The sequence below is a fragment of the Dermacentor silvarum genome, chromosome 1 (assembly GCF_013339745.2).
Source record: "Dermacentor silvarum isolate Dsil-2018 chromosome 1, BIME_Dsil_1.4, whole genome shotgun sequence".
NCBI classification, from domain to species: Eukaryota; Metazoa; Arthropoda; class Arachnida; order Ixodida; family Ixodidae; genus Dermacentor; species Dermacentor silvarum.
In genome coordinates, this window is record NC_051154.1 from 341,535,315 (window position 1) to 341,662,232 (window position 126,918).

At 43.4% G+C, this 126,918-nt stretch overlaps 1 protein-coding gene and 2 long non-coding RNA genes across 3 annotated transcripts; 1 reads left to right on the forward strand and 2 right to left on the reverse strand.

Annotated features, from left to right (window-relative positions):
• Positions 1 to 32,481: 32,481 nt before the first annotated feature.
• On the reverse strand, positions 32,482 to 113,793 carry LOC125942323 (histone acetyltransferase KAT5-like). Its single transcript, XM_049660481.1, has 3 exons — positions 113,641 to 113,793; positions 111,632 to 111,889; positions 32,482 to 32,647 (listed from the first exon to the last, which is right to left on the reverse strand). Exons 1-3 carry the CDS (start codon positions 113,742 to 113,744, stop codon positions 32,641 to 32,643), a joined length of 369 nt encoding a protein of 122 aa, XP_049516438.1. The 5' UTR covers positions 113,745 to 113,793; the 3' UTR covers positions 32,482 to 32,640.
• Positions 94,332 to 97,133, reverse strand: LOC125942324 (uncharacterized). The gene is made up of 3 exons (XR_007465005.1): positions 96,972 to 97,133; positions 95,319 to 95,360; positions 94,332 to 94,498 (listed from the first exon to the last, which is right to left on the reverse strand). It is a non-coding gene; the product is annotated as an uncharacterized LOC125942324 (long non-coding RNA).
• Positions 113,794 to 115,515: 1,722 nt separating the features above from the next.
• On the forward strand, positions 115,516 to 120,970 carry LOC125942327 (uncharacterized). The gene is made up of 3 exons (XR_007465006.1): positions 115,516 to 115,595; positions 116,947 to 117,059; positions 120,906 to 120,970. It is a non-coding gene; the product is annotated as an uncharacterized LOC125942327 (long non-coding RNA).
• The last annotated feature ends 5,948 nt before the right edge of the window (positions 120,971 to 126,918 follow it).

The following is a 126,918-nucleotide window of genomic DNA, read 5'->3' on the forward strand; positions in this document are numbered from 1 at the left end:
GCTTCACCTCATGTTACGCAAACGGTGATAACTTTTTTTATATAAATATTTTGAAATTGAGTTTTGCACACTCATTCCTCACATACAGATGTGTGAAATGAACCACGATGAAAAACACTGATGCAATAGTTATGACTTTAGAGCCCATTTTGCAAATAAATGTGACCACAACTGGTCATTTTTCGAACTTTGTTTAGTTTTTAGAGGATTTCTTTTTTTAGTGTCTATCACATTATGTTTATCCTGGTTCATTTCATAGGGCATACATTTAGCTACACATATGCCAAAGGTTTCCTCAATTCCTCATTTCAGTAGTTACTTATCATTGCTGGCGCGACTACCAATTTTAGCACATTTCTTTATTAGAACTGACTCCCTGAAAAAAATTTGAACTCTTTTTTGCACTTTAAATAGTGAAATATGTTACTTAAGACGTGCTTAATCGGACAAAAATTATTATATTCCTGGCTGCTGAATTAAAAATTTTTTTTTGAGTGTGGCCTCCCACCTAAAAATGCAAGGCGCCGCAAGATGCTTGGCTGATAAAAGTAACTGAAAATGTAATAAAATGGTAACTTACCAGGAATTAGGGACATTTCGTACAGTTTCCTTTTTTTCGCCACCACGTGGCGTATCGACCTTAAAGAATTCGAAATTGCCGCTATGACGTATGCTATGACGCACAAATAAAGAAAGTGCAACAAAAAGAAACACACCCTGAAGCTGTCACTTCACCTCGGTGCTTGGAAACGAGCGCGATTGTGTATCAGCGTTATCTCGAAGACGGCCAGCTACTTGCTCTCCTGACAATGAATCGACGGTTTTGCTAGACACCTGGCCAGAAAGCTCGTCCGCATTCTGGAGAGATGTCTGACCGAGATAACGGCTCCCGCGAAGCTTCCGTTCAATATTTGTTTTCCTTGAGCAGACTTTTTATTTGTGCACCACTGTGGCCGCGGTCTTGCGTATACGCCAGGGTTCTGTTTCATGGGTTTCCTGTAGAACTGGCGTGATCCATTGTTTAAGAGGAAGCTTTAGCTCGGGCCTATATTCGATGCCGGATACTCAAATACATGTAAAATGCAGGAATGCTTTTATGAAAAAACCGCTGAACTGATTTGAATGAAATGTGTTGCATTTAAGAGGAAAAGTTAAATTGCAGAGACTGCAGCAAATGGAATTTTCGTTTAGATAGTGTAATATTTTCAATTAATTGCAGGATGTTCGTAAATTTGAAAAAAATAGAAGCATGAAGTTTACAAATCCGCAACTCAGTCATTAAAAACAAATATGGCATTTCTATTAACTGCACCCGTTGGAGCATCAAAAGCGAACAATTTTTTTGCTATACTTTAAAACTCATGTGAATTTGTTATAATGTTTGGAAGGGTTTTGCAAATGCAACATTCACAACATAGTGGTATATTTCAGGATGGTGTATGATATATGATTGCTATCCGAGTTGGATGTATTATTAGGTGCAGTTTACAGAATTCCGATATCATTTTTAGCTGCTGAGGTACATAGCTCGATACGTCAAGTTTTCTTTTTCGAAATTTGGCAATTCTTTAAAATTTTACGTAAAAAAGTAGACAGCCTATAATAAAATATCGCTTTCTGCAATCACTACACTTTAACTTTTTTTTCTAAATTCAACATAACTCATCAGATTTGGTGCATTGGTTGCTCTGAGAAACTATTGCCGATTTCTCACGTATTTCGATAGAAGCCCCCAGGCTCAATGCTCCTCCTAAGTTCGAGCTTGAATAATATACTTGTTGGCAAGATACGTTTGTAAACGTGTGATCGTGGCCTAATGAGCTAGAGCACCGGTGTACTGAGCTCAACGGCAGAGGATATGTTTGTAAAGCGTCTTGGGAAGGAACAGCAGAAAAGAAAGGGAGAAGGCTGGTATGTTATTTAGAAGTGTGTCTGGTTGGCTAAAAATTACTAAATATTTTGGTCGTCATACCACCTAACGTTCCATCAGCATAATTTCTATTTCATTCCGCTAGTATTGTGCTTTTATTGTCAATCAATCTAGATTAGAACACCGGTGTCATGGCATTGTATTCCGTCGCAATTATTTATCGCCATCACTTCAGAATCATCTCATCGTCGTCATGCCGTCGTCCTTATATGCCTTCGTCGTTCTATCGACATCATTCCTACCTCGTAATTCCATCGTCATCGCTGCATGCACCGTCGGCCTGCGGTCCTTGTGAGGTAACATTGGCGAGCGATGGTCATAACAGAGCGGGTCAATCAGGGAGACAGTGTATGGCCGCATATAGCCGAATCACTTGAAACATCAGGAGAAACACTACGGATTCTAAATAAAGGTGTCTGAGCTAACACGGTGTGTCGCTGCTTGTTCGCTAGATTGTGTGAACGTTAACCGCATTAACTTCGATAGTCATCTTAACATGGGTTCTGCAGGAATTCTTTCGTCTTCGCGACACTAACGAACTCTTGTCCACATTGTTCCCAGCCTATTGCTAGAATGCCTATTGCTAGATCCTATTGATAGATCCTATAGAAGCCTATTGCTAGATCACCTCGAATTGCTAGAGGTGATCGTGCTCAGGCATGTGACGGACGACCCGAAATTTGATGGAGGTAGCGGTATGATTTCGACAGCGGCGTCGCCTATCGACAAGGGGAAACACATTTTGATGGGTGGGAATAGCGGCGAAAGGCACACTTCAAGAGTTGCTAGACATCACAGATTCGAATCAACCTGACAAAGAGTTAGAAATATATATTCATTGCAGTTGCGCTAAAGAAATTGAAAACTATTGGATTGGTGCAAGACTCGCTGCAAAAACATTCATTAGAGTGTCTCAGGTATCCGAGCTATCCTTTAATGGAATCAATGAGATGAGTTTCGATGTAGCTCGTTACGTTTTCCATGATTGGAGAACGTGCCTAGAGGCAGAGTCGACCGCAATATTTTGTTGCTGCACAAAAATATCTAGATTTTCGGCGTGACCATTTTAACGGAAAAACAAAAATTAAATAAGTTTTCAAGAAGTACTTACAGTACCTCGATAAAATTGTAGCAAATAAATTCTGAAAAGTTCATTTGCAACTTTTTTGTGTCTTAAGGCACAGGGCAACTTACTACTGGTTTCCATTAATTTTCTTCGTTATATTTTCAAGCGAGTTGAATATTCTGCCGTCGGTTATTTTACAATTAGCCCAACTAATTAAACTGAGACTTTCAAGTGTATATTGTTCTTAGACAAATGCTTTAAGTCTACGCGGATTCCGCAAAATTTCTCAACATTGGGTAGGGGAATGTGAAAAACAAAATAGAAATGCAGAGCACTTTATTGCCTCAGTAAATCTTTATGTTGAATGCTATTTCCACTCGTTAAGTGGCTCGACCCTCGTGCTCGCAGCCTTGTATATGTTTTTGTAGCACTAAGTGTGTTGTCTGCGAATTTACGTGAATAACGAAGCAGATCATACTTTAATCTTGACGGAGAAAAAAAACAAGGAAAGCCTACGTGTAGATGCACTGTACTGAAACACACTTAGACAGAGTCTAAATTTGCATATATTTCTAAACAAGGATGCCTAAATTGTCGACTGAAAAATTGACATCATTGTAATGAAGCCGAGTAAAGCAATAAAAATGGCATGTTCCGTGTGAAAATAGGATGAGCGTTAGCCTTGTGGGTCAACAATTTTTGTTTAATAAAAAAAAGCTTGTAGTGGCCGTATATTATCGTATTCCTGAAAGCCAGTACCCAGCGTATATAAATGTACATTCGCGCCAAAATTATTGGCTCGAGTTCCATCACTGTAGGTACGTCCGAATCACTATATGAGATTCAAAAGTGGGAATAAATGGCGGGCCGCGGCGTGTACGGTAGTGTTCACCTATGCCTTCGCTATAGTATGTTGCCGCACACTTTAAAGTACGAGCATGGTGATCAACCGATGTGATTTTCTACAACTTCATCCCTAAATGTAATCCGGGGTTCTGCCACTCCCGGTGGTTGTTGCCAACCTGATCCCTCCCTATATTCCTAACTGTCGATTGTATGGTTTCTCATACCAAATATTCACAAAATAATCTGTGGGTGTTCGGCTAGTAATGAAATGTTTATTTCTCTCACAGTTAAATTATCAAGTAACCAGCAAGAAGAGATGCAGGGCAAAAACCTGCTTTAATGCAGCTTGAAGACCACCCGGCCGCCGTTGATCACATGACAGTATCTTCACAACAATCGAGAACTCGAGGTAGCTTCGTATAGGCAAAAGGGCTAATGGGTCGAACAGAACCGGGCCGGCCAAAGTATGGTGCTTTCGGGCTCGGGCCAGGCCCGGACCTGAAAAACCGGCCCGTGCAGTGCTCTACTTGAGATAGTCTGATCAGCAGATTCCCATACTGTCACGTAGTAGTGACGCTGAAGTAAACAGTCGTAAAACTGTGTATGACAAAACTGATTCTTTATTGGGCGAACACGTGCCCACAAAAGCAAGCTACACTCGAAGCACAACGAAAGCGGCGAACACAGTCCTCGATGGTCGAAATCTGATCAGCGGCGAAACGCGTCGGCTTTTATACATGAGTCATCGAAGGCCCCACAATAATTCCTGGTACCCGCATGTCTTCCATAAAGTTCTAGATAATTGGCATCGCTCATACAATCAGATTACATGAGTGTCGGTGACAAGAGACAAAGGATAGAAGCATCGATAACGTTCGAGAAACTTCCGAGACATGCAGGCGCGACCTGTGCCTAGCGATAACGCTTAACATTTGTTAGCCGGTGAAACGCGGTCGATATTCGAAATTATAACGTGGGAAAGATTGAGGTAGCCCTAAAATATGGACGCAGCATGAAATCAGTAAGAAGAAAGCTTGGCATAGGACAAGGGAAGATGTTTGCACTGAAAGATAGGCATGGTAATATCATCAGCAATTTAGATGACATAGTTAAAGCAGCAGCAAAATTCTATACTGACCTGTACAGTGCCCAAAACAGCCAAGCTACTTTCATTCGAAATAGTGATGAACCGGATACAGAGGCTCCTTCTTTAACTAGTGATAAAGTTAGAAGGGCCTTGAAAGACATGACCAGGGGAAGAGCTGCTGGAGAAGATGGAATAACAGTCGATTTAATCAAAGATGGAGGAGATATGATGCTTGTAAAGCTTGCGGCCCTTTATATGCAATGCCTCACAACTTCAAGTGTACCAGACAGTTGGAAGAACGCCAACATTATACTTATCCATAAGAAGGGCGACGTTAAAGAATTGAAGAATTACAGACCCATTAGCTTGCTTTCTGTATTGTATAAAAATTCACCAAGATAATTTCCAATAGAATCAGGGCAACACTTGACTTCATCCAACCAAGAGAACAGGCTGGCTTCAGGAAGGGTTATTCTACAATGGATCATATCCATGCCATCAATCAGGTAATTGAGAAATCTGCGGAGTACAATCAACCTCTCTATATGGCTTTCATAGATTATGAAAAGGCATTTGATTCAGTAGAGATACCAGCAGTCTTAGAGGCATTGTGTAATCAAGGAGTACAGGAGGCATACGTTAATATATTTGCAAATATCTACAAAGATTCCACAGCTACCTTGGTTCTCCACAAGAAAAGTAGAAAGTTACCTATCAAGAAAGGGGTCAGGCAAGGAGACACAATATCTCCAATTTTATTTACTGCATGCTTAGAAGAAGTATTCAAGCTCTTAGACTGGAAAGGCTTAGGAGTGCGGATCAACGGCGAATATCTAAGCAACCTTCGTTTTGCAGATGACATTGTTCTATTCAGAAACAATGGAGACGAATTAGAACAAATGATTGAGGACCTTAACCGAGAAAGAGTAAGAGTGGTGTTGAAGATTAATATGCAGACGACAAAAATAATGTTCAATAGCCTCGCAAGGGAACAATAATTCCGGATCGCCAGTCAGCCTCCAGAGTCTCTAAAGGAGTACGTTTATCTAGGTCAGTTACTCACAGGGGACCAGGATCATGCGAAGGAAATTTACAAAAGAATAAAATCGGGGTTAGAGTGCATACGTCAGGCATGGCCAAATCCTGACTGGGAGCTTACCACTGTCGTTGAAAAGAAAAGTGTACAATCATTGCATTCTACCGGTGCTAACATATGGGGCAGAAACTTGAAGGTTAAAGCTCGAGAACAAGTTAAGGACCGCACAAAGAGCGATTGAACGAAAAATATTAGGAGTAACGTTAAGAGACAGGAAGAGAGCGGTGTGGATCAGAGAACAAACGGGGATAGCCGATATTCTAGTTGACATTAAGCGGAAGAAATGGAGCTGGACAAGCCCTGTAATGCGTAGGATGGATAATTAGGGACCATTAGGGTTACAGAATGGATACCAAGAGAAGGAAAGCGCAGTCGAGGACGGCATAAAACCAGGTGAGATGATGAAGTTAGGAAATTTGCAGGCGCAAGTTGGAATACGCTAGCGCAAGACAGGGGTAAGGAAATTTGCAGGCGCAAGTTGGAATACGCTAGCGCAAGACAGGGGTAATTGGAGATCGCAGGGAGAGGCCTTCGTCCTGCTGTGGACCTGAATATAGGCTGGTGATGATGATGATGATGATGAAAAGCGGTCACCGGTGAAAGTCAAACATGTATACGTGTCAATACCCTCCCTTTAAAAAGCATCTTCCCGATGCTACAAACAAATGTGAAAGCGAAAACAAAAGCACGCGTAATAAAGAAAAAAAATAACAAAGTAACAAAGTACCGAAGTTCGTCAGCGGGAGTAGAAAGGCTTAAGACGCACCACGCGGATGACTTCAGGTCGTGCCCGGCGCCGCTGTGATTGCGAAATGCTGTCTTGCACGACCTCATAGTCCAGTGCGCCAATACGTCGGATGATCTTATATGGTCCGAAATAGCGACGTAACAGTTTCTCGCTAAGTCCTCGTCAGCGTATCGGAGTCCAGACCGAAACACGGTCGCCGGGCTGGTACTCGACGTAGCGTCATCGAAGATTGTAGTGTCGGCTGTCGGTCCTCTGCTGGTTCTTGATGCGCAGGCGGGCGCGCTGTCGACCTCCTTCGGCATGGTGCAAACAGCTGGCAACGTCGAGATTTTCTTCGTCGGTGACGTCACGTCCGGTAGCATGGCATCAAGCGTCGTTGCCGGGTTCCTTCCGTAGACCAGGTTGAACGGCGCCACGTGCGTCGTTTCTTGCGCGGGCGTTTTGTATGCGAAGGTCACGTGTGTAAGGATGGCATCCCACGTCTTGTGTTCGACGTTGACGTACATTGCGAGCATGTCGGCGATGGTCTTAATTAGGCGCTCGGTGAGGCCATTCGTCTGCGGGTGGTAGGCGGTGGTCCCGCGACGGCTTGTGTGGGTGTGTCGCAGGATGGCTTGAGTTAGTTTTGCCGTAAAGGCCGTACCTCTGTCGGTGATGACTTCTGCGGCACCGTGACGCAGGAGGGTGTTCTAGATGAAGAATCGGGCTACCTCGGCGGCACTGCCTTTCGGCAAGGCTTTTGTTTCGGCGTAACGGGTGAGGTAGTCCGTAGCTACGACGATCCATTTATTCCAGGACGTCGGCGTCGGAAAAGGCCCCAGTAAGTCCATCCCGATCAGCTGGAACGGTCGGAGAGGTGGCTCGATCGGCTGTAGAAGTCCGGCTGGCCTTGTCGGCGGTGTTTTGCGTCGCTGACAGTCTCGGCATGTCCTTACGTAATGGGCAACGTCAGCAGAGAGGCGAGGCCAGTAGTATTTTTCTTGTGTCCTCGCGAGCGTGCGGGAAAAACCGAGGTGTCCAGCCGTTGGGTCGTCATGGAGAGCTTGCAGAACCTCTGGACGCAATGTTGAGGGTACCACGAGGAGGTAGTTGGCTCGAAGAGATGAGAAGTTCGTCTTTAAGAGAATGTCGTTTTGTGAGAAAAATGACGCCAATCCTCGCCTGATCACCTTGGGCACAATGATGGTCTTGCCTTCCAGGTAGTCTACGAGGTTCCTTAGTTCCGGGTCAGCTCGCTGTTGTTGGGTCCCTAGAAAGTGTCGTCATCCTGGTCGTCTTGTGGAGGCGGTTCGACGGGGGCGCGAGACAAGCAGACAAGGACTGATGGGTCCCGACAAAGTGTCGTCATCCTTGTCGTCCTGTGGCGGCGATTCGACGGGGGCGCTAGACAAGCAGTCGGCGTCAGAGTGCTTTCACCCGGACTTGTAAACGATGGTGATTTCGAATGCTTGAAGTTTCAGACTCCATCGTGCGAGGCGACCTGCAGGATCCTTCAAGTTAGCTAGCCAACACAAGGCATGGTGGTCGCTCACAACTTTGAAGGGCCTGGCATAGAGGTAGGGGCGAAACTTTGAAGTAGCCCAGATGATGGCGAGGTACTCCTGTTCGGTTGTGGAATAATTTGTTTCCGCCTTCGACAGCGACCGGATAGCGTAGCTTACAACCCTTTCTAGTCCGTCAGTCCTCTGCACAAGCACGCCGCTGAGTCCTACACTGGTTGCGTCAGTGTGCACTTGGGTATCGGCGTTTTCGTCGAAATGTGCAAGTATTGGCGGCGATTGCAGGCGTTGCTTCAGTTCTTCAAATGCTTCGACTGTCGGCGTCTTCCACGAGCTCTACATCGGCCTTCGTGAGGTACGTCAGCGGCTCAGAGATCCGTTAAAAGTCCTTGACGAAGCGCCTGTAATAGGCGCGCACTCCAAGAAATCTACGGACTGCCTTCTTGTCGGTGGCCGGAGGAAAGTCAGCGATGGCCGCAGTTTTCTGTGAATCAGGGCACACTCCAGGCTTGTTGATCACGTGGCCCAAAAACAAGAACTCCTCGTATGCGAAGCGGCACTCTTCTGGCTTTAACGTGAGTCCGGAGGTCTTGATTACTTGAAGAACTGTTTGAAGGCACCGGAGGTGTTCCTCGAAGCTTGAGGCAAACACAACGACGTCATCCAAATAGACGAGGCAAGTCTGCCACTTCAAGCCTGCCAGTACATTATCCATGACGCGTTGGAAAGTCGCAGGTGCCGAGCAAAGACGAAACGGCATGACCTTGAACTCAAACAGTCCGTCTGGTTTTATAAAGGCAGTCTTCTCCCGGTCCTTCTCGTCGACTCGCCAGTAGCCGGTTTTGAGGTCCATTGACGAAAAATACTTTGCGTTGTAGAGTCGATCCAATGCGTCGTCAATACGTGGGAGAGGGTATACGTCCTTCTTCGTGATTTTATTGAGGCGACGATAATCGACACAGAAACGTAGCGTTCCATCCTTCTTTACAAACACCACGGGGGACGCCCACGGGCTCTTGGACTGCTGGATGATGTCGTTGTGTAGCATTTCGTCGATTTGTTGCCTTTTGGCCTCGCGTGCCGAAACTCTGTACGGGCTCTGACGGAGTGGACGGACACATTCGTCGGTTATGATGCAGTGTTTGACGACAGGGGTTTGTCGAACTTTTGACGACGACGAGAAGCAATCCTTGTATTGCAGGAGCAGAGCTTTTAGCTGTTCTTTCTTATGATTGGGAAGGTTCTGATTGACGTCGAAAGTTGGTTCAGGTACTACATTCGTTGCAGGTGCACTAGAATCCGTGAAGGCGAAAGCACCGCTGGATTGTACTATTTCGTCGATGTAGGCGACCGTGGCCCTATTGAAAAAAATGTGAACGAGAATGTACGAGAAATAGTGTACGCGATTATTGCTCCGTAGACTGTGCGAGAAACTCGTTCAGTCTGCGAGAGCTCGTTGAGTCTACGAGAACCTCGTACAGTCTACGCAGCAATAATCGCGTACATTTCTCGCACACATGTGTACGAGATCGCGTTCTTGTCACTGAACGAGATTCTCGTACATTATGAACGAGTTCGTTTCTACGAGCTGAGTGCGTACAAGATGACGAGCTTGTACGACCTGCGAGAGTATGCACCCTGAAAAAGATAGGCACCTCATATTCATATTTAGTATAATAATGGAAATACAATTCTTGTAAATACAAGTGTTCATGCATGAACACTTGTGCTGACCTTACTGCAGTGTTGTGTCGGTGTAATGGTTTGCTCAGAAATCTACAGTAAAGAGTTATGTTGAGGTGAAAAAAATGTGAGGTGAGGTAATGGTTAGTACTTGTTAATAAACAAGTACACGTTACAAAGGTTCTTCAGCACACCTATTCAAGCTTACATTAATAGTGAAGTCCTCCGATTTTAAGCAAGAGCACGTCATACATCTCGCAAGCGTTGTTTATTGGACCTTGTAATGGTACTTCAATACACCCAGTCTGTTGACCGAAGACCACTGGAATGTGTTGCTTGAGTAAGAGCTTGCGGCGCACCTGAAAAAGTAAACAAAAGCTAACAGTTTTTTTTCACACATGCAATAAGATAACACATAGGCAAAAGCAGTTTAGCTGACTTTGACACAGGTAAGAATGCTTTAGCATTCAGAACATGCGATACTGAACAAAATTTATTAAGAATAAGTGGTTTCCTGCAATGCTTATGACTCTTAAGGAAACGTGCATTATAGTGTGGTAGAATAACCTGTCACATTAGCAGATCATTGAAACAAGTGTTATTACATTAAAAAGAGACATTATTTGAGTAATAATATTTGCTAGTACTGAAGCAACATAAGTAACATGCATAAAATCTACTTTTAGAGAGCAGCATCAACAGCTCGAGCTAATTAAATTACTTGGAAACTGCTATTCTGCCAGCAAAACTAAAAATCGTGGTGGCGTAGTGGCTTTGGCATTGCACTGCTAAGCCGAATGGCGCAGGATAAAATCCCATGCACAACGGCCACATTTTGATGGCAGCAAAGTGCAACAACACCCCATAAGGTGCATTGGGCACATACTCCCGGTGTTCAAAGTTAATCCAGAGTTCCCCACTACAGTGTCCCCCATAATCATATTGTGCAGAAGGACATGGTGTTAGGCAAGTTGCTGTTTGTTGAACGACATATTATAGCGCAAAGGCACAAATACACAGAAGATACACAGACACACGTCACAGGCGCTACTTGGAACTTTATTTGAAGCACAGCGAGATACAGTATAGGTACTCCTCACAACGCGCAGGCGCACCAGCCACTTCGGGCAGAGCTAAGAGGGCGATTATCAGGGCTAACACGATCATTTTGAAGATCTAAAGAAAGCAAGTTCCACATCATGAAAACAACATAGGTCAACTTTCACAAGCACTACTTTTTTCTTTTATGTAAAATGCTTCCAACTGCTCACGTGCAGTTTTATCTTTAGTTCTGCCCAGGATCTTCCCATCATGAAATCTCGCACGACAAGGACAGGCTTTACAGTGTGCTGAAAGATGCGCATTCAAGTCTTTCGTCGTGCTGTTAGCATGCTCCATCATTCGATAATTGATGCAGCGACCAGTTTGTCCTACATAGGACTTTCCACAAGACAGTGGGATTTCATAAACCCCTCTGGTAGCACATCGCCAGTAAGGTGTGACGTGTTGTACTTGGCAGCCTACCTTAGATCTGCCCATTATGCGGGGACACAGTTGGGCCAGCATATTGGGAACAGAGAACGCTAAAAAAGCGGGCACACTGGTGAATGAGGCCAGAGCTGGTGAGCCGAGTGGCCAAAGACCGCAAGTTGTCCCGTATGTGCATAAGTTGAGCCGCAATTTAAAGAAAGTGGCGAACAGGCATGAAGTGCCTGTATTGTTCTCTGTTCCCAATAGGCTGGCCCGAACGTGTCCCCGCATAATGGGCAGATCTAAGGTAAGCTGCCAAGTACAACATGTAACATCTTACGGGCAATGTGGTCCCGGTGTGGTTTATGAAATCCGACTGCCTTGTGGAAAGTCCTATGTAGGACAAACTGGCTGCTGCATCAATGATTGAATGAGGGAGCATGCTAAAAACATGACGACAGACTTGAATGCGCATCTATCAGCAAAAAAAGGCTGCCCTTATCGTGTGAGATTTTATGATGTGAAGATCCCAGGCAGAAGTAAAGATAAAATTGCATGTGAGCTACTCAAAGCGTTTTACATAAAAAAGTAGTGCTTGTGTAAGTCAGACCTCTGTTGTTTTGTACGACGCGGAACTTGCTTTCTTTAGATCTTCAAAATGATTGTGTTAGCACGGATAATCGCCCTCTGTTGTCTTCCCGAAGTGGCTAGTGCGCCTGTGCGTTCGGAAGAGTATATATACAGTATCGTGTTGTGTTTCGAATAAAGTTATTAGCAGCACCTGTGACATGTTTTCGTGTATCATCTGTGTATTTGTGCCTTTGCCCTACAATATGTCGTTCAGCAATCATACTGTGGTTTTGACAAATAAAACCCAAAAATTTTATTTAAAGCAAATAGTATTGCATAAGGCCAAATGATTATATAGAATCATCTGATAGCAGCTACGTTTAACAAAATTTAATACTTTCTAAAACAATAAACCTTCAGATGGTTTGAGCAAAAATCTACTTATGCCAAAATTATTGCCATTTATTTTATATGGCCCATTACGCCTTACTTTCTTTTTAACCAAAATTATATATGCAGTGCAGGTGCTCACCACACCTAAAGAAATTGTCACTGTTCCTTAAAGAGCATGGTTTTGTTTCAAATGACAGCACAAGTATGCTTTGCGATTGTTAGCCAATGAAATGATTATCAAACTTCTTGAAATCACGGACTCCTGGACAGGATAACTAGTCACATTGGGCATCCTTTCATCAGTTTTTGTCCACAAAATCAAGCAAATAAGGACATTACCCTGAGTCTGCAACTGTTAATGCGTTCTGTTTGGTAATGACAATTTTATGGTCATTGACCCAAGCCAAGCCAAGCCAAAAAAGCTCCCTTTGTGGAGCCGAGACAGGTTCCTGGATTAAACCATGTAAGGTAAGCTCGTGGGCCCTTCTCCTGCTTCAGAAAGAGCTTACTGCTGGCACGTTACACGATGCAGCTTACTTTCGCCGGTGTTGAGTGAAGTGCCAGTGTTGAAGTTCAGTCTTTTGTGCAGAATGACAATTTCAGGTTTAGTGGGCTTGTAGGAAGACAAGCTCAAGATAACTTCCTGGTTTGAACAGGCTGTTTTGGTTATAATACATCAAGCTTTCTTGTGACTGCCCGCACAGGTGGTCCGTTAGTCTCGCTGTGAAGTTGACATTCAGCTGTACGCCCCAGAAGACCCGAATAATGGTATGCTCTAGTTCACACCCTGTGAAGAATGCTCGAGTTTCCAAGCTCTTGATTTTATGTCAGCGCTCTTGAACTCTTGCTGCCAGTAATTTCTTCCCAGCTGGGCGAATTATCTCGAGGCCCCACGCTGACACTACCGATGCTTTCAAGTGTAGACTTTTCGGGATAAGGTTCTTTGCAGGAAAGGTGGCAGTTACAGATTTATATTCTGGACGCGAGTGAGACGAACCTGTAAGTCTTGGTAACAATATTTTGTACTTAAGTTCTGTAGAAGGTATTATCAAGGGTTCGACGAAAATTCATTTAGCCAGGTAACATGACTATGAAGTTTTGGTGAATGACCAAGTGCTTATCATCGTGTTAGTGACGATACAATTTTTCGTAAAATGTTTAACTCCAACAGGACTACAAACAAGATGTAACCAAGACTTGCCGGTTCACTTCACTCAGGTCTTGAATAGCCACCTGTAAGTGCCACCTTTTTTTAAACCACACTTACAAAGCCAGGAGTCTTATCCTGAAAAGTCTTCAATTGAAGACATCAGTAGTGTCAGTGTGGGGCCTCAAGATAGTTCAGCAAGCCGAGAAGAAATTGCTAACAGTACAAGTAAAAGTATGCCAACAGAAAATGAAGGGCTTGGAAGCCGATGTATTCTTCGCAAAGTGTCAACTACAGGATCATTGTTCACGAGTTCCCGGATGCGTAACTCCATGCCAACTTCATGCCGACGCTAAGGAAACACCAGGGCAGGCAGTTGCAAGAAAAGAAATTTAGTGCTCTAAGAAAAATGCGGCCACTCAAACCATGAAAGTAATGTTTAACTTTTCTTCTTACAACTACACTGAACCTAAACATGCTGTTTTGGGCAAGGGAACAAACATCAACACTGGTGCCTTGCCTGACTCTATGACAGTCATCTGCGCCGTGAATGGTGCCGTCCGTGCACTTCCTTCCGAAGATATGGCCCGCACCTGCACTGTCAGTGTGCTGTACAAATTTGCAGAAGCACATCCCACAAGCTTGTCTGCCTAGCAAAGAAACTGTGTGGGGCTCCAAAACCCATAGAACCAACGAACGCAAACCCAAACCTCGTCCTTTCAACTCTCGCTTTATGTTGCTGTGCAAGCAGTAAAATTGGATGGTGTTAGTAGTGTTCTGTCCTGTCACCTTTTGCCTTTCCTATGAATTTTGTGCTAAATAAGGCTTTTTCTTGGTGAAAGAGTGCTAGTTTAAGGCATAAACCAGCTCCATGGCAGTTTGCAATTAAGGAGTGTAAACATTTGCTGAAAATAGGTCCACGAAGAATATTTCAAAAAGAGCATTTAAAAAAACACACACGTGTATCTATCACCAAGGCCAACCCTTGTATCTTCTATCTTAACATATTTCTCAAAACTCAAGCTCAAAACTGATATCCAGGTGCAAGCTCTCCATATCATATTACCTTGTCAATGATGAAGCAAAGCACGCTGGTGCCTGGATGTTGTGGGACCAACTCAGGTGTGGAGATCAGCACAGATCAGCAACACAGCACAGTCTACTTACACTTTCTCTGCAGGCCCAGCCATACCTGCATTAATACAAGTGGGCTTAGTGTCACATGAGTATAATATAAAAAGTGACACCGTGAACAAATCAATCCTTGTTTGGTATACATATGAAAAAATGTAGATATTCTCCATATAGCAAGCTTCACTTTGAGTAACAAATCCTGCACTATAAGAAAAATATGATGCATGAGCCATCTATGGAAGAAAATTAATTGAAGATCCCTTTTTTTGCCTCCCTCCTCCTCCTTGTGTATAGGTGGCAGTCAGGTTAAGTAAAGTAGGCCAGACAGCCACATAGTGTAAGCAAAGGTGGTCACTTGGTGGGCCAATTATGATACCATAGCACGACATGCATTCTGCAGGCACTGCAATGTTAAAGCACCCATACGCCTAGCAGCATTACCCAATAGGGCTAACCAATAAGTGTCCCCAGCAGCATAACTCGGCATGTCTACCAGGAGGCTTTCATTACACTTTGACAACTATCCTCCTACGGCTTGAGCCCAATTTTAGTCAACAGAAGACAAGCTTTAAGCATCTGCACAAGGGCACTTTAAACAGTACCACAATAGCTTCCTACCTAATCCCACCTTTAAAATAGCATTGGTAAGTTCAGTACCATGTGTAGAACCAATCAAATTGTTCTGCAATCAAGTAAGCATCCCCTTTTCATACATGCAAATATCAGCAACACTACTACTGCCATATGGGCATTTTGTAGACAAAAACACCAAGCGCAAGAGCTGAAGCTTGGGAAAGTTGGTAACAGTTAATTTTGATGGTGTTTATGGCACACACATGCCAAAAGAATAAGCGACAGGCAGACAGTGAAAAAGAACTGTCCTCTTTCACACTCTGTGTGTCCCTTAGTGCCTTGGAATGTGTGAGCTGTGAATGCCACCATCTGCCTGTCCCTTATCTCCTTAGAAAGTGGGCACTGTGAATAGCATGGAAAGGAACATAAGAGACCAGGTAATGCTACAGTAGATAAAAGAAAACATGCTCTCTGATGCAACACGTTTTTAAGCAACTTAATTGATAACCAACATCCTAAGCCTGCCGCGCTTAAAAAAACTCACTGAAGTTGCTGTGTAAGACAACAGATTGCTTTTACAAAAAATAGAGTTAATCTTATTCTATTATTTTTGCAAACTGGTGCTTCAGTACTGTGAAAAGGTGATATTATTGAAAACCAGCTTAATTTTTGTGTAATAAAAAAGCCTACAGTCAGCTACATAGATCAGGCTTGATATAAATCTGCCAGTCAACACGGTAAATAAATATTTCCATGACTGTTGAGGTAAAAAAAATCGCTGACAAATTCCCAACATACTATGCATGTTTTGGAGAAGACAGTGCTTTTCTACTGCAAGCATTTAACAGAGCCCCAGTGAATACAGTATGATATAACTTATTGCAGGACATTTCAAACAGATCCTCTTTATGGTTTCTTAGGGACTTGGGTAATGAGGAGTAAGTGCAGTGACATCTCTGAGCACCTCAAAGACAATACTGGTGATTACATGGCAACACAACTGCTGACATGCAAGATAACTTTCGGGCAGTGTTGTCTCATGCCACATCAATCAGACAAAACTTTAAGGGGACACTTCAGGGAAAAATAATTATTTGAGCTGCATTATTGAATTGCTCTTCCGCAAACCCAGAAAAACTGCAGTTATCCAAAAGTAGAGGCTTGATAAGCTAGAAAATACAGAAAACGATATACAGGTGGTGAAACCACAATAAAGTTCCCACACCTGCTGACTGTCTGCTAAGGCCTAGTTAATTTGTTTTTGGCAAAAATTGACTATATTGCATTCTAAAAGAGGCAAAAACTGAACTTAGCAATTTAGGAGCAAGTGTACTGAATCGCAACAGCCAAAATATACGAAAATACTCTGGAATGCCTGATGTCCTCCAACGTACGATGTTTCGCCGCAAAATTTGGCAGGAAATGCCACTTTAACCTTCATTTTCTTTTTGCAATAAATAACCTCTCATCACAAAACTAACATAAAAAGAAAGAATACATGATGCCTCTAAACTGTCTCCCAACAAAAAAAAAATGTGTCCGGAATCATTTTGTACACATTCAAACCACTTATTTTGGGCCTTGCTTAAAGTGCCTTTGTATGTCATGCAACATGAAACTGAAAAACAGGATTCACTGTAAAGGGAGAAATGAATGGGGCTCGCCTAGCGTGACGTATCTGCACAGGCTTAAGAGAAAAGTGACTTCATGGTCTAAATGAAAAAATAAAAATAAAATCACACTTTGGGCGGGTCCCACGTTATAGTACTACTCAAAATCTTGACAAGTGCATATTCAGTCTGTACTTATCCCAAAAGCTTGGTAATGACATACGCCCCTTTTGCACTAATGGTGTCTGCGCCAAAGGGGCTAAGGCTAAATGTTAGATAGCCACACACATTTTAACAGTGAAATTTAAGTGCATTATGATTTTTGTCTGCCACTTTTAATAACATGTAACGGTCGATATAGCACATTATGATCTAATTATTGTAGGTCAGCATGGCCTGAGCACGGCGTGCCTAAACACTTTTGTTAGGTGAGAAAGTATTGTTTCTCGTACTCTTTCGGGCAGCAGCCTATGCCTTATTCAGAACAAAAACCTTGTTTCCCTGAGAATATCAGACAATCGCATATTTCAAATTGACCATTTGAAATGCACACAAAGTACAGGAAGGTTTTGAGGGTCCCACTAACTATTGAAACGCACATCATCCAAGTTCAGCAGTCAACATCATCACTAAGCTTGTAGAAGTGCATATTAGCAAGTTGACAGAATAATAAGGAGAAGGTGAGAGAGATGGTCCCAACTATAAGAGAAGCCAATAGCAGAGTTCAAGCTCTCTCCCATGTCAAATGCGGAAGGCCAAAGCATACCCAGCTTTCGGTTACACTCTCACCTGCGACCACTGCACCAGGCTGACTGACATGCGTAACCAGCAGTTTGTGATACCACATTATCAAACCTGCAATTTATGGGACATCAGAGATCAGCTTCAAGCTTGACGCTATGCTGCTCTAGGGATGTATTATGAACTGACTACATTTAAATGTTATGCTTCATGGTTTGTTGCAAGCTTCAGGAATTTACTTATTCCTTTATAAACATACCTCATAGGCTCCAGCTGGAGTACTGCATAAGGTGGTAGGTAGAACATTGTTAGCCAAATAAAGAACATAAAATAAAACAAGTAAAAAAAGAAATAAATACTCTTTCACACTGTGGTTTCTTATTTGGCAGCCAGCTTATAAAAGTGAGCAGAAACGTGTTCATGCTGGTAGTGTTTTAGAAGAATAAATAATAATAGGTTAAATAGAAAATTCAAACACTTTCAAGCCACCTTTCGTGGTTTTTTCTTTCAACGTCCCTTTAGGAATGGGAATCAATGAACAGCCCCCCCCCCCAAAACAAAAAGAGAAAAAAAGTGTAATACATGATTTTTGACTACTTAGTGAAATAAATCTAGGAACACAGAATCTGTGCAGGCATGTATGTAAGGAATTAAGTGCAGCAATATATGCAATAACTTGCAATGCCCTTCTGCTTTCGTCGGGCAACTCATAACAAGACATAAAAGGATATGTGTGCCTCAAAACACAGTTCCTAGAAAATATGTCACTATACAGTCAGTAAGTAGCATATCATGCATATCTACTCAAGCCCCCAATTATACTTGACTCAGAGGAGGCTACTTAGGTATATTGATTAAACTGAAGGTAGGCGATATTTTAAAATATACAGTTCAAGTAGTACTTGAATATTATGTCGAAACTGGAAGTTATGAATATGACATCTAAAGCAAAAGTGTTGTACGTTATGCCAAACCTGCCAGCCTGTGAACTTTATATTTTGCAAAAATACCAGACACAATGCTGTGTTGGAAAGTCAGCATGTATTTTCTCAAAGTTTTCTCTCAGCGCCTACATTGTTCAATAGAGACACATTATTAACCATTAACTTGGAACAGCAGAAACTGACAACATTGTTTTTAGACCAGTGTGCTTTTTTCAGTGCTTTTGCTGTTGCTGATTTAGCCGGCTTTACGAACTTCTCTCAATAAGCTCGTCTAATACGGTTGTCATAGAGTGCACTTTTCATTGCGATCAAGCCCAATCCGGATCGAATTTCTCACTTGTGATTGGCTCTTTTGTGCAAGCTGCGCGAGGAAGCCAATTGCAGTAGCTAATTTTGATCTCAATCGGGCTTGGTAGGAAGTGCCGCTCTGGTATATTCGTTAGGGATTTTGCAGTGCTAATAAAGCAGCACAAGTGCCATCAAATTTGTTGTTTTACATGCAATTTTGCAATCTCATACCACCCCATTTTTTAAGATTCTTCCAACATATTCCCAATAGAATTTCATTCTCATAACTCAATGCAACAATAGTAAAATTGTAGAACGAGTCCAAATTCGTAAATCTCACTAAAAGATTCAGGACCGATGGCACGTACGAATTAAACCAACAGAACCTAGAACTCATAAGTGGCAGTGACTGTTTTGTACACACCTTGTCAAAGCAAGGCGATTAGATTCCTTGTCGGGCTGCTCAGACTGCATTTTGCCACAGGCTCCCATGTGTTGAGAGATTCCTCCGTCTCACGAAATCGTGACATCCCTAAACAATACGAAATGTTCAGTTTATTGCAATCACTGCTGAAACTGCAAACTTGTGATTTAACAACACCGCGTTAAATTGTGAAAAGACCTCCGCCAGCTACATGGTACTGACATTCTGACATCTCATTCTGACATCACGGGCAGTTTTTAACCTATGAAATGCACGAATACATACAGAACACTCAACACAAGAAACACAGGTTGTCTTGACAATATATAAGCAGAAAAATTTGCATACAAGCTAAAATGTGCTCATGAGTCAGAGCAATCCAGTGCCGTCTCGCGCAGATGTTAGCTGTGAAGACAACACGTGAACGTACTTCTAGAAATATATATACCATTTCTTGCTGAAAAATTACGTACAGAAGCAGTGACATCCGCGGAATCAATTTTTGTGCCCGTTCAGACTAAACGATACTCGGCGCTAGTGTATTTCATAACAGAAAGCAAAGAAACGATATATGAAGCTCTTGGCAACATCCTATACTTGTTTGAGGGTAATTTTCATAAAACGTTTTGCTAAATGTGTACTACGGCATCAATAACAAACAATAGGAAATCACTTTTATAATTTTTGTCGCTGTACTAATCATCTTGTGCTCCGCCTAACAAGGCACACTACACGAACTATAAAAATGCGCCAAGCGCCTGACTTACCTTTCGAGACATACTCGGCAAACGCTCCTTCGTGTCAGGTCCGGCGGCATCGACTGCACGAACTGTCCTTCCGGCATAAACACTGTTAAATTGTGGATGAACGTAATAGTACAATTTCCAACACATTCTTCCGTGCACTGTGAACCGCTGCGAGATCGGCGAGAGTACCAGAGGCTGCTAATGAGCCGGGAACAAAGAGCGCGAATGGACCGAACTACGATGACCAACAACGCCGCACCGCACGAAAGATACAGCTAGCTAGCAGCGTTGCACAGGCCCAGGGGCTTAGCGATCGCTGATGGGCACAAAAAAGAGCAGATTTTCTCTCGGCAAAGCGTAAATATGATTAAACTACTACATCGACCGTCCGCAAGGAAAATATTCATGCAGCGCTCACATACCGACAGCCCAACGTTTCTAGACTGGCAAAATTTTTGACAGCCGAACACGGGAAAATGATGTCATTTCGTCAAGATAGAGGCACCGGAAGCTTTGCAAGAGCCGGATAAACGTCGTGGCGGCCATATTGTTTACATAGTCGTCTACCGTTTTGTCGTCTCAGGCAACGTTGGTCTCTGGCTCCTCGGCACGGTGCTCCACGGTAATTGTGATCGCATGGATGGTGGCGGCTGGTATTCACATGTTATGCGAGTGATGCGGCGTGTTTCAACAACGTTTCTTTCAACATCGAGGACAGCAACCTGCGGAGCAGCCGTATCAACCGGTCAGGGCCATTAAATTGCAGCATATCGTGGTTTGGTTTGTGAATGTTTGTGAATTCAACAAGGTGTCCGTGTTTTAATGCGGCGCTATCGACGACGCATTTGGTGTCGAGTGGCGTCGTCGGCGCACTTTGTTCTGGCTTGTGTGCCGTTTTGCGGATGTGTATAGTTCATGAAGAGTGCCGTCTGCGCATCGGACGCGGCTGCCACGCCGGCTCGATTTGCGTTCTAGCCAACGCGCGAGAACGTCCGCACTGTCTGTCGCGAGTGCTTTCGGACACTGCTTGTGTTCTGTGTGTGTGTGTGTGTGTGTGCGTGCGTGTGCGTGTGCGTGTGCGCGTGCGTGCGTGCGTGCGCACGTCTGATGCGTCGTTATTGTGTCAGCGATTTGCAAAAGTGTTTTTTAATTTGTTTCCGGCGTGCGCGAACGCCATGATATGCTGCATGTTCGTCATTTAACGACCCTGCTTGAATGTAGGGACATTGACATTTTGGTCGTTTCGAGGTCAGCTTTTAATCAATCGCAAAGCGTTGCTATCACTTCACAAATACGAGGTTTCGTGCAGTGATGGTTCGCAAAGCGTTGCCATCACTGCACAAATACGAGGTTTTTTTTACTACGTCAAGCGCTCTCAGCATACAGTGCACAAGTTGTGAAAGACTTAGTGCAAATAATTTTTCAAGCAGCAATTGGGCAAAATGTGCTGATCGTATGGCAGCATTAGTGATTGATGGTTATGTAATTTCTTTATTTTTTTCTGTCAAAGTGCGATAGATTTTGGCTGATATTTTGACTATTTATTCACCAATTTATTTACACTGAGTTTGTGGTTATTTTTATTTGTTACATGTGGGCATGCATGACCAGTCTATGCCTGCCTGCTACAGTTTGGCATAAACAGGCACTAACAACGTCTTAAAATATGGGGAATAAAAAGTGACTAGCAGATTTGATAGTCTTGGGGGGGGGCTGTGACATAATTACTAACGCGAACAAGACTAAAGGAAAAAAGGTGGGATAGGACAGAGTGCTCTGTCCTGTCCCAGCTTTTTTTCCGTTGTTCGCACTAGTCACAGCAACTGCATCAACACCAACTAACCCAACTTTCTTCGTGAATTACTCGTCTTGTGGGGGGGCACACTTAGCTGTTTGGAAAATGTGCAGCTTGAAATTTCTGCATTGCTACCTCTGACTGACAGCTCCGACGCAAGCAATATGATTAGGCTGTGATTGATAAATATGATTAAATATGATTAATTATTAAATCATTAAATATGATTAATTTAGTCCACCTGGGGTTCTTAAGCGTTCACCGAATACTGCTTTGATATGCACATCAGAAACCGCATTCAACATAGCGCATGCCTACACCAACATTGGTAAAACTTGTTTTTTACGCTGCTCTTTTACGTTAATACTTATGTATTTTAAACTTTGTTGCAAGAAGTGAGGAACATGCCCTGCATTTCTAACTACAGTATAATTATGTTATGACCAAGAGTCATCCTCTGACAGTATAAGACCTAAATATTTCACTGGTGAATTATTTTTTAAATTTCAACTGGCCACTTAACAAACGCTTATATTTGATTCTGTTACATTTTTGTGGTCAAGCTAATGTCTCCATAATTATTTATGTTTAGGGACATGTTATTAGTGACACACCATTTTTATATGCGCTTTAAGTCGGCCTCATTGATGACTCAATGACTCATTAGATGCCCTTGCACACAGTACACAATCATCCACAAGAATTGTATCCCTGTTCGATAATATCACACATATTGCTAATAAAAAACCTTGCACTCGGCCGCGCAACGCTTGAAACAGTGAAGCTGTGTGATCGTAGCCCAGCATTTTCCGGAAGTGCGCGCGAACTTTTCATCTTATGACTCGTGTAGATGATAATTTCTTTTCGCGCGTCTCGGACTTACGGCCGACACTCCGCGTTGCACAGCGCAGCTTGCAACACCGACACCGTGTTCCAATGCCGACACCACGTTCCAGGAAACCCGCTCCGTGAATGCGTCGCTCTCTCTCTCTCACTTTCATAGCACGCAAAACCTCTTCACCTCGCAGAGCACGAGCGTACTAACGCCCCAGCTGTGGACGAATACGACAACGCTCGAACGCAATCATATGGTGCGCATAAATGCATGTTCTGGCAGCGTGGCTGTATAGCCTAATGGTTACGACGCTCGCTTTGGGACCGGAGGTACGCGGGCTCGAAATCCACCACGGCAAGAACGTTTATTTATTTTCTTTCTTGGTAGTTTCTTGATACGCACCACAAATCACGGCTGGTTTTATATAGCTTCGCTGTTGAAAAAAAAGGAAGAAATTCGGCAGAGATATTTCAAACTGCTTACGTGTGGGTACGCGAAAGCGATATATTCCCTTTGCTGCAGTGTTGTACGGAACGGCGTTCCAGGAACTAGTTCATTTTGGGAGGAACGGAGGAATGCTACCATTCCTTTAAGGGTCGGTGGAAGTGTAACGGTAAATCGTTATTTTTACGAAGGAACGTTAGAGGGAACGGCGTTCCTTCTGTAAACGTTCCACGGCACTAAACAGGCGCACCGACGCACGCACGTATGCAGCACATCATGCAGGGCGCAAAGAACTAAAGCTTGTCTGTCACGTGACTTTGGTGCATTTTCTTTCGTGAGTTATGCATTATATTTCTTTATGACTAGGCTTCAAGATTGTCACGTGACGCTCCCTTCTGCAGTTTCTTTCCGCCATGGCGGCCTGTCGGACACTAACATCGAGATGTAACTCTTGCCGAGTTCAAACAAGGGTCTTTACTAAATTGAGAATATCTATTCTGGACATTTCCATTTCCACTCATACTGCAATATTGAATCAGCATTCATTAAACATCTAAGTATTGTTCCTTTTGATGCGGTTTCTTGTGCAAACATTTAATAATATATATCCTCCTGAGACCCCTTGTACAATACAGTGCACATTGCCTTCCACTTTTTTTTCGAAATTCACTTGGAAATGATTACGCAAAATATTCACTCTGGGTGTGAAGTACGGTGCATGGGGAACTACTGTAAAGAAGTGGTTTACTCATATTCTTGTCATCCGCTTTCGAGAAATTTGACAATAAATTGGTCTAGATCTTTGTGTCGTCCCACACGGCCGAAAGACTTCGAGGCGTATTTCGAAGTCACCGATATTTCGTGAAAATACCGGACGCGGCAGCAATATGGCAATGTACTTCACGTAGTTCCATCGTCATCTCAGCGTTTAAACAATGAAATGCAGTTTTTACCGCAGCTAACATGAGGAGATGGTGGAGATAGTAATTTTTTTCACGTACATGGAGACGGAGCTTTTGCCATCTATCCGTGGTAATATAGCGCCCACCGACGCCGCAACGCGGGGCCCTTTGGTCGGCGCTCTTTAAGTCCCTATATAAGAAAAGTACCGCCATCTACTCTTTCCTCTGCCGCCTCCTCTCCTAAAGCGCTTGCTTTTTTCTTTACTTTTTGCTTGCGAAAGCCAAGTCGACGGTGGCGCACCTAGAAAGTCCACGTTGAAGCTTTCAGGCCGGGCGCGCGCCGCCGCCGCCGCCGGCGACTGCGGCTGCGCAAAGGACTTTCAACATGGCTCTGAGGCGGAAAAAAAAGAAAATATAAAGAAGTGAAAAGCGCGCGCTATCATCGTCCAATCGGAGATACAGGAGAGAGAGAAGCGCCGTTTATCAATGGATGGCGGTACTTTTCTTATATAGGGACTTTAGGCACTCTCAGCCGGTGCCTTAGCGCCGGCTGTCAAAGAAGTGAAAATTAAGAAGCACAGCGCGTGCTCGAGGCGCAAGCTCGACACGCGCAGTGTCATTCTATAGAAGCTAGCCACGCTGGTCGTCGCAGCCGCCGCTCGGCTCATCACCTTCGCCATTTTGAGTAGGGACGATGGCAAGGCTCGTACGGCCGCTGTCACGTAATCCTACAGTGGTGCTACACTATTCAAATTTTAAAAATTGCTTTTCAAGTTCATGACATAACAGTAGGCAATAAAAACTACCTTGACGAGCGATTATGTCCCGTTGTTGTGTACAGGTCTCAGGAGGCTATTGGTGCATGTAAGTAACTTTCTATTTGTATAGCTATAGATCTGAAGCGCAGTATCCTGACTGCGCATTTGAAGACCGAAGTAGAAAGCGCTGTATGTGTTGCACTTGTAATAGACGAGCACCAAAGTTGCAGTTAAACATGTCTGGAGTATGTCCGGTGCTGCTTGAAAAAAATTCGTCTAGGAGCGTTTCTTTGAATTCTTTTTTATCGCAAGATAATGTGCCACCGGCAATGTTCAAAGTCTTATAATATACTTAGTTCGATGTGAGATTTAAATTGCTCACTTTATTTCGCCGCACGATTATCTGACCACCATATCTTCATTTAAAAAAATCAAATGTAATGTTAATGTAACGACAAGTTCCAATGTTAGAAATGTAACTGGACCGCGCTCCATTCGCATTAAAGTAACTTGTAACGGGAACTCGTTGCCAGATTGGGAAGGAGCAAGGAATGAGCTTTCGCTCCTGTGTTAGAGGAACTTGTACAATACTGCTTTGGTGAAATGTCTTTTCCGCATGTTCCGCCTCCGTGCAAGTTCTCCCCTGCGTTCTAACGGCCCTTCGGCGAGGCCAAATGAAAACGCGCTAAACGTCTGAACGCACTCGCTTGGAGCGCTCCGCGGCGTTCAATTGGACATAAATACAAGGGGTCAGGCAAGGAGACACATTCGCTCCAATACTATTCACTGCATGCTTAGAAGATGTATTCAAGCTCTTAGACTGGGAAGGCTTAGGAGTGAGAATCAACGGCGAATATCTCAGCAACCTTCGGTTTGCAGATAACATTGTCCTATTCAGCAAGAATGGGGACGAATTACAGTAAATGATTGAGGACCTTTACCGAGAAAGTGTAATAATAGAGTTGAAGATTATTATGCAGAAGACAAAGATAATGTTCAATAGCCTGGCAAGGGAAAAAGAATTCAGGATCAGCAGTCTGTAAAGGAGTACGTTTATCTAGGTCAATTAGTCACAGAGGACCCTGATCATGAGAAGAAATTATTAGAATTAAATTGGGCTGGAGTGCATACGGCAAGAATTACCAAATCCTGACCTGGAGATTACAACTGTCGTTGAAAAGAAAAGTCACAGGCCTGCGCGGCACACGCAGTGCATTCACAGCGTAAGACGATGGAGCGGCTTATGAGTAGCAATTTTGGCACTACGCACAACAGGGTCTTCGCAGCAAAGTCTCTTTGCCTCGTTTTGACGAGAGCGATCTCAACTGTCCGCCCGGCGTCTACGGCGAGCTGCGGTTTGTAATGCTCTCTGCACTGCAGCCTGTAGAGCCCGATGATGCTTGGTTGTAGCCGCGCACGTAGCTCTATGATTCCCTTCTTCAGCAGTGCTTCGTACCTTGTTAGGAGACGCCATAACGTGTACCGAAGAGGTACCGACAATACGTTGCGCACATCTCACACCGGAATCGCGTTTATTGCGCGCCTCGTCCGAATCGCATCTTGTCGTCTGCGCCTGTGCATGCGGCTTTTGCAGTCGCCTCCACTAGATGGCGCCACCATACTGGCGGAGGCGCGGGTCGTCTGCGCCTGCGCGCCGGCCTAGGGCACTTTTATAGGGCCTTTTTCTGATGCTGATAGAAGTGCTTGCGTGGCTTAGTGGTGAAGTATCCGACACCCACGCAGCGGGCCTGGGTTCGATTCCGGCGTAGACCGGGTACTTTTTTTCGCATTTCAGGCGATAGCGGTTATGCGGCGGCGGTGGCGGCGGACAACAACCCGAACCGAAATGGTTATTTGAATGAGCCTATAACAGCTTATGCTGTAAAAGTGTACAGTTATTGCATTCTACCGATGCTAACAAATGGGGCAGAAACTTGGAGGTTTAACAAAGAAGCTCGAGAACAAGTTAAGGAACATACAAAGAGCGATGGAACGAAAAAAAAATGTCGCAGTTTTACCCGAAAGGCGAAGCATCAATGGCGATAGCAATTTAGTAGAGAGCTATACGGTGTAAGGATAGTAGTTTTATCAGCTGTATAAACTTGGACATGCAGCAGCACCCGCAACGCGCAGAACTCTTGACGACGCCGTCGCCGTTCTGCCCGCGTTCGCACCGAACGCGCGGCGTTGGTGACTTTTGTCAGGGCCTCTGGGGGCAGCTCGGAGGTTTTCTACGAGATCAGAACGGGAAAATCGTCGAGCAGCGTCGGAAGTCTTTACCACCTTCTCGCCTCGCAACGTTTTATTGCGATACCAATTATATGGAGACTTCAACCGTATTTCTGCCGTCGCCGTCGTCGTCGCCGGGAGGTCCCGTGTAAAGTCCAAGGGCGATAAAATCCTCGCCGCGCACCGTATGCGCGAGCGAAAGCCCGCGGGGGACGCGTGCTATCACGGAGAGCGAACGCACGGTGGAAAGCAAACGCGACCGTCGCGCAAGAGGCCGTGGGGGTATGGGACGCTGTGCTGCGGCACGAAATGCGTATCTTGAACCGGGCGTAAGGGGAACTTGCCACTCAACCTCTCACGCGAGAGCAAGAAATTGGGAAGGTAGGGAGGGAGGGGGGTGCAGCCTTTACTCTGCCAACAACTTCGCTCGTACTTGGCCCGGCTGTGGTGGTCGCCCGCACCGTCTGTTATCTCCACACGGCTCTGACCTTTGTATGCGCTGTGCATTCGCCGCTCAGTTTCCGTTGAAGCGATAGACTGCACGAACCTTCGCTCGCTGCGGCGGCTGCGCTTGCTGCCGGCGTTTTGACAGTCGTTGTCTGCGGTCATTCAGTGTGATCTATTCATGTTTGTTTGTGCGCGCTGACACCACGCTTGTTAATTCAGTTAGTAAGCGAATGAGTCCAAGTTTATGCAGCCGACAAAACTACTATCCCTACTCCGAATAGCTCTCTACTAATTTTCTGTCGCAATTGATGCTTCGCCTTTCGGGCGAAACTGCGACATTTTTTTGAAGATGTAGCACCTATATAGTACGGAGGAGTAGTAGATGCGCTTGGGCACCCAGTCTTGTTCGAAAAGGATGATGATGAACTCCGTGGAGCCCATGCGTCTAAAGTCGAGGATGGGAGGGTTCTGCTCGCTATTGAGACGATCCTGAATGTCTTCGTAAGAGCGGACGAGAGGGACCCCGTAGACCACACCGTGGGCGCAGTCTTCCGGGGCCGCTTGGTAGGAGTAGTCGTAGGCAGTGTCTTTGATGAGTACGGACTTGATGGCGAGGTAGTGGTGTCGATGTTGCGGATCGGGAGTGTTGATGAGGACGACGTGTTGGATGGTGTTGATGATTACGGTGTCTGGCTTGGCCTCTTGGTGCCCGAGGCGCGCTGCTTGCAGAGTGGCATCGCGAAGTGCAACGCTGTTTACGGTCCGAAGGTTGAAGCCGCCATGGGGCCGGAGGATGATTTTATGATCGTCTATGGGTAGCTTGGGGTGGCGTAGGGCAGAGAGTTGGGGCGGCCGGGGCCGGTGCCTCGCCAGAGCTTGAGGCGTATATGGCTGCATACATTTCTCGGCAGCGGCAGAATTCGGAGTAATGGTGGGGCGGGAGTTGCGAGTCGAGCTAAGATGAGTTGCTAGGATGGGTTTATCCGGTCGTAGGGGACAAAGTCGGGTCTCCTCCGAGCCCCGGAGGCCCGGTTTTGATTCCTGCCCAGATCAAAATTTACCTATTCTTCTTTTCAAATGGATTAGTGTACTTTGTTTACATGAACGTGCCAACTAAATTTGTCATCAATTCGAGCATTTTTTACGCGCTTTTACTCTTTGCGGTCGGCCATTTTTGGTAGCCTCATTCGGTCACGCCGCTGACTACAACTAGTGTTTTCGCGTAACGAGGCCTCTAATGCTTTCGCATTAAAAAATGGAAAAGAATCGGCCCCAACGCGTAGCCTTGCGGCACACCAGACGTAGCAGCAACATCATCTGAGGAACTCCCATTCAAAACAGCTCTTCGACGTACTTACTTAACAACACGGAGTTAGAGCCTGTATATTCATAAAAGTATGCACGTGTTCATACTACCGCTAGTCTTACCTGGTCAACCTATTACCGCTAATCTTACCTGGCATATCGGCCTTAGTAACAATTCGGATCGAACGTTGGGTTATTGGCTCGTGTACATTTATAATGCCACCATCCTCTCTCATGTTAAATCGGCACGGAAGCATATTTCCACATTTCATGGTTCCCGGCCCACCTGGGAGACTCGATCCAACCGCACGGCTGCAACTCCAACAAACGGGCTCACCAGCTGGCGCGCGATTTCACGACCCGCGCAGCCGTCCACGGCCCTCCTCGTAACCAGGCTTGCATCCAAAAGACCCATGATGCACCTTTCACGAAATCGTCTCACACTACCGCTTGGAAAGGAGGTGGTTCTCTCCTCTTCACCCAAAACTAAATAAACCACAAGCTAGCACGCTCAGAATGTTACAAATCCGCACGTACTCCACTCCGCGGTCCCTTAGTACGATAGACCCACACTTCCCACAGTCGTGCCCCAAATGCGGAGCCATTCATGCTCTTTCGATCATATGCTCTGGCTGTGCCCAGCTATAGAAAACTCTATACTTTCCAGAAGGGAACAGTGGGAGGAGTTCCTAAGAAGCGACCACCACCACATCCAACTCCAGGCAGTCCAGAGGGCCCACGACATCGCAACGGGGTCGTAAGAGTCGAGCAAGAGATGCGCACAGGGCTTGTAGCGTGTTCACTTATTATGACATCAGTAAAAGCACCCTGTGCAGAGATGCATGAGACTTGTATGTGCGCACACTGTGAAAGTGCTTATTCAGGAGACAAAAACAATATAAGCTGTTGAAATTGCACAGATAATTATAGACTGGTAATAAATCATCGTCCATCGATAATTCTGGCGTAAGTGGCAAGCGAAACTTCCCGCAACGAATGCTGTGAACAGTACTGCTATTGTGGCAAAAGTGCCTACAGCTCCTTTTGTGAAAGACCTTGTGAACTGAATAACCAGTATGAAAGCGTGAGGTTTCTCCGCTAGAGAAGCCTGATGCCCTACAAACCAGACTGGGTGTACGCACTAGGTTGTTTTGCAGCCAAGATGCCCTCATACAACGCTTAAAACATGAAGTAACCACTCTGAAGTAACCGTGGATAAACTGCTGGAGAGGTCGAACACTTCTCAGCCAATATCACACAATGTTGTTTTCTACGTCACGAAGAGATTCCAGCAGATGGGCACCACCGTATGTGGGCACCACCTGTGTCTGTATTGGCGGAGCGTCAATACAGACACAGGATGCCAGCAAGCACGGACTCAAGCTTTATATGCACGTGATGTAGTCTACCAGAGTTGTTTTCCTTGCGGGCACAGTCACATTGAACTAATAGTAGTTTTCTGCCTGAATATTTGTCGCAGGGACCACTGCAGCCAGCTAAAGGGGTTTCTTGTTCACACAAGTGCAGATATGAGCCATATTTCTGGGCACATTTGTTGTGTTGAAGAAACAACACAGAGTAACCTAAGAAGAAATTCATTTCTTCTTAATCTATGACATGGTGCCACATGTTAGCCATCCTTTTAAGAATTTTACCGATCCGTGAAATGTTCATTCTTGGAAAGAATTTTTGTATATCAACTTGATTGTCCCTGGCTAAGTGTGGGTGCATGTGCTTGCCTTTTTTTAGTATGTGTGTATGTATCTATGCATGATAAACGTGCAGTATATTTTAAGACAAACTCGGGGCTTTTCAGGTTCCATTCGATGAAGCCCAGTGCCCTGCCAGCTTTCATGACCAATTCATCAACATGTGCACTCCATGTACAATTGGAAGAAAATAGCACTCCCAGATATTTATAAATTTTCTTTTTGTTAGCGCATTATTATGAGATATTAATTTCCAACTTGCTTTTTATTTTTAGTAAAACACATTCACACACTTTTTAATGTTCAGATGCATATTCCATTGCATACAGAATCTGTATATTCTTTTTAAGTCATTCGGCAGTTGATCCACATTGTACATACTAATATATTCAATAATATATTCATTGCTCTAATTCATTCAACAAATCTTTCTTACCTACCGCTATTGAACTGTGGAACGCGCTACCCGATGACATAGTACATGAGCGTGATTCAGATAAATTTAGGCACCTATTGTCATGTTACTTAAACCCTTAACTTACCACCACTGCGCTGTTACCCTACTTTCTCGCTTTTGTACTGTTCTGTTGTACTGTCGGTTGTGCTGCCTCTTTTACTGCCGATCGTGCTACCAGTTTTGTTTTTGTTTGTTTGCGATTGTTTGGGTTACTAGTCATTTTGTATCATTGCTTACCACTGAACCATTGTATAATAATGACTGTAGTGTTTATTGATGCCTTTCGCCCCCCCCCCTTTATGTAATACCCTGAAATGGGTCTTTAAGGGACAATAAATGATAATGATAATATTCCTACAGTGATCTGCAAGCAGATGACTGTGTTGATGACGTAATGACTACTTGATGACGTGATGAAGCAAATGTCATTAATATAGATTAAAAAGATTTCTGTACAAGCACAGAGCCCTGTGCAACCTCTGATGTGAAGTTAATGAGACTTAATTTTTTGCCATTTAGTACAACACATTGGTAACAGTGTGGTAATTTTGTATCCACTGAATAAATTTTTGATCTAAATCGAATTGTCTCAGTTTTTGCAGGAGAAGGGAATGAATCAATGTCAAATGCCTTTTGCATGTCTAGAAATACACAGTCAACTTGACCATCACCAATTACAGACGCTAAATCATAATAAAATTGAACTACAGGGGCCCTCTGAATAAAAATATTCACATTTAGGATAACGAGACAAAGGTTCTTTCTAGTCTTGTTTGATCAGAATACTATGCTAGTTCACACTGAAGGTGACATTTGAACTCTGAAATAGATGTACTTAGGTTTCACCCAAAGAACAACTTCCCCGATAACACAGCAGCTAAAAAAGTATTTTATTGTGCGTAATAATTTCAAGATGCAGCAGTCCATGCACTAAAGTTCTAGTGAGATCTTCATAGCTGCCAAACGTATGTGGTAAAAGCTGCACACATGTTTGAATATATATTTTATTGGCACAGCAATTTGAGCAAACTATCTCAAAGTTGACAAAATAAAAAGGGAACATTGATGAACTCTACAAAAGTCAAACAATTATGAAGTTTATATCACAGCTGAAAATGAAAGCCACAAAAATGCTGAGTGAGGACTAGCCAATGCTGTAAATAGGTCAAGCATGACAAACACAAACAAATCGCCAAATAAATAAACTTTTAAATGTATATTATGAAACTTTGCTTTTTATTCACGGGGGGAATAAAAAAATCATTGTTCTTGTTTTTAGTATCCGAAGGGATAGGTCAGGGTTTGCCAGCATGTACATTGTTTTAGATGCTTATTGCATCTCAACGGAGAATCACGTTATGTAATGATAATATAGTATACTGATTCACTATGTTAACCAATTACACATTGTTTTAGATGCTTCTTGCATCTCAACGGACAATCACGTTATGTAATGATAATATAGTATACTGATTCACTATGTTAACCAATTACACATTGTTTTAGATGCTTGCATCTCAACGGAGAATCACGTTATGTAATGATAATATAGTATACTGATTCACTATGTTAAGCAATTACACATTGTTTTAGATGCTCCTTGCATCTCAATGGAGAATCACGTTATGTAATGATAATATAGTATACTGATTCACTATGTTAACCAATTACTGCAGTAATTTTCATTAACCCTTATATAAACATGTCAAGTGTAGGAGGTAGAGTTATTGTCAGGTAGCAGTAGCCTTCACCTTCTCCCCTCAGCTATGACCTGGAAATAAAGCAGATGAAAATTTCAATTACTGCACCAGCCTAGAGACACATTATAATTAGGCATATCAAATGCACACTTGTTCGAACCAAAACACTTGTTCAATGTGTGCCATCCCCATATCAGTACGTGTACAGTACAGATGCCTTAAACAATTCAGGGCAGTAATAAGAGTGCATAGCTACTAAGCAGTCCACATTAAAATTCGTAAAAGCCCACAGGGAGGAGTGAATAGCATGCATTTTTTAAAAGCTTTCCCTGAGCATGTACATTTTCAGGGATACATATGCACTTTACTAACAATTTAGCTTTGGACCCAGCACACAAGCAGCAGCACACTTGGGACGATAGAGACTGCCAAGCAACACAATATTTTTCGATCACAGTGACTTTTTTTGGTGACTTAGCTGTGGTCAATTTGGCCTGCTTCAGGAACTTGACTGTACATAAAGTTGCCCGAAGTAAATACCCATCCAGTGTCCTTTCCTTATCTGATCTTCGAGGGCATGCTAGAAGGCTGGCAAGTCACATTCCATTTGGCTTTTGTTTGTAGTAATATAAATCGGTTCATATTCAGCATTATTGTTTGGAATTGACGTTATCATATTATATTTATCATATCATTATATTACAATTCCCCTGAACTTCACACCCTGAAGTCAAACACCTTGACTGTTTCCTGTTTGTGCTCACTGTATGTCGCGTCTTGGTTCAATGAATACGTGCAATGAACGTTGGTGAGCTTCCAAGTTAACACAGTCAAATGCAACTCATGGTTTATAAAACTTGACGCAACACATCCGTAAAGTGGTAGAACGAGTCCAAATTCAAAAAATTTATGAAAGTTCAGAAGAAATGGCAGGTTGTGGTAGTATGGTGATTACTGCAATATAGACAAAATCGCTGACAACAAAATTTCTCCATCTAATATTATACTTCAACAAATACCCAGACGTTTTACAGCATTTAAGATTTTTAGTGCAGAATAGTACAGATGGCAATGCAAAACGACACGCTTGAATACATACTTTCAACTGGCAGCAGCAATGCTGAGTGCATGAGTTTGCCATCAGTTTTTTTAATCTAAGAAAGAATTTGTTTTTTTAGATTGTAGCATGTGATAGCCGAATGCTTTTCACTATTGTACATGTGCTTCCGCATCATATTGTTACGTGTAGCTGATGCTTAAGGCTATCTACAATTCATTTACACGGAAGCCAACGGAGGCCAAGATGGCGACGCTATATCAAGCGGGAACATGCTGTGTTTGTCCTCTTCAATGCAGCCACACTGTGGCGGCTGTTCCGTATTATCACACCCGCAGTAGAAGCACCATCCCGGTGCCTAATCTACACATCCGCGGTGAAAGGTGTGTCATATGGCTTTAGTCTTTCTACGTGAACGATGTCACTTGCAGCTGACGACGACACTGAGGGGCTGGCGGGGATGATTTCATATGTGACATGTAACTTGTCGACCACACGGTATGCACCAGTGTAATAATGCGAGAGCAGCTTTTCGGAAAGGCCCACACGTCAGATGGGTGACCAGAGAAGCACCAGAGAACCTAGAGAAAAGGGCACGTCGCGATGGTGGCAATCATAGAGGCGTCTCTGATGCACCTGTGAGGCCTCGAGACGGTTGCGGGCGAGCTGCAATACGTGGTCGGCGCATGCGATCGCGTCGCGGGCGTACTCATTCGCGGAACTTTCGGGAGATGGCAGCAAGGTGTCCAAGGGCAACACGGGTTGTCGGCCGTATAGGAGATAGAATGGTGAATAGCCGGCGGTGTCATGACGCAACGAATTATGCGTAAACGTCACATATGGTAAGTGAAGATCACAGTCGAGGTGGTCGGCCGCAATGTACTTCAAAAGCATGTCAGTGATGGCCCGGTTGAGGCACTCCGTGAGGCCGTTGGTCTGTGGGTGGTAGGACGCGCTGAATTTGTGCTTTGTCGAGCAGGAGCGGAGGACGTCCTCGATGACTGCCGAGAGAAAGCTACGGCTACTGTCAGTGAGTAATTGGCGTGGAGAACCATGCACTAAAATGATGTCGTATAGTAGATATTCAGCGACGACAGTAGCGCAACTTGTAGGGGGTGCTCTTGTGATTGCGTACTGCGTAGCCTAATCGATAGCGACGGCGACCCATTTATTGCCGGAGCCCGAGAGAGGAAACGGCCCAAAAAGGTCTAGACCAACGGGGGAAAAGGGTTCGGGCGGGATGCCGATTGGCTGGAGACATCCAGCTGAAAGTGTGGAGGGCTTTTTTCGACACTGACAGGGCTCACAAGCGGCAACGTAACGCCGCATGGAGTGAGCGAGATCTGGCCAAAGGAAGCGACGGCGTACACGGTTGTATGTGCACGAGATGCCCAAGTGCCCAGCCAAGGGAGCGTCGTGAAGTTGGCGGAGGACAGTCGAACGCAGGCGTGATGGAATGACGAGCAGAAGGCCAGGGTCGTGGGGATCAAAATTGCGGCAGTATAATGTCTCCTCCTTGAGGCGAAAAATCCGGAGAGAGGCGCTGAGGGCTCGTAGCAAAGGATCACGGCGTTGCTCAGTGCTGATTTGAAACAACTGGGACACAGAGAAAACAGAAGCGATGACGCCCGTATCTGCCAGTTCTTCCACGGGGTAGCGGGGCAAACACTCTGCATCCTGGTGCAAGCGTCCTGTCTTATATACCACGGAGAAGGTATATTCTTGCAGGCGTAAAGCCCAGCGAGCGAGTCGCCCCGTGGGTCCTTGAGCGAGGATATCCAGCAGAAAACGTGGTGATCAGTGATGACACAGAATGGGCGTCCATACAAGTATGGACGAAACTTCGCAACTGCCCACACTAGAGCGAGGTACTCGCGCTCTGTGATTGATAGAAGTCGGCTGGCATAGGCTATAACGCGATCATTGCTACACTGGCATTGTACTAACACTGCTCCTATGCCGTGACCACTGGCATCAATTCGAACTTCTGTTGAGACATACGGGTCAAAGTGGGCCAGGATTGGAGGCGTGGTAAAGAGAGTAGTGAGATGAGAAAATGTTGCGGCATGATCAAGACCCCAACAAGACGGGACGTCTTTCTTCAAGAGATCGGTAAGGGGACGTGCAATGGTCGCACGATCCTTCACAAAGTGCTGGAAATAGGAGTACAGCCCTACGAAACTACGAACATCCTTTGTAGACTTCAGGACACGCAAGTTCGTAACGGTGCGAATTTTGACCGGATCAGGTTGCACGGCTCTGGCATCCACGAGGTGTCCAAGGACGGTGATTTGGCGGCGAGCGAAGTGGCATGTTGAAGAGCTCAACTGGAGAGCAGCCTGGCAGGACACGTCAAGAATGGCTGTAAGACGATCGAGATGCGTGTCGAATGTGGGTGAGAAAATGATGACGTCCAGATTGCACAAACAGGTGGACCACTTGAACCCCTGAAGCAAAGAGTCCGCCATGCGTTCAAATGTGGCTAGCGCGTTACAGAGAACGAAAGGCATCCCTTTGAACTGATAAAGACCGTCAGGGTCTTTCTCGGTCCATGTCGTTGACGGATATCTGCCAGTAGCCGAACCGTAAGTCGTTATAAGAAAAATAGGTGGCACCGTACAGGCAGTCTAGAGCGTCATCAATACGTGGCAAACGATAAACATCCTGTTTTGTGATTTTGTGCAGGTGGCGATAATCTACGCGAAAGCGCCACGTTCCATTCTTTTTGAAAAGTACAACGGGAGAAGCACAGGGATTACAAAAAATTAAATTATGTGGTTTTTACGTGCCAAAACCACGATCTGATTATGAGGCACGCCGTAGTGGGGGGCTCCGGAAATTTGGACGTCCTGGGGTTCTTTAACGTGCACCTAAATCTAAGTACACGGGTGTTTTCGCATTTCGCCCCCATCGAAATGCGGCCGCCGTGGCCGGAATTTGATCCCGCGACCTCGTGCTCAGCAGCCCAACACCATAGCCACTGAGCAACCACGGCGGGTAACACAGGGATTACAGGAAGGCTCGGTAATGTCCTTTTCAAGCACATCTTTTACTTACTGTTGGATAACTGCTCATTTCTTACGCAAAACACGAAACACGATTCGGACGTCGGTGAATAGGGTTCGCATTGCCAGTATTTATGCGGTTGGTCACGGCGGACGTTTGATCTAAGGGTAGATTGTCAAAGTAAAAAATGTCGCGATAGCCTTCAAGAACGCGGTAGAGGGCTTCAGCTTGAGAAAGTGTAATCTCAGGGGAAACCATCATCTCAATGTCGACGCCACTGCTGTGGGTTGATGTCAATAGATGCTATTTTTATTCAATACCTGGTAAAATAAGTGGTTTGCTTGTCATAGTTATAAATTTTGGGATTATTAGGCTGTGCTTCTGCAAATCTGGTATTTTAAATCTTTAGTTAACACTTTGGTGTAGAAGACTAAGAATGAAGATAGCTTATGACAAAACTGATAGAAAGCTCATATAAAGCATAAAAAGGTGCTGAAAATCATAGGTCCTGAGTGTGATATTGTAAGCATTGTTAATTGCATTGTTAATTGTAAGCATTGTAATTGTAATTGTAAGCATTGTTAATTGCACTAAGCATTGTGATATTGTAAGCATTGATATTGTAAGCATATTGTTTGGCATGTTTAATGTGCGTGTTGGCTTCATAATTGCAAGCAATAAGAAAGATTGCACAAAAATATGATGCGGTAATGGAAGTAGGCACATATCTAAATAATTATATGAATTCAAAGCAAAACTTGCTGAAAAAAAGATTGGACGTCAAGGTAACATTTGAGGTGCTTACCAAGAGTTACAAGAAACTTCCTACTTATACAGAGTGGAGAGCATGGCTGTCAAGCGAAATTGCTTAACGAGAGTCTACACACAACGGGGGAGGGGGATAGACACCACAAACGTGTATCGGGTAGATAAGCCGAAGTGATACGTGCCTGCGCGTAGCATCTTCGGCGCATGCTCGCCACTTGTTTGCCCTTTCCTGTACTTGGTACAAAACGAGTACGAATAAACGATGGGGTGTCTTCGTTTGCTGAGAACTGGTCGATGCTGTTACTCTATCGACACTACTAACGATACATGGTGTCAGAAGTCACGACCATAGTGCTCGTGCACGGTAAAGAAGCATGGAACTTGTGAAACCACTGGAGCCGCTACATTTCACCGGCGAAATCAGTAAGCAATGGAAGCTTTTATTGCGATAGCAATTATATGGACACTCAAAAGCAGATTTTTGCTGTCGGCGTCGCCGTCGCCGTGAGGTTCCGTATGACGTCAATGGAGATGAAATCGTCGCCGCGCGCCGAACGCTGTATGTGCGAGTGAAAGGGCGTGCGCTTTCACGGGGAGTGAACGCACGGCGGAGAACAAACGCGCGTTCTGCGCCGTGCTCCCTTAAGGGCTGCAGAAGTAGGCGTCTCTTTCCTCCTTTACAATCACCAAATATGTAGAGCAAACGCGCCTTCTTCCGATGCGCGAGAGGCCGTGGGGGAGGGGGGGGGAGAGGGAGGGAAGGGAGGCGACGTTTAGCTGCGGCACCAAGTGCCTATTTATATCAGAGGCTCCGGCAACAGTCACCAACGCCGCACGCATTTTGAGCGAACGCGGGCAAAACACCGACGGCGTCGACAACAGTTCCGCGTGTTGCCGGTGCTGCTGCATGTCCAAGTTTATACAGCTGATAAAGCTAATATCCTTACTCCGTATAGCTCTCTACCAATTTGCTATCGCAATTGATGCTTCGCCTTTCAGGTGAAACTGCGACAACTTTTTCAAACAAAAATTTGAACTTTTCTTGGTTGCCTCCGAGCCCCACAAGAAGCCTCGACCAGATGCCTCAAAGATTGCTTTACTGCTAACTGTGGCAGGCGACGACGCACTGGAAATTTACAACAACTTCACCTTCGGGGACGAGGAGAGACGGGAAAGTTACGCAACTGTCATCGCCAAGTTCGACGCCTACTGCGCAGAACAGCTGAATGAAGTGCACGAGCGCTACCTGTTTAAGCAACGCGTCCAAGCTCAAGGTGAGCCAGTCGAACAGTTTGTCAGAGAGCTCAGGAAGATGTCTCGTTCCTGCAACTTTGGCACCATGACAGAGTCGTTCATACGCGACCAAATAGTATTTGGCACAAATGATGACAAAGTAAGGCAAAAGCTGCTGCAGGATAAGAAGTTGACCTTGGCTAAAGTGGAAGAAGTCTGCAGGGCTGCGTAAGTGACTTCCGCCCAAAACGAAATATGGTCTCGAGAAGAGAGACACATTGACGCTGTCAAACTACGGGAGCATACGAAGCCACAGCAGTGCGATGAACAGCCTGCAATGTTCAAGTGCCGCAGGTGTGGACGCACGCACGGTCCACGATGCTGTCCTGTATTTGGCAAAGTTTGCAGAAAATGCGAAGGGCAGAATCATTTTGCTGTCCGTTGCAAGTTGAATAGGCAAGTTCGGGAAGTGAGGAGCACCGAAGAAAGCGAAGCGGAATATGACATCCTTGATGTATCTGTCAACAGCGTTGGAAGATCGTGTGACCGTGACTGGGTGGTCAGAGCGCAAGTTGCGGACACGACATTAGACTTCAAAGTTGACACAGGATCACAAGCCAACCTCGTGCCATTCTCTGCCTACAAAAAGCTGCAGCCGAGGGTACCCTTGGCTAGAAGCAACTGTATCCTACGATCTTACAACGGAGGAGTCATCAAGCATCTCGGAGTCATGACTACCGCGGTGGCCGTCGGAAGCAAGAAGGCTAAGATTAATTTCTTCGTCGTGAAGAAGAACCGACATGCCATACTTGGACTGCGAGCCAGCAATCTGCTTGGACTGTTCTCGCGCACCGTAAACGAAGTCGAACTAAGCAGCAGCGAGGAAGTTGTCCAACAGTTTTGACGACATTTTTCTGGGACTGGGTGTATCAAGCGACCATATCGCATGGTTCTTCGAGAAGATGCGGTGCCAGTCGTCCAGACAGCCCGCCGTGTGCCCTTTTCCTTGAAGGAGCCTCTGCGCGAAGAACTTGCCCACATGGTCAAAGCCGGCATTATAGCCAACCAAGACGAGCCGACGGACTGGGTGATTCCTCTAGTTATTGTCAGAAAAAAGGACGGGAAACTACGGTTATGCATGGACCCGAGAAAAATTAATGGCAGCCTAAAGCGCGAGCACTACGAGATGCCGCGTCGAGAAGATATTGAATCGGAACTAGCTGGAGCACGTTTTTTTACGCGTCTTGACGCCAACTCGGGGTTTCACCAGATACCGCTGCTTGACTAAACATCTACAATTTGTACGTTCGCAACTCCATTTGGTCGTTACCGCTTTCTGAGGCTGCCCTTCGGTGTAGCCTCCGCCCTAGAAGTGTTTCAAAAGGCTCTTAGCGAAATATTCGAGACACTGCCAGGAGTGCGAGTGTACGTTGATGACGTCATCGTGTGGGGTGCCACAAGACAAAAGCACGATGAGAGATTACAAGCGGTACTGGAAGCAGCACAGAAAGCTGGCCTAACATTCAATGCAGACAAGTGCAGCATTGGCGTGCGCAAGATTTTTTTTCTTGTCGACGTTATTGCGGCAGACGGCATAAGCCCAAATCCTACCCTGGTGAGCTCTCTGTTAAGTATGCCACCGCCGACTGACAAGCAAGCAGTGCAGTGGATGCTCAGTGTCGTAAACTATTTGTCGAAGTTCCTGCCATCAATTACAGACCGAACTAAACTTCTTCGCGACTTGCCAAAGAAAAACCGTATCTTTGAGTGGACGGCAAACCACGCTAAAGAATGGAAAATGATTTGTGACAGTCTGAGCAAAGATCCTGTGCTGGCGATTTTCGATCCTAAACGGATTACGAAGATAACATCCGATGCTTCGCAAAATGGAATAGGCACGGCTCTCTGGCAGCGTTATGAGGATCATTGGAAGCCAATCGCTTATGCAACACGCGTGTTAACCTAAGCACAACGTAGATATTCTCAGATAGAAAAAGAGGCTATGGCTGTTGTCTTCGGGTGCGAAAAGTTTCAGCATTTTGTGTACGGACGTAACGTTGTCCTCGAGACAGACCATCGACCCTTAATAGCAATCTCGGAGAAGCCGATTGGAGAAATGCCGCCCAGACTGACATGACATGACAAGAACTTTATTTCAGTCCTGAGGAACTAAGATCTAGGCGAGCCGAAGGCTCCCCCAGATTAAGTCGGTGGCTCCGCCCACGATGGGACCGGGAGACCAAGTCCCGTCGCGATGTCGTGGGCCCTCTGGACAGCCTGGTGTTGGATTTGAAGATTGCTGCTCTTGAGGGATTCCTCCCATTGCTCTTTCGTGATGGGTGGAGAGGCGTTAAGGGCTGGGCACAACCAGAGCATGTGATCAAAAGAGCATGAGTCATGACCACATTTGGAGCACGACTGTGAATGGTCAGGGTCTATCCTGTTAAGGGACCGGGGAGTGGGATACGAACGGGTTTGCAGAAGTCTGAGTGTGCTAGCCTGAGGTTTGTTCAATTTGGGGTGGGGGGTGGAAATTTCCTCCTGCCGAGACGATAATGGGAAACAATTTCGTGGAAGGTACATAATGGATCTTTGTGGATGTTGACCTCGTTCCGAGCCTGGCTACCCCTGACAGCGCGGTACGTGAAATCGCGCGCTATCCGGTGGGCCTGCTCGTTAGGATTACATCCGAGCGGGTTAACTGAGGCATCTATATGGGCTGGGAACCACGAGATGTGGTATCCTCCTTCGCTGCTCTCCCGATTTCTTTGAAGTGCTTTGTTCACAATATGGTTCGCCTGTTCAGACACTAGTGCGGCCGAGAAGGATCTAACTGCTGTGCGTGAGTCCGAGAAGATGATAAGGGGAACTTTTGCGCTGTGAAAAGCCAGAGCGATCGCCGCTTCCTCCGCCACATGTGCAAACTTAGTATAGACAGAAGCTGCATTAAGCAGGTTGCCCTCCGCGTCTACAACCGAGACAGCGAACTTATCCCCACTGTCATATCTGGCAGCATCGACAAAGAGGGCCCCTAGTTTGTGCTGATTGATCTTTTTAAGGATCGACTTGACTCTCGCGAATCTTCTACCCTCGTTATGCACTGGGTGGATGTTTCGCGGTACGGGGTCAACCATGATGCGAGTTCTGGCTTGCTGGGTCAGGCTAATTTTGGTCCCCGGTTCATGTCTGGGTTGGATACCCGCTTCTTCTAAAATTTTGATCCCTGGCTTAGAGGACGACAATCTCATTATTTGAGCCACTGTGTGAGCTTCTATTAGCTCATCCATAGTGTTGTGGAGTCCTAGCTCCAGCAGCTTCTCGGTGCTCGTGGACTGCGGAAGGCCGAGCACGCGCTTGATACCGGTTCTGATTAGACTGCAGCGATTTTTTTCTTCGTTTGCTTAGATACCACTACAAGCTCCAATTTGTTCCAGGAAAATGCTTGGTGGTCGCCGACATGCTGCCTCGAGCGTCCGTCGAAAGCCCAGAAGATAACACCGACGATGACGTGGAAGTTCACGCGGTAAGTGTTTTGTCATCACTTGTCAGCGAGGAAACTGAAGCGGTTGGCACAAGAAACTAGCAGGGACGACTACCGGAGTCAAGTCATTCATTGCTTGAAAAGCAGTCGTCCAGTTCCTGGGACACTAAAATTTTTCGAAAGTGAATTGGTTGTCTTGAGTGGTGTATTGCTTAAGGGATGCAAAGTGGTGATACCGTCAAGCATGCGCCCTGAGCTACTTCGAAGAATTCACAAAGGCTACTTGGGAATAAACAAATGCAAATCTCGAGTGCGTAGGTTGCTGTTTTGGCCTGGTCTTAATGCTGACATTGAAGCACACATCAAGAGGTGCGCAGTCTGTCAGAAGTATGCATACCGACAGGAAAGTGAACCGCTCATGGACCGCCCAGTGCATGAACATGCATGGTACCGAGTGGGTGTCGATATTTTTCAGTGGGCTGGAAAATCGTACCTGTGCGTTTTGACGCGTTATCCAACTTTCCGGAGGTGGGAACTTCTAAGTGACACAACGACGGCCACAGTTGTGAGAAAGCTCAGCGCAGTGTTTGCACGATATGGAATACCTATTGAAGTGTGCACAGACAATGGTCCGCAGTTTGCGAGTCACGAGTTTGCACTGTTTGCCAAGAAGTACGATTTTAAACACATTACGTCCAGCCCGCGGTTTCCTCGCTACAATGGCCTCGCGGAAAAAGGTGTTCAAATAGTAAAGTGAATTTTAAAGGAGACGCCAGAGATGAACGATGATTTGTGGCTTGGATTGCTCGCTTACAGGAGCAGTCGGTTAGAAGACGGTCAGTCACCTGGCGAGTTACTTCAGAGGAGACGACTTCGGACAACTCTCCCAGACTTCAACGAAGCTCACAAACAGTCGGTAAAGAAACATGAACAGTACCGACCCCCAAGGCGCAGTCTTGCACCGCTACAAAAAGGCCAGGTTGTCAGAGTACAAGGAGACTCGTGGTCACCGAAAGCAAAGATTCTTAATGAAACTGCCCAACCAAGGTCATACCAGGGCCGGTATTTTGTAGCGATGACTTTAAAGTAATAATGCCTTTTCGCGCTTATCGCGCTTTGTTAGTGGTCAGAGCGACGGTCCGCTCGCGTTATCAACGGGATCAGCCGGCCGTGAGCGGTGGATGATAAGACTACTCCAAAATAAGTCATAAGACATCGCTACAAAATCGCGGCCCAGATCGCCACCGAAGACGGCAGTGTTTTGCGACGCAACCGACAACATCTCATGACTACGGCTGAGCCTTTCAGCATTGCGCCTAGTGATGACGACATAACAGACGACAGCCACAAGAACGGGTCCCCTTGCCAGGTCCAACCAAAGAACGAAAGCGCTCCTGCCACTACGCCACCGACATGAGAACCAAGAAGATCCCAGCGCGGAAGAAGGCAACCACAGCGGTTGAGATGTGACGACAATTTCGTGCAAGTTCCGTGAGCTCTAAACCTTCTCAACTGCGTACACAAACTTTTCTCGGTGATCGGTACTGTGCATTCTTCTGAGAGGATTTGTTCTTGTTTCAAACGTTAAAGTTGTTTAGTTTCCTTCCAAGAAAGGAAGATGTATCGGGTAGATAAGCCGAAGTGATACGTTCCTGCGTGTAGCATCTTCGGCGCATGCTCGCCACTTGTGTGCTCTTTCCTGTACTGGGTATAAAACGAGTACGAATAAACGCTGGGGTGTCTTCGTTTGCTGAGAACTGGTCGATGCTGTTACTCTGTCGACACTACTAACGATACAAAACGGACATTATTAGATGGGCACCATTATGAGGGCACGCCCTCGCAAAGGCATCCTCACCCTTACGAAGTGAAGTGAGAGTGAGATAAGCAGTCAGAATGCTTGATAGGGCAAGGGAGGGATGATGTCATGAGGTGATAGCTAGGAAACATGAGTGGGATGAAGCAATTAAGGCGTAATGAAAAAGTCACGATTCAAGCTGCTACAGCTATCTGCATTGCGCATTCCTCAGTGAGTGCTTTATATTTGATCATAAAGGCGTGGTCACTCTAGGCCAAGAACCTGCTGATTTCTATCTCCTGACTTACAGCGATAGCGGTCTCCCTGGTGTCAATGCCCCTGTCACAATATGCATATGGCAAGTCTGTAGATGGTGCAGTGACGACCATACCATGTAGAATGCAGCGGCAACAAGTTGCACGGTAGATGGTTCGGAATCTGCATACCGGCAGATTCCGAACCATTTACCGTGCAACTTGCTGCCGCTGAATTCTACATGTACCATTCTCTGTATCTGTTCTAGCCGTCCTCAAAAACACATTTTATAACCTGGTAATACGCATTCTTATCCAAGTAACTTCACGACCGCTGCCGTGAAGTCGAAATTCACATGTTGCTCTCATCCCAACTTCACAGTTAAACTTAAGGAAGTTTTGTTGGATCTTATTTATTTTATTTATTTATTTATTTTTATTTTTTCAAAATACCCCCAAAGGCCCTCATTATGAGGGTATTACATGGGGGGGGGTCACAGGCACTGGTGATAGATTATACATCATATTAAAGAACAAGACAATATAAGAAAAATAATAATAGAGCGATACATAGGTAATATACAGAATGAGTCACAATTATTTCAGAGAAAACATTAGTACATATTAGGAGAACATAAGGCAACTGCAATGAAAAGCAAAACAGCAACAAACATCGAAAACACTGTAAAAGTCCCAAGATAATAATAATAAGATTAGTTGACAAGTCGTGAGCGAATTAAATCTTGAAACTTAGTCAAGTCAGGTTCCGTGGCAATGTCTGATGGTAAGGCGTTCCACTCAGTTATTGTGCGCGGTAAGAATGAATATGCATAATGGAATGACTGGCAGTTAATGCGTTTGACTTTGTATGGATGGTCACGACGTGGAAAGATAACTTGTGGTGACTGAAAGAAATCATCATGAAGTGATGCATGGTGATAAAGCTTATGGAAAAGTGATAGGCGAGAAATTTTACGGCGAAGTGCTAAGGTGTCCAACTCAGCTTTATTCTTTAACGAGGTGATGCTGGTGTAACGCGAATTATCTGAAAAAATGAAACGCGCAGCACGGTTTTGCAAGGCTTCGATATTACTGATGATATAAGTTTGTTCGGGATCCCAAATGGCAGACGCGTATTCTAGTTTAGGACGGATTAATGTTGTGTACGCTAGTTTTTTAACATGCACTGGGGCTTCCTTTAAGTTATGTTTAATAAGTCCGAGAGTACGGTTAGAAGAGGCAAGGGTAAGATTAATATGATTATTCCATGATAAGTTTGACTGAAGATTGATGCCAAGTTGTGGCGAGTTCCACAGCGTTGTTATCAAGAGAGTAGGTGGTTGGAATTCGTGGCCTATTGGTGAAAGACAAGAGTTTAGTTTTGGAAATATTTATTGCCATTAACCAATTCGAACACCACGCACTTATTGCCTCCAGGTCAGTTTGTAGTAAGTGATTATCAGTGTTACTTGTTACACATCGATAAAGTACACAATCATCTGCAAATAGTCTGATTTTGGATAACACGCAACTGGGTAAATCATTAATATAGATTAGAAAGAGTAAAGGTCCAAGTACGCTGCCTTGTGGAACTCCAGACTCAACATCAGCATAAGATGATTTAGAATTGTTAACTGATGTAAACGGAGTTCTAGATGAGAGAAAATCGGTAATCCAGGCAATTATAGTAGGGTGAATGTTAAGGTGTGAAAGTTTAAGTAACAACCTATGGTGGCGAACACGATCAAATGCCTTGGAAAAATCTAAAAATATTGCGTCAACTTGAAACCAAACCTCTATCAGTGCTTGTATGTCGTTAATAAATCCGGCTAGTTGGGTTTCGCATGAGTAGCCCTTGCGAAAACCGTGCTGATACTTGAAAATAATGTTATGGTCTTCAAGGAAGTTGATGACTTGAGTGTGTATTATATGTTCGAGTAATTTACAAATAGTACTGGTTAAGGAGATGGGACGATAATTGAGCGGACAAGCACGATCACCTGATTTGAAAATGGGTATTATTTTAGCAATGCGCCAGTCATTAGGAATACAGCCTGTTGATAGTGACTGGGAAAATAGAGCGGTAACATAGGACGCAAGAATGTGGTAACATATATGCGCAAGAATGTGGTAAATTTTAAAACATGCATAATTAACAGCGTCAGTTTTGGTTAGCAAGTCGCATCGCATAAGTGATAGCCAAGGCAGTCAAAGACAAATTTGTTTACAGTCGCCTACTGATTTCTACACCTGCTCAATTATTCAAACATAACATTTGCGATTGCCATACGGCCAATGTAAATAGATTTGTATCGAGATGGCACTAAACCCTAACTTTGGTGGCTGACACCAGGAAAAACAGCGCTGGTTAGGCCTGACATCCAAGGCTGGTGTCCACGGTTGAAATGCGGCGGCGGACGGCAAATCTTCGCGGGCAGCTTGCTGCTCATCGGCGATCGGGCCCCAGCTTATGTGCGTGGGCTAGACTGAGTACCACAAAAGTGGTGAGCCTGCCCACCAAGATAGTCTGTGCACTTGCAGAACGAAACAGGTTAAGCTCGCATGAGCACTGAATTAGCATCAAGCTGAATTTGTGCAACACAGAATAAACTGCCCACGTCGCGAAGTCAAAGTTGCACTTCCAGCATCGCGATGACGGGCGAATGTGAAACGCTGGCACGGCCTCAACCACCACAAAATTTTAAATAGGCCGAAGCACAACAGTGAGAAAGAGCCTGTGAAGAAATTTTCTGTGCTGCTGCCATTGTAAGAAATGTAGAACCTGGCACTTTTGCACGTGAATAACCGCAATTTGAAAATTGATGAACTCCGGCGATGAACCTATTTACTTTTTTGCAAGCAAAGAACCAACTTTTGTTAGATTTTTCATTATGTGGCTCTTATTGTCAAGCTTTTATGTGAATCCCACAACTACTACAACTATTTGCTTTGAAAGTAGTTAACATAATTACTATCTGCTTTGACATCGCTTCAAATTGTAAAATTAATATTTACACAAGCCTACTATTTAGCTAACTCTGGTTAAGGTTTTACAACCATGTGATGTTTCTTCTTATGTTATGGTATGAAGCGGTCGGCGCTGGATGCATGAAAGAAGATGAAGAGGTGGGCTGGGGGCGAAGTGAAAGAAGAAGTGAGATTAAATGGCGGACGACACCCGTCTAACTGAGATTATGTCTTTTATATAGCCGTTCTAGTTAGGAATGCTACATTTTGGCACAGCCGACAGCTTTTGAAGACCAGACATGTGGGTGACGTTTTTCATCGACCAGGCGTCATCGGAGTCTGCTGTATTCACGCGATATCAAGTGCACGGTCAGCCAGCGGCGGACCTTCCTCGCGAAGTTACTTCTACCGGGCTGATCAACGTGGTAGTGCAAGAAGCTGCAATTAGCCGCGAAGACCTGGTGCAAACAGGATCGATCGGTGACAGTATCTACAGCTCCAGACACTTGGCGAACTCGTTCTTGAACCCACACGCCGTGGCACCCTCAAAGAGGAAATTCCTGCCGGGAAGGTCAGCCTGGTCTTCAACGTTAAAGAACAACTGCAAGGGCAAATGATGCAACAAAGTGAAATAATGAGAACTTTGGTCCAGCCGCTTAATCAAGAGAAGTCAGCACGATATATTGTAGAGCCGGAAGTTTTTGAAGGAGACTCGCAAATTGCGCACTATTGGCTGTGGTTTTTCGCTTACGCCTGTGACAAAATATGTAGCGCTCCGACGACACAAAGATTTTGAATTTGCGCCGCTATTTGGGCGCTATAGCCAGAAAATGATATGACGTGCAACTCATGGATCATGAACCAACATGTTAGGAACTGTGGAAAAGCAACTTTTTAGCGACTTTCCAAGGCAACACAGTAGAAAGATGGGATGATGCACTATGGTTCAGATATACATGTGGCTCTCTACATGAGTACTGTCTTGATAAGCGTCGCCTATTGTATTCTGCAGAACCGAAGCTGGCGCCTCCTGCAGTTGTAGCTTTGGTAACGCAAGGGTTGTGTATCGACATCCGCAGTCAAGTCCAGCTCAAAGGTCGAAGAACATTTGATGACCTCCTGAGCTGTCTGCAGACCTCAGTGCCAACAGTTACATTGAGAAGACCACCAGGCGGTAGAAAAGAACAACTTTATTGTGATAACCTGAGTGAGCATCTAGAGTCGCCGTCATCTGAGCTTGAAGATAGCTTCGTAATCAAACACCTCGGATGCATCGATTATGACTACGATGATGGTGAAGAACCAATTACCGAAGTTAACGACACACTGCTTCCGCATAAACTGACTACCGTGGATCAAAAGCCCGGGAAAAAGAGCTACAGTGAGACTGTGTATTTGGCGTCGTCAAGCTTACTGTATGCCCCCATGAAGGTAGATGGCATTGAATTGAAAGCCTTCGTTGACAGTGGGGCTTCTGTCTCGATTATCAACAAGAGTCGAGTAGATGCCGGTCATCTGCATGCTGGTAGAACATTGCGTGTCCAAGCCTACGAAGGGTCAGTGACCATGCATAGCGAATGGATAACCCTGGCTATTGAATTCCAAGGACATTCTGTTACCACTGACGTATTGGCAATTCCCAATGTCGCCTATGATTTTTCTTTTGTCCGCCCACACATGAAGAAACTGAAGATTAACCTATATTGGGACGACAAAGTAATGGCCAAAGACAACATAAGAACGGAAGATCCTGGTGAAGAACCTAGCTTATCAAGGCTGATTATCAACCAGGAAGACATCAAGACAAAGTACCCAGAGCTAACATGTAATGGAGCTATCCTCCAGCGATGAAATCACATGTCGTTCCTTTCGAGCTCGCAGATAAAACAGCGGTTCATAGAGCCCCCTATAATATGTCCAGAGATAAAAAGGTGTGGCTGAAAAAGGAGTTGCAAGAGATGTTGGACGCAGGTATCATCCGGCCTTCTGTAACCCCATTTGCTTCTCCTATAACTATTGCAGCAAAAGAAGACGGAACGTTCCACCTCTGTATAGACTACCGGGCTCTCAATCGTCAAACTGAATTGATACCTTACCCAATGCCGAGAATCGACGACATCATTGACGAAACTGGTGGTTGCCATTGTTTTTCATGAATAGATCTCTGCAAGGGCTTTTGGCAGATTCCACTAAGAGAAGAAACGAAAAAATACACCGCCTTCATAACCCCATTTGGCTTGTTCGAGTACAACCGCCTACCATTTGGTTGGAAAAACTCCCCTGTGTGGTTTTAGAAGATTATGACCGACATTCTGAAACCTTACTTGGGCACATTTGGAATGTGTACATCGACGACACCATCATCTACTCAAAGACCAAGGAGGAGAACCGTAGCCATCTTTTACAAGCTCTCCACGCTCTCAGCCTTGCCCAACTCAAAGTAAACGTCAAGAAAAGTGCGTTCTTTCATGACAAAGTAGTATTTCTTGGTAGGATATTCGATGACCACACTAAAAGCACTAAACAAGAATCGGTAGAGAGAATCTCAAAGTTGGTAAAGCCGTATGACGTGCACTCCTTGCGTGTTTTCCTTGGCCTAGCAGGACACTTCCGGGCGTTTATCAAAGACTATGCACTGAGAACAAGGTGCCTGACACGTTTAACCCAGAAAGATGTGCCTTTTCAATGGGACGAGGAGTGCAAAGGTGCGTATTGTGAGCTGGTAAAACTAATATCGTCGGACCCCATCTTGAAAATACCGGATTTTCTCTAACTTTCGTGCTGAACGCGGACGCATCACACTATGCAACTGGTGCAATTTTATACCAGAAACCCTCAAGACAAACGGATCAAACGAAACACCATGTTGTTGGGTACTATAGCTATACGCCGAAAACACTTACTCTACCACAGAAAAGGAAGCTCTGGCCGTCTTAAAATCTGTTCAGTATTTTCGTACTTACCTGGAAGGTGCAAAATTCATGCTTTTCGCTGACCATCAAGCAATGACTCAACTTCTGAGCATGGCACAGCCAAGAGGTCGCATTGCTAGATGGGTCAACTATCTGCAACAGTTTGATTTTGTAATTTGGCACCGTCCTGACCCGCTCCTCACTGATGCTGATGCACTATCTTGACTACTTGAGCACGAATAAAGGGAGAATCCAGAAGCAATCAATCATATTAAGCTGTGGGAAGGTACAGAAGATCTCCAGTTTATCACTGGAAAGTATCATGTACCCCCAACTATGGTCCAACGTATTCATTTGTACCACGACACTCCTGGATCGGGCGGACCTGATGGCTTCTGGCGCACTTATAAGAAATTGCTCATGAGATTCACATGGGAAAAATGACATCAGCCATTACATCTGCACATGCCACCTCTGCCAGGTGGACAAAGTTAAATTCAAGCAATCGACAGACGTTATGACAAACCCCGAATATTCAAGCGTCCCGTTGGAAGTAATTCATTTGAACTTCTGGAGCTCAAAAAGAAGGGGGAAGGAGACAAACGAACGCAAGCTTTCCTGGTTTCCATGGATGAGTGCACAAGGACGATTGCGGCTAAAGCTTGTAAATTGAGATGACGCAAATAGCGTTATCGATCTCCTAAAGGTTGAATGTTTTAAACACATGAATACGATAGTATGCGACAACGGGCCGGCTTTCCGGAGTGCGAAGTTACCAAAGTGGGCACAAGAGCACGGAATAATGATCAAGTATTCTTCTGCGTACCGCCCGGCAGCAAACGACCAAGCTGAACGAAGCATACGAGATGTTAAACCGTTTCTGAAGATGTATCTAGACATTGCAGGTGGCTGGAAGTGCTGCCTCGAGGCCGCTGTGAAACATCAAAACAGATCGTACACCACTGGTTTAGAATGCAGTCCTCATTTGGCCACTTAGGGCACAGCGCCCATACTTCCTGCAGATCGTGAGCTAGGCGTTCGAAAAAACCTTGAGCTCACTGAAGTCAAGAAAACTGTAAAAGAACAGGAAGTCTACAAGTGCCGCATGAAAAGAAACTTTGATAAAAGGCACAACAGCGAGATACCGGACATACAACCTGGAGACTAAAGGGAAACTGAGACATCCACCCAAATGTACCAATTGCTACAATGGAAACCCAACCGGGTTCCTCGAAAGAAAGCCTCGCAGTTGAATAAAAATTCGTCCTGGTCCGGGACTCGAACCCGGGACCACCGCCTTTCCGGGGCAGCCGCTCTACTATCTGAGCTAACCAGGCGGCTAGCAGATGGCAGGGCGAAGTCGAATTTGTCGACAACTCGAAGCAAAGGCAAGTGTATGACGTAATAGTTCAGCGGAAATCCGCTAGGTGGAGATCAGTAATTAAAGGGAAAATGAGACATCCACCCAAATGTAGCAATTGCTACAATGGAAACCCAACCGGGTTCCTCGAAAGAAAGCCTCGCAGTTGAAGAAAAATTCGTCCTGGTCCGGGACTCGAAACCGGGACCTTTTCTTTAACTGCGAGGCTTTCTTTCGAGGAACCCGGTTGGGTTCCCATTGTAGCAATTGCTACATTTGGGTCTCAGTTTCCCTTTAATTACTTATCTCCACCTAGCGGATTTCCGCTGAACTATTACGTCATAAACTTGCCTTTGCTTCGAGTTGTCGACAAATTCGACTTCGCCCTGCCATCTGCTAGCCGCACTGTTAGCAAAAGTTAGCGGAGATTGGGGTTTTTGCGGCTCATGAGCTTTGAAGACTACCTTGCACCACAACGTGACTCTGACATGCGGCAGTAAAATGAGTTACATTACATCGTTTTACTACCATCTCCGAGAAACGTAGTAAGAGGATGTCATGAGCCGGCTTCACGACGTAGAGAGTTTTAGATCACGTGACCAAAAACCATCTATTGAGAGTTTAAAACCACGTGATTTGGAACCAACCTCATGATCACGTGATTAAATACTACCACTGTACTCCGCAAGGTCTCGATCATTGCAAGCTCCGCCCCATCCAGTTAAGCCTATGCTCGGCGACAGGCACGGCCACGGCAAAGTGGCAAAGATCGATGCCGTGTGGGTGCATCCGGATGCCAACGGAACCGCATAACGTTGGAAACTTGGAACGTATGTACGTACGTATGTCGCGTGTCTCAATTGGACGCGACTTTATGCCGGCGCGCCGCCCGTTGCACGACCGACGAGCCAAACGACTGCATTACGTCAGTGCAAACCCATCGAAAAATAATGTTCCGATTCCGCTCTGCACGGCGAACCGGCGCGACCATGCTCGCACTCGGCGATAAAAATCACCTCAAAAATCGTTCCTGGAGCCGTCCTCCCTACGGCAGCGAAATATCTTGCCGTTCACGAGGAATACCGCCATGGGCCGGCAGCTTACAAACGGCGAGTTGTCGCGTCTGCTACGCCGGCCGGAAGCAAACGTGTCGGTCAAGCACAAGCCCACCTTTTCATGCTTCTACGAGCGAGAGAACGGCTGTCTATTGTCCACTTTGAAGCTATAAACGGAATCGTCACGACCCACTGTAGCACAAAAGAAACAATACTTTGGTTAGTTGTAGCGACAGTCAATGGAAAGCCTCACGCGCTAGAAATTTAGATGTGATCATGTCGAGCGCTAGTTCGTATTTCGAGTAGTGTAATACAGGTGTCACACTGCACGCTCTGCATGGCGATCAAAACCGATCAGGATCGAATTTTTCAGTCGCGTATGCGCCCCTTGCGCAAGCCGTGAGAGGAAGCCAGTCACGGTCGAGAATTTCGAACGGGATCGGACTCGATCGCGTTCGAAAGTGGCCGTGTGACAACGGTATAATAAAGAACAGAAAAAGCATCTTGGAACACTCCATCTTATACTCCGACAGGGGTTCAAATCGTGGGTCTTCATTAGCAAACTTGTCCTTATTTTTTTGTTGCTGCCTCAGCAGATTTCACAAGGCTGTATCCATTATGTAAACAGTCATACATACCAATGTTTACAGCACGCTGCTTCACGGTCGCTATACACGTTATATAATTGCTCCTCACCAAACAAATGCAACTCTATACATGCAGCGTAGGAGCTATAGAAATTGATTAGCATCAATGTTGGTTGACAGAACATTTCCCTCAATACAAACTTATTCTCAGACACAAACACATTCTACCAAACAAAACAGTGGCCAATCGTCATATTTTAGTGGCCAATCGTCACTTATATTAGTGGGAGCCACAATGGCACGGGCTCACGAGTGAAACCATGCTGCTCTGAAATTACGCAGCACTTTGACTTCCCAGTGTAAACGCAGGGTACGTGGTAACACCCACATCTCCTGATCAAGGAAGCACCGTTGATTGCTGTTGGCTGCTATCTATCGTCTGCAGTGGCAAAGACTGTATTATTCGTGCGTTTTACATGTTACTTTTACCATGATATCAGGCATACAAAAGTTGATGTGATGTCACTAGTGGCTACAGCTGAATGTTTGAAAATGCCTGCATGTAATTCAAACAGCTCAATCTCAACTAAGAACTGCTCCTGTGGAAATCCAAGTGTAACTGCGGCTCAGCAACAGCAGAATTTCCTTGAATCCTGCCAGTTGTGCCAAATACTTTGAAATCCATGCCCTTGGCAATAGGGAGTTTTAAGGCTTGAGTGCGCAAAGAGAGGACACAAACTGCCGGGCTTACAAAAGAATACCAGAAATGTATATAAAAGAACCCCAAAGCTGTACAAAACAACAGAAGCTGGGCATGACACTTTCCACATGCAAAGGTCTCTTTGATAGCCCAAACCACTTTGGTTATGCAAATTATAAAACTTCATATTAAGCTGCATGCTAGGTGCTCTGTATGGTTCAAAGCGTGCCCAGGAATTCTTTACTGGAGGGCAATGGACACGTCTGCAGTGGAGTGATTATGAAAGTTCAGATGTGGCTGCCGAGTTATAAATTAATACCCGGCAGCTAATAGGCAGTTTCCATAGACAAAATTCCTTTGTCATGTTCGTGACCTCGAACAGCTCGCCCAAACCTCTATTAATAGAGATGTTCCACAAGGTTCGATTTTAGGTCCCTTATTATTTTTGATATATATTAATGATTTGCCCCATTGCCTTAACTTTTCTTCCCGTTTACTTTACGCTGATGACACGACTATCTATTCACATCATTCTGATGCCGCGTATCTCGTATCTAACCTGCAAGCTGACTTGACCTCTCTCGAAGGATGGTGCAACTCTAATAGACTATTGATTAAACCGTCTAAAACTAGTTTCATGCTTTTCCATACTCCCAACAAAAAACAGCTATCAATTCCCTGCCTCTATGTCAACTTATCGCCATTCCGTTAAGTGATCACACATCATTTTTAGGAGTTATAGTTGACACTCGTTTGAAGTTTCACCAACATATCAATTCCATTTGTAAAAAGATTTCATATGGCATTAGAGCATTATTAAAATCAAGAAAGTGCTTTAGCATAAGCACTCTTAAAGCACTATATTATGCATTCATACACAGTCATCTAACTTACTGTATTACATCATGGGGTAGTTCATATTCAGTACACATCTTGCCTCTGAAGGTACTGCAAAAGCAAGCCGTGCGACTCATTACGTCCGCTACTCGACTGACGCCATCACATCCTATTTTCGTCCAGCTTAACATACTACTTATCTCTGAACTATATATTTACAGTACGTGTGTTTTGTTTTTTAAGGTTTTTCATCGCATGCTCATAATCGATATTTTCCCTTCCGTCATGTTATCTAATACAAACAGACCAAGATTTGCAATCCATAATAACCTTCTGCTGCCCCGAATACGTACAAATTATGGAAAAATGAGCATTGTTTTCTCATCCATTTCATTGTGGAACTCATTCCCATCTGTACTCAAAGAAGTAATGCCTATTCAATTATTTAGGCGAAAGCTAAAAATGTTTTTATACAATGTATAACTGATGCTTTCCATTAACTCTCTTTACTCTGTGTTTTTCATTACGTTTTTCTATGTAATCACTGAAATATTGCACGTTGTCTTTGTTGCGAGTAACATTTCGAAATTGTTTGTAATTATATATTCGCTTTGTTAGTTTTCTAATCTATTAACATAGGAGGTCCCGCCTGTAGTTTGTAACCATGGGACCTCCTTCTGCATATTCAGTTGAATTGTAATCCCTTATTGTTGCATTAATAAATATTGATTGATTGAAACCAAAAACTACATCTTGCCAAGCACATTACTTGCAAAGGACTCTGTGTGGTGCTCACTGCAGGGGGTAACTGGCTCCCTCTAATGTAGAAAATATTAAGCCTTAACTCGGTTCAGAATAAGAAAAAAAAAGTTTGTGTAGGAGAAACGAGTCGGGCTCTTGCCCCATGTTCCAAATACACTTCCAGGGCCCCTAGCTCTAGCTAATGTCACTCACGCTAGTCTCAGCAAGGTCAGTTAAGTCAACTGGTGTCCCCTAATCAAGTGCGTTGAACTAATATAGTATAAAATAGCACTCAACATCTTCACATCAGAAGACAACAGCAACACCAGTAGCAATAAACTACAATAAAGTAATGTCTGCCATCACAGGCCTTCTTCACGTCTGCCTTATCCCTCTATTGCAAAAAAAGTACATACGTGAACAAACACACACAAATATGTGACAGTATTCAATGGCAGCATAACTTATTTTGAGCTTTATGGACCACACATGACACAATAGATGCCATTTTTTTCTTTGGAACCTAGGAAGCGGTGCATCTCATCATCATATATAAACCAAACTGTACTAGCAATTAGCCAGCAACTGAGAAAAGTGTATGAAAGCACCCACTTAGCCTGAGAGTGAGGAAAGAAACAGCTCTCAATCACAAGGTGACAGTTACCTGGGTGCATGCACATTATCTCCCAAGAAATATATTCGTCTTCTCATCAAATAATACATGGAGCACCAGGACAGTACACGAAGCTCATCAAGACAACCCCGGACTTGATCTTGCTTCCAACATACATACTGTGGGTCGCACGATGAACACAAGAGAAATCAAAGCATGGATTATGCCTGTGTCATTCGATCATGCTTTCATTTCTCGTTCGTGTGTTTATCATAACAGCCCACAGCGTGAATCATTTCCAAGTTGCTCAGCTGTCAGTTCTTGCTTCAAACAAATAAAGACTTCTTGCTTAAAAGCATGAAGCTCATTTCCTCTTTGACTTTTTGCACAGCTTCACAGTGTGGGAGGAAGTAATAATGTATTGGGCTATGGTCGTGGGTAGCACTGACACAAGCAAGGCACGTGAGGCAACTCCGAGAGCTAGAAAAACTTGGTGTGCCCTACTACAGTCATTGTTCATTTACATTGTGCTCACATCACAGTCCCAAACATGCATCTTTCTGCATGTTCAGGACTGTGATGTGAGCACAATGTGAGCCAAAATACCTCCACAAGTTAGTCTGCCGACTGGGATACAAATGACAATTCTCAAATGCACAAAGCAGGCACCCAAAACTGTCCTACAAGAGTGAATTCCTGGAAGACAAGTTATGACAAACACATTCTTAGCTGATACCTTAACACAAAGGCTTTTAGGTGAGCTTGCCAAATAGACATGAAGCACTGACATACGCTACCTGTTATAACCATAGTCTAAGCTAAGCCACTAAGCCTATCGCTTTAAAACACTGCAATCATGTATGATTCAATGCAGGTGAAAATCAATGCTGGTTGAGCAATATGTTGCTTGGTCACTCAAGCCACCTCGTTGAGCGTGTTTTGAATGTTACTCTGCATACTCTTGAGTCGCTGTGCAGCAGCACTGTACCAAGGAGCGAGTTATGTCTGGTTTGTTGATGTAGCATCAGAAGTGCTTCTGTGGCAGCAGTAATATCCCTGTCACATTGGCACTTTTTACCATGCTTGGTTCATCAAACTCTTTGCTGGACAAGAGTTTCAGTACTGAAACTTTCGAGTATGGCTCTCGAAAGCTACTTGACCATGCACATTCCTGTGCTTGAAGATGACTGTCAATCAGTGAATCAGTGTTCAATCTGCATCAACCTAAGCAAAATCGAACGTGTTGTACTGAAACAGGTCTACAGACATGACGACACACACAGTCCTACTTGTTTAAAACAGTTGTAATGAAGCAGATGCGTCTGGTGTTTTCGGTTTTAGCTCAAAGACGACTATGACCCGTTTGTGTTTATCAGAGAGCTCGGGCTGTTCCCTCATCTGCTAGCTGCTGTCTCGCCCGATTGCTGTGCTCGTGGGCGTAGACGCTGTTTGGCGTGTAGCTTGCGGACAGCGGGGCGGCCAAACACCTTGGTGAAATGTGTCTTGAATGCGGACCAGCTCAAGATAACACGTTCGTGATTCTTAAACCATAGGTTGGCGACGTCAGCAAGGTAGAAGATGACAATTGTCTGTTTGGACTGGTCGTCCCACTTATTGTGAGTGCCTACACGTTCATAGGACGACAGCCAGTCTTCGACGTCATGTTCTCCGGTCCTGCTAAAGATGGTCGGATTGCGCTGACAGAGAACGCCGGCGCAAGTGACAGGGGCAACCATGGGTTCAGTCGGAGCGTTGGTCGCGTCAGCCATGGTGTCGGTGGGCAAAGTGCGAGTGCTGAGCTCCAGGGTTACTTGAGGGATCCCAACAAACTCCACCAAATGTAATGAGACTTAATATTTAACAGTATAATCTATAGTAGCAGCTAGCAGCAGAGCGAACAGCCCGAGCTCTCTTTTAAACACAGAATGGGTCGTCATCGTCTTCAAGCTAAAACCGAGAACAGCAGGCACGTCTGCTTCATTACACAGTCAACAGGAGCCGAAAGTCACTTTGTTTTAAATGTATTTCTGTTGTAACTTTAGACAACAAATGCATTAAAGCCCATATGAATGTGTTTATTATGGATGCATTGCTTTGCTCTTAATGATTTTGCTATGCCTTTACATTTACTGCGTAAGCCCAGCCAATTCAATTTAACGTAACCTCACCTGCCTCATCTAGGAAAACCCCAGGACAAGTTCATTTGATGATATCAACCTGAGATTGCATTACAATGTATTGGCTAAGATAAAATAAAGCGGTATTAACAAAGCTGAGTTGGTCCAATCTTGCAAAGCTCAGGCTACATTGGCTAACAACAAAATCCAGAGAATATAAACTTCCTTAACTTAAACTCACACCACCTAGTATATAAGCAAAGGCCAGATTCAGGGCTGTTCCTGAGGGACATACGTATCATAATCCTATCATCAACATTGGTGGTGATGGTGATGAGAGCCATCTTCTTAATTTTCTGGCCAAAAGTACCTTCTGATATAATTTTCATTTCGCTTGGCTAAAACCAAAACATTCAAAATTTTCATGTATAGTTTTTCCTTAGTCTTACCGAACAATCAGAAAGCACATTCTCAAAAAGTTGCCATCACATATGTCTTTTTAGGCATATAGAAACAATCAAAAATGTTATAATTGGAAACATGAGGTCATTGTTTACTAAAACTAATCATATACTGCTAGTGTCAAGTACAAACTGATCTGAGGTAAGGTGGGCTGTGTGAAGTTGCTTTCTAAAGCAGCCTCCATTGTTTGAGTTCAGCCTACTCTTTTCATGTTGTTTTGGTGTGATCTAACTGAAAGCAAACACACAGTTGCTGCCCTTCCTTATGAAAGCCCTACACATCACTGAATTCTTTCAATCAGCATTTTGTCAGCCATGACTAGTAAGAGTAGTTCTCCTTGTTTTGCAACACCAAAAAACTCTTAAACAAGACCACTTTAGCGAAATTTTTTTTTAAATTTGTACAAGAGATCTACTAGCTTTTGCCTTTCCTTTCTTCTCTAACACACATAAAAAAAGCTTGTTACCTGGTGACTACTATATAGAATTTGTTACCTAGAGCAGATTTATTGGGAACAATGACACTGCTAACTGACAAGAAACAAAGTGCAAGGGTACACACTGGGGAATAACGTATACATGTGATAAACTGCTGCCAAGGTCATCTGTCAATTTAGTAATTATATATATATATATATATATATATATATATATATATATATACAGGGTGTTTCAGCGAACACTTTCAAAAATTCTTAAAGGTTGCCTGTGGCAGATATGACAATTCTAGTTCATGAGCTGGTCTGCTCGAAGAGGCGGACCTTAGTTGCACAAGAAATTGAAATGCACAATGGAATAATTAAAAAATGCACTAATTAAGTTTTAAACTAATTACCTGATGGCCCATATTGCAATTTACAAATTGGAGCCGTGGAGTTTGCAAAGCGGATCCACTTGGAACGAATTCTCGGGATGACACCAGTTTCGAGATATTAATTCCCGAACATTGCGGAGAAATGCATTGGCGTTCCAGTTAGTTTCTTAACAAAACGTCGCTTTATGCATTAAAGCACAAAATTAACTGGAACGCCAATGCATTTCTCCGCAAAGTTCGAGAATTAATAACGCGAAGCTGGTGTCATCCTTAGAATTAATTCCAAGTGGATTCGCCTTGAGAACTCCATGGCTACAATTTGTAAATTGCAATATGGGCCATCAGCTAATTAGTTAAAACTTAATTAGTTAATGTTTGGTAATTAGTCACTTATACATTTCGATTATTTGTGCAAATTATGTCCGCCTCATCGAGTAGAACAGCTCATTAACTAGAATTTGGCTATCTGCCACAGGCAACCTTAAATAAATTTTGAAAGTGTTCGCTGAAACACCCTGTATATACAGCTCGCTGTAAATAGTTTGTAAATATACTTACAAACTATTAAAAGCGAGCTGTAGCACTGCCAAGATGGTGGAAAGACAATCTTTTCAATCGTCATCTTCTTCACCCCAATGGTCAACATCGTCTTTGTCCCATTGCGCGCAGTCTCGTGACAATATTTCATTTTTTTTCAGATGAAACATTTAGCAGCATATTTAACATCGGCTTGGAGAGCAGTTACTACGTTACTGGCCACTCTCGAATGCTGGCTCCTATTGGGAGATGACAGCAGAATGTATGCAGTTGAATTGTTAGAAGTTAGTATTATAGTATATGGGGGAGTTTGCTCGTGTTGTATTGAAGCTAGAAATTATTATTTTGAATCCCTTTGTTTAAGCAAGACACAAGGGCTGAAATACATGGGAACAAATTCTTATCGGAAAATGGAATGGGCCATAAAATAGGTAAAAATTTGTCCCATTAGGAATAATTGTCAATAAATGCAGAATTCAATGAGAAATGACTAGTATGGGTTACACGGATCACCAAAAGTAAATGGATTAATCTGACTCCTATTTGTAGTTCCCATGGCCATATATAATGCCATGCATGCATCTCAAATGGTATTGTAAACAAAACAGCTTTATTAAATTGCCTATATAGGCCCTAATTCGTATGCTAGATTTTTTGAAGCCAAGCATTCCAGTTTTCTTCAGTGCCTGAGAAGATTAACAATGGAGAATGCACTTACAGTCGTAAATTTTCATAAAATGTTGCATTTTTACTGTATGTTTGTCCTCAAGGGAGTGTCGTGTGCGGGACTAAATGACATGGCACTAAGCACACGTGTCCATAGGCATGGTTGGAGGGTGAGGGGGTGCTGGGAGAACTACAATATTGGTTCCGGAAACAAAGGAGGTTAGAGGACAATCTGTTCACATTGACACAGTGCATCAAAATAGCAGAAAAGGAACACAGGCCCCTGTGGCTTGCATTTTTGGATATCAAGGGAGCCTACGACAGTGTAATTCAAGAGGACTTGTCGATACATACTGGGCACACTAGATGTGGAGCATGGAGTAATTAATCTCTTAGAAGATATCTATAAAGTAACAAGGTGCTTATAAAATGGGGAAAAGGGTATCTGAGCCGATAAAGATACAACGGGGGCTTAGACAGGGGCTGTCACCTTTGTTGTTCACGCTGTACCTACAAGGATTAGAGGCTAAATTAGAGAGGAGCGGACTTGGCTTCAACCTTTCTTTTGTCAAACATGGAGAATGGATTGAACAGTCATTGCCAGGACTGATGTATACGGATGAAGTATACTAATGGCTGACAACAAGGAAGATTTGCAGGGATTGATGGACATCTACAGTACAGAAGGAGATAGGTTAGGTTTAAAGTTCAGTAATGAAAAATCGACAATCATGATTTTTAATTAAAATAAAGGTGGCAAGTATAGGATACAGAAGCTAGGTTACACTGGAGGTAGTGGGTAAGTACAAGTATCGTGGCGTGTGGATAAACAATGGAGGTGAGTACCTAATGGAACACGAAGGATACAACTTGAAGTAACAGGAATGCAGCTGTGATGAAACTTAGGGCATTGTGGAATTATAATAGGTACGAAGTGGTCCAGAGGGATTTGAAAAGGGGTGATGATTCCTAGTCTGACTTTTGGCAATGCGGTCCTGTGCATGAGATCAGAGGTTCGAGCAAGGTTGGAAATTAAGCAGCAACGGGTAGGTAGGCTTGCTTTGGGAGCACATGGAAATACACCAAATAGAGGGTACAGGGTGACGTAGTATGGTCACCATTTGAGAGCAGAGAAGCTAGCTGCAAGATAGGAGCGATTGAGAGAAATGGGGGAAAAGCGGTGGGCTAGGAAAGTTTTTTGCTACCTGTACATGAGCAACGTTGACACAAAATGGAGGAAGTGAACCAGAAAATTGTTAATCAAGTATTTCGACTGCAGGAGGGGTGCAAACCAAGAAACAGTGGTTAAGAAAAAGGTTAAAGAAACAGTGAGGGATCTGTGGAAAGCAGGGATGCAGACAAAATCAGAACTGGGAACATACAGAACTTTCAAGCAGGAAACTGCCAAAGAAAATATCCACAATAATTCTAGGGGAAGATCTTTGTTGTTTGAAGTCAGGACGGGAGTATTGCGGACTAAGACGTACCGGACCATGTATCAAGGAATAAACACGTTATGTGGAGCGGGGGAACAGGAGGAAACGGTTGAACACTAGATACTTTTCTATAAAGGGCTTCGCCTTACAGTTCAAAGCAACGGGGCGGATTTTTTTTCAAAGTATTGGGGTTTAGGGACAGTGCAGATAAGGTAGAAATAACCAAACGGAGGTTATATGTTTGGTGGCTATAATCAAGACAAGAGTGAAATTTAACCCTCCACTATGTCAATTACATACATACTACTTCTCAGTTACGTATATTACTATAATCACGGCTAGATGGTGTGAGCCGCCACCCTATTTAAATGGTTCAGCCATCTATCCATGGTGAGATCATATGGTGAGATGCGGAATGACGCGATGACGTGCCTCTAGGAGACCGCGGCCCGCGCCATCCGAGCCGGCATGTAGCCATGCGAGTGTTGCTTATGTAACTTATTTACCAGTTGTCAGTTAACACTTGCGTCTCGTAAATCTCGTCACGTGCTCGCCAGACGACCAAGACATGGTGGCAGCTGCGCGATGCTCGACAACGCCGTGAGAAACGCACCTTTGAAATAGACGTCTGAAAACGCCCGCAGCGCAGGGGCGCAGTGCCCCGAACGCGAAACTTCGCTACGCATGGCCTCGCCTAGCATATGTGCTCCGCTCCGGGCAAATTCCTCGTTGGCGTAACCTTCTCCTCGCACGGGCGCGGTACGTTGGATGGACTTTCTCGCGCCTGCGGTTCTCGTGCTGTATCGCTGTATCAGTCATGCCAGATTATACCTTTCTCACGCCTTGCGGCGCTCTACCTTCAAAATAATTAACATCACTGATTTTCCCAGGGGAGCAGTCGGGGACATATAGTACAGACCTGGCCATCTTCGTTTGTGCCAGGCTTTTCGTATGCTGCTCTTCGTGACTTTTCAAAACATATTAACTCAAAGTGAAGTTATTTTGAAGGTAGAGCGCCGCAAGGCGCGAGAAATGTATAATCTGGCATGCAGCACGAGCGCCGCAGGCGCGAGAAAGTCCATCCGACGAACAGCGCACGTGCGAGGAAAAGGTTACGCCAACGAAGAATTTACCGCTCCGCTCAACCCGTTCGTAGTTGAACTGCCGAAAAAACGACTTTCGGCGATCCGAGGAGTGGAAACGGTGGTTCACGAGATGGAAGCGCTATCTCAGGACTAAAGAAGCAAGCTCACGAGACGCAGGTAAACACCCTCGTCTATGCCATGTGTCTTGAAGCCGACGACGTCCTAGCTCTGCGACGCCGAGAAACTCGGCTACAACACAGCTAGTAACCCGAGCGTTCGCGAAACTTTTTGTGCCGCGGATGAACGTCATACACGAGCATGCGAAACGTACACGAGAGCACGAAGCGCACGAGACAGTCGATACATTCGTCACCAAACTATTCAGACGAGCAGAAACCTGCGAGTACAGCGATCAGAGGAACTGACTGATCCGTGATAGGCTCGTGGTCGGTCTCATAGACACGCAGTTAAGCGAGAAGCTGCAACTTAACGCCGAGAAGCCGCCGTCTCAACCCCTGCTCGCAACTCCAAGAGCAAAGGAAAGTCAAATCAGTAGGCTCAGAAAACCCAGCGCGAGCAGACTGCGTCGACGTGCAAGTGGTGTGGCTCAACGACGCACCCACCATCACACATTGTGTGGCCAGCGAACGGCAAAACATGCAGTGCTTGTGGCAAAAAGGGCCGTACACTTCGCCGCAGTGTACTTATACGCTTGCAAAAAGCGTAACAATTAGGTGCGACAGTCAACGGCTTGCCCATGAAGTTCGACGTCGACACTGGCACGAATGTAACCGCTATACCAACAAGCCTCTACAATGAAGTTATGGGCAACTTGAAGCAATCAAAGAAACAGCTGCTTGGACTTGGCAGCACCACAATACTAACGATTGGACTGTTCATTGCGAGCCTGTGCTGGAGTGGCCGGTTGTCAAAAATAAATTTATGTGATCAACCAACAGAATCGCGCACTTCTTGGATGTCTCGCAATCAAGTACTTTAGATGTCCTACCAAGCGTTATAGAGGTAACAAAGTCAACCTGCTAGGTCAGCGACCCAGCCAACATTCTATGCCACTTTTTATACCTGATACCTATACAACATTCTATACCTGACTTCATGCCTGGGCCTAGTCAAGACAAAATACAAAATAATGCTGCTCCTGAATGCCAAGCCATGTGCTATTACGTACCCGAGGCGAGTACCTCTGCCCATGTTGCCCTATGCCAAACGTGAGTTAGAGAGAATAGAGTGCCTGGGTGTCATCAGAAATGTTGAAGAGGCCACAAAGAGGTTTTTCAGCTATGGCAGTGGCGAAAACGATAGGAGGCAAGCTTCGAATCTGCATTGACTTTGAGGGGTTGAAGAACATTTTGCTTGAACGAGTCTCAATGCCCACCCTCGACAAATGCTTGGCCTAACTCTCCGGAGCTACATGTTTTGCAATCTCGACACAAGTTCCGGTTATTGGCAAGCTCCACTGGCGCCCGAGTCCCAGAGGTACACCACTTTCCTGACGCCATTTGGCAGTTTTCCAAAGCACCTGAATTTTTCAAGAGGGAAATGCTAAGAGCGCTAGATGGCCTGCACAGCCAAGCATGTCGGCAAGACGACATAATAGTGTTTGGCTGCACAAAGGAAGAACATGACGCACGACTTCACACAGTACTTCTTAGCATCACCTTAAACGCAGCAAAGTGTGTACTACACCAGCAGTCAGTGAGATTCCTCAGACATTTTGTATCAGCAAACGGTATTAGTGCTGACGCTGAAAAGGTCAACGCAGCCCGTCATCTAGCAGAGCCAACAGATCTAACAGAAATGAGGTCCTTATCGGGATTGGCTAATCACCTGACCAAATTTCTCCCAGGGCTCTCGCAGCTCACAAAAACATTACATGACCTACTTCACATTGATGCTTAATGGTGCTGGGATACGCCACTAGAAGAGAGCTTCAATGCCATCAAAAAAACAAAAAACATTGACGACGACACCAGTGCTCACCAACTACTACCCTCGCAGTCATCTCACTGTGTCTGCAGATGCATCATCGTACAGTCTTGGGGCAGTCCTCTTACAAGAGACAGGAGGTCATAGGCTTCCAGTTGCCTGTGCCTCAAGATCCCTCTCTGACATAGAAACACGATATGCACAAATAGTCTTAGACTCAAAAATTGAAAAAATGACAGCAAGCAATGCATCCTCAGGGCAAGTGGACAGCCACATCTAATACACCGTTTATTCTGCTGTTTTTACATGTGATCTGTAGCGCATATAAGAATGGTGCCTGCAAGACAAAAACAAAAAATATTGCCTACATCAAAACAAGAAAAAGAGCCTAAGATAAATACAGGCAGTAATGCGATAGTAAGAGGTATTATGTTCTAATTTTATTTCCAGAGCGGGATGACACTAAGCATTGGCACCTAGCAGTGTAACACAGCATCTGTGCTATCATTCCGTTACACCATGACAGAAATTGGAATCACTAATCAAACACATGAAAATTAAATTTTCCACCTGTTAATTGCCTGCTTAAGGTGCCTAAACATCCGGTGTGTAGTGATGACACATCTTTCACAAATGACACAGTTAACTAAATTATAGTCTCAAAATTAAAATGCAATAACATTCTCAGAAACTGAATAACATGCTCAGATAATAACACAACAGGACGCGCCGACGCAGGCTAGCTCGGCTTAACAGAGATACAGAGGCATACACACAACAGCTCTGTAATCAACAATGGGAAGGAACATGCACCAATATGGATAATCAGTTAGGATTATCCAGAATCTGGACCTTCCTCAGGCACCTTTTGAATCCTGAGGAAAGTAAAGCCACGTACAGACAAACCATAAATAAAATCTTTCATGCATATGACAAAACTGAAAAAGCTTTTATCGATGAGATAGCCACAAGGTATTCATCTCGGGCTAAGCCAACACCTGACCCAGATTACACAGGCACCAAAAACAGACAATTAGACGAACAGATTAGCGAAGCGGAATTGAGAGCAGCTCTACAAAAGCTTAATACTACATCCGCGCTGGGACTAGACGGAATAACAAACAAGACGATTCGAAATCTCGATGATGCCTCTCTAAAACAACTTACCAGGTATATAAACGAATGCTGGCAATCCGGTACAATACCACAACAATGGAAAACGGCCCAGATTTTTCTAATACATAAACCAGGCAAGTGGTTACAGTTGGAGAACCCGAGACCGATTTCACTCACGTCATGTGTGGGCAAACTCATGGAGCACGTTGTCCTAACGAGACATGACCAACTATCTCGAGGACAACGACGTTCTCCCCCCTACAATGTTGGGCTTCCAAAGAAATTTGTCTACACAGGATGCAATGCTCCAACTTAAGCATTAACTTATAGATAGCACAAGTCGGAACACCAAAGCTATTCCAGGATTGGACCTAGAGAAAGCTTTTGACAGTGTTACCCACAGAACAATATTAAACAGAATAAATGAGCTAGGCCTAGACCAGAGAGCATGCACTTACATACGAAACCTCCTTACTAACAGAAAAGCACACATTAAGATAGAAACCTTAACTCCGAAGAACTACAAATAGGAAGTGCAGGTATACCCCACAGTTCAGTTATATCAACAATGCTGTTTAATCTGGCTTTGATGGGATTACCATCAAAGCTACAGGAAATCGATGGCCTCAATCATACCATCTACGCTGACGATATCACCCTCTGGGTGAGCGGTGGCTACGATGGACAGGTTGAAAACACATCACAACGTGTAATAGAAGTAGTTGAACAATACTTAGCAGGAACCGGACTGACTTGTTCGGCAGAAAAATCTGAGCTCCTCATTTATATACCATCGCGACGTGGTCGAAAACAACGCTACTATGAGGAATGAAAGGATCCGGAAATTCACCTAACTACGGCGGATGGTACACCCATACCCAAGGTTGACAAGATCAGTGTATTGCGGCTCATCATTGAAAGTAACTGCTACAATGGAGAGACCATATGTAAATTAGACAATATAACATCTCAAATCCTGCGGCTACTCAAATGAATAGCCACCAAACATAGTGGAATGAATAAAGGCAATCTGCTTAGACTAGTCAGAGCATTCTTACTAAGCAGAATAGTATACATGGCATCGTACCTATGATGGTACTCGTCAGAAAGATACAAATTAGACTGCTTAATCAGAAAAATTTACAAGCAAGCAATCGGACTCTCCATCAACACCAGCAATGATAGACTAGTGCAGCTAGGTCTACACAATACACTGGATGAGCTAATCAAGGCACAACACATAGTACAGTGTGAATGCCTGTCTAAAACTAAAACAGGTAGGCAAATATTGAATTGCCTGGGTATAGGGTATCATAGCCAACATGGCATCAAAGTAGATATACCCAGACACATCGGAGGCATGATAACTGTCCCTCCAATACCCAAGAATATGCATCCCACCCACTATCAGGGTAGGCAGGAAAGCAGAGCACGCGATATACAGAAATTCGGTAACAGCAAGGACACCGCATTTGTAGAGGCAGCTAGATAGACACAAGCGCGCCTACACAGCAGTGGTGATAAATAGCGACGGAAAATGCATGACGAGCGCTACAGTGAACACGCCACACGTAGAAACCACAGAGGAAATAGCTATCGCGTTAGCCAAAGCACAAACGCAAGCAGACGTAATCATCAGTGATTCCTAGACGGCGATACGAAACTTTGCCAACGGTCGAGTATTCCCAAAGGCACTACGACTCCTAAAATCAGGTAATAACCCCGACAAAAGTGTCTATCTCATCTTGACACCCGCTCATACAGTACCAGGCGGTCGCAATGGGGCGGCGCACCGCACGGCTCAAGAGCTCAGTTAGCCGCACCCAAGCCTCAGTTAGTCCAAGCCTCAGTTAGCCCCACCTCACCAACTACTGATGAGTGGGAGTGGGAAGATCGAACGACCAGATTTCACGAAATTACACAACACCACAGATTGCAGAGGCACACATTCCCGCCGCCTCACCCAAAATTAAGCAGAAAACAGTGTCGAATGGCGGCAGTTACAAACCAGATCCTATCCAAGTCGAGCTGTCATGCACCACTCAGATTTATACACGGTTGACAAGTGCAGACATTGCGACTCTAGAGCCACCCTTGAGCATATCCTATGGGAATGTAAGGGTATAATACACAATAACAGTAGTGCAGCCTCAAAAGGCGACAACCTCCGCGCGCGCGCTGGGAGTCTGCGTTGCTCAGCTCGGACCTGCAGCACCAACTCTGGGCCGGTCAACAAACCGAGGAAGTCGACAAGGGCCAACAACCCCTGGCCAGTGCCTAGGCAGGGTCCAGGCCCACACCACCAAATCGCAGGGCACTCAATAAAGTTATTTGAATGAATAAACATGCTTACAGAAAAACCAAACATGAGCATGAAATGTAGAAGTTTAGAGCTTTTCTGCTACATGTTGTTCATCTGAATCTGTGAGGAAAGCATAACGAGGGCTAACATAGTTATTGCCTCCCTGTTTGTACATGTGCAGCAGGTCATAAAATTCCCCACAGTGCTGAACATTTTCAATTATGACCTTATGAGCTGTGCTCTCTACAACAAAGGCATGAAAATGTTCATCAAAATACTTTGTGTCAAGAATGGTGGCAAAAAACAAAGAACTTGAGGTTACAAACTGCAATCAGTGCCACTTTAGCAAACTCGGGAAGGTCATCATCTGGTACAAGAAAAGGTATGACAGCACCCACACTTAGCGTCCTTCCAGAAACAGTAACAGAATCCACACAGTGCACGTCTGCTGTAGTCGGGCAGAGTTCTTGAAGTCTGTCTTTCAAGAGGTCAGGTAATGAGTCTGGCTCTAGTCTCTTGCTCCCTATGACCGTCAGTGATTCTTGAGGTTGTGTCAAGGCATACATAAGTTGCCTTTGATGTCGACGACTCAGTGTTGAAGAAATGTTCTTGAAGTTGCGTACTTTCCTAGTGAGTGACTTAAAAAATTGGTGCTTTGCTTCAAAACGCATGCAGGACAGCTTAGAAAGAGGGCGTACAAAAGTAGAATGCTGGGGTAATGAATCAGATAGTGCATCTTTGGGATAATGCTCACATCTGCAAAAGTTTCCTTAAATGCACTGTAGAAGTCCTCAATAAGCACCTTCAAGTAGGCAACAGAACCACGAGACACCTGTGGTGCAAGAACAATGTCGACTATCGCACGGAGTTCGAGGTATACTTGATAGGCAGGATTTTCTTGTGGGACACTGTCTCCGACGAGCATAGAGAAAAAACGAAAAACGCAGAGCTTTTCAGCAGCTGAACCCTTGATGGTTGTTCTCCCAAACACTGCTGCACGTGACAGGGGAGGCAGTCTAGACTTTTTGTCCCCTCCTTGAAAAGGAAATTTGGCAAGCCGCTCATTCAGCTGGTCTAGAGTTAGAAGCTGACTTGATACAATGTGCTGGATGACATGCTTCATGACAAATGGGATGACCCCTTCATAAAGGTCATGCATAACGTCTGGTGGCAAGCCTTGAGTCACATCAAAAGAATGAAGAGCACTTAGACAGCTTTCACCTGTAACACCATACGTATTAGAGAGAGTTGGATCTTGCTTTATGAGTTGAATATGACGAGCATGCATTTTTTGTTCTAATAACAAAGTCATCTTCATGCCATTTGTCATTAATTTCATTTCTGGTTGCCATGCAGTACCGGCAGATAGGGCCAGATGAAAAACATTCACGGAAACCACCAAGTTGGTGGCTTGATAGGTTGTCGCCGCTCACAAACAAAAGCGAGCCTTTCACAATTTCTCCGTCAAGCTCTATTTGCTTCTAGTTGCTGCAGATCTTTAAGAAGTGGCTCAAGAATTTTATGAAGAGTGAATTTGGTCACAAGGAATGTCCTTGCAAGCATTACAAGGTATTTATCATTTAGCTTTAACTGCGATTGTGGTGGAAGATTTAAGATTGTTAAGTACCCAGCCAGAAGTTTATGCTTTCCACGTTTGCTTCCTAGGGGGTTACAGATTTCAAAGTCATCAAAATAGAGCTGAATGGCCAATAATTTTTGGTGCTGGCATTTCTAAATATGCTGTGCTCTTTGAAATAGCTGCCATCAGATATGTCTTGCAAGAGGGTGGAACATGATTTTTTGAACTCTCCAAAAAGCTTGCGCACCCCAGCAACTGCTTTTATAGTTTCTAGGATCGGAACATATTCAAAGCACTCATCTTGGGAATCTGAAAGATACATGGTTTTATGAGACACAAAAGGAAATACGCTTTTCCAATAGTTCTCCCGTCCAGACTTCGTCGCAAGATGCTCAAGCCTTGTAATTTCCACTGAATTAAATGTCGCTTTGAACTCTGTAATGAAGTGGAGCAAATCATTGGCAATTTCATTAGTCGTGCTTTCCGGTAATTGTCTTCCCTCTTGCCACTTCCACAGCAGAGAGGATAAATGCATTGCACATTGATCACTGGTGTCAAGCACCGCAGTATTGCTGCTACGTCCCTGTTCAGGCTCTTCATCACTGGACACACTGAAGGAGTCCTCCATTGCACCATGTGCACTGTTGAAATGTACTGGCTCGACAGGGGTCTCACTGGTACTTGTTAGGAACAAATGGTTGTGGTGTAGCCCGACATGCTTCCGGAAGGTGCTATACAGTCTGTAAGTCTTGACGCAGCCTTCCAGATTGCAATGCCAGTTACTCTCTGCACCATGCCATGTGCAAAAGTGCCGGAAAAGGGTAGCTAAAGAACACGTTCTTTGGTGGCACCGGGGACAAGCATATGCGTTCGTCGAGTCCATCTGGAATAGCAAAGTACATTATTGAAAAAGAGTGTAGTAATACATAACTATAAAAACGAGACAGAACACGAAAGCTCCAGTGGCACCTGAATATCGCCATTTACAACGTTAAGCATTTTGCAATGACAGCAAGTTATCAGTTGTATTTAATAAATACAACAATAAAGAGCTCATGCATTACGCGTTACGAAATACAATTATCTTAATACTTGTATGCTGGTTTCATCCAGCAGTTGGGAAAGAACATAGCGTGTGACAGAATGCCTGATGCAAGGAGGACAATATGGTTTCAGCAAATTAAGTTTTTGAAGTACTTGTGTGCTTGATAGCACCCCACCCAGGCAAAACAACAGCATTGAGTTCAATGGGATCTTTCAATAGGAGGTAATGGGTTCCAATTAGACCAAGTGAAATCACTGGATGAGCAATACTATGACCCCAAAAATATTTGATAATAATAATAAGCATAATCATAATGTATAACTTAAGTAAAATGTCTTTATATTTTTGTGTGATCAATGGGTGAGAACCGTGTAGCTTTTTGTGAAGTTAAAAATCTCCCTTGGAACTACCGATGTCTTTTGAACCACTGGCACGACTTCATCAACCGATTTTTGCTTATATTGTATGCGTCTTGCCACTTACACCAGTCTCTTCTGAGGACCCTTCTTTGGCCACCGCCCTGACAGCAGTAATCAGCTCTGACTTGACTCCTGCACAGATGCAACAACTGCTTGATTTGTTGAAAAAAACACGCTAATTCTTTTTAAGCCTATTCGTCGACCTTAGGCCAAGCAACCGCTGCAGAGCATCGCATTCTGACAGACGACACATCAATCGTGTGGCGCCGCCCATACCGTGTGTCTCTGTAACGAATTAGGTTCGTGTCTTATTTAACCGGCCGAGGTGTTGCCTCGGGGCAGAAAGAAACAAAGCCAGCTGCAAATTAACAAGCACAAAAACCACACTTTATAAAAAAAAAACATCAAACAATACAGAGCAGGGACAACATATTAATTCACTGAATCTCAACGTGAGTTGGCTGATACTATGATAACCAACCTAAAGTGCAACCCTGTGCACGCAACAAACAGCGCGAGGTTCAGCACAACGCTCTCAAGCTGAACGCGGTGGACGCGAAGGCTATGCAAAGTCCGGTTCTGCTCACTTAAGTCGTGAAAGAAAGTTCACCGGTGTTAAGTTCCTGCTCGAAATGGTCTGGCTGACAAGGTATAGGAGCGACACTCACAGACGCTCGAGGACGGCCGAGCCGTGCAGCTGTCTGGTCGTAGCAACGCCGCCCCGTCTTCGCAAACCAAGAGAGACGCCACAGGTCGCCGGGAAAGCGCTTTGCGTATGGGTGGAGGCCTCTGTGAGCCCGGGTCCAGGAGCCCATCAAGCCCGTACCTCCGCACCCCAGCAGCCTTCCTCGAACGGTCCCTGCTTAAGACGTGCCCGGTAGACACCAGGGCATCGGGGAAACATCGATGCGGTTGGGTGAAGGCCTTGTACGCTCGGGTCCTTCTGGCCCTACGCGCGTACACCTCCGCACCCCAGCTGCCATTCTCGAACCACCCCGCTGACGTGTCTCTTCCGAACTTCTTCTTCTTCTTCAGATTCTTTTCTTTTTTCTTGCGCCGCTCAGCGCGCTCGCGCCAAAGCCACATCGCAAGTCGTCGTCGTCGTCTTCATTGCACACACAGCTCACGCGGCGCCGTAAATTTGCAACTCCTTGATCATCTGTCGATGATGACTAAGCGCACATCATGACATAAGCCCCCCTTTTCGAAGATTTTTCGGCAGAAAAAACGCTGTACATGTGTGCGTGACATGTTTAAGGGGTTCACAAGTCCATAACGTCAGCAGTCAGCCCTCGCTGGAATGCTGATGATAGTTCCTAGAGTCCTATCTCAAGTAACGATACACTCACTGCACACATCTAATTACACTACACACTTCATAACACCATGTTAAATCAAACTTGGGCGCGAAAAACACACATATAATATGGCACACCAAACACAAATATCGCGACTGAAAATTGTGTAAGCCGCCTAGCCATTATCAAATGGCACCTGTAGTCCGTATACTCTCATGCGAGACTGGAAGGGATGCCTAGTAATCTCTTTAAGAGATTGTCTCAGCTCAATGTATGGAACAGCTGCACTCTTTGCATCAGGTACTCTATTGCAGAAAACGGTTATCACATTACTGCGATATAGCTGAGTCATATCATTGAAATAATGGGAATAGTCAACAGGAGAAGTACCATGGGCTTTACGAACAAGGGAATGAAGATCCACTATTGATCTAGTAACAGCCACTGATGCAGGATTGCCCTTGGCCATAAGACCACGTCTAGTGTTGCTCACACTATTGTCGTTCCCTACAATGTTAGTCCCAATCATTTTGTCTTCTTCAAAGAGACTGTGCTCTGGCCATGGACCGGCCGAATTAGCAACAACATTGTCGGATTTCAGGAAGTCATTTCTCGACAATACCTTCTTTTCTGCATTGACGAGACTAGATGTCTGGAGATCTTTATCTGCATCAGATGCTGCTGAAGCGTCCACTTTCATTGAAGTAACTGAGTGGTTGTCATCAATGCCTGGTGTAGATAGTGTTGTTACAGAGCCCATTGTACTTTTTCCGTTCTCACTACTATCCCATAAAAAGGTATCTAGAAGCATTGGGTCTGAACCAGTGACTTCTGTAAGTAATGGAACATTTTGTTCCAAGCAGGCTAGCTCCGTTATAGCTATCGACCCTTTCACATCATTTTTGTCACCTTGAGCGTCCCTGGACTCAAAACACAATGCAGCAGCTTCGCTCCTAGCATTAACTTGCGCGAACTCCTTGCGCAACAACACTTCATGCAACTTTAACCGCAGTTGCGCCACCACCTCCTCTTTCTCTTTCACCTCTTTTGTAAACAATTCTACAGCAATTCGTTCTTCCTCGATTGCTATCAGCTCTTCCTCGACTGCTATCAGCTCCTTCTGAACCCATCTTTTGAGTTCCTCTCCCGTGAGTCCCAACCTGAGTCCTATTTGGGTCAACTCAACGGCATTCATACTGACGCAGGTACGAGTTCTTGCTTTCCAATTACAATCTTTCATTTACAGCTGGCTTTGTCCTGTCGCGGACGCCATTTGTAACGAATTAGGTTCGTGTCTTATTTAACCGGCCGAGGTGTTGCCTCGGGGCAGAAAGAAACAAAGCCAGCTGCAAATTAACAAGCACAAAAACCACACTTTATAAAAAAAAACAACATCAAACAATACAGAGCAGGGACAACATATTAATTCACTGAATCTCAACGTGAGTTGGCTGATACTATGATAACCAACCTAAAGTGCAACCCTGTGCACGCAACAAACAGCGCGAGGTTCAGCACAACGCTCTCAAGCTGAACGCGGTGGACGCGAAGGCTATGCAAAGTCCGGTTCTGCTCACTTAAGTCGTGAAAGAAAGTTCACCGGTGTTAAGTTCCTGCTCGAAATGGTCTGGCTGACAAGGTATAGGAGCGACACTCACAGACGCTCGAGGACGGCCGAGCCGTGCAGCTGTCTGGTCGTAGCAACGCCGCCCCGTCTTCGCAAACCAAGAGAGACGCCACAGGTCGCCGGGAAAGCGCTTTGCGTCTGGGTGGAGGCCTCTGTGAGCCCGGGTCCAGGAGCCCATCAAGCCCGTACCTCCGCACCCCAGCAGCCTTCCTCGAACGGTCCCTGCTTAAGACGTGCCCGGTAGACACCAGGGCATCGGGGAAACATCGATGCGGTTGGGTGAAGGCCTTGTACGCTCGGGTCCTTCTGGCCCTACGCGCGTACACCTCCGCACCCCAGCTGCCATTCTCGAACCACCCCGCTGACGTGTCTCTTCCGAACTTCTTCTTCTTCTTCAGATTCTTTTCTTTTTCTTGCGCCGCTCAGCGCGCTCGCGCCAAAGCCACATCGCAAGTCGTCGTCGTCGTCTTCATTGCACACACAGCTCACGCGGCGCCGTAAATTTGCAACTCCTTGATCATCTGTCGATGATGACTAAGCGCACATCATGACAGTCTCTAGCTGAGCGGAAAATTATCGGAGACAACCTCGCTGACATGCTGGCATGCCATATATAGCACCTGATGGATGTCTCTCACAATGAAGGGATGAACTATGGGTGTACATATCATTAAACAGAGCTGCCACTGTGTATTCATGCTTGAGTGGGCTTCCAGATCTGTGTCATACATGAAGGTTAAGATACATCTATGGTTATTGTTCTATTTTTTTTTTTTCGTTTTCTGGGTCATTCCATGCCAAGTGTCCCAGGCTTGGCAGCTTGACCATTGCAGACTTTCCTGATTGCAACATTGCAACATTTTTGACAAAAGAAGTTTTTCTCTCTCATGATCTGAAATATTGCTCGCTTATGTAAAAGTGTGATCAACAAAAATTGTATGAATCATCTCTATAAAGAGCCTGGAAAGGTCAGCCTGTGTATCTAGAGAGGCTTTGCTTAGATGTGTTTATTATGATAATTTAAAAATATCTTTGTTCCACTGCTTGTTACATATCCTCAAAAGCGAAGGAAATCTTTCGTGTTAATTTTTTTAGAAGACTCGGTCTCTCCCTGAACATCACAAGACCTTTTTATGATTGGCTGTAAGTCATACGTCTTTTTATTCAAATGCTCACTGGCACAATTGGTATACATTTTTCACAAAAGAAAGGGCATGGCCATCATTACCGTAACTACACTGAACTAGAATGCAGTACACTCTGCCATAACTATAACCATCGCTACAGTGTTACTCCAAGAAAGCAGATTATGCCAATAACATAGCACTGTTGGCACTGACCGAGCGTTGCCTAATGCAGGTTTATCAGTAGGCCTGCATTAGGCAACATGCTGTCAAGGCCAGTGCTGCCAGCCTAATTATTGGTATAGGCTATGAAAAACTCGTATGCAAGACCGAAATGCAGAAAGAATAGCTATCTCAAGAGTACGTTTATCTCATATGATTATGCACCTAAAGGACAACTACAATCAAAATGAATGCCCACTGAATCGACATACACTTTTGATTAGGTGGCGAACTTCTTTCAAGTTCTCGTGGAGATGGAAGGTGTTGCCTTGTATGACGTTTTCTTTGGGTTTACTGCTCGTTATCCTGTCATTGTTTATGACCATCTCTTGATCATAATTTTGTAAATGTAGTTCCTGTACGTACACCATTACATTGATTGTTATAAATAACATATGTAAAAAAACTAGTGCTGTTTATTGGTTGCGCCATTACGTATTCCGTAATGTATTGTGATAATGTATAAGTTCAATTCCACGTCGGCATTTTTTCTTTCATTTTAATTTAACGATTGTTCTGTGTGTGGAACTTTTGTTATCCGCAAGTTGGTTTGCAATTCACTAAAAACGTTGTTTGTGAATGCAAGCTGCAAAGATATTTCGAGATATTTCCCAAATTGTGAGATGAAATACATGAGCGTTCATGTTACTTTTGTGCTTCAATGTATAAAACAGCTTTATGGTTAAAAAAGTAAGTGGTACAACAATGCATTTTTACGGTGAGTTTGATGGCGCATATCTCCAAACTTGTGGCATTCTGGAAATTCATTCCAAGTGGATACGCCTGACAAGCTCTCCGGCTACAATTCGGAAATATCAATATGTGTCGTAAAGCAATTAACTAAGAAGTTCATTAGTTGAATATATGTGTTTCGATTTTCCGTGCTACTAATGTCTGCCGCATCGAATAACCCAGCTAAATGATAAGAATTATGCTACCTGCCACAGCAATTTCTAAAAATTACGTACAACTTAAAAATTAACACCCTGTATACCGGGTGTTTCTTGCCGGTGTCAGGCACGACTCCACGCCTGAAAATGTAGTGGACTGGAGTAGGATTCGAACTTACGACCCATTAGCTTGCTTTCAGTATTGTATAAAATATTCACCAAGATAATTTCTAACTGAATCAGGGCAACACTTGACTTCAGCCAACCAAGAGAGCAGGCTGGCTTCAGGAAGGGATATTCTACGATGGATCATATCCATGTCATCAATCAGGTGATCGAGAAATCTGCGGAGTACAATCAACCTCTCTATATGGCTTTCATAGATTATGAAAAGGCATTTGATTCAGAAGATATACCAGCAGTCATAGAGGCATTGCGTAACCAAGGAGTACAGGAGACATACGTGAATATATTGGCAAATATCTACAAGGATTCCACAGCTCCCTTGGTTCTCCACAAGAAAAGTAGAAAGTTACCTATCAAGAAAGGGGTCAGGCATGGAGACAAAATCTCTCCAATGCTATTTATTCACTGCATGCTTAGAAGAAATATTCAAGCTCTTAGACTGGGAAGGCTTAGGAGTGAGGATCAACGGCGAATATCTCAGCAACCTTCGGCTTGCAGATGACATTGTCCTATTCAGCAACAATGGAGACGAATTACAACAAATGATTGAGGACCTTAATTGAGAAAGTGTAAGAATTGGGTTGAAGATAAATATGCAGAAGACAAAGAAAATTTTCAATAGCCTGGCAAGGGAACAAGAATTCAGGATCGCCGGTGACCCTCTGTAAGAGTCTGTAAAGGAGTACGTTTATCTAGGTCAATAACTCACAGGGGACCCTGATCATGCGAAGGAAATTTACAGAAGAAAAAAATTGGGTTGGACTGCATACGGCAGACATTACCAAATCCTGACAGGGAGTTTACCACTGTCGTTGAAAAGAAAAGTGTACAATCATTGCATTCTACCTGTGCTAACATATGGGGCAGAAACTTGGAGGTTAACGAAGAAGATCAAGAACAAGTTAAGGACCGCACAAAGAGTGATGGAACGAAAAATTTTAGGACTAACGTTAAGAGACAGGAAAAGAACGGTGTGGATCAGAGAACAAACGGGGATAGCCGATATTCTAGTTGACATTAGGGGGAAGAAATAGAGCTGGGCAGGCCATGTAATGCGTAGGATGGATAACCGGTGGACCATTAGGGTTACAGAATGGATACCAAGAGAAGGGAAGCGCAGTCGAGGTCAGTAGAAACCAGGTGAGGTGATGAAGTGAGGAAATTTGCAGGTGCAAGTTAGAATACACTAGCGCAAGACAGGGCTAATAGGAGATCGCAGGGAGAGGCCTTTGTCCTGCAGTGGACATAAATATAGGCTGCTGCTAATGATGATGATACCGGGTGTTTCTACGAGGACTTTAAGTAATATGCCAAAATTGGTATTTTTAAAGAAAAGCTGGTTCCTTCGGAGACATGCTGGCAGCGGCGCCGACCACACACAGAGGATACGTGGTAATTAGTTGCTAATTAACAAATTACCAATAATGAACTCGTACACATTTAATTTCAGCGGTCATCGCTTCAAACACGAAATTGAAGCGAGCTTTCGACGTGGAACACAGAATCCTTTTTTTTAATTCTCATAATCACATGTCAAAGCAGAAAACTTCTATTGATGCGCTAGTTTATTTTCGCAGGACTAGGCAAGAAGGTAATTCTGAAATCATTTTTTTTCTATGACGCACATTTTTACATAAGCAAGCGAAATTTGAGAGGGCATCACGGGACCGAAAAAAACATTTTTTTGCAAAAATATTTTGCCAAAATATTCCCTGTGGCATGTGAAAAGGCACGAATTTGATAAGGAAAGTCTGCGGTGGTCTAGCACCGCATCTGGGACACTTGGCGTCAAATACGACCCTTCAATCGATCATGATCGCTCACAGTTAGACATGGGGCGAAATGGGGCCCAAATCACAAGAAAATATGGCCACCATATATCAATTAAGCTCTTATTTCAGGGGACGCTCAGTAAAATCCGTGTTTTGCAATAATTAAGCTAAACAACAACCGATCAAGTGAGTTTACTGGTTATTCAGATCATATAAGATAAAGAACGCGGGGACACCCGCTGCATGCAACTTACCGTTGTAGGAGCGTAACGCAGTACGCAGTGCCGTGGTTGCATAACCTCCGGCTCACAAAAAGAGAAATGTACTTATAAACGTTCTCGCACTCTGAAAGGGCGTCCTGCGCGAAGTTGAACAGAATCTGAGCGCAGTACGCTGAACGTGGCTCACTCGTCGATGTTGCGCGGTGTCATGCCAATAGCACCTCTTCCTCCACACAATCACTTTCTCTCTTTCCAGATAGTGCAAGTGGGCGCTCACAGCGGCCGCTCGCTTGCTTGTCAATATTTCGCGCGTTTCAGATAGCGCCGATTCCTCTCCACAATCACTTTCTTTCTATCTCGATAGAAACTCTCTATCTCGATGGAGAAAGTAAGTACGTACTCGACACTTCCGAGATCTGTGGTAGGAAGGAAGAAGGGAAAGATGCAAGAGTTGCCACCTCTGTTTTCGGAGGCTATGCTACTTCTCCTACGTTAACAAATACAAGTACGTACTCGACACTTCCGAGATCTGTGGTAGGAAGGAAGAAGGGAAAGATGCAAGAGTTGCCACCTCTGTTTTCGGAGGCTATGCTACTTCTGCTACGTTAACAAATACCATATTTCAAAGAATGTAATGGAAGCTGTTTTACGGAATTTCCTGCCCTAATAACGCGCCTCGCATTATAATTTGGTTTCGGGACACGAATATAACGCGTTCATTTTATTTCATTTTCTTCGATGCTTCAAATTGTAGCGAGCTCAACCACATCGATTGAAACGCGTGTTGTCCAACACCTCTTCTTCTTGTTCTGCCTCACGGTTGTTGTGAAAAATATGCGGCAACTGCGCGTTTTGTTTACACTGTATATGCATAATCAGAGACTCCGGTTACGGTACCGTACCCCGGTCCACGGTGTTAGCCCTTCCCCGGTCCACGCTGGCGTTCCGCCATGCAGATCCGCAACATCATACCGTACATGTATTCCACATGTTTTGAAGAGACGCACTGATTGCCACTTGCAGGGTGTAGAAGTTGCAGATCCCTGACGCCTCCGAGAAAAATGAGAGCTAAAGCTTCCTGTCGGTACGCCGAGCAGGCCGGACTTGGCAATCCGTGTTTCTTTTGCTGCATTTTGACTCGTGTAAATACCTTCTTGAATAAATAGTCAATTAGTTTTGCTCTGAAAGCGAAAAGACGTACGTATCTTGTCGTTGCTTCGCCACAAAAAGTGTCTTTTATTCTATAGTTGCGCCATTCAACAGTCGGCATTACAGCCGAACCCGCACACTAAAGGGGTTGTGTGCAAGGATCGAGATTATATGTGAACAGCAATATATTTTGTTGTATACAGGGTGTCCCAGCTATCAGGCAGCACGATTTAAAAAAAGAGGAACGTCGTTACGCGAAGCAAACCTAGTGCGTATTCTTTCCCGTACAGTGGAGTAGCCGCCAGTAATTTTTTTCGTTACTGAGATTTATTTAGCTATAATCGCAATTAATTATCTAACTCGAGAAGTACTGTCCTAATTATCAAAATGTCAATGAGAAAATTGTAGAGCAACATGAAAAACTCCCGATACAGTTTTCTGTTGTTCGATCAATACGTGCTACATATGGGTTTTTCCGGGGGTGAAAGGAGCCCGCGAATACACGCAGAATTGCCGCACAACTGGTCGCGCTCGAGGCACGAATACACGCTCTGAACCACCCCCCGACAAGGCGCGCAAGGAAACAGCAGCAGCACAAAAGTCGAAACCTTGCATATATATATATATATATATATATATATATATATATAGTAACTGGATTTTTCAATGGGCCAAGCGCATTTAGAAAAATGAGAAGCACGACTTGGCGGTCACCTTAGGTTTATTTACCCAACAGTTTCGGTCGGTCCCGACACTGGGTATATATATATATATATATATATACATACATACATACATAGCCCTCCGGCTTGCAAACACGTACATGCATGAAAACGTTTATTTGTGTCTGTTTTATTTATTATAATCGTGCTTGTGCAGCTATAACCTCGATGTATAAGAATAAATATTAAATAAATAATAGTTCGATCATTTTCCTTCGTTGCGTGCCTCTCGAAAAGCGCGTAAAATATTGTTTTCGTGACTTATTTCTTTCATCTCTTTCCGCGACGCACAATTTGCACTTCCCGAAATCATTTTCATGACTAGGCGAACTTGGGACATATCTTGGCCTAATGAACGTACCACTGCATTTGGTCGGGGTTAAGCATCGCGCGTAGTTCAACGCTTATGAAACGCAGCAGTGCAGCAAACGCAGAAAGCTTGAGCAGTGGGCGTCGTTTCCATGGTATCCGAGTCGTTATTACATATTAAAGGACTATAGGGGGACGCATGTCGTTCTGGTTTGATCTTATTGCTGCCTTGAGCGACATGGAATTAACTTACTGGTCTGCTGAATGGTGCACGTATCATACACTTACACTCGAAATGGACCTAGCTCCTCTTGAGTAAACTAGGTATCTTTGATTGTTTCACTTTATTTTAAATTAATGCCATGAAAGGGAGCACCAATGGTGAAAACAGAGTGTGGATCAAGCGATAGATCGAAGGAAAATTATGTTTTCAATATTAGACACATGTAAAGACGTTCGCGTGAGCGGCACAGGTTCATGATGACTTAAAGAAAATTTTATTGTCAATAGGATATTGCACAGAACTGTATATACAAGGTTAAAAACGCTCAAACAAACAATGCAGTACTAAATACAATGCAAGTTTGACGTATAGAACGAAGGTACACACTGGGAAACATCGAACAAAGCACAGCCGCAGTGCAAACAATACCCGTTTGTCAGGTGGGAATTCATGTTCAGTACTTTGTAGCACAGGTTAAAGAAGTAACACTACAAATTATCTGCAGATGCACACACACATGGAAGGAGACAACAATGCAATAAACATAAAAACTGCAAATTATATACAGATGTACAGCAATACATGAAATGAGACAGAAAGTGCAGAAATACATTCTTATCTCTCGATAACATTTTATATGATGCTTAGTCAAGAGCAGTACATCAGTGCCGTTAACAGCATGTTCCATGCACAATGTAACAGAAATTACTGCAACATCGGTGGAAACGCAATGCGCTGTCAACGGTTCCTGTTCGTAAAAAATTATATAAATATATAAATATATAAATATATATATATATATATATATATATATATATATATATATATATATATAAATGACGCCCCAGGCAAGCGGGGTGCAAGTTGCGATGAGTGCAACCACACGCGCTTGGCGCTCGAACGTGGAACCTCAGGTACGTCTGCTCTAGAGTTACCGTCTGCTCGAGGCATTTCAGAAGCGACGCGCCGATGAGCGCGCCACCCAGCGTTGTCATGAAATTGACGCTCAGTTATACATACGCGGCCGTCCGTCGCGACTCGCGCTCCTACGAGTACGCGCACTTCTCGCGCTCCGCGGTTCCCGCCATTTTATGAACTTTGACGTTCTGCAGTTGTACCCACGGTGGTTGTACCTTTCGAGATGGCAGGTGTAGTGTGTTTAGCCATCTTTGAAACAGGCGAGCGTAAAAAGCTCGTGCTGCCGACAGGAGCCTATGCAGAACTTCTGGCGGCTTTGGCGCCATTTGTGCCCGTCAACGAGAACACACTCATGAGTACCTTGAATATCTTGACTGCTTTGCATTTGAGTGTGATGGTTAATATAGTGTCACTTCCGTAAGTAGTCATGGTTGGAAAATTACAAGCAACTATACATTATATATATATATATATATATATATATATATATAATGTATCAATGTAGTAGCAATTATATATATATATATATATATATATATATATATAATTGCTACTTCAGTGCTCTGGATTTTCTGCTTTATCAAGGTGCTCTCCTGAGGCCTCTGGTGCATGACACGTGACCACACTAAAACTAATATTAATAGCATGCAACATGATGTGACACTCTTTGCATGCCCTTATTCATCCCCGATCAATAAATCACGTGCCACTCAGTCGCATGTTGTAAGTAGCTACACTGTTTTGTAGGTCTTGGATAATTTTTGAGTTTAGCTATTACATGGATAAAAATATCAATAGGAAACTGCTCCATCAGCTCGATAAAAAGTCTTAGGAGGTTGTAACGTAACAACGTGAGTCTATACCGTGTGTAATATGTTTCTTCTTGCTCATCTTGCTCCTTTGGGCTGTGAGCAGGCTGCACCAATAGGCGCTGGAAGAGCTGTAATAGTATTTGCGCACCCAAGAAACACTGATATTTATAATTAAAATCCCTTGTTCAGCTGCAAGTCCACGACGACGATCTGGATGACTTTATTGACCTGGAGGCAGATGCCATAATTTCCTCCAAGGTGAAGATAAAGGTGGCAAGAAAACCAGCGCCTCATACAGATGTGAGTGTATTCTTCTGAAATAGAAGGCAAGCAGCCACCAGGGAAGTGTCTTTAGAGCATGCGACCGTTTAATTGTTTGAATCTCCTCAGTGTGCCAAAAATTGCAAAATTTGACAAACAGTTAAAAGCGCATCCTTCATTTCATACGATGCATGGCATTGTTTGTGGAAGAGTTCAGACAGCAACCTTTAACTACGTGTCAAAAAGCTATTGATCCAATTAACCCATATCCTACGACCCGGTAAGGAAAAAAGTTAAAAGGCCCTTCATCAGGTCAGGGCAATGCAAACGCACAATCCTGGTGTGTAGATCACACACTTAATGTGTTTGTGAAGTATCAAACCACTACATGCTGCAAAAAACAGTTAAAACTTGAATTTAAAGCTTGTGCGCCCTTCCTTTCAAGCACTTTTTGCCAGAGAATGAAAATCACAGGCTTAAACATCTCTACATCAGAGGCATTGCATGCAATGTTGCCGACTATGACACGTGACTTCGGTAAACCATTTAATGCAGAACGTGGAAAAAATGTAATTGTGACTGCGGCGCACTGCAATAATGAAAGAGAAAAAATAATAAAGGACGCGATACTTGTAATGGAAATGTGACATCTCTACGACTTAGTTGTCAGAGGAGACAGAGAAGGAATGTACATTTTGTAGAGGCATTCAGATTCAAGGGAGTCAGGATGTGGAGCTGTTAATTCCCTTCAATCTGCACCTGATGCAGGTGCAGATTCAGATTTAGGTGTCAGGTTCAAGTAATCCATAGTTTGTTCCTCTTCGCTATACTACATAGAATTTGGCTGACTCTGCAGACTTGCTAGCTTGTCATGCTACTTGGTATCAGTAGTGTTTGCTATTGTGCTGGTATTAGCTGGTGCATCTTGCATTTAAAAGGGAAAATATTCTTTTAGGCCAAGTCAGGTTTTCAAGCAATTTCAAATATCTTGCTGCTACAGCTCACATGTCTAACTATAATTTCGAAGGGCTGTAATTATTATTACCAGCACCACAAATGGCCTTGTTGCAATATGCTTGAAGTTATTTAAAGTACAGCTTAGGGGGTGAAGTGGGACATTGATTCTTTCATTGGAGGACCTCTGTTAGTGTACAAATCCGAAACAGTTTCTGCAGGAAAGCATGATTGCTATGCAGTGCACGAGCCCCGACACCAGCTGCTCAAATGCATCTGACAATGCTGGCCCCACTGATGAGCTTGTTGGTCTCAGGTAAGAGCTGGTACTTCATAGAAAAAGCACTGAAAGACCCTTTGTAATTCACTGCAGCTAAAAGCAGTTACTATTTTGAGAACTTAACAATATCAATCCTTTGCAGTGATGGCTCCTCTATCATGGAGGTGCATGTGCCACTTCACAAGCAGTTCGACTATTTGGACTTCAAATTGCCATCATTCGGCCAATACGAAGAGGTCTTACAGCGGAAAGAGTCCGTGGGGGTTCCGGTGAGGCGGGCAATCATTAACCGCCTTTTTCAAGCGTGTTTCGAGATAGCATGGTAAGCATTAACCTAATGTCTGGTCCCATGTTATGTCAACTTACATAGAATTTGGCCTCCAGCCCCACCTGTTAAGGACCGCAGTGATTGCAATCACATTGGTCCCTAATGTTGATTACTGGTGGACTTTTTTTATTGTAGAATGATTAGTTCGAAGCACCTGGTGCCAAATAATATTTTTATAGGTCTTACTGGTATCAGTCTGGGGCAACTGAATTTTGCAATAAACCAGTTGTACCACTAAATAAAAAATAGTTTCACTAGGTTAATACTGATAGAAAGCACAGCTATTTCTGGTGGTAAACATTTTGTGGTAAGCCTCTCACAGTGCTGCTGAGGCTGCTGTCGCGGTACTGCTGCCTTCTTTTTTTCATCAAACAAGAGAAAACAGGCTCCCATCATAACAGTCGTTAGGGCCGTCATCTTCGGTGTCAAGGCAGGCAGTTTGAATGATAGCACTAACGCCTCATGTCTATTTTTCTTTCTTACTTGTGTCAACTTTTTTTTGCTTTTGCGCAAGTGGTATATTACAGCAAAACATTTAACTTCTCATGCAGTGTTTTAGTGGTGAATCGAGATATGAAAACTATCTAACTGGAGCAGGTGTTGCTTACCAGTTCAACTGGTTCTTTAGGCAATTCCCTGCACTAAGTGTTGCTTACCAGTTCAACTGGTAAGCAATTTAAATCTGAGTGCCCAACTCATATTGCAATACCAACCGTCTCAAAGCTCATTGCAAAGTGCAGTATAGTGTGATATTGCAGACACGTATACTCTATATAAGGCGAAGTTATGACAGCTATAGCTCCCACATTTAGCCTCGGGATAGTTTTCACACATTTCTCCACTATCTTCTAGTGGTTTTGGTTGCTAACACTTCCCACAGCCTCCTCAGGTTCTTCTTGCTTTTTTTAGTTTTAAGATAGGTGGTAAACAAAGAATATATAATTGCGTTTTTTTGTAGTCAGAAAAACTACTAAACTTCTTTTTATATGCTGTGCAATAGTGAAAATACTCAACTAGTTCTTACTAGGTGCAGTGGTTTATTAGCGGATTCCCAGCTGCAACAACTAGTGAACCAGGTGGAACGGCAGGGAATTGCCTAAAGAACCAGTTGAACTGGTAAGCAATTTAAATCTGAGTGCCCAACTCATATTGCAATACCAACCGTCTCAAGGCTCGTTGCAAAGTGCAGTTATCGCGTAGCCGAACAAGCTCTAGGCAACTACAGTGAAAATATTCTTTGACATTGCAATTAACACAAGGCAGTCCACAGCACAAATGAATAAGAGGCTTTTGAACACAGTGCTATGCTGACAATTTTGTTGTATACTAGACTATCAGGAAATCGATTGCAAATTTATGTAACCTGAAGGGTGAACTGAAGCGCACATTTTGGGACAGAATGCAACAGGCCAACTATTCAGGAGGGTACAACTGTTTGCATTACTGGGTGTTCCAGTGAACACTTTAAAATTTTTTTAAATGTTGCCTGGGGCACATAGCACAATTCTAGTTCATGAGCTGGTCTACGCAGAGGCGGACATTGCTTGCACAAAAAATTGAAAGGCATAATCGACTAATTAACAATATTCACTAATTAACTACTTTCTTAACAAAACATTGTTTTATGTATTCAAGCACAAAAGTACCTGGAATGCCAATGCATTTCTCCGCAAATTTCGGGAATCAATATCTTGAAACTGTTGTCATCCTGAGAATTCGTTCCAAGTGAATCCGTCTTTCGAACGCCACAGCTAGAATTTGTAAATTGCAATATGGGCCATACAGTAACTAGATAAACTTAATAAGTGCACTTTTGTTACTTAGTCGATTAGGCATTTCAATTTTTTTTGCATGCCCGCCTCTTCGAGTAGACCAGCTCATAAACTAGAATTGTGCGATCTGCCACAGGCAACCTTTAAAGATGTTTCTAAGTGTACACTGAAACACGCTGTATACTGCCTGCAGTAACATTCCAATAGCAAGAAAAAAGTGCTGAGCCCAGATAAACAGAAGCACTTATTCTCAAGCTAGCTGGTTCATAACTAAAAAGCAAAACAACTACACAAAAAACCCACACAATAAGGAACATATAAAGTGCCACTGATGTGATTACTGATGCCTTTCACCGCATTAAAAAAAACGTGAAAGACATCCGGCGTAGTCATTACAAATATGCCAGCCTAGCTTCTTTGGCTCTTGCTAATGAAGAAATTTAGTCTCTAGATGTATATTTGGGTGGCTATTGTGTGCATTGCCTTGTCCAAGTGCTGCTATGTGGGCGTAGTTTTTATAGGTATGTGTTATGCTACTGCAGGCAGCTGCATAATAATGTGGCTATACTGTTGTGAATAAAATAAGTTGGAGGGTGGCATCTTTTGGTTCCACATACCTTTGTCCCCGTATTCTTACACCACAATGCAATGTCACACACAAGTTCTGCTTCTGCAAGGTGACTTGCAGGCAGAATAGTCTACCTTAAAACGTTATAATGTAAATGCCAAAGAGTAGTAATTGAACAAGCCAGATAGCCCCTTTAGTCACGAATTATGATCAGCTGTCGATAAATGTATGAAATTTACATAATTTCATGCCAAGGTGCTGCAGACACCATTAAGAACAAGTCAAGGTGGTAGAATGACTGCATTTTATTATGAGTTGCCATAATTACAGTGATTAAGTATTTATTTATTGTGCACTCATTAATGTGTTTCTTAATAAATATAATTGAATAACTAGCATGAATTACTTGCGCAATTATTGGTGGCACGCATTACAAGAAAGAAAAAAAAGTTCGCAATTGCATGCTACAGAAACGTCCCCTATTGCACTTCCCGTCAAACACTGTAGTACCTTCTCCAAAGCGATCTTTGGTAGCGATAGATTTTCTTCAGAAGTATAACAGAGGTACTTGAGGTAAGAAGAACGTTCAATATATCTTAAGCTTAATTTTTGTGATCTATTCCTTGCCACAACTGCACAGATAATGCAAAAATAAGTCTTGTTTACAAATGTGTAGACCGTGACTGAAGGGGATATTTGCATGCCCTTAACAGAGGTGTAGTGCACCTGCATCCTGCGTTTCTATAAACAGCTTACTGCATTGCCTGTCTATGTGTGTATGTTTAAATGCTTGCATTCATGGATGTAGGAAACTGAAGCTGCGTGGTGTATTTCATGAGTTCCTTTAAAATACAACCTTTTGTCCTACATGAATCTTTTTTTTTTGGCTTGGAAATAGAGTGGTTTGCAGGTTGGCCTAAGTTGAGTGAGGGGCTGATAATCAGTTATCATTTCTTTCACCCATTTAGAACGTACATAAATAATCATTGCGTTAATTGGTTTTCTGAAGAATCTTTACAGCTTTTAGTGCTTTCCTGAGATGTTTTCTGGCTGTACTGATAATACATATTGATACATGTCTTGTGTATAGGTATCCTTCTAAGGAGCTTTATTGCACTGCTGTGGAGCAACTAATTCAAAAATATCCACACTTGCATGACAATGTGAAGAAAGTCAGTGGCATGATGAGTGTAAAATTTTTCCCATCTTTCCCTTCCCATTTTAGTACATAGGTGCCTCATTGAGGTCTTATGCAGTGGTTCTCACAGCTGGATTGATGTGGTGTGGCAGAGCTCATTGCAGGGTTTTATAAGGGCAACAAGAAGGAAGATGTGCAGTTTATTAAAAATGCAATGATGAGATGACGATAGGCATTAATGATTCGGTGTTTATGAAACTAGGAAGCCTAATTCAGGAACCTTGAATATTGTGTAACTTCACTCAGGCACCTGAAATAGCTGAGTCTTTTTATGTAATATGCAACAAGCTGAGATTATATCCAGGAAATGAGTAGAATATATCGAAATCCGGGAAACTCATGTTACAAAGTTCAAATCTCTGGTGGTGGTCTGATACCATACAGCAGTAAAAGCTTCATGGAGTTCTCAGTGTTATGTATCCTGTGTGCACTTACACAAGTAAGAGAAGGAAGATCCAACAGATTGAATGGTAGAAACATAACTAGTACTTAAAATTTTTTCATGCACAGTAACATTATTTTTATTTGTTTTGAAAACATACCGGGTGTTTCAGCAAACATTTTCAAAAAATTTTAAAGGTTGCCTTTGACATATAGCACAATTATAGTTCATGAGCTGGTCTATTTAAAGATGCGGATATTACTGGCACAAAAAATTGAAATGCTTAATCGACTAATTAAATAAATTAACTAAAAAGTTTTCAGCTAATTACCTTATGGCCCATATTGCAGTTTACAAACTGTAGCCGTGGAGCTTGCAAAGTGAAATCACTTACAACGAATTCTCTGCACGACACCCCTTTCAAGATGCCAATTCCAGAACTTTGCAGAGAAATGCATTGGCATTTGAGTTACTTTCATGCTATAATGCATACAACGACATTTTGTGAGGAGAGTAATTGGAACGCCAATACATTTCTCCGCAACGTTCGGGGAAAATTATCTTGAAACTGGTGTCACCCTGAGAATTCGTTCCAAGTGGATCCTCCTTATGAACTGCGGCTAAATTTGTTAATGGCAATACGGCCCACAAGGTAATTAGTTCAAAAACGTAATTAGTTAATTTAAGTTAATTAGTCGATTATGCATTCAGTTTTTCGTGCAAGTAATGTATGCCTCTCTGAATAGACTAGCTCATGATCTAGAATTGTGCTATCTGCCACAGGCAACCTTTAAAAAACTTTGAAAGTGTTTGCAGAAACACCCTGTATATACACTAGACAGGAAAGGGATGCGTAAATCAGCCTGGCAACTCCCTTACAAAAAATTGTTGAAAAGTTGTTGAAAAGTCATTGGTCAATGTCAACAAATAGCATTGAAAGCACATTGAGGCTTTGTTGAAACATTATTGAGGAAATTGTTGACAGGTGTTGAAAATTGGCTCGCGACATTTTGTTGAAACATCATTGGGTCGTTTCAATTTGAGAAGTCATTGATGGATTGTTGAAACCATGTTGAATTCCAATATTGAAATCCCATTGAAGAACTGTTGAAGATGTGTTGAAAGTCAATAGTGAAAACCTGTTGAGACATTGTTGAAATTTGTTGAATGCCAATATTGAAACCCCATTGACATAATGTTGGAACTGTGTGGAATGTCAATATTGAAACCCCATTGAAATATTATTGGAACAGTATTAAATATATATATATATATATATATATATATATATATATATAACAGTATTATATGAACAGTATTATATATATATATATATATATATATATATATATATTTAATACTGTTCACAGGCGCAAGTTGGAATACGCTAGCGCAAGACAGGGGTAATTGTAGATCGCAGGGAGAGGCCTTCGTCCTGCAGTGGACATAAATATAGGCTGATGATGATGATGATGATTAAATATCAATATTGAAACCCCATTGGATGAGCATTAAACGTCAATATTGCTTGACAGAGGCAAAAGGTGCTACATATCAGAAACAGGACACAAGAGGAAGAACAAAAACACACACTTTAAGCACCAAACATGTGGGTTGTCTGTGTTCTTCCTCTTGTGTCCTGTTTCTGATGCACTACACCTTTTGCCTCCATTATATTATACTAACAAGCCCAACATGCAATGTTAGTCAATAGTGCAACACCATTTAAATATTATTGGAGCAGTGTTGAATGTCACTATTGAAATCACTTGAGAGCCCACTGAAATATGCTGTTTGGTGAATAGTGTTGAAAACTGCACTAGACTTTTCTTTAAATACCCCTGAGCTACGTTGAGTCTCATAGCATTACCATTGATGCCATCCATATTGATGTGGTCCTTGCATCCTAGAGGACAGGGGCAAACTTAAATGCAAGCACTTCTGTATTGCAGACCTGGGTCCCCCAGGGATCAAAGCGACTTTTAGATATAGCCTGTAATAAAATATATTACAGAGCTACTAGCAGAACCCTTATGGAATTTTTTGAATTGGCTTAACACACAAAATCAATACTCCTTCACGAAATCAACAGCTCAATATTGATGTGAACAAAAAGCATTTTTTTCTAGATGAATTGTTTATTGAAGCCAAACATTTGTTAACTGTACAGCCATGTGTGCCTTGAGATCAAAAAATTCCTAACACAATCTACAAACTGTCAGCAGCTTGATACAATAACGAAATTGAATACTGAGAGATGTAAAGTTCACGTGGCCCTAAAGTAAAACATTTCTCAAAATTGAAATAAATAGAAAATAAATATTATACAAGCTTTACAGTAAATACCATTTAAAATGTACTTGATTTCTCTATTTGGTAGCCAGTAACTTAATAATCATGGCACAATTTGCATGAGCCCACTGAGACTCTTATTTATTGGTTAAATGGTGTGCCCACTTTAGTAATTGTTATCTACCTCTGAAACGACATGGTAATTACAATAACTTGTGCCATGGCAGCAGTTTATTGTGCTGCATTTCTTGTTGCACAATCCAGTTGCGTTTTCTGCCATGATTACTAGGGTTCTGGGCAGGTCATTACATACCAAGCGATTTATTCACTTTGACTACTAAAGATTTTTATCTGATACACAGTGGCCATTAGTTACCTGCTGGAAGACTTAAATGGAACCGGCATGAGGAAATTTTTTTTTTTAATTTTTGAGTGCCGCAAAACAAGTTAGAATGAAAGAATTTGCAAGAAATCAGGTTCATGCGTACATGAAAGAAAGCACATCGCTGCCTTGCCCGAGAACTGTTGTTGCACTCTGAATTTAAGCAAACTTTTACCACTTAGTTATTACTGCTTTGAAATAGCAAAATAAACCATTACTACAAACATATGTTAATATGGAGTTTTTCTTAAACAGAACCACTCTGACAATAGCACAGATTCCACTTTACGGTGTACTTATGAAACCTAATTTTCTGTAAAATTTCTCACTGGGCCGACTTTTACTTTTTCAAACAAACTTGAAATGGTGTGCCGTCATGGAACAGTCTTGGCATGAAATGACCCGAGATACCTATGAAATAAAATAGTCAAGAAACACTATCTTTTGTAGAAATATACTAAAGATTTACGTAAAAATGTACTAAAATACAGAGCGCAACACTTGTGCAATTAATTATTAATCACAACACACTACTTGTGTCTGAATCATCGAACCTAGGCTTTTCAGGTGACTAGAAACATCATAATAATAAAAAAATGTTGAGAGCTGCAAGTGCACAACACTTGAACTGTCCACAGACTTGAGCTCTTCTGGACACTTCAGGTCCCTTGCGAGAAGTGAGGCCAGAGTGTTCTTAATGTAGGCCATGTTTGTCCCAGGAAACTTGTGACAGGTAAAGCCTGTAAAAAAAGGAAAAACAGCATGATGTTTAAGATCAATGTTCCACATGCAAAAGTGTGACATACAGTACGCGCTGTTATAATGAAACTGTTTCATTTGTTTTGTTTATTCCAAGTTTTCACGAGTTCAATTCTAGAGAATGACCAGCTTTCAAAGTGGAGTGGCACCGGATGACTCCACTTAGTACAATATGCAGAAGGCAAACAGGAAAAGCCCACTGTGGCAGAATAACTTCATAAATATCCTTGATGTGAAAATGTGAACGTTGCTTGCTTAGGAACAAAATGGCGAAAAAAAGACTTCATACTGTTGGTGAAAAAACTTAAAGGTGGACTACTGGCAACTAAAATTAGTTCTCTCAACAATCATAATCAAAATGTGCAGCACTTTATTGCACTTTTCCTTGCAGGAGTTGCTCCAAATACGGTTATGCGGCCAGAATTCAGTATGGCATATCTGAATTTGTTTTACGAGCTCATATGCTACTGGAGTGCACTTCTCGCATCGTGATGACCATTCTTATGCCTGTCTACTGAAAACAAAATACTGCTTATAACGAGGATTTACTGCAGTTACACGCTGACCTGGTTACACTAACACAAATAAATGCGAAGAAATACGAAGAGATGCTCAGTCTTACAAGATAAATATGCAAGAGGACTGGCTCTGCTAATCCTTTGAGGGTCACTGCCATGCATGTAGAGTGGTAGAAACAAATCGTGTGGTCACGACCATAAATATGAGGCGGCGAAAGAACATATAAATAAGCATACCTTTTAAGAATGAAGTGTCCCCAAGCATCACATTACAGATTCTGTAACCTTCTGCGACTTCTACAAAAATCCTGATTGTGCTGTTGCCCCTTGGCTTCTTCGAAAACTGATCTTTCTCTTTCTTCTATGGTGCCCATCACTGCAGTGTTTGGGAGTATTCACCTAGTTTAATGCTTTGTGAGTGTCATTACATTTAAAAAATATGATTATGCTAGTTTGCCCTGCATGATACAATAAACATGGTGTAAAACAGCGGACACTAAGAAACCTTTGTCACTTTGTGACCTAAAAAATTATTTTCCCATTTTTTTTCTCGAAAGGTCACTCTGAAGAACAATCCAGAATAAAAATATAACGCTTAAATTGGGGGACGTTTGCGAGAAATTATGTGATCCTCAAAGGGTTAAACATGAACACCTACAAAGCTCATTCAATCTTTGATAAATCTAAACCCATAGTACTTGAGCACTGGTTTATAATAACGCTGAAAGCAGGCAAGTGCATCCTTGAAGTAAGAAAGCAGGAGACATTTCCAACAATTTCAGAGTGGGAGCTGTGGACATGCCTCATGTTCTGTAAGAAGCTTTATATAGTAGCTGCCAAGGGCCTACTGAGTACTGATCATTTTATGGGAACGTGAGGAAAAGTCAAATAAATACCTTTGTTTTTTCCACATCCTAGAATACAATGTGATAAATTGGATCTTAATTGGTTGAGTGCCTAGAATGAACGGACATTGCTAAACATAGCAATGTTGACAACGAAGCTGGCAACTGTTCCTATTGTTGCTTTGATCGAAACAACCAAACAATTATGCCCCGTAACTTAAGCTCCCTCTGCTTAAAGGCTACTGTCTGCCACCACATGGACCTCCTTCAAGACAGAAGCAACTTTAATTCAAGGTGGTCTGTTGAAATAGGTGAAACAACTATGTTTTGTGTTACAGAATCTGGAGGGCCATTTTGATCGCTGAAATTTGGTGGAAGTGCTGTCCCTCGAGTTGAGAAGTAACTGCACTTGAGCATAGCTTCTCCACAATTCCTATAACAACACTTTCAGGCTACTTAAGCACACCCGCTATAGCACCAGATTGGTTGCAAGCTTCACAGATTGGTACTACAGATCGGTAGTTGCTTCATTGCAAATGTTCATTGCAATGACAGTCAAGTAGTGCAACTAATGCGCAAACACACCTAACTTTGTCAGTTGGAGCCACCAATCACTTCTGGCGGTTAAGGCTGCTTTTAAAATTTAGCACTTTAGTATGGAGGCGTTAGAGACTTGAGATCAAATGAACATTCATTCCAAATAGTAGGCTATTGTAGCACGTAGTTGCAGACACAGGCTACTTGAAAGTCATCTTTTGTGCTAATAGCAAGCTGGTAATTCCAAGTACAAAATGTAAATGCAAAAATGCAATGGGAAAAAGGATGTACGGTACTTGCCTATAACAGCGTTGACCCTGATAAGGCCAAGAGCCTCTTGCCTATTGGTGGTGTTGTTTCCGAGAAGTGAGTGGCCCATGAGGTTCTCTGTGAACACATGGTGAATCAAGGCCCTTGCAAACTTGCCTGGTCCACCATGGCAAGCTGTGCCGGGATCATCTGAATGAGCACTTCTCCAACCTATGTGAAACGGCACGTTTAGGTAAATATTAGTGAGGTAGTTTAAGGTTTTTAAGCACATTTACACAGCAGCCACACTTCGAATAAATCACAGAAATACTGCCTGCTCCAGACCTAAAATGTCAACTAATGTCACTAATAAAAACAACTAAAACTAATGTCGTAGCTTGTTATGCTGTTAGGATGCCATGTGCTTCAGAAAAACAAGGATTCACCCAGTACAAAATAAAATAGTAAGTAAACCAAAGCATTGAAAACTTTAATGCAAGTAGCATTTTTAGGATACTTCACATACTTTCGGGTGTCTGTTTTTAACTATTTTCCAGCCAATTTGTGTCACTTGGTGGTCAATGGCCTAATGGGTAGGGCTGCTATGTAGACGGGAAGTGGGTTAATAACCATCTGATGGACCTGCTGGGATCTCTGGGTATGTGACTCAGAGTATGTGCCACTCTTCAATGAACCTCTTTCACGCCATCGTGGCCAACTGCTGTGTTGGCAAGCAGCAGTAGCAGCTCAAACAGGAAGATAACTGTCGACGTTAATGCGATTACCACTACACATCAGATTCGCTTGCTGTGTCCCAGACCTACTCAGCTGAATGTGTACATAAGACACAAAGACAGGGTGTGCCAACTGCCCACCTCATGAAATAAATGAATCGACTCGCAAATCAAAGGCTATGCAAAATCGCAAAAGAGACACTTAATGCTACCATTTTTACTAAATCTTAAGGAGAATACCTCCCTGCAATACATTCTCCTGGCAACAGTGCATTTGATCATGGTGACGCTAGACGATGAATGGCCAAAGACTTCACCTTTCGCATTCCGGCTGTGGCGTCTCCAGGCTCATTTTGATTCTGAAAACAGATGTCAGTATTAAAATGTGACGCCACGATAACTCAAAAGCAACAATCAAAACATCTACATAGACGATTAGGCCGACATAAATGGATGGATATAAATGACTGATTGAAAACAATAAAGCTGCTCTTGCCACTGGCAGTGTGAGGTGGGCAAATAATTTATTTTTAATTTCTCTCCTAAATTTTTAAATTATTTTTGCTCATCTACTGCATGAACTGTTGCGGCCACATCCTAAAGGTAGCTCGTTCATATAAAACCAGTGTTGCATTTTTTTTACTCCCCGTCTAACTGCTGCTACCGCAGTTTGCTTACTCTCTAAGTATTCCACAGAACTGCTCCACCAACAAACCATTGTTCCAAGCTTATGGCAAAGCGTCATTTAGATCACAAGGATACGCTCCTCTTTAACTCTCTCTCTTCTTTAGTGTGTGAATTGAAAGCAAAAATAACTTATTGACATAGCTGTCTGCTTCTATCTCATAAAAAGCCTTGCTAATTTTTGACATTTGTCGATAACGCTTACATGCCACTGGGAGCACAGTGGGACGACACGGCAAATATGCCGAACCATCTCGTTCCTTTACTGATTTTCGAACTTAGTTAAATCAATCTGTTACTGAAGGGCCAAAGGCTGAAACTTCACATGATGACATTATTTTGAATGTTTCATCCCACTAAAGCAGAACATAGAATCCCACAGAATCTGCCTTTTCCGTGAATATAAAGCGCCTACGCGAAGTACTCGATGGCGTCGAAGGGAGATAATGGTTAAAAAAAAGTTCACCGCGCGCGTACCGGCGCAAAACGAACCACACGTAACCTGATGATTTCACAGCATTCACTGGCATCAGCCCTTTTTTATCTCACGTATCACATAGAATCACATATACGCCATTGCAATTCTTTATTATTATCGCGCCACAGCGCGTGTCTACCGCGCGGCGTGTCAGTGGACTCTGGGCACTCGATCCTGAAGCGAACAGCGCAGCAGAATACATTAGAACGGCAGAACGCACCGCGCATATTTTCGCCGATTCCGACACGCCATGTAGTAGATGCACGTCAACGGACGGTGTTGCGCGAACGAAATATACTTGATTACAGTACAGTTCGGATTATTTCACGTCGCATTGTTTCCACGAAAACGGCAAAGCCCCCACGAGCGCTCATTAATAAGGCAAATTTTAATCGGTGCTGGAACACCGTACCAAACATCGTGGCGCGCACAACATGCCCTGTTTTAGCTGGCTCCACATAGCTGCCCACCAAAACGGCAGAGCCACGAGCGCTCATTAATAAGGCTAATTTCAATCGGTTCTGGAACACCATACCAAAAATCGTGGCGCGCACAACATGCCCTGTTTTAGCTGGCTCCACATAGCTGCTTTACGTCACCGCAAGCGCGCTGTCAAGTTAAATCAGGACAAAACTTCATGCTCAATATCACAAATCTAGTGCTGCACAACCAATTCTCGCCACGGAAGGATAGTACTAGTAGTAAAAACGAGCACAGAGGCGCGTGGAAGACACGCACGGGCTCTGTACGCACTTTTGCTGAAAGCGTCGCAATGAACGAGCAAGTGGAATTCGAAACACTCACTCACCTTCGATGTGGCTGAGTCGGAGGCGATCATGGTGATCTTCGAGGCAACGTGTAGCCCATAAAGAGCGAGCAGCAAGTTGGAATATACCAAAGATGTCACAGCGAGGCAAAGGGCACAGAAAACGCAGCAAACTCATCACGCAACCCGCACACATACGCCGCACGCACAAAGTTCCAAAATGCGCCAAAGAGTCAACAGCGCAAGCTGTTGACTCTTTGGCGCATAAACGCGCATAAAATCCACCCTTTCATAGATATGAATTGCCATATCTATTAACAAATCTTGTAATATAATGGTATTTCTTAACAATTTCTGTGGTTTGCAAGAGTGTGAAAGTTTTCTGCTTAGCTTCCTTGAGAAACTATTTTCTTTATCGCGGTAACACAGTGCGCCGGCCGGTCACGTACGGAGCGCGCGGGAAATAGTGCAAAATTCAAACGTAGCAAAAGTCGCGCCCTGTGTGCGCGCACAGATTTAATCGTTTGTATTAAAAAGAAATATTTATTTTAATACGTGAAGCAACCGGCGCGAAATAAACTACGGACCAGCAACGTACACAATTGTCGCTGTTCGTGCTTGTTCGGTCGACATCATGACGAACGGTAGAAAGCATGCCGTCCCATTGATTAAGCATTTGTACCTGTGCTTCTGCGCTACGATTTGCCACCGGCAAAGTATAACAGCGTAGATTGTGCGTGGTGGCCAAGCAGTTTCCCAGCACACTGGCCAGCACCCCTTCTCTACGTGTTGCAGAATAGACCTATAGGCTTTCATGTAAAATATGGACACCACGTCACCAGAGATCACCCAAACTTGTTTCACTCTATTGTGCGCTAACGGCTAACAACTAAACGAAACGCACTCTTTAAAAAAAACATATTTAGTTATTATGCTTACATACTACTTTTCCCACAATCTTGCCCATATTTAACATGGAGGCAATGCCGTTTTCTGTCACAGACAGGGCACTGGCCACCTACAATAGAAGCCGATGGGAATCCAGGAGGTGCCCAATCATCGGCCATTGGTCACTGCTTGTTGGGACGTTTGTCTTGTGCTCCAATTTTGTGCATATATATACATACAGGGTGGTCATTTTTAAGTCTTACGGAATTTTGAGAAATCGACTGTGGCAGGTAGCATAATACTTATCATTGAGCTGGGTTAATCGATGAGGCGGACATTAGTAGCACGAGCAATCGAATCATAGATTCAACTAATCAACAAGAAATCACTAATTAACTTCTTATTTTATTACTTTACGACACATAATGCGATTTACGAATTTGAGCCGGTGAGCTTGTCAGGCGTATCTACTTGGAATGAATTTCCAGAATGACACCAGCTTGGAGATATGCGCCATCAAACTCGCCGTAAAAATGCACTGTTGTTACACTTACTTTGTTACCAAAATGCTGTTTTATACATTGAAGCACAACAGTAGCTAAAAAGCCCATGTATTTTTTCCCACACTTTGGGCAACAATATCTCGAAAGTGGTGTTATCCTCGAAATTCATTTTAGGTTGATGCGTCTTGCAAACTCACCGGCTACAATTCATATATTGCAATATGTGTCGTAAAATAATTAACTAAGAAGTTCATTTGTCAATTTTTGTTAATTATTAGAATATTAGTTTCAATTTCTTGTGTTACTAATGTCCGTTTCTTCGAATAACCAAGCTAAGCGATAAGAATTATGCTACCTGCTACAAGCGATTTTTTAAAATTTTCGTAAAGCCTATAATTTTGAACACCCAGTATATACAGGGTGTCCCAACTTTCTTGCACCGACTCTTGAATATATGCAAATGCCACGTAGCTGGACAGAACCAAGGTAATGTTGTTTGCCGTCGCTTACAGATACTCAATTTTTTGCATTAGATAAATAATTAGATAATCAATATATAATAATTATAAATCAATTAATAATAAATAATTAGCTTCTCAGATATATTTAGATGAATAGTGTCAATCAGAAAATTATAGAGCAACAGAAAAACTCCCGATACAGCTTTCTGTTGCCCAATACGTGGTACATAAAAGTGTTTTTCCGAGCGTGAAAGAAGCCCGCGGATACACGCATAGTGCCTCGAGCTGCTAGTTGTGCGGCAATTTTGCGTGTATTCGCGGGCTTCTTTCACGCTCGAAAAAAAGAAAAAGGAAAAAAAAATCTGTTTTATGTTGCACGTATTGTGCAATAGAAAGCTTTATCGGGAGTATTTAGTGGCAGGAGCGTCGAGTGCCATTTGTTCTTTGGGCAGTACTTCCGGTTCGCCTCCTGAGATGATCAAGAGGTGAAAATAAATCGAAAAAAATAGTACAGTACAAAATTCACGAATTTCATTATAGATATGATATCAGAGCATACGTTTAGCTATAAGTTGAGTTACTGAAGTGTCTGGATTAATTAGAATTAATTAGCTGAGACGACCGGGGACGCAATCCAAGTAAATCAGAAAAATAGAAAAAAATGGTTCATTTCAGAATTCATGACTTTCATTATAGATATGATATAAAAGCATAAGTTTTGTTGCAAGCTGATTTGCTGAAGTGTCTGGGATAAGTATAACTAATTAGCTGAGACCAGATTAAAAATAAATCAGGAAAAAAAGAAAAAAGTAGTACAGTGCAAAATTCATCGGTTTCTTTATACACATGATATCAAAGCATAAGCTTAGTTCAAGTTGAGTTACTGAAGTGTCTGGAATAAATATAATTGATCAGAAATCACTTATTACTGCTTACCAAAGCACAGAACACCAACGCCGGGATGCGAGTGCCAAAAAGAAACACCTAAGTCAAAGTTTAATGTTGCCTACTCTTTTAAGCATGAAATGCTTTTCATTTCAGAATGATACAAAGTATAACATATCACAAAATGATACAAATATACAAAATTACAAAGAATGATACAAAGAATAACATATCACAAAAAAGGAATGAAGGAGGTGGATACAATTAGATTAGAACAAGCCCTTGTAATGAGTAAGATAACGTATAGTCTACCTTTCCACACACTAAAGAAAAGTGAAGAAGCAAAGATCGAGTCTATAATTAGGAGCGCCTACAAAGTGGCCCTAGGGCTACCGGTAGGCACACCAACCCAAAAATTGTTTGACCTCGGAGTACATAATACCTACTCCGAGCTAAAATCGGCGGTACTGAACGCACAGAGAAGTCGTCTAAGCCAGACGAGGGCGGGGAGAGAGATTCTCGCTAGGGTGGGCTTCCCACCGTACCCCCAGAACCTGGACGAGGTACTGGTGGAAATCCCGGATCCCGTCCGATGCAAGATCTCGGTCGCTCCCCTGCGCAAGAACATGGACCGAAACCAAAACAAAAAGCGGAGAGAGGAGAGAGTAAGATGGCTCCGTAAACACCTAAAAAACAAAACAAATGTTTTGTATGTGGACGCTTCGAGGTACAACTGGAAACGGGCCGTTGCAACAGTAATTGGCAGCGAAAAGAGAATGATGACGAGTGCCTCCCTGTACACGTCCTCGATCGCCAGGGCGGAATGCTTTGCCATTGCCCTGGCGATCAAAGAGCAAGAACGAAGGGAGGAACCACACACGACTATTATCTCCGACTCGCAGGATGCGTGCCATTTCTTTTTGAACGGCCGCCTCCCCATAAAAGTTAAAAATTTCCTTGGCGGGAGATTGACAAACAGATACAGGTTGATCTGGTGTCCGGGACACACAGGCCTGGAGGGAAACGAGAGTGCGGACGCTTTTGCTCGAGGGCTCACGAACCGAGCAGACCCTCGACCGCACTGTCAATTCCCCCAAACATTCACAAACAAACATGACAGGAGTCAACCGAGGAGGACAATGACCCATCCCGAATGACCCCTCGTGAAGTTCTTGCTCACCAGCGTGGCACGCGACAAAAATGCGGCACCCCCCACAAATCATTAGAAGGGTAACTCAATCCGCAGGATTTAAACGGGGCTCTTTCCAAACCTACAAAGATTAAACAAAATTTTTCCAACGCTGTATGGGCACGCCTGTCCGTGGTGTGGTGGCTCGCCATCGCTATACCACATTTCGTGGGGTTGCCCAAATAGACCACCAAATTTAAATACCTTGTTAGGTAAATTTGAACTATTGAACACTTTGGAGCAATGGGAGGCACAACTCGCCAGCTCTGACCCCGAGGTGCAGCTAGCACTTCTGGGTCACGTAAGGCAGGCGGCAGAGGCCAGTGGAGCCCTGGACTTGGGGCCCCACCCATCGAGCTCATAACTTTTCACCTCAACCCCTTTTCAATAAAGTTATTCCTCCTCCTCGTCCTTTTAGCTCCCGTTGTCGGCGATCTTCAAGTGACCTTGAGCCAAAAGCCAAAGCTGTTATCCGGGCATTCAAAACGAGAACATGCCGGCAAGTTGAAAATGAAATTTAGTCACCCGTAGGCACGAGTACAACTGTGGCATGGACGTAGAGTGCAATATAGCGTACCGTACATGCAATGCATTGTACTTGATATAAACAAAACATATGAGCAAACAAAATAGTAAATGGTGTCTGCTTGACACTGGCTTTGCCACACATCAAAAACCACTATGACAAGTTGCGAGAACAAAACGAGATCATCCGAGCAACCAGTCAAACTTGAAAAAAGGCGGTCTCTGGCACCAACCCTTTACTACACATGCTAGTTACTCTCCAAACAAATTACAAAAAAAATATTGCTTTCGAGTTCTTCCCAATGTTTCTTGACAATATCACTCAAGCTGTAACTTCTATTACGCTGAAGTTTTATTTGTCATTTCCAATGGCGACGTTCAAAAGGCAGATAGATACAGGGGCAGATAAAGTGGGCCGATCCTGGAGGCAGTGCAGAAAGGGTCCAAGATCAATGGCACCCCTTTCATGTGGGCCGATCCTGGAGGCAGTGCAGAAAGGGTCCAAGCTCAATGGCACATATCCCCTGTGGGCACGCGGACCTGTAACGTTTCCTTGAACTGCCCTTGTCATACGTGGGAACCAAAGACACAAAATCAACAGCCCTTCCTCTGTCGAGAAAATGGAGTACTGACTATTGATATATTGTTGGCATATTGTTGAGGAATTGTTGACACAATATCCTTTCAATAATGCCTCAATAGTTATTGAACGTACACAACAATACCTCAACAATAATGTTGAGCACCTCACAACAGTAAAGTCATTGACTAATTGTTGTTGACATATTGTTGAATAATGTTGAGTATTATTGAGAAGTGTTGAGCAATATTGACATTGAATATATATATGAAAGCAAAGCTTGTCGCCGTAAGCATCTTACCTAAGCAAAGGCATATCTTACGTAAGCAAAGCTTGTCGTCCGATTCTAGTAAGCGAAGCTTGTCGTCCGATTCTAGCATGCTGATTCTAGCGTGACGGCTTCCGAAGCCCAGGCGAAACGTCAGCGAAGAGCCGCCGACCCTGAATTTAGAGCAAACGAAGCGGAACGCCTGCGGCAGCGTAGTCTTACCACAAGCTCCGCCAGTTACGACTCGAGAGATAGGCATTTGGTTCAAGTTATGTGACACTCTATATATTTAGTGGTGATTAAGTGAACAATAAAACAATATATATGTGTAAAACACATGCACGTCTACATGTGTGTGTCTCAGATATATATTTAATGTCAATATTGCTCAACAATTCTCAATAGTATTCAACATTATTCAACAATATGTCAACAACAATTAGTCAATGACTTTACTGTAGTGAAGCGCTCAACAACTTTATTGTTGAGGTATTGTTGTGTACGTTCAATAACTATTGAGACATTATTGAAAGGATATTGTGTCAACAATTCCTCAACAATATGCCAACAACATTTCAATAGTCATTTTTATAAGGGCTGTCACCGGAAGGGGCACAACACCTGCCTACTCTTCGGAAAGCAGGAGACAGCAACATAGAATTGGAAGATAGGAAGAAGGGGATGGACGAGAAAAAAAGAGAAAGATGACGCATCTCAAAGAATTAGGTAGAACACACACAATACAGGTCACACATAATATGGCCGGTCACTGCAGGTCACGCCACTAAATAATATCGAAATGAAACAATAGTGTCTGGGTTCATGTCACCTGAAAACAGAAATAGGCTACAAACGTGAACCTAAGATAGATTCCTTTAGAAAAACGAGAGTGTGATGCACCTGATCGCGTCGAAACGCACAACCACTGGGGAACAAATACTCGTTGAGTGTCATACACTGCAGGTCAAGAAGGTGACAGTCTCTCACAAGCGACGTGCGCTGCGCAATGGAAGCAGGACACTCCAATATCAACGTACACGATGGACTGGCCACATGTCCTTGTCAGTATAATTGTTTGCACCCGTTCACACAGCCAACCCTTGGCTTGAGTAGTTGTGCTCTAATGCGACGAGGCAAGCCTTGATCAAGGGGTGAAAACATTCCATTTGCGAAACATTGGTCTGGATGCTCCTTGAGTAGGTTTCGACAAATCAGCAGATGAGCGTCATCAATCTAGCACAACATTTCAGGGCAGGCACAGCGGTTATTGGCGCAAGTAAAGCAAGCCGAACAGCCTCGTTATTTCTGGCGATCTCTGTGTGAAGGTATCCATTGGGCAACGAGAGATGTCATGAGACAATTTTGTGGGCAGAGTCAGTAATGCTGTGCACAACTGGACAGTCAATCTGCCTGCGTGGTAATCTGCTAAGGGCAGCGCGAGAGTCCGTAAAGATGGCAATCTTTACACTTACACAAGTAAAAGAACCAAGATCCAACAGAATGAAATGGTATAAATAGAACAAGTACCTTTAAAAATTGTTTGTGATGCGCGGTAACAGGTAACGGGCTTTTGTTATAGGTATTCATACACATTTCTTTAGCCAACTGGAATTCATGTGTGCTGTTTTATGCACTAAAGTAGCGAAATTTATGTCTTTTATGCATCTTTGTTCAAATAATCTATAGCAATCATTGAAAGTAGCCCTGAAGAATAAGTTCAAAACAACAGGAAGAAGGCGGTGAACGTGTCCACGGAAATGCAGGCCGTTCGGGCCCAAAGCTACCGCAAGAGTCCCAGGGAGCCAGTGGTAGTGGTGGCGAACAAGAAGCTGTGCCGCCTCTCTGTTAGTGTTTGTTTATTATTTTTGTTTTGTTTTGCATGCAACTCTGAAAAATTCCGGTAAAGTGTTGTCAGTGGTGCACATGTTTTGGCTGTTTGTTGTTTCACTGATATTTTTCTTTTAAGTATCAATGTTTCATCACTGAGGTGCTGGTTTTACATATTGCAGGACAACAATGACCTCATCATTTATGGGGAGACCCTGGAGTCACGGCAGAAACATAATGAGTGGCTGCAGGACAATTTTTTAACAGCTGACGCAGAAGATTTGCGGCCACGTCTGCTCGCGACAGCCAAGGAACGACACGAGTGTCTTCGGCAAATCACGTTGTCGGAGGCACTTCTGCAGTATCCCTTCCTCGCAATAGAACACTCGGTATGCTTATATTCAACATTTTCATGCCAGTCATGCTAATCATGATGGTCTCTGTTTTCAGCTGCTGATGGAGTTCAATATATTGTTCAAACGAACAATAGTGGACAACATTGAGCACGGCTGCAGCCGTCTGTGCAGCATCATTCTGGACCACGGGGAGCAGGACGAGGTTGTAAGATTCTCTGCCATGGCTTCTGGTAATTTTATGTGTTGTTATTTTTCATAGATTTTCAGTGTTGACAAAACTACTGCTACTCCTTTCAGGGATCAACCATTTTTCTATGTACATGAGTTGCAATATACTAAATCTTTTCCATAATTATTTTTATTAACCTAAGCTAAAAATACCCAGAGCAAGTAACTTCTTTGCTATTTCACATGCAGGCTGCAACAGGTTTTTTCAAGCTGTAGAGGATTAACCACTATGAGAGAGCATGCCGAGTTTGTAGGAGCCTGCTTAATGCGACTTCATGTGATGATTGTGATTGCTAACTGTCTTCTAAAGATGTAGTTCTGGCACCACACTGCATTTTCTAATTCAAAATTAGAAATCTGAGCAAGGTTACTAATATCCTGATTGGATTGCTGAACACTAAGAATGAGTTGTTTTCTTTGTAGTGTGCTGTCTAAAGTGTACTTGAGATGGCCAGGAATATTGACTACCGAATGAATATGAAACAGCTTTGCAATAATGTAACAGCATTGCAAACAACTGTTACGTTAAAAGTTTATTGCACAAACTACAACATGGATAACATTCTGGCATAAGCAGACCGAGATAAAATGGAGACGTAGACGAGGTGCTTGCATCTACATTTTGTGCTTGTGTGCTTGCGCAAAATTATTATTGAAGTTTGCATACCAACACGCTCAGCACACACCAGCGCTACAGAAACGGCAAGATGTGTGCCCTGTTCCTTATAGCCCTATGCATGAAGTAACATGACCTCGATCCATGCATAGCTCTAACTAATTTCTTTCTTTACATAAAATGTATGTATAGTTCACAAGTCAGTCTTGGTAGTAAAATAGTACTGAAGTGCATTCCCTAACTGTTTGCAGAGGATGGTGTGCTTGGCGTCCTCACCTTCATTGCAGCAATGAATCACTTGATGCTATCTTGACAGAGGTAAGTGCTTCAAGACAGAGGAGATATGAACATATGCAATAGCTGGGGGACTGAAGCACAGTTGTGTTAATCTATTTTTGAGACTGCATGTGGGGCCTGTTTCTGCCTATCACAACTTTCTGGGGGCACTGCGGGTCTGCTCTTCCCTCGCTAGATGGGAGCTGCTGACCCTTTTGCTCAAGAGAGCCTAAATGCACGGATTTCATGTGACATCTGTTGCTTAAAACTACTCCTAATGCTTAGCGAAAATTTAATGAACATGTTTTGTGCAGTCCCATTGTATTAGTTAGCTTTTGTTTAGGTGTTGATTATTGCATTTCTGAATAGTGTGCTTTGCGCACATAGGCTGTGACTTCCATTAAGGTAAAGTTATTTCCATATCTTAATATACCCCCTTTTAGGAAAGACTAAATATAACACACTTTATGAATGAATAGAAAACCAAGGCATTTGCTTTTCGTGACTATCAAAATTAGGGGCTTGTTGTGGAGTCACCTTAGGTTTGTGTAATACATTTTGTTTTTATTTTTGTTGTTTTGTTCCACAGACAGCTGCGGTCCCACTAACTCCATGCCTCCAGAGGGCATCTGATGGCTCCCTCGCGCTACACATCGATGCGCAGCGATTGTTTGTGACATCGTCACTGCTGGCAGGCCTGGCCTGCCTTTTCGCTTCGTTCTGGGTCTTCCATGTGGTCTACCCAAAAAAGGCCCACATGATTTTGACATTTATTGAGCACTGCTTTCTGGATTTGAGCTACACAAAGCCACGGGTGAAAGCATTGGAGTTAGTCAATTTTAACAAGAACTTTTGCTAGGCAAAAAAACTTTCAGGTACATTTCTTCGGAAAAGTTTTTGTAAAAATTATTTTGCCTAACAAAAGCAGCCGTGGCTTCTGTGGCCGGCAGGTTGCCCAAGCCATCGTAGCACAGTGCTTGCTTTAGAGGGACACGAAAGAGAAAATTTATTCAAGCTTTTTTAAATAATTCTTCTACAACATCGAAAAAACAACTCTTACTGTGAGAATCGGCTTGATAAGCCAGACAACATGCAAAAACGAAAACTGGTGTCGCCACCACCACCTTATAATTCCTGCACCAGCTCGCTGTGATATGGAATTTGACGGTGTCTGTTCGAGTCTAGTTAATGTTCTATTGGCCAGTATTGATCAATTCTGTTTTAAAAGAGTCAAAGAATAAATTTAGTTGAAGTGTATGACTCCACACTGACGTGCTGGTGCTGCGTAAAATTTGAAAAATGAAAGTTAAATCTTCATTTTCTGTTGCATTAATCAGCTTATTGCCACAATGTTCATGAATATAAAGTTCTGAAAGGTTGTTTTATCAGTCTAAAACTATTTACTGTTTCTCTTTAGTGTCACTGTAATGGACCTTTAGCAACAAAACGTGTGTTAGTATTCCACTAGTATTCTCAGTGGGGGCAAAAGCACCAGCGGCATGCTCAATAGTTCTGTACCAACTGATAATTTGAAGGATGTCTTTTGCCACTAGGGTTAGGCCAACGTGGCTCTGTGTTAATCACAGTAACTGTAATATACAAAACTTAATGGCCCAGAATGGGTAATTAAGGAAGGAGTTGAATTAGCCATTTTTCTTTCTTTTTTTTCTTTATCATGGACTTCTCACATTACACTTTGTCATAACGCATTCACTTTAGAGTAACTGTGGAGAGTAAGGTGGTTTGGTATTCAGACATGCCTGCTGTGTGTAAACAGTGCTAGATGAACAATACACACAAAGAGACACCATAGATGCTGACTGGCAACATGAAGGGGATTGAGGGCAGCTACAAATATACATCCTTGTAGTCGCACTTAGATAGCACTATGTTCAATCTGCGAGACAAGCATATCACATCCATGACAACTGCATGCCTAGAAACAGAGAAGGGCAACACGCACAATTACCTTTTAGACTATCTAAGGAGCACTACAACATTTCGGCAACGAAATTGAAATCTGGCTTATACCCATGAATACTGCAGTACAGTTGTGCAACGTGTTCCTCTTCTGTGGAAAAAGGGCTGCATTCCTTTTCTTTGTGCACCAGGGGGAGTAGTATCAGTTAATGGCTGTTTTCATATATATATTTTCAGTCGTGTGTATTAGCAATCACCACTTTCCTCATCTGAGTGAGCGCCTTCTTTAGAAAGTTTGAAAGTTGATAGAACATGTTGCTCTTGGTTGTTGCAGTTTTCTTCCTAACTATCCATTCATTGCACTGTGCCCCCATGTCTTGGGCAACTAGCTGTTTGAAGGTCAGTATGCTATCAATTAGTCTAATTATCATCTCCAGTGCTAACTGCCTCATTTGCTTGTTGCAATACTTAAGAGTTAGATTTTGTATATTGTGTCATTTGTTTGTTTTCACTGTACTTTAGTTTCACTGCATTTTGAATGCGTTGTGATAGTTTTTCTTTTGAATTGAAAGATTTGGTGGGCAGTTGCCGGCATTGATGTGATAGTATGAATGCTTGCTGTATTTATCACGAGTGTTTCATTTCGCTGGGACAGTAATGGTCATTAGCAGCAGATGCCATTTGTCGTTACGTGCAATATTTTTATGTTGCATAGTATTGTTCATAATGATCCATTGAATGCACTGCACACCCGTGTTCTGGACAACTGCCTGTTTGAAGGAATGATCTGTGTATTCAGTGGGTGTAATTTGAACATCTCTACTACTGACTGTGTATTTAAGAGTTGGATTTTGTATTGCGTGTCACTTGTTTGTTTTCACTATGCTTTAGTTTCACTACATCTTGAATGTGTTGTGATAGTTTTTATTTTGCCGTGAGAGATGTAGGCAGTTGCCGGCACTAATGTGATTGTACGAATGCTATTGTTTCATTTCGTCTGGGACAGTAATGGCCGATAGCAGCAGACGCCATTTGGCCTTAAGTGCAATATTTTAATGTTGCGTAGTTTTGTTCATAATGATCCATTGAATGCACTTCACGCCCATGTTCTGGACAACTGCCTGTTTGAAGTAATGATCTACATGATATTCAGTGGGTCTAATTTGAACGCATATAGTACTGACTGTGTATTTACGAGTTTGATTTTATATTGTGTGTTAGTTGTTCGTTTTCACTGTACTTTAGTGGGATTGCACATTGAACGTGTTGTGATATATTTTATTTTGCTATGAGAGATCTAGTGGGCAGTTACTAACCCCCGCCTGTGTATTAGTACAAATATTTATTATGCTCATCACAGCATTTTTAAGGCCATAGTTTTGTGATGATTAACTCATGCCTGACTTTTTTTATGAGAAACATGTCAGAATTAATAAATAATCACTCATGCTTGGGACCCTTGTAATCATCCTTCGAGTCTTTCAATTGTCTTCGAATTTTTAGTTGAATGTGTTGTGCAAAGTCATCCCTGCTATGAGCTATATTAAAAGTGATCGTGAAAGTAATATGCTGTAGAATATACCTCCTCACAGGAGTAAAAGTACTCCCACATTTTTCTGTATAACCTCTCAAAACAAAGTAAGAATTCACCCAAGAAACACCACAAAAAGTAGCTGGCGGATGTAAAAAAAGACTTCCACATCAGCCCCAACAAACTCCAAAACGGGCGTGAAAAATTACTCTCGTAAGGAACCGAGAAAACTTGATGAACGAGGTAAAAAATACTCCGAGATCAGCTCTAACAAACTACAGAATGGGCTTGAAAAATTATTGTCAGGTAGAGCTAAGAAACCTTGATAACGAGGTAAAAAAATACCCCCACATCAGTTCCAAAAAACCCGAGAATAGGCTTAAAAATAACTGCCAGGAATAGCCTAGAAAACTGGATAAATGACGTAAAAAAGTAATCCCACATCACCTCCAACAAACTCCAGAATGGGCTTGAAAAATTACTGTCGGAAAAAGCTGAGAAAAGTTAATGAAAGAGGTAAAAAAATACTCTCACATCAGACCCAAGAAACTCGCGAATGGGCTTGAAATATAACTCTCAGGAATAGCCGCAAGAACCTCGTGATCGAAGTAAAAATATAGTCCTACTATCGTCCCTAAAAACCTTCACACAGAATAAAAAATTACTCTCGTTTGTACATACAAAAACTCAGTCAGCATGGGAGTAAATTTTTACCTCGACTGGTACGTAGTAAAAAAAAACCCAGAAACGGGAATGCGATACGGGACGAGCGGTTTACTCCCGTTTCACGTTATTTTTGTTTACAGTGCGCCTGGTTAGCTCAGATGGTAGAGCGGCTGCCCCGGAAAGGCGGTGGTCTCGGGTTAGAGTCCCGGACCAGGACGAATTTTTCTTCAACTGCGAGGCTTTCTTTCGAGGAACCCGGTTGCGTTTCCATTGTAGCAATTGGTACATTTGGGTGGATGTCTCAGTTTCCCTTTAATTACTTATCTCCACCTAGCGGATTTCCGCTGAACTATTACGTCATAACCTGGAGACTACTTTCTTGTAAGGAAAGGAGCTCTGGCTTCAAACTCCAAATTTTACGGACCATTTCAAGTAGTTAAGACCGCGTCCCAGCATGGAATATTGAAGAACGTGTGGTACAGTAGGTCATCGGGCCACACGGAGTGCGCCTCTATTGGAAACACATTCAAGTATTACACCAGGAGGTGTAATCAAAAGAAGTCCGGAAGAGTGAAGCGGTCTGCGCTGGATGCATGAAAGAAAATGAAGAGGTGGGATGGGGGCGAAGTGAAAGAAGTGAGATTAAATGGCGGATGACACCCGTCTCACTGAGATTCTTTTATATAGCCGTTCTAGTTAGGAACGCTACATGGTATCTTTGTCATGAGTCGGACGCCGGCGGTACACGAAAAAGAAGACGACGAAGATCACGGAGCGTTCCGAACGGCGCGAGCGCTCGAGGAACGCGAACCGAGGTGTGGTCGAGGCAGAAGCGAGGCGAAGCAGCATTAGCGACGTGGCTCTTGGGCTGGAAGGTCGCTTCATCAGCTATGCTCTGATGACGGGAGAGCGGAGAGACCGGCCACGAAGATTGTGACGCTGGCAAGGCCTGAGCGTGGCTGTAGACCTCGGTGACGTCCGGGCGAAACTCCTGTGACCAGCTGCTGCTGTTCACGGTGCTTCCGGTCCTCTTCGCAAGAATCCCTCTTCCTCGGCCGAGCCCAATCAACCGATAATCACCAGGACACCGGGTCGCCACGCAGATCGTCGGAGGGCGAAGAACGCTTCGTTAGGTCTCACCAGGCAATTGACACGTCAGCGGCGGCTACCGGGACACCAGCCACGTACTCGGTCAGGTCAACGGAACCGCGAGTCGTCGTAACTTACAGCATCAGCGACACCCTGAATGAATACGACTTGGACCCGACGAGAGGAACTTCAAGTCGACAGTCCGTAAGAACCCACATTTCTGCTTTACGACGCAGTTAGGCCGAATTTTGGGTGGCTAGACTTTAATGAGTCAAGGATAGGACTGACTTAGGGACATTAAGACCGAGTTAGGGTCCGCGACCGAGACAGTGCTTTTGGTAGTTTGTATTTAGTCGGAGTTTTGTATTTACTATTGACTGAGCATCTTTGTTAAATTATGGCTTTAGTTTTGTGTGCCTCGTGCTTTTACCGTCCTTGTACATATTAAATCCTTGTTTGCTGTGCTGCCAGTCGTGTCTCTCCTCCATCGAGGGCAACGCCTGTGTGCAACCCTCGGGCTCCCAAAGAGTAGGTGACAATATTTAAATATTATTACTATTAGGAGGTGACTAAATCTGTTTAATTTTCATTTTAATGTACAGGTATTGGCAAGGAACATTTTAGATTCACGTTGTTATATTTAAAATTCATTATAGCTGCATTTGTTACAATGGGCTTTGACTTTAATATACTGAAGGGGGGTTCTTCTACCCTTTATTTTGTTTTCCTCTCATTTCAAGAGTATTCTGCAGTTTACTCAGAAGCTTCGAGCGCAAAAAAAGTATGACACGCAAGAAGGGGCTTGATCCTTTTCAATGCAATACATAAGAAATATTGCATTACAATGAATCAACGCAACCTCATTTAACACACCTGCATAAAGATGCCACTCACCTCCCAAGACAACTGGAGCAACGCAGCAGCACAAAGACGGTTGACTGCTTCCGATGCTTCCCCCAATCTCTGGGCTTCCATTGGAGGCACTTGGAATCGATGCGCAAAGGTCGCTTGACAATGGCTTGACTGCATGCTGCCAATGCCTCTTCAGTCAGCACAAGGATCTGCTGGCCCTTGTAATAGACGAGCAGCTTCAAATGCTGTAGTGTCCATATCACATCCTCCTTCTTGATGCTCGTCAGGTCGCAAATCTCGCTGCATGTGAGGAAGCACAGTTACGTCGGACAGATGGTTGACTTACTGTCAATTGCTGCTGCTGCTTGAGAAATCACATATTGACTATATTCACTATCATCAGCCTACATATATGCCTGTAGTGGCATATCTACAGCCTCTCTAAGCAACCTCTAGATGCTTCTGTTGCCCATTCCGCCCCATGAAGACAAGTGACTATCTCGTCACTTGATCCTCTGCTGTTTTAAACTACACTTTCTTTCCCTTGGTGCACATCCTATTGCTTTAAAAGCCTGTTCTGTGCATAATGTGTACACTCCCCAACCCTTCGTCCTTGTAACCCCAACTAGGACATCAGCTCCCCACCTTCATTGTTGAATCGACACTGCCGTCTTCGCGCATTTTAACACATGGCTCTTAATTTTCCATGTTGGTTGCGTGGTACTCCGCGTTTCAAGTTCATCTTTTATTCTCAGAATTCCTTAAATTATTTGTATAAGGCATGACCCATTGCACAGTCCCATGCTGAAACCAAGAAAATTGATTTTCAGTATAAAAAGATTTGATGTAACAATCATGAATCTCAGCAGCACCCAACAAAAAAGTAAAGATAGAAATTAAGAGTCCCACATCTACTAAACATGCATCAAATTATTGCAAGACAACATCATTGCCTTCCAAAGCATTTCCAATTAGCTTTATATTGGAGGTCAGCCATGATAAACAGGATGCTAGACAACATGTGAACTGCACGGGTAGAGCAGTGAGTGAACTTTCCTGCTACTCATTGGTGAGAGGCACTAAGACCAGAGTTCCTAAAAATTCTTAGTCCACAGCAGCTGAGGAATGCTTCACAAGTGTTGTATGCCGGCTATTTATATTGCTCGTCCTGCTGAGCTCCACACTGAGGTACACAGATGCACAAGGCAGCAAGAACATTTGGGTCCCACATTACCAGTGCCACTATGAGACGCAAGATTAAAGTAATTCTCACACAAAATAGAGAACTGCAGGGGCACATGTATGACACAAGAGTATGAAGGAATTGGCCACAGGTGGAATCTCACACTTGCGGCCACTTGTCTTTTCATCCATTTGAATTTCCCTTTATTTATCATTTCTTTAACTCAATTAAGAACTGCGGACAACTGCCCCCTTGCTGTCCTTGGCAACATTGTTTGTTGGCTTCTTATGCTAAGAAAGTAAGAGAGAGGTGTTTCTTTAGAGTTGGCACAAGCTGCGAGTGAAAATCTGCTGCCGCTTGTGCCTATGTGGTCCCCTGTTTAGCACATGGCGTTAATCACATGGTTTCTAGCATCTGAAATCAACGAATATGATGTCATCATCATCATCATCAGCCTATATTTTATGTCCACTGCAGGACGAAGGCCTCTCCCTGTGATCTCCAGTTACCCCAGTCTTGCGCTAGCGTATTCCAACTTGCGCCTGCAAATTTCCTAACTTCATCATCCCATCTGGTTTTCTGCCGACCTCGACTGCGCTTCCCTTCTCTTGGTATCCATTCTGTAACCCTAATGGTCCACAGGTTATCCATCCTGCGCATTACATGGCCTGCCCAGCTCCATTTCTTCCGCTTAATGTCAACTAGAATATCGGCTATCCCCGTTTGTTCTCTGACCCACAGCTCTCTCCCTGTCTCTTAACGTTAGTCCTAAGATTTTTCGTTCCATCGCTCTTTGTGCGGTCCTTAACTTGCTCTCGAGCTTCTTTGTTAACCTCCAAGTTTCTGCCCCATATGTTGTGTTACTCACTTAATGCTGATCTTCGGCCTTTCGTGATTGTCAGTAGGGACCCTGTTAATCAGAATCGTGAGAATGATATCAGACCAGTAGGACCGGTACAACAGCAGCCCCATTTCAGAAAGTGGCTTCTCAGGAGAGCCAGTCTTGCCCTCACACTTGGAGAGCTCATAATCTGCGAAGCAACAGCAGGCAGCGACTCTTGAGACAGCTATCACTTGCTGCAAATGATGCAATCAGCTAACTGCAATTAGGTGTGAATGCAGGGAAATGCTTTGCAGCAGAAGCCATGCCCACGAGGAAACAAATGAAATTCACACCAAAACAATATGGCAATCGTCCTAACAATGTAGATCCAGGTCGCTTAGAAAGGAATGACGCTTGTTCAGCAGTGAAGAATTCAAAATAAAACAGCAATGCTGAAATATTCTCGGTTTCACACTTCAACTGCAACGAAATTTCACTTTGGCCAGATTTGTTATGAGTAGTAAGTACCACTAAAGCAATCGAAAACGGCCATCATGCGTAGTGAATGTTGTCAGGTGACGGCTTTCAGGCGTTATTTCCAGTTGATACGCTGATGCCAAATCAACTTTAGAGAAATGTGTCGACCCTGCTAGTTGTTGTAGAAGGTCGAAAGTGCGTGGAAGAGGAAATCCGTCGACGCTGATAGCTCTGTTAGCCTCACGCGGATCCACACAAAGCCGGATGCTGCCTTCCTTCTTTCGGACAACCACCACAGGGGATATCGATTCAGAAGCATCCACCGTAGAGAAAGAAATTCAACAAGAGGGGACACTCGGCAAAAACTGGTAACAGGAAACACGTCACCATACGTCACGCTATAGTATTGATGCCGAACGTTAACTGCCGCGAGCATTAAAAAAAGTGAAATTAAGTTAATAGACATTGATTTATTTTTAAATTCTTTGCCGCTAAAACTAAAAAGCTTTGCGTGTAAATGAACTTAATCTTTGCGACTTATTTTTCTTGCCTTACCTAGCGATATGCCAATGACGTGCCAGATACATGCGTCATCCGACAGACACTCCTCCGAAGCGAGCGAGGGCGGCTGCACGCGCGTTTGAGCGCTCGCCCGCGGCGACCCGTCTGTCTCCTTTAAAAAAAATTAGCCTGGTTTCTTGGGCTCCCGGCACATTCTTGCGTTCCTTCTGCACTGGGACAAGACACCAAGGCAATATTGGACCACGGCAAGGTGAGAAATTTTGTTTCACAGTCTGCGACGCAATTAGGCCTACTGCGTGGGACCGAGACTTAAGACGCAGTTGGCGAAAAACAGCTTGGCCATCCTGGCGCAGTTAATTGGAAATAATGAATGGTGCTGGGGACATGTTTCCGACGCTTCCTAGGGGGTTATTGTCACTTACTTCGGTACTTTTGAGGCACACTGGCCGCACAGGGTGCTGTGACGTAGTTAGCGAGAACCAACTCGGTGTGGTGCGTACACTGTAAAAATTTCCGTAATTTTACAGCAAAAACCTACGTAAAATTTACGTAGACCATTCTGTTTTATGAAAAACGGCGGGATTCTACGTAAAAAAGACGAACGTGAGCTCCGTTTTTGAAATACGGAGAGCCGTCCGTAATTTCATGAGGAGGGCAACTGAACATGTTACTAGTGAAAAATGAACACGCAAAGAATGATAACGAAAAGACACTGTCTACTCTCACTGCCAGTTACATATATCACCATAGATAACGCTGTTTGAGCATTATTCGCGTGCGAGTATAGTAAACACACAAAAAGAAGCATGTAGGTTTTGAGCGGTGGCGCTGCTTACCACCCCTTCATCGCGCCTACACGCTGGGTTGCATTTCTCCAGCACAAACAACCGTCCGAGCATGCGTACGAGCTCTCGCTAATGGCAGACGGTGGAGAGGGTGTTCCTGTCGCATTTGTGATTTCACTCTAAATAGGAAGGAATCGGCGCTGGATTGTTACACAAGTAAGTAATTTAAGTGTCCTTTTTTCGTTGTTGGTGCACGTCGCGCGTGCGAAATGCTCCGCGACGGCCGGTGATGGGCTCAATTGTGTTGTGTGAGCACGCTCTTTAACGAGATTCCTTGGCAATGAGGATTGACAAAGCGACATTGCGAGTCTGTGATAAAGGGGTGTTTCATTTGTTGTGTTGAATGCATACTCACTACAACTGAGACGCGTAGGCAATATTAGCGGCGTTGACGCCTTTAGCAGCTCCTTTGTCGTCTGTATGTGGCCGCTGGCTTACTGACGTTAGCATTCCAGTTAGTACTGTGTTGTGCTGTGTGCTCGGCGTTCCAAAATTAAGTGAAGGCGTTGTACCCGTTAGTATCTCTCTCGACGCGGTGCAACGCTATGTTACCAATATTCGGTGACGCATTGCATCACAGTGAAATTTTTAGCCATTATTATAAGCTTCGGACGCAGTGCCTTGGCTGGGCGCGCATAATCGCAGTGTTGACACCCGGGATTGGAAGATTGCTCATGTATGCTCAGCATGTTCGATGTGCATGCCCCTTCATTACAATCGAATGACGGTGGAGCGTGCTTACTGCCATAACCTTGTGCCACCTGCAGTGTTAGGTAACACGGTATTCACACGGTGCCCTTTCGTTTGTAGTAGAGCCCGAGCAATCATGCACGATCGCAATTGAAAGTTGTCCACGTGATGCCCGTTAAGAGTCACTGCAAAGGAAACGAATTATTTTCTACCTGGCAATCTGTATTCGTTTTTTTTACAGCTACCAGGCAGACGATTAACGTTCTGACGCAGTACGTCAGCATATCACGTATGCTGGGAGGATTGCCGCTTAAGTTATGCCCATATGCGGCCGTAATTGTAAAACAATTGCATGCGAAAAGTCATTTCTAACTTAACCTTGACATAGAATAGCGGTGGCCAAACGTGCATTATGAACATTTATATATATTCCTAACAAGTGTAAAAACAAACCAAAATATATGTCAACACTGATGTTGAAGGGAGGTTCACACTTACTGTCTCGAGTTGCATAGACTGATTTCCAGCTTACACGTATCACTGCAGCAGTTCTAAAATGCGTGCATGTGTTGTAAGTTATGCAGGGCACAATATTTTGTCAGCTCATTTTTCTAATTGAAGGTGCTTCATAAAATTTTTTTGCAAATAAGTTAAACGAGGCCATTAGCACTTTATGAAATACTGTGAGCTATCTCACAGCAATAACAGTAACTCAGTTACGAGCTTATATGCAATAGTGTAATTGTATATAAAAATGTTTGTGCTTTGCTTTGGATGACCGGTCAGAAAGTAAATGATATCAGTATTTCATTTGCAGCTGTTACACCAGTGAAGGATGTCTGTGTGCCGCCTTGCATTCAGTTTCTCAGTCATGGGGGCCTGCTTGCAACACCAGTGGCAAAGCAGTCTTGCATTGTGCTATTTGTTCTGGTAAGCTGTGCTATTCTATCGTATATCAGTTATTCATATGCAGTCCTAATGAACATTGACTGCAAATGTTGGTAGAATGACAATGCCTATACAAGTGTAATTGTTGCAGATGCATCCAAAAGATAAATTGTGTTTTGTTTTTCCTGGTGCAACCAATTGGTTCAGCATGAAGACGTCGACTTGAAAGTGGGATTGTTTCATACTTGTCTAGGTTGTACATGAGTGGTGTTAAAAAACACTAATAGCACCGAAATTCGGGATTTGAGGCAACAGATCAAACATGCACCAATAAGATAATTCTTTGTCTAGTTTGCCTCTATGAGTATGCAAAAACACATGAATACTGACCTCTAACACAGTCATGCATGGGCTCCATGGTAACTAAGTGTAGCCACAGTTAAGCTCACTGTTAGCCACTGTTCAGCTTACTATAATAGGTGAAGATTCCTCGACGGATTTGCGTGTGACATTGGAAGGTATCATGACAAGGTAAAATATAGCCTGAGCACGCAGCTGTGTCACGTGGTCAGATGACCAAAATATATGAATATTATGAAGGGAATGAACAGCACTACTGCCAGAATGAAGTGAAGGCAACGAGCACAGCAACATATTCCCTTTATCCTGTCTGTGGCACCATTCCTTTCCTTCCTAAAGGTGCACCAACCAGCCCAGTTCAGAACGCTCTTGCAGTTCATCTGAATACCTCAATTTGTCTAGAAGATTAAGTGTATACACACTAGCGTATGTGGGGGCTATCCTGCGAGTTTTGTATGTTTTGAACATGTGCCATGAGGATTCTTCATTGCTAAAAACTTGATATACAACTGCACAAAGCAGCATCAATAGCAACGTTGCTTCCCCATCTTGTGTCGAGGGTCTGTGCATGTTTGCTAAGATAGTCCTTGTGTCATCGTCCTCTTTGTCCTACATAATTGCTGCTGCAGGGCAGTAGGATGTTGTAAACAGCACCAACTGCACTTCCTATGATCTCCGGCACATACTTGATGCAAACTTCACGTCTTGGCCTGGTCCAGTTAACATTTTCGTACCTGCCCAGTTGGTTGGCCCTGAAAATAAAAAGGTAGTTCCAACTCTCCCCAGCAATTTGCTTGAATTGACAGCTTCCTTTGTGTACCTATTGTATAGCAGTGATAGGCCTTGGCTTCCTTGAAGTACTCCGATGGAGACTTCACCTTTGTTCAGCTCCGTTAAATGCTTCTTGGCAACGCATGGCGAAAGGCAGTGTAAACACACTGTTAAAAGCAACCGTACTTGGGTCTGGAAGCTCCCCTCCACTTCGTGGTGGTGTTAAGAGTGCTCCCTTGTGTTCCTGCAGCAACAACACGCTTCAGTGTTCAAGTGCGCTGATAGGAAAGGCCAAGACACTTTTGAGTGTGGGGAATAGATCCAGCACGATGCTCACCACAGAAAACCTACAAGCCAGATATTGGAGCTTGCCTTCGAGCAGTTTTACTTCCATGAGCACACCTAGCACTGTGGAGGAGACGTTAAAAATGGCTGAACTCCTTGAGTAGCCTTGCTTCGCAACTTCTCACAGAAAAAACACTGTCAGGTAACCGTAAAACACTAGCTATAGTGGGCACCAGTGTAGTAAAGTTATTTTGCTTCATTGGCAACTTCCTCCTCTATATTAGGGGAAGTAAGGCTACTAAATGGGTAGAGTGATTTTCTTCCTGTCTTCTCTGCAGTGCTAGATCAGTTCACTTACGGGGAAAAACTACCACTAGACAGTGATCTCCCATTTCTGGACCGCAGGGTTTTCTTTGGTTAGTGTTATGTGTGCTGGAGCTATGCCCTATGTTTGGAGGAGGGTATTCTGCCTTCCGCATCGGCACACTCTTTGGCTGTGAAGCTCATCACAGGAACACCAAAAGGCGTCCTCAAGAAATCGAGGCATCACCAAGTGGAGGAGAGCTCCTGAACCCATGTCTAACATTTGCTTGCAGTGTGGTGGGCACTGTTATATCATATTCACAAGCTCAGTCATAGTCTGAAATAGACTGTTGGGAAAGCTGGAACTCCTTTTATTTTTGACGTCGAGCAATTGGGGTACATTGTACGAAAAGCTGACTCGGACTGAGCCTTGACGCAAAGTGTAGCAAAAGGCAGAACAGGAGTTCATCAACTGTGCGGTTCTTTCCATTATCCCGCTATCCAGCAGCTGCAACTACGCAGGACAACAAGCCTAGTATATATATGTTTGTCTGTAAACAATATTCTTTGCCTGCATTCGTGTTGTCTAGCCTTCTCCCGTCTTTTCGTGCTGTCCCCAAGTAATCGCATAGGTACACTCTTGCATAACTTGCAATTATAAGATTCATGCTTAGGAATATAATCGGAAACTGTGCCATATGGATGACATAATTCATTACACGTGGTGGTGTTAAAGTAAGTAGCTGTGCAGTCTGGGTAGGGCTTCAAATCTGCTTGTTATAGCAATCCATAAGTTTCTTCCAAAACTTGAGATACAGCGATTCAAGCTATGTCTGTGAAAACAGTGCATCAAGTTACAAGGAAATGTTAGAACACTCATAGAAAATAGCTCGGTATTGCGAGAGGTTGTAGAAACTTGCTTCAACTTGCTTTCTACAGCATTTTATAAAGATGCTTTTTAACTCCCGCATCTGTCGTGTTGTCTCATCACAAAACTGCAAACAAATATGAGTATTTTGCCTTGAGTTTCAGTAAATATTACATGAATATGGTTAATCCTTTCAGACGCTATGCACACAATTCAATACACCAAGATAGTGCATTAATAGCAATGGTATTGATTAAAGTAAGGATATTTAAAATGTGTCCCGTCCATCTTCAAACTCTTCTAATTGAAATAGTGCTGCTAGTTTGAATTACACAGGCAAATTGTTTTATTAAAGAAAGTATGAAGGTAGATGGTTTGGTACTTTGCTTGGTGTATGTCATTGTATGTATGTCACTTCTTTCATCGTTTTTCACAGTGTGTTGCACCATTCATAATTTTCGAGTGGCTGGATAGGTGCTATTCAAGCCTGATAGACGTGAAATAGTTGATGTTTAGAAATCTGATGTACTTGCACTGAGTTTTTGCATGGAGTGCACATTCTATAAACTTGACAAACTCACTAAGAACTGAAAACTCTTAATCTATTGTGCATCTGTAAGCATTTTATGAATCTGAAGATGTAAGAAATGCGGTGAAGCTAAGTTTTCAATCAACACAACTAATTGGCATGTGAAAGGGTTAAGGAAAGAGGCTCCTTGAAACAATTTCTCGAAACATCTCAACATACCACCTGAGGGTCTCCCACCTTAACCTCTTACTACTGTTTTGCAAATCACAATATTGACTGAATGCAATATTTTTCTGACCAGTCTTTCATGTAATGTAAAGAAAGTTAACACACCTAGTCTTACATGAAGATAAATTCGAAATCATTTATTTGTAGCACTCACTTGGCAGCAGTTCTGAAATGTTCTTTATCAGTATAGTACTTGTGATTCACCTTTGTATTGCTGAGTACAGGTTAGTCGTTTACTAGAAAGGATCCCGAATTTCCCACCTTCTGATTTTAGCTTAGACCGTCACTTGTACTTCACAAGGAGTGTACTGTGGTAGCTAGAAAATAGTTTTCCTGAGAATTTTCATGCATGCAATTTTGATTCTGTCTGCTAGCATGTTTTTCATAGATTAGAGGCTCCATGAAGGTACATTCTGTCGTTGAATGTCTGAGATGGTTAAGCAGGTTGACTGTATCTAGTTACAACTCCTTATGTTCTGTGGCAGTTACGTTTGTGTGGTTTGGTGCTGTCCGTGTAAGCTTAACATTTCTTTCCTTCTCCCAGGAAGGACACAAGCATTGAGGAGCCATTTGACCTGCCACTACACTGATACTGTACTTGGTAGGTTCTACTACAGGTTTTCTTTCGTGTAGTAGTACCTGCTATAATTGTGTATAATGTGTTCTGACCTTTAGTCAGTAGGCTGTTTGACAACAGGTGTTTACAAATGACTAACTAACAAGATTTTCAAGGTCATTAGTGATGCAATTGTTGCACACTGCTGCATTTTTCTGCAAATTAAATGATGAGCCATCCAGCAAGTGCTGCTCTCCTGCCTTAATTCAAAAACCTTCAAATACTGTTAACGCTATCTCACAAGTGTACAGCAGATAGAGATGTCTGTTCACAGCGACAAGTTCATAATTTTTACTTACATGCAAAAAGGAGTCAAACATCAGGTACACATTTCAAGTTTTCCAAAACAAGGTCATCATCATAGTGGATAAATGAACAAGTAACTTAGCACAATAAAAATACACAGGCACAAAAAAGGGAGAAAGGCAAGTGCTTCGTGACTCAGAAGTGCGTGACATAAGTGTTCCAACCAATTATTATTCTCTAAATTTTCTTCTACTGATCCAGGACTCCTGTGACTACTTGCCTTAGATAACATATTCTGTTGCTCTCTTGCCCTAGAAAACGTAACTAGTGCCTTCTTGCAGCCCTTTAAACTGGCAACATCTTCACCACCGACAGTAGAGCATGTTAAGACAAATTCAACTAGACATGCGTGGTGACCACTTAATTTTGGTGAACAAATTTTATTTTCTGCCCGAGCCTGATGACAATGAAATCAATGGTATCTTCTATTTTGTTGTAGCGCAAGCTGAACGACAGGGACAACAGAAAGGCAAATTCGACGCACAGCCAGCGTTAACGTTCAACAACAGATTTGTTTCCAGTTCTCATCACTATATATACCTTGAAAACGTCATAAAACACCTGTAAAAGCTCGGTAAACATGAACTAGAAGAAAAAAAACAGGAACCACTCGCATGCAGTTTCTTAGCCACACAGATTGACAGACATGTAGACGTTTAACGCGAACAAAGGTCGCATCACCTTCCACCTGCTTCTACTCATAACTGTTTTTTTTTGAATCTAGGTTTGAACTTGCATTTTTGGCAATGAAGGGCAAGAAAACCATCAGCAGCCAGGTATTTACTTTGTTATTGTGTTCTCGTAGCCTGTCATTTTAACATCTACCAGTTTGACCGATGTAGGACCGTCCACACTCAAAGGAATGTCGTATACAACACACGGGATGCAATCAGTGAATTTGTTATGTTCCTTTTCGCATGCAGTATCCGCAATTCTTTCTGGCCTTGTCTTCCTACACAGGCTCTCAAATTTATTAGGAGCCAAATAAACTATGTTGATATCATACCTTCCAGCAACCTTTATTCTGTGGGAGAAACTGTATGTAGGGGATGACAGCAACCTTTCTTTTCTTTATGTCGGTGTTTGTACCATTCACTTGCTCGGAACCTTTTTTTCGCTTGGCTCAAGTAACCAGCGCCGCTTAAACGTGAGACTTGCCGTCCGAAGCTATTGTGCATTAGGTGCCGGCATGGCTTCTTCAGCGCTTCACTGAAAAACACCTTCGTGATTCCCCTCTTCACAAGTGTTGTATGCACGAAATGAAATGGTAAAAGTGGCTTACTTGCCCTAGGCTCTTAACCCCAGCAGGTTTTTTTATCGGTCAGCACAAAATTCATGTGAAGGAATCTAATCTTCCCGTCACACGGCTATCCTGCACCTAATGCACGATAGCTTCGAACGGCAAGTCTCACGTTTAAGCCGCTTTGGTTACCCGAGCCACGTGCTCATGTCAGTCGCAGCAGGACTGCTTAAATAGGCACAGCAAAATGGTTCTGAGCAGGTATATGGTACAAGTACCGACATAAAGAAAAAGATTGCTGCCATGACCTACATACATAGTTTCTCCCACAGATTAGATTGCTGGAAGGAGTCACATCAATGTTGTTTTTTCAACGCCTAATAAATTAATGAGCCTGTGTAGGAAGTCGAGGCCAGAAAGAATTTCGGATACTGCATGCGAGAAGGAACATCAAAACAAATTCATTGATTATATCGCGTGTGTTGTATACCGCATTCCTCTTGGGTGTGGAGGGTCTTACATTGGCCAAACTGTTAGATGTATAAAAGACAGGCTATGAGAACACAATAACAACTTAAATACCCTGGCTGCTGACGGTTTTCTTGCCCTTCATTGCCAAAGATGCAAGTGCAAACCTAGATTCAAAAAAGCAGTCCTCATGAATAGAAGCAGGTGCAAGATAATGCGCTTAACTATAGACAATCAACATTTGGTGACACATGCATCAGTAAGTCTTCAATTTCAGTATCCTAGAAAGAGCTTGATTATCTTTGTTTGCATTAAACGTGTACATGTGTCAATCTGTGTGGCTAAAAAAACTGCATGCGTGTGGTTCCGGGTTTTCTTTAGTTCATGTTTACTGAGCCTTCACATGCGTTGTATGACGTTTTGAGGGTATATATAGTGACGAGAACAGGAAATAAATCTATTGTTAGAAGTTAACACTGTGTGCATGTCAAATGTGCCTTTCTGTTGTACCTGTTATTGAGCCTTGCGCTGCAACAAAACAAAAGATGCCATACAAACAAGCCCCTATAGCTGCCCTCATTGTTAGTTTCAAAATAAAAATAATTGTCTTTGAAAATAAAATACAGAAGTACCTGTTCAATTGGAAGCATTTTTCTGGATTTTGCCGAATCCGTATTTTGATTAATCCCAAAGAAAAAGTGTTGTGGCTATGGCTCTAAGAATATTTTGGCACAGACTGCAGGCAAATAGCATGAACTCCAACTAATTACCACGGAGTATCCCTGCTACGATATGAAGAAGTAAAACTTTGAAAACACATCGTTGCACATATTTTCAGTTCAGTGTGTTTTTCTCTGCATATATTAACAGCACGGAATTTGACCATCCTATTGCCATTGAAGTCGCAGACATTTGGGGCAAATAGCTCTGCCCTCTTTGACTCTCAAAATCCACGAGAAGCGCTCATGTTTGGGCATTGCTTTAGTTTGAGCTTTACTTTAATATTTCTTTAGGAGAGACGGGATTCTTAAAAAATTCCCAAAATACGCCCCAAGTAATGCTGTCTCGAACGACATGTTGCATTATTTGTTTGGTTCTGGGGTTGCAAGTCAAGGAATGGACAGAATAAACGGTACTGCCTGTAGCTGCCACATATGGGGTCCATGTGTACTTGTTGCAGGTTCATTTACGTCGCGACAGTGCTACAGGTTGCTTCCAAAAGCACAGACTGACAAAATGGCAAATTTTTGGGTAAACACAGCACATAATTATAACTTTTTAAGGAGATGGAGATAGTATGTTGACGCACTGACGACCATAACTTTCAATTATCATTGCTTAAGTAAAAATTATATTGCACATTGATACTTTCATGACAAAACAAACCAAATCTGAAAGAGGCTGAAAGGCACACATGTATTGCAAGGCATGCTTTCTTCATATTGTTGCTAATTTATAAGGTTGTCATGGGGTCAGTACCTCTGGCTTGGTTGTTTTGCGTCGGAATTGTACAACATGAGTGGTTTGAGCTCGTTTCAAGAGTGCTTCATTGTTTTGGGTAAACAGTGGAATCTGCAAGGTTTTCTATTGGAGTAGTGAAAGTTGAAAGCCTAGGTCCACAGTATGTGGTCGTGGTAGCTCTACCTACATGCAGAAAATGTAATCTCTGAATGTCAATGTGCACGTGAGAGTTTTGCCTGTTCCAAGCGAGCCATCAAGTGACTTGGGTAGATTTCACCTGAAGTTTTTCATTTTATAAGGCTAGGAACATATACCAACAAGGCAGAGTATGACATTTTTAGAGCACTGGTAATTACATTTGTCACTTGGGAATCATTTATTGTTGATGTATCTGACTAAAAATGGTGATGATGGTGGTACAGTAAACCTTGTTACAAGAGACACCCAAGGGACCTGGGCAACATGTCTCTTGTAACCAAAAATTCTAAAAAGACTGAGGAGTCGGACTAGACCACCTTATTATACATCAGCACCAAAGTGTGTTTAAACACATCTTTGATGCGAACAGAGCTGCCTCATGGAAACATGGCAATGGCTTCGGAGTTTGACTACCGGCATACAAAGCGACCAGCACCGCATACGCTGTGACAGAAATCCAACTCAATGGTACTCTGTCACAGAGTCTGTGTGGGAGCATAATGGCAGAAAATTCAGTGAAATTGGTAGTCTCAAACACGCGAGGAATGACAGCCGGCTGCAGAATGGAACAAAATGGAGCAAAGGGAGTGAAAATTGCAGCGCATACCGGTTAGTACGACGTTAGCCGCGTTATGCGAGCGTGTCTGGGTTGTGTCTCTTATAAATAGTGAAGAATTCGCTCTAGGGACATAAAAAAGTTGCCTTTAATAACCGAGTGTCTCTTGTAACCATGGTCTCTTGTATGCAATGTTGTTAACATGGCGAACATAGGAAAACCAACCAAACCATTTTCAAATGTCTCTCATAACCGAGTGTCTCTTGCAACCGTGTCTCTTGTAACGAGATTTTACTACTAATAAAGAGTCTTAATTGATTGGTGTATTTTTCTTTTTCAGGCAAAGCATGAGGCATCTGCAAGCAACCAGTCATTCCGATTCTCAACCAATCCTTTTTCTAGTCAGCCCATTTCTAGTGTCTTATCTTGCAAGTTTTTTTCAGTAAAGCACAATAAACACGCAGTTTCGTTCAGATTCAGGTGGCTTGTTGCTTTTTGGGCATGAATTAGTATGTACGCTTTGTACACGTCATGTACAGAACTCAAATACAACATGGCAACACTGACACGAAGATGAAGCAATGTAGAAGACAGTTACACAAGGAGGAAACGTGCACACACAGCAGGTTCGGTGTGGTGGATGTCCACTTATGTGCATTGATTTCTGCCCCATTTCAAGAGATGTCTGATGTGAGTTAGCCATGTTGTAATGTACAACTTGGTATAACTTATTTCAACGAAACAAACAATTTTCTCATTTGCTGGAGATATACACCCACATCATCATTTACAAAACAAATTTTGCACCTGTTTATACGAAGCAAGATAAAGCTGAACAAGTTTGTATCGATTCGTGGTACAGGAAAGCAAGCATAGAAGACATGGACACAAGAAGAACGAAAAAAAAGGTGTTTCTGTCTTTTTTTTGTGTATTTTATCTGCATACCTTTCCTCACCACGGTCTGTCCGTTTTTAATTAGGAAAGTACGGTGCTCAATTTACAGAATTTCTGTTCTACGGAGCTCACCGTTTTGTATTTGGAAAATACAGACAATTCCGTGATCACAACTACGGAGATCACCATTTTCCATTCGACGGAAATCACCGTTTTCCATTCGACGGAACTCTCCGTTTTCCATTTGACGAAACTCTCCGTTTTCCATTCGACGGAAAAATTTTTTACAGACTTTCCGTTTTACGGAAATGCCGTTTTTCATTTACGGAAAAGTGTCCGGCAACGTTTTACCTTCAACTTTCGCCGTAAACTGAAGAAATTTTTTTTACAGTGTAGTGTAGTGCATCTAACTAGAAGATTGTGCCGCTTTCTCTGATGCCAGACATTACTGAAAAGTAATTTCATAACTTTTTGGGGTACTTTTCAGGCACGATGACCGCACAGGGTACTGTGACGCAGTTAGCAATATGCAGCTCGGCCGTGGTGATAAACTTAGTTTGGCGCGTAATGAATCTTAGTGGGACAAGTTTGTAATGTTTTCTGTGGCCCTGAAACAACATATGCCTCCTTTCGGAACTAACGCTTGTCGAAAACTCGATGAGTGATTACCAAGAGTAATTATATGGGAGTGTGTTGCTGGCGCCGGCAGAACGCGTGAAAGATAACGCCGAGGAACATAACAGAAACTTGTAATTCGCAAAATACGTCTTCTAAAAGCCTGACAACAGCCTTTGCACCCACGCATTTGTCTTCACCC

Coding starts and splice junctions, on each gene's coding strand:
- LOC125942323 (XM_049660481.1), bottom strand. CDS start 113,744: ATGGGGCTGCTGTTGTACCGGTCCTACTGGTCTGATATCATTCTCACG. Junction 111,890..113,640: donor AGGCCGAAGATCAGCATTAA/GTGAGTAACACA, acceptor CCTCACATGCAG/CGAGATTTGCGACCTGACGA.